Genomic DNA, 120197 nt, shown 5'->3' on the forward strand with positions numbered 1-120197 from the left:
ACACAGACATGGTTTCATGTTTTCTAATAAGCACACTGGAAACAAGAGAAATGAAAATGGTGAAGTAAATGTAAATGATGTTTTGGGTTTGGTTTTGTTTTTTAAGGAGGCTCCTGCCCAGTGTGGAGCCCAAGGCAGAGATTGAACACACAACCATCAAGACCTGAGCTGAGATCAAGAGATGGCATTTTAACCAACTGAGCCACACAGGCACACTAAACAATGTATTTTTAATTCACTATCCCCCAAATGTTCACATTTCCACATGTGACACAAGAAAGGTGGCCACATTTCAAGGGCTCAAGAGCCACTCCGAGCTGGTGCTACCATATTGGACAGGGCAGACAGAGATCGTTTACATCATGGAATCCTATCGGCCAGTGCTGTTCAGGCTCCCTCAGGCTATACTGCACTTTGATTTATGAACATCCTGAAATAATCCACTTCTTCAGACTGAGTACTGAGACTCACATCTGTGCCAGGGATTCTCAAACCCAGAGTCAATGTGGGACAAAATTACGTACATGTTGCCAGGCATGGGTGGTAGTGGCTCAGTAACGGTTTAATCAACCTCGTCTAAACTCTCCATCTTGCTCTCTCCTCAGCCACCCTCTGGAGAATGTGAGAAACTCATGAATGGAATGAATGATTATCAATCATTTTAATGAATGAAAATAAATTAATGTAGGGCTCCTCTCTACTCGCCTTGACTCCTGTTCTCCAGGCATTTACACGGTGATGAGGCTTCCATTGGCGTTCTCGCTCTCCCTGTATTTACATTCCGTCAATGTCTCTTCGGTCTGAGATTATTTTTACTCCATTAAGGGGTACATAATAGAATATTATACCCAGAGGGTGTATCTTCCCAGTTCTCTGGACACATTCTATTGGCTTCCAGTGGTCCCCAAGCAGGGAGTGCTTTGGACCCCAGGGAACACTCGGCAATGTCTGGGTACATTGAAGGTTCCCAACTGTGGGGCGGGTGCTACTGGCATTTGGTGGGTAGAGGCCAGGGATGCTGCTCCACACGCTACCAGGCTCCCTGCAGCTCCCACAAGAGTTCCCTTGCCCCAAATGTCAACAGAGCCAAGGTTGAGAAGCCCTGTCTTAAGCCATGTCTGCTAACCCTCTTTAAGAAAAATGGGGGTTCCTAAGGGAGCCCCGCATTGGGCTCTGCATTCAACATGGAATCTGCTTGAGATTCTCCCTCTCCCTCTGCTCCTCCAACTCACGCTGTCTCTCTCTCTCTAAAATATACAAATAAATCATTTTTAAAAAAATAATGAAAAATGGGGATTCCTCCTGATCTCTTTTAACCCAATATTAAATGGTCTATATCTATCTCTATGGAATTAGTCACAGACCCCACTGATGTAAAAAGGAATACACCTATTCTTATATTTCAATTTTTTCAAAGTAGCAAAAGTGTTTTGGGAAGTGTTCTCTCAAAGCTCACTCTCTGGACCCAGTCATTTCTCCCCAACTGTTTTTCTCCATGATTGCAAATATGTATTTTCAAACATTGTTAGACAAACTGGAACGGGCCCCAGACCACCTGAAATTGGACAACAGCCTTTCCTTTTTGAAAATTTTGCAAGAGAGCATAATAGAAACAAGACATCTAAAGTTGCAGTAAATCATATCGTGTCTTTTATCCAAACTAAAATTCATATTCACAGAACAATTATTACTGATCAGCCATTTCACACCATTTTTCACCCCTTGTTAATGCTAATAAAGTGTATGACTTTTGAATCTGTGGTGGCTGACCAAAGTGTGACCCCACAGCATGTATAGCCTGTTAGAAGGCTGTGTGCCTCACAGTCAAATCCAACCACCATTTCTAAATATTGCAACTCATAAGTTTCATATTTGCTTTCTTTTGTTCACCACAAATTTGGATACATTTGAAAATGTCCAAGAATAATGAGAATTGTAGACTTTACTTCTGAGATGGGAAATTACAAATAATTTTCATAACATCTTCATATTTCCCTTTTTTTTAAAGATTTTATTTATTTATTTGACAGAGATAAAGACAGCCAGGGAGAGAGGGAACACAAGCAGGGGGAGTGGGAGAGGAGAAAGCACGCTCATAGCGCAGGAGCCTGATGTGGGGCTCGATCCCAAAACACCCTGAGCCGAAGGCAGACGCTTAACCGCTGTGTCACCCAGGGACCCTCATATTTCCCTTCTTGACATCGTACCACAACTTAGGTAAATGGCCTTTGGTTTATTCTTTGCATAATGTCCAATTAAGTTTTCTCCCTTCAATTATGTTATATTGTTTTACAGTACTCCTAGATAAGCAGGAAAGTGTAGGGAGCATGAAAATCAAGAGATAATATAAGGGAAATCAGATTGATTTCAAGTTATAAAATTAAATTCTACATCAATCCAGTAATAACTATTTGTTGTCTACTTTTTGCTGGATATTCCTTGTAGTTGATATCCAAAATCAAGACCACAGACCCAGCTATTAAATTTGTCTCATTCAAAAAGAATTAAGACCACACCCATCCAAAAAGAAAAGAATAGTAACCAATTCTATTAGAAATGTTTATAAGTTGGGTACCTGGGTGCTTCAGTCAGATGGGCATTGGATTCTTGGTTTCAGCTCAGGTCATGATCTCAGGGTCCTGGATTCCAGCCCTGTGTCAGTTCCACACTCAGGAAGGAGTATGTTCCTCTCTCTCTCTGCTCCTCTCCCTGTTTGTGAGTGCTCTCACTCTAAAATAAATAAATAAAATCTTTTTAAAAAGAGAGAAGGGAGAAAGAAGAAGCAGCAGCATTTATAAGTTGTTCTGGGAGAGCAACATAAAGAAATGACTTGTCTTGGGACAAAAGGAAAGGTTCCTACAGGTAGAAATAATTGAGGGGAGACTGGATTTAGCCGAGTTTTGCCATGTCATTAAGGTTTAATGCGGTGCCTGGATAGCTTAGTCACTTCAATGTCTGACTCTCGATTTTGACTCGGGTCATGATCTCAGGGTGGTGCAGTCATTAAGTGTCTGCCTTCGGCTCAGGGTGTGATCCCAGAGGTCTGGGATCGAGCCCCCTATCAGGATCCTCCCCTGGGAGCCTGCTTCTTCCTCTCCCACTCCCCCTGCTTGTGTTCCCTCTCTCTCTGGCTGTCTCTTTCTCTGTCAAATAAATAAATAAAATCTTTAAAATAAAACAAAATAAAAAAAGATTCTCTCTCTCCCTCTTCCTCTGCCGCTCTCCTCCCTATAGAAAGGATAATGGTTTCCAGAAAGAAGGCAGGCTGAACATTTACCTATGAGTTTAAACTGCTCTAATTTTTAGTAGTCTTGTGAGAAGCAGGTGGTGAAGATACCCCTCATTATCAAGAGACAGAAATGTTTACTAAACTGAGCAGTTGTGGAATCAGATGGGTCCTTGCCCTCTGCTGGGCATTTCAGATAGTAGAATGGAGGAGGGGGTAAGCCTGGGTGGGGACAGGGAAGAGGGAAGAGCTGGCATAGTTTCAGACGCAGCACCACCTAGCGGCCAGCTGTGTTTGTGACCACTGGACTCACCAAAATTTCAGGTGTCACTCAAGCCCGAAAATCCACCAGGGCTTTCTCTATTTGAAGAGAAAAACACAAAATAAGTGAGGCACAACAACAAAAACCCCTCAAATTTCTCTGAGGGTTCGCCAAAAAGGATATTTAAAATATGTATAATTTATGAACTGTTGTTATGACCTTCCCATATTATGAATCTCACATAGATTTGGCTTCATGGTTTTGATACACCTGTATTTTTATATTTCACTGTGCAATAAAACATGGTAGCAATAAGAGATTTCTTTTTTTAGTCACTGTGTGGCAATAAAATCAACGTGAAGAATCCATCTCAGAGGATGGGAATGAAGCAGAGCCAAATGCCATCCCCCTTGCTTGGTTCTCCATGATTCCTTAGCAAATAGGTTGTGTATCCATCAGTCTGGACCTGCATGTTCTAAATAGCTGAGCTAAAGTGAAAGAGAATTTGTACCGATATTAGTGACGGGTGACTATTAATTAGTAAAGCTGAAGGCTTTAATCTTAAGAAAATATGAGTCGAGTTGAAATTGGAATTTTACCTTCCATGGTGTGGATTAATGATGAAGCATGAATTTTTACAACTATATATATGGAGTAATATATATGGAGTAATGTTGATGAAGTTAAATACATGACTGATTTTGTCCCGAAGACAAGAAAAAAATTATACTTATTGGCCACAGGCAATTCTTGAGATTTGTAAATACTCAAATTCAAATTTTCTGAACGTGTAGCTCCCTTTGAAATTTTGGTCAATGCTGAATAAAATCATTTGTGGCACAAGCTTTCTGTCATCAGCAAATCGTTTTTCTCCTAGAATTAAATTAAAATGAATCAGATTCAAGAGGTGAATGCTGGTATGGTAGGTGGGAAGAGAACACATTCACAGAAAGTGCCCCTTGTGGATCATTCTTGTTCCAGAACCGAGTCACCTTTTGAGGGAGTGGGAAACCCGAGAAGAATCTCACAGAGGACACACCCAATCTTGTGCAATTTTGTTTCTAACTTCTCAGGGTTCCACAAAAGGCAAATATGAGAGAGCAAAGTCTGGGGAATGAAGTATTTTACTAATACAGCAAGTGTTTCTGAGCCCAACTCAATCCCAACACAGCATGTGCACCTAGAGACACTGGGGGCACTTGGGCTCTCTGCTCCCGGAGCTGTGGGCAGGACTAGATTTTCAATACCCACGCTGGAGAGATGACCAAGTCTTCCTTTTCCTTAACCAGATCATAGCTTGGACTGTCCCACAAGATGCTGAACTGAGCTCCCCATTGACTGTTTCCACCCCTCAGCTGCTGCTCCGGGTCTGAGTGGCGGCCAGGTGGGACCAGCTCCCCGAGCTGGAGGCTCTCTCAGCCGAGCCTGGCAGCGTCTGGCAGACGTCTAATGTGACCCACCTGCATCAATCATAACTTTTCTAGTAGCCACATTACACACAGTAAAAGGAGAAAAGTCAAAAGAATTGTAATTGGAAAAATGGTATCACACCAACATGCATTTACGTCAATGAGACAGTGTTTAAAAATCTCAATAAAATAATTTAAGTTCTCTTTCTTATTCTGGTTTCGGCATCCAGTGTGCATTTTACACTCAGAGCACATCTCAATTCAGGTGAGCTGAATTCCAGGTGCTTGAAGGCCACGGGTAGTTGGTGGCTACGATATCGGACACCCCAGATCTGGTTCATTTCACCAGCTCAGGTCAAAGCTGAATGACCAATTGCACCATTTACCCTAAATAGCATCTCAGATATCAGAAGTTCCGGGCCAAGAGTCATTTATTTATATTTATATTCATATTCATATTTGTATTATGCTATAGGCCATATTCTTGTAGAGGGATGAGAAATACTAGGTACATGACAGGTTTATGCAAGCAAAGAGGATAAAACCTCAAGCCCTCATGGTCATTTGGGTCATTAAGAAACTCCAGTATACTTATTATTCCCGAGAGTGGGTCTGGCCAAACATTTTAAAGAATGAAGCAAATGTCTCATCTGCCTAGGTTATCCAGAAAAAGCTATGTACCTAAACTGTGCTTATATCCGCGGTCGCTAGTGCATCAATTCATGGCCGAAGGAGCACCATGGGAAAGGTTTGTCGTGTCCCTTCTGCTCTGTGGTCACTCAGAAGAATGAGGTCAAGACACAGGGTCAGTTGGGGGAGCTGGTGTCCAAGATCAGGGATCTGGAGTCCTGGGTTCTGGGACGCACGTCCAGGGACAAGAAGAAGGAATTGGGCCCTGCTAAGTGAGCTGCTGAAACACAGAGTCCAACCCAACTTTCCAGTCCAGAAACTATCCTGTGGGCAAGGAAGCTTCACCACGGTCCCAGGGGAAGGCAGGGAAGCTCCTCTCTATGCAAAGCTCCCACTGGGGAAGTTAACGTACTTAACTCCAGGTGAGAAAGGCCAAGTCCCGCCCTCTGGGTCTGTGAGGAGAGGGAGTCTGATGACAGAGGCTGAGAGTGGGGACCCTGCCCCCACCTCACCTGCAGTACGACCCATCCTGACACCGGCACCTGCACAATGGACAGAGACCTGAAACTGCCCTCTTTTCCTTGCTCACATTCCTTCTTCTTCCTCACTCATCATCAAACCCTGCCTGTGACTTTCAGGTAAAAGCCAATCAGTACACCTCACGTTAGCATCATTACTCTTATGCCTTTATATATTCCCACAAGAAGAAGGGACAGAAGACACTGCTTTTTCAACTATAATACAAGTTGTATTTGTTTTATTTTTTACAAAAGTGGAAAGTGAAATGTATGCAATTTTAATCCTAACTGCTTAACATATTCTGAATTCGCACTGCATGGAATTTCCTTCCCATCTGAGTGCTTCGTTTGGTTCTCATGTACACGAGTCATCTCCAGAGCCTGAGAAACGCTGCCGCGAGGTGACCCAGGCCCTCCACACATCTCCACAGAGGCAAGAAAGGAAACTAACTTGTTCAAATTCCTCTCCTCTGTCAGGGGAGTGACAGGGGCTCTACAGCAGGTGCGGCCCCACCAACACTCGTGCCTGCCAGCGTTTGCCCCCAGAGCCAAGCCCTGGAAGGACTGGGGAGGCCCCGTGCAGGCCTGAGGGGAGGACCCAGGGTGGGCCATGACCACAAGGTGGGAAGCAGGCCCATCGCTGTGTAGCTGGAGCAGCAGGTTTGACAGGAGCAGGGTCTCTGGCTCTGGTGCTCAGAGCCTCTGTCCTGGGCCTGGCCAGTCCCAGGAGCTCAGTGGGACCGTGAGAGCCATTGTGTGCAGCCTACCCAGCAGCCTTCACACAGACCTCTAGAATTCCTGCCAGCCAGGGAGGGTCTCCGGGCCACTGCATCCGGGCCTCTCTCCCATGGAGCCAAGTGCAGGTTTTATTCTAATCCCAGGACCGGGGATGTGGGTGAGGAGAGGAGGAGAGAGATGTGCTCCAGGGCTTGCCACCCACCTCACTTCTGCAGCAGGACCTGGGAGCAGTGTGGGAGCCCCACAGGGAACATTCTCTGTGCCGCCCTCCCTGGCAGCACCCTTTCCCCCAGGGCAGACCTGAGGGTGGCCCCTGCAGGGGCTGGTCCGAGACCGAAAGGTGCAGAGGGAGATGGTCCCCGGGGCCTCCCGCACCTGGCTCGCAGGGAAGCACTCTGTCTCCAGCTCAAGTATGCAGGACAGACTGTATCCCACCAGACCGCCTCTGGCAGGGGTCATACCACACCCAACCCGGTAACTCCCCTGCTCAGTTCCCAACACACGAGATTCAAACATGAACCAGGTTTGCTGCTTGGCAGACTCAGAGCAGGAAAGAGCAGGTCTCAGGGAAAGATCATCTTAAATAGCAGAGCACACCTGAAACCCATCCACATAATATCTCCTACTCTTTTGTCATCGATATATGAAGAAAACAAGACAAACATCACACATATTTACTTCTCTCTGATTTCACAACCCTAGTCTCCCACCTCAGTCTGCAAAGTAGCCGGTAAGCCAGACTGCTCCTGGAAACCTCCTCCCTAGATTCCTACCTGAATGTAGCTCCCTTCGGGAGGAAGGGGCAGCAAGCAGAGAGAAGAGTTGAAATGGGAGAGCACGGCAGGGGAGAGGGAGGGAAGAAGGAGAGATGAAGGGAAGGAAGGTCAACCACCAGTTTTGATTTTGTGGTTCCTAGTGTGGATGACACAGAGGCGGTCTGTCAGGCCTTCTCACTTTCCAGAAAGTGAATGGAGACTGGATTGTTTGCCAGAGCTCGCTGACATTATGGTGACCACATTAACTCCAGGTAGGTGTAATCTGAGCGCTGAGCACGGGCCAGGCTCTTTTCACAAATAAGCTCCTTAACCCCCCACAGGCCCTGTGATCTAAGCTCCCATCCTACCCACAAGGAAACTGGGTCTCAGAGAGATGAAGTGACCTGCCCAGAGCTGCACAGCACATAACTGGACAGGCTGTAATTCAAACCCAAGTTCCCAGATTCCAAATGCCAGAGACTTGACTGCCACACTGTCCCACTCTCCAAGGAAATTGCTATTTATTGAGCTCCTACTATATGCTGGGCACTGTGTGAGGCATGAGGGATACAGGGATGAATAAGACAGAGCCATTCTATGGGCAGCTTGTCATGTGTCGTATGCACTGGGAACCTCGAGGATACAGCCAACTTGTTCCCAGCATCTAATATGGAGCATGGCCCACAGCGGGGTCTCAGTTGATCTTGGCTGAAGAAATGCACCCACATGTGCCCTTGGTTGCTTTCACTGATGGAGTCGCATGACTGCTGCCCATTTTAAAGCCAGCAAAATGGCACGACCAGACTAAAAACCAGAGCTCTGGTGCGCTCACTGGAACCAGACTGAGACCGGGAGCTCCGGAAGAGCGCAGGGGCGGCTGGCGATGTTAGAAACACAAAGGACAGGGACGTGCGGGCCCTGGAAGTGAGGGCTGGGACACCGGGTGTGGGGTACACATCCCAGGACGCTGCAGGGTTGAGCAGCACCAACAAAATCAGAGTTAAAGTGGCCAGAACATCAGTGGAGAACGGCCCGTGATCCCCTCTGTTCTGAGACAGAGGCTGAGACTCAGCCACTGCTGCTCTGACTCTCAGAAAATACACAGCAAACCGTCAGAGAAAGCCGCCAGAGAACAAAAGCCTGGAAATACCGGCTCACAGTGTGCCCATCCCCCTCCCCCCTCGCAGGCGACAGGGAGACGCTACCCAAACAGGGTTGTCTGAGTATCGGTGTGGCAGGCCCCTCCCCCAGAAGGCAGGCTGAAAAATCAAGAAGTCCACATCCCTAAGATCCCTATAAAACAAGGACGCACGGCCTGGGTCCCGGTCAATAATTTGGGCTCTGGACAACGCCGCAACCTCTCCTTATAAGAATGACAAGAAAGAGAAATCCCCCCCAGCAAAAAAAGGACAATGAGTCTGTGGCCTCTGCCGCAGAACTAATGGATATGGATATAACCAAATTATCAGAAATGGAGTTCAGAGTAACAGTGGTCAAGGTGATGTGTAGACTTGAAAAAAGTATTAACGAAAATGTTAATGAGAATATAGAATCTCTAAGGGCGGAAATGAGAGCGAATCTGGCAGAAATTAAAAATTCTATGAGTCAAATGCAGTCAAAACTAGAGGCTCTGAAAGCCAGAGTGAATGAGGCAGAAGAACGTATCAGCGAATTGGAGGATGGGTTAGTAGAAGAGAAAGCTAGAATAGAATCTGGACTCAAAATGTCCATGCTCAGGGAATGTAGGTTACGGGAGATTACTGACTCAATGAAATGTTCCAATGTCAGAATCATTGGCATGCCCAAAGGGGTGGAGAAAAACAGAGGTTTAGAAGAGATATTTGAACAAATTGTAGCTGAAAACTTCCCTAATATAGCAAGGGAAACAAACATTCATTTCCAAGAGGCAGAGAGGACCCCTCCCAAGCTCAACCATGAAAAATCTACACCACGTCACATCATAGTGCATTTCGCAAATCTTAGATCCAAGGATATAGTATTGAAAGTGGCCAGGGCAAAGAAATTTTTCACGTATCAAGGCAAAGGTATCAGAATTATGTCAGACCTGTCTACACAGACCTGGAATGAGAGAAAGGGTTGCGGGGGGGGGGCATTTTTAAAGCTCTTTCAGAGAAAAACATGCATCGAAGGATCCTTTATCCAGCAAGGCTGTCATTCAGAATTGATGGAGAGATAAAGACCTTCCAGAATTGCCAGTCATTGACTAATTTCATAACCACGAAACCAGTCCTACAGGAGATATTAAAGGGGATTCTATAAAAGTAAAAAGGCCCCAAGAGTGATACAGAACAGAAAGTCACAATCTATAGAAACAAAGACTTTACTGGCAACATGGCATCATTAAAATCATATCTCTCAATAATCAGTCTCAATGTAAATGGCCTAAATGCTCCCATAAAACACCACAGGGTTGCAGATTGGATAAAAAGACATGAACCATCCATTTGCTGTCTACAAGAGGCTCATTTTGAACCTAAAGAAAAATTCAGACTGAAAGTAAAGGGATGGAATACCATCTTTCACACCAATGGACCTCAAAAGAAAGCTGGGGTAGCAATTCTCATATCAGACAGAATGGATTTTAAACTAAAGACTATAGTTAGAGACACAGAAGGGCACTATATTATTCTTAAAGGATGTATCCAACAAGTGGATATGACAATTATAAATATATATGCCCCCAATAGGGGGGCAGCAAGATACACAAGCCAACTCTTAACCACAATAAAGAGGCATAGAGATAAAAATATGCTAATAGTAGGGGACTCAACACTCCATTATCAGCAATAGATAGATCACCTAATCAAGAAATCAGCAAAGAAACAAGAGTTTTGAATGCCATACCCGATGAGTTGGACCTCATAGATATATATAGAACACTACACCCCAGAACCAAAGAATACTCATTCTATTCTAATGCCCATGGAACATTCTCAAGAATAGACCATGTTCTTGGTCACAAAACAGGTCTCAACTGATACCAAAAGACTGAAATTATTCCCTGCATATTCTCAGACCACAACGCTCTGAAATTGGAACTCAACCACAAGGAAAAATGTGGAAGAAACTCAAACACTTGGAGACTAAGAACCATCCTGCTCAGGAATGATTTGATAAACCAGGAAATCAAAAATCAATTTAAACAATTTATGAAGACCAATGAGAATGAAAACACAATGGTCCAAAACCTATGGGATACTGCAAAGGCAGTCCTAAGGGGGAAATACATAGCCATCCAAGCCTCACTCAAAAGAATAGAAAATCTAAAATGCAGTTTTTATATTCTCACCTCAAGAAGCTGGAAGAGCAATAGAGGGACAGGCTTAATCCACGCCTGAGGAAGCAGTTGACCAAGATTAGAGCAGAAATCAATGAATTAGAAACCAGGAGTACAGTAGAGCAGATCAACAGAACTAGAAGCTGGTTCTTTGAGAGAATTAATAAAATTGACATACCACTGGTAAGACTTATCCAAATGAATAAAGGACCCAAATTCATAAAATTATGAATGAAAAAGGAGAGGTCACAACCAACACCAATGAAATTGAAGGATTATTAGAAACTTTTATCAACAGCTTTATGCCAATAAATTAAGCAATCTGGATGAGATGGAGGCCTTCCTGGAAACCTATAAACTACCAAGACTGAAACAGGAAGAAATTGATTTTTTAAACAGGCCAATTAATTATGAAGAGATTGAGTCAGTGATAAACAACCTTCCAAAAAACAAAACTCCAGGCCCAGACAGTTTTCCTGGGGAATTCTACCAAACATTCAAAGAAGAAATAATACCTATTCTCCTAAAGCTATTTCAAAAAATAGAAACAGAAGGAAAGCTACCAAACTCATTCTATGAGGCCAATATTACCTTGATCCCCAAACCAGGCAAAAACCCCATCAAAAAGGAGAATTACAGACCGATTTCCCTAATGAATATGGATGCCAAAATCCTCAACAAGATCCTGGCTAATAGAATCCAACAGTACATTAAAAGGATTATCCATCATGACCAAGTGGGATTCATCCCTAGGATGAAAGGGTGGTCCAACATTCACAAATCAACCAGTGTCATAGATTTTATCCAGAAGGAAAAATTCAAAAATCATATGATTCTCTCAATAGATGCAGAAAAAGCATTTGACAAAACACAGCATCCTTTCCTGATTAAAACCCTTCAGAGTGCAGGGAAAGAGGGTACATTCCTCAATCTCATAAAAACCATCTATGAAAAGCCTACAGCAAATATCATTCTCAATGGGGAAGAGCTGGAAGCCTTTCCCTTAAGATCAGGAACACGACAAGGATGCCACTCTCGCCACTATTATTCAACATAGTACTAGAAGTCCTTGCAACAGCAATCAGACCACAAAAAGGGATCAAAGGTATTCAAATCGGCAAAGAAGAAGTCAAAATGTCTCTCTTCGCAGATGACATGATACTCTATATGGAAAACCCAAAAGAATCCACTCCCAAACTATTAGAAGTTATAGAGCAATTCAGTAATGTGGCGGGATACAAAATCAATGCTCAGAAATCAGTTTCATTTCTATACACAAATAATGAGACCGGAGAAAGAGAAATTAGGGGATCCATCCCATTTACAATAGCACCAAAAACCATACGTTAACTTGGAATTTACTTAACCAGAGACGTAAAGGATCTATATTCTAGAATCTATAAATCACTCTTGAAAGACATTGAAGAAGACACAAAAAGATGGAAAAGTATTCCATGCTCATGGATCGGAAGAATTAACATAGTTAAAATGTCCATGCTACCCAGAGCAATCTACAATTTCAATGTTATCCCGATCAAAATACCAATGACATTTTTTGAAGAACTGGAACAAATAGTCCTTAAATTTGTATGGAAGGCCCCGAATCGCCAAGGAACTGTTGAAAAGGAAAAACAAAGCTGGGGGCATCACAATGCCAAATTTCGAGCTCTACTACAAAGTTGTGATCACAAAGACAGCATGGTACTGGCACAAAATCAGACACATAGACCAATGGAATAGAAGAGAGAACCCAGAAATGGACCCTCGGCTCTTTGGGCAACTAATCTTTGATAAAGCAGGAAAAAAACATCCGGTGGAGAAAAAACAGTCTCTTCAATAAATGGTGCTGGGAAAATTGGACAGCTACATGCAAAAGAATGAAACTTGATCACTCTCTCACACCATGCACAAAGATAAACTCCAAATAGATGAAAGACCTCGATGTGAGACAGGAATCCATCAAAATCCTAGAGGAGAACATAGGCAGAAACCTTTACGACATAGGCCAAAGCAACATTTTTCATGACACATCTCCAAAGGCAAGAGAAACAAAAGATAAAATGAACTTGTGGGACTTCATCAAGAGCAAAACCTTCTGCACAGCCAAGGAAACAGTCAAAAAAACTAAGAGGCAGCCCACGGAATGGGAGAATATATTTGCAAATGATGCTACAGATAAAACACTGGTATCCAAGATCTACAAAGAACTTCTCAAACTCAATACGTGAGAAACAAATAAACAAATCATAAAATGGGCAGAAGATATGAACAGACACTTTTCCAATGATGACATACAAATGGCTAACAGACACATGAAAAAATGTTCAAAATCATTAGCCTTCAGGGAAATTCAAATCAAAACCACACTAAGATACCACCTTATGCCAGTTAGAATGGCAAAAATGGACAAGGCAAGAAATAACAATTGCTGGAGAGGACGTGGAGAAAGGGGATCTCTCCTACATTGTTGGTGGGAATGCAAGTTGGTACAGCCACTCTGGAAAACAGTGTGGAGGTCCCTTAAAAAGTTAAAAATTGAGCTACCCTATGACCCAGCCATTGCACTACTGGGTATTTACCCAATGATACAGACGTAGTGAAGAGAAGGGCCATATGCACCCCAATGTTCATAGCAGCATTGTCCACAATACCTAAATCATGGAAGGAACCGAGATGCCCTTCAACAGATGACTGGATTAAGAAGTTGTGGTCCATATATACAATGGAATATTACTCAGCTATCAGAAAGAACGAGTTCTCAACATTTGCTGCAACATGGACGGCACTGGAGGAGATAATGCTAAGTGAAAAAAGTCAAGCAGAGAAAGACAATTATCATATGATTTCTCTCATCTATGGAAGATAAGAACTAGGAAGATTGGTAGGGGAAGAAAGGGATAAAGAAACGGGAGGTAATCAGAAGGGGGAATGAAGCATGAGAGACTATGGACTCTGGGAAACAAACTGAGGGCTTCAGAGGGGAGGGGTTGGGGGAATGCGATAGAATGGTCATGGGTAGTAACGAGGACATGTATTGCATGGTGCACTGGGTGTTATATGCAAGTAATGAATCATTTAACTTTACATCAGAAATCAGGGATGTACTGTATGGTGACTAACATAATATAATAAAAAACATTAAAATAAAAAAATGACAAAGAAAACAAAAGTCACAGGGGGCTCAGAGGGCCATGCTAGTTCTCCCGCCCTCAATGTTCAGCGGTGCCCCGAGGGGCATGGGTGGCTGCGCGGCAGTAGACTGAGTCCGGCGCTGGGGCTCGGGTGTCCCCAGTTCCCAGCACTATGGTGCCAGGCCCCTGGGGAGGGACCCCTTGGCAGCTGACGTAGAGTTAGCGTTGGCCCCAGGAGCCTGGCGGGCCCTGTCCTTCGACTGTGCGGCCAGCAGAGCGGCGGGCCGAGGTGAGCCCGTGGGGGAGGGCGAGCGGGGGACCAAGCGTAGTGGCACGGGGGGCCATCAAAGGTCGCCAGGGGCTTGGGGGGACCTGCCGGTTCTCCCATCCTGAATGCTCGTGGGCGCCCCGACGGGCCCTGGTGGCTGCGTGGCGGCAGGCTGAGTCCAGCGCTGGGGCTTGGGGGCCCCAATCCCCTGCACTGGGAGGCCAGGCCCCAGAAGAGGAGCCCCTTGGCCCCCGACCTAGGGTTAGGGTAAAGCTATAGGAGCCCGGCAGGCCCAATCCGCTGGCTGTGCAGGGAGCAGAGCCGTGGGGCGAGGTGAGGAAGCAGGGGAGGGGGAGCATGGGCCAAATGGTTGAGGCGGGGGGGCCGTCGAAGGTTGCCGGGGGCTCTGGGGCCCTGCCCGTTCTCCTGCCCTGAATGCTCGGCGGCGCCCCCAGGGGCCCGGGTGGGTGTGTGGCATCAGGCTGAGTCCTGCGCTGGTGCTCACGTGTCCCCAAATCGTGGTGCTGAGTTGCCAGGTGCCTAGGAAGGGGCCCCTCAGTGGCCAACCTAGGGTTAGGGATAGGCCCCAGCAGCCCGGCATGCAGGATCCGCCCACTGTGCGGAGAGCAGAGAGGCAGGATGAGGTGAGGGTGCGGGGGAGGGGGAGCATGGGCCCAATGGTCAATGACGCGGGGTGCCATCGAAAGTCGCTGGGGGCTCGGGAGCCCTGCCCATTCTCACGCCCTGAATGCTCAGCAGCACCCCGATGGGCCAGTGTGGATGCGTGGCTGTAGGCTGAGACTGGTGCTGGGCTCGGGGGACCCCAATCCCTGGTGCTGCGGCGCCAGACCCCTGGGGAGTAGCCCCTCCGCAGGGGAACTAGGTTTTCTTCGGGTTAGGCCACAGTAACCTGGCAGGCACAATCGTTGGGCTCTGCAGTGGGGCACGTGAGTGAGCTTTGGCTAATGCAGAGGGCCCTTCCTTCTTCGAAAGGACAGCGAGGAGACTGTGATCTGGGGGCTGCTGGACCCTCATCCCACACATCTGCCATTCCTGTGAGAGGGCCCAGGTCTGAGGCCTTCTTCTGCAGAAGAGGAAAGGGGGCCTGGAGAGCCCTGGGTGGGGTGTGGGCACTGTGGGAGAGCAGAGCGGGCTGGAGGGCAGCCTCAGCCCCTAACAGAGTCATTCCCCATCCCTGCCGCCTCCCAGCCCTGTCTCTACCCCAATCCTGGGACCCAGAACAAAGGGCATGGCTTCCACACATCTGGTGGAACATCGACACTGGGTGCTCAGCAGGTACTCAGGAGATCCAGGGAGGGCTCGGGGACTGGACGTCCCCCACCCAGTGGGAGATTAGTGTCCACAGAAGGACACCCTCTCCTGGCACCTACTGAACGAGGCAGCACGTAGGCACGGGAGGGGAAGTGGGCGGTATCGGGAGGGTCCTGGGAAGGCCAGGGATGGGACAGAGTCCCTTTGTTCCCTCCTTGGTTGGATAGTCACAGAGCACTAGTGTGCACTGAGGGCAATGACCACGCCAGACACGCCACCCCTCCCTGCCCACATGCAGTGGAAGTCACGCAGCAAGTGGGCAGGGAGACTGAGCAGGGCGTCCAGCTTCCACTTGGAGGACAGAAATGACAGAAATGGTCACACCAGGGGTCAAGGACTCCCACTCACAGAGGCTTTGGGCCAGCCCAAAGGTGGACATGGAGTAGGAATGGGCTCTGACAGCCAGGAGCCGGGGACCCAGGGGCCCAGGTTCCCACAGGGGTTCCCTGGGGCATCCGTGTGGGAAGTGCCCTGTCCTCTGACTCCTCTGCCCACCTGTCTGTCCCCAGGGCCATCTCCTCCATCCTGGGCACCTGGCTGGGCCACTACCCTGAAGATTTCTTCCAGCCCCCGGAATTTCCCTGCCTAAAGACACTACTGGCATACGCAGGGCTCCACGTGCCAGGCTCAGACCTGGAGAACGTGCCTGGCTCCTCCTCTCTCGGCTGCGACACCTCGAGCCCGCTGAGCCGGAGGCTGGGGGTGAGGAGGACTGGGGGTGACTGATGGAGGCCTGTGGAGGGGAGAGAGTGGGCCACACAGACCAAGCCTCCACAGACTGCAGTGTGGCTGGGAGCAAGGAGTGGTCTCACATCACTGTCGCCATGGGCTACAGTTGGGGAGACCACCCAGGGACGGGTTCTTAGTCTCAGATAATATTGACTGGTGGGCAAACTTGTCTTCATTTGGAAGGGACATGGAAAGACAATCATGATGACCATACTTTCTCTTCTTGGAACAACAGCAGCATGCCCCAGGACGAGATCTGAAAGCGCCCCGAAAGCTAGTCCCAGCTCCCACTGTGGTGCCTGATGCAGCTTCAGAGCCTGAGCTGGAAATACCCATCACTGGTGCTGGAGCTCAACAACTCAAAAGTCAGGGACATCACCAGCCGTATCGGGCCCAACACAGCTGGTGGTCAGAGCTCTGATCCACCGTGAGGACGAGCAAGAGTCACCTGCACCCTTGGAAAGCCAGGGGCCTCCGCAGGCCCCAGCACCAGCCACGGAGGTCCCTGAAGAGCCCGAGATGACACCTCCCACGTCAGAGCCACGGCAGGATATACTCCCAGCTCTGACTCTCTGTCGGGAGCTAGAAGAGTCACCTGCACCTTTGGAAAGTCTGGAGCCCGAGCAGGCTCCAGCACTAGCTATGGAGGTCCCTGAAGGGCCCCTGATGCCACCTGCTCTGTCGGAGCTGGCGCAGGACATACTCACTGCTCTGACTCCCTGTCAGGAGCTCCAAGAGCCACCTCCGCCCTTGGCAGCGCCGGAGCCCGAGCAGACTGCAACACCAGCTACGGAGGTCCCTGAAGAGCCCCTTAGGCCGCGTCCCATGTCACAGCCAACAGAGGATATACTCACAGCTCTGACTCCATGTCAGAAGCTCCAAGAGCCTTTTTCGCCTTTGGCAACCCCGGAGCCCGAGCAGGCTCCAGTCCTATCTACAGAAGTCCCTGAAGAGCCCCTTAGGCCACGTGACATGTCAGAGCAAGCGGAGTATACACTCACAGCTCTGACTCTCTGTCAGGTGCTTGAAAGCTCACCTGCACCTTTGACAGTGCGGGAGCCCGAGCAGGCTCCGGCACCAGCCGTGGAGGTCCCTGAAAGGACCGTGATGACACCTGCCATTTCAGAGCCACAGCAGGATATACTCAAAGCTCTGAGTCCCTGTCAGGAGCTTGAAGACCCACCTGCACCTTTCGTAGCCCCAGCGCCCGAGCACGCTGCAGCACTAGCAATGGAAGTCCCTGAAGGGCCCCTGATGCCACTTGCCATGTCACAGGCAGCAGAGGATACACTCACAACTCTGATGAACGGTCATGACCTGCAAGAGCCACCGGCATCTATGGTAGCCCCAGAGCCCGAGTAGGCTCCCGCTCCAGCTATGGAGGTCCCTGAAGGGCCCCTGATGCTACCTGCTCTGTCGGAGCCTGCACAGGACATACTCACAGCTCTGACTCCATCTCAGAAGCTCCAAGCGCCACCTGCGCCCTTGGAAGCCCGGGAGCACGAGCAGACTACAGTCCTAGCTATGGAGGTCCCGGAAGAGCCCCTTAGGTAACGTGACATGTCACAGCAAGCGGAGGATATACTCACAGCTCTGACTCTCTGTCAGGTGCTAGAAAGGTCACGTGCACCTTTGACAGCGCGGGAGCCTGAGCAGGCTCCGGCACCAGCCATGGAGGTCCCTGAAGAGCCCGTGATGACACCTGCCATTTCAGAGCCACGGCAGGAAATACTCACAGCTCTGACTCTCTGTCGGGACCTAGAAGAGTCACCTGCAACTTCGGAAAGCCTGGAGCCCTAGCAGGCTACAGCACTAGCTATGGAGTTCCCTGAGGGGACCCTGATGCCACCTGCCCTGTCGGAGCCGGCGCAGGACATACTCACTGCTCTGACTCACTCTCAGGAGCTCAAAGTGCCACGTCTGGCATTGTCAGTGCCGGAGCCCAAGCAGGCTGCAGGACCAGCTTCGGAGGTCCCTGAAGAGGCCCTTAGGCCACGTCCCATGTCACAGCCAACAGAGGATATACTCACAGCTCTGACTCCCTGTCAGGAGCTTGAAGACCGACCTGGACTTTTCTCAGCCCCCGCACCCACGCACGCTGCAGCACCAACTATGGAGGTCCCTGAAGGGCCCCTGATGCCACCAGCCCTGTCGGAGATGGCGGAGGACATACTTAGAGCTCTGACTTCCTGTCAGAAGTTCGAAGAGCCACCGGCACCCTTGGCAGCCCCGGAGCCCGAGAAGAGTCCAGTCCTAGCTATGGAGGTCCCTGAAGAGCCCCTTAGGCCACGTGACATGTCAGAGCCAGGGGAGGATATACTCACAACTCTGACTCTCTCTCGGGAGCTAGAAGCGTAACCTGCACCTTTTGCAGCCCCAACGCCCGTACACGCTGCAGCACTAGCAATGGCGGTCCCTGAAGGGCCCTTGATGCCACTTGCCATGTCTGAGCCAGCGGAGGATATACATAGAGCTCTGACTCCTTGTGAGGAACACCAAGAATCACCTCCGCCCTTGGCAGCGCTGGAGCCTGAGCAGCCTGCAGCGCCAGCTATGGAGGTCCCTGAAGAGACCCTTAGGTGGCGTTCCATGTCACAACCAACAGAGGATATACTAACAGCACTGACTCTCTGTCAGGAACTTGAACACCCACCTGCACCTTTCGCAGCTGCAGCACCCGCGCACGCTGCAACACTAGGTCTGGAGGTCCCTGAAGGGCCCCTGATGCCACCTGCCCTGTCAGAGCCGGCGCAGGACATACTCACAGCTCTGACTCCCTGTCAGAAGCTCCAAGAGCCACCTGCGCCCTTGGCATCCCCGGAGCATGAGCAGGCTCGAGTCGTAGCTATGGAAGTCCCTGAAGAGCCCCTTAGGCCACGTAACATGTCAGAGCCAGCGGAGGATATACTCACAGCTCTGACTCTCTGCCAGGTGCTGGACAAGTCACTTGCACCTTTGACAGCACGGGAGCCTGAGCAGGCTCCGCCACCAGCCATGGAGGTCCCTGAAGAGCCCGTGATGACACATGCCATTTCAGAGCCACGGCAGGATATACTCACAGCTCTGACACTCACTCGGGATCTAGAAGAGTCACCTGCACCTTTGGAAAGCCTGTAGCCCGAAGAGGCTCCAGCACTAGCTATGGAGGTCCCTGAGGGGACCCTGATGCCACCTGCCCTGTCGGAGCCAGCGCAGGACATACTCACTGCTCTGACTACCTCTCAGGAGCTCCAAGAGCCACGTCCGGCCTAGTCAGCGCAGGAGCCCAAGCAGGCTACAGCACCAGCTTCGGAGGGCCCTGAAGAGCCCCTTTGGCCACCACCCATTTCACAGCCAACAGAGGACATACTCACAGCTCTGACTCCCTGTCAGGAGCTTGAAGACCGCCCTGCACTTTTCGGAGCGCCAGCGTCCGCGCACGCTCCAGCACTAGCTATGGAGGTCCCTGAAGGCCCCCTGATGCCACTTGCCATGTCACAGGCATCGGAGGATACACTCACAGCTCTGATGAACAGTCATGAGCTGTAAGAGTCACCGGCATCTATGGCAGCCCCAGAGCCCGAGCAGGCTCCAGTTCCAGCTATGGAGGTGCCTGAAGGGTCCCTGATGCTACCTGCTCTGTCGGAGCCGGCACAGGACATACTCACAGCTCTGATTCCATCTCAGAAGCACCAAGAGCCACCTGCGCCCTTGGCAGCCCCGGAGCACGAGCAGGCTACAGTCCTAGCTATGGAGGTCCCTGAAGAGCCCCTTAGGCCACATGACATGTCACAGCAAGCGGAGGATATACTCACAGCTCTGACTCTCTGTCAGGTGCTAGAAAGGTCACGTGCACCTTTGACAGCGCGGGAATCTGCGCAGGCTCCAGCACCAGCCATGGAGGTCCCTGAAGAGCCCGTGATGATACCTGCCATTTCAGAGCCACGGCAGGAAATACTCACAGCTCTGACTCTCTGTCGGGACCTAGAACAGTCACCTACACCTTCGGAAAGCCTGGAGCCCCAGCAGGTTCCAGCACTACCTATGGAGGTCCCTGAGGGGACCCTGATCCCACCTGCCCTGTCGGAGCCGGCGCAGGACACACTCACTGCTCTGACTCCCTCTCAGGAGCTCCAGGAGCCACGTCCGGCCTCGGCAGCGCCGGAGCCCGAGCAGTCTGCAGCACCAGCTTCGGAGGTCCCTGAAGAGCCCCTTAGGCCGCGTCCCATGTCACAGCCAACAGAGGATATACTCACAGCTCTGACTCCCTGTCAGGAGCTTGAGGACCGCCCTGCACTTTTCGCAGCCCCAGCGTCCGCGTGCGCTGCAGCACTAGCTACGGAGGTCCCTGAAGGGCCCCTGATGCCACTTGCCATGTCTGAGCCACCGGAGGATGTACACAGAGCTCTGACCCCGTCAGCAGCTCCAAGAGCCACCTCCGGCCTTGGCTGCGCCGGAGCCCGAGAAGCCTGCAGCACCAGATTCGGAGGTCCCTGAAGAGCCCCGTAGGCCACGTCTCATGTCACAGCCAACAGATGATATACTCCCAGCTCTGACTCCCTGTGAAGTGCTTGAAGACCGACCTGCACTTTTCGCAGCCCCGGCGCCCACACACGCTGCAGCACCAACTATGGAGGTCCCTGAAGGGCCCCTGATGCCACCTGCCCTGTCGGAGATGGCGCAGGACATACTCAGAGCTCTGACTCCCTGTCAGAAGCCTGAAGACCCACCTGCGCCCTTGGCAGCCCCGGAGCCCGAGCTGGCTCCAGTCCTAGCTATGGAGGTCCCTGAAGAGCCCCTTAGGCCACGTGACATGTCAGAGCCAGCGGAGGATATACTCACAACTCTGACTCTCTGTCGGGAGCTACAAGAGTCACCTGCACCTTTTTCAGCCCCAGCGCCCGCGCACACTGCAGCACTAGCAATGGAGGCCCCTGAAGGGCCCCTGATGCCACTTGCCATGTCTGAGCTACCGGAGGATATACACAGAGCTCTGACTCCCTATCAGGAGCTCCAAGAGCCAACTCCACCCTTGGCAGCGCCGGAGCCCGAGCAGCCTGCAGCACCAGCTTCGGAGGTCCATGAAGAGCCCCTTAGGCTGCGTTCCATGTCACCACCAACAGATGATATACTCACAGCTCTGACTCCCTGTCAGGAGCTTGAAGACCCACCTACACCTTTCGCAGCCCCAAAGACCACACACGCTGCAGCACTAGCTCTGGAGGTCCCTGAAGGGTCCCTTATGCCACTTGCCATGTCAGAGGAAGCGGAGGATACACTCACAGCTCTGACGAACGGTCATGAGCTGCAAGAGCCACCGGCATCTATGGCAGCCCCAGAGCCCGAGCAGGTTCCAGCTCCAGCTATGGAGGTCCCTGAAGGGCCCCTGATGCCACCTGCCCTTTCGGAGCTGGCGCAGGACATACTCACAGCTCTGACTCCCTGTCAGAAGCTCCAAGAGCCACCTGCGCCCTTGGCAGCCCTGGAGCCGGAGCAGGCTGCAGTCCTAGCTACGGAGGTCCCTCAAGAGCCCCTTAGGCCACGTGACATGTCAGAGCAACCGGAGTATACACTCACAGCTCTGACTCTCTGTAAGGTGTTAGAAAGGTCACCTGCACCTTTGACAGTGCGGGAGCCTGAGCAGGCTCCGGCACCAGCCATGGAGGTCCCTGAAGAGCCCGTGATGACAACTTCCATTTCAGAGCCACAGTGGGATATACTCACAGCTCTGAGTCTCTGTCAGGAGCTTGAAGACCCACCTGCACATTTCGCAGCCGCAGCGCCCGCGCACGTTGCAGCACTAGCTCTGGAGGTCCCTGAAGGGCCCCTGATGCCACTTGCCATGTCAGAGGAAGCGGAGGATACACTCACAGCTCTGACAAACGGTCATGAGCTGCAAGAGCCACCAGCGTCTATGGCAGCCCCAGAGCCCGAGCAGGCTCCAGCTCCAGCTGTGGAGGTCCCTGAAGTACCCCTGATACCACCTGCCCTGTCGGAGCCGGCGCAGGACATACTCACAGCTCTGACTCCCTGTCAGAAGCTCCAAGAGCCACCTGCGCCCTTGGCAGCCCTGGAGCCCGAGCAGGCTGCAGTCCTAGCTATGGAGGTCCCTCAAGAGCCCCTTAGGCCACGTGACATGTCAGAGCCAGCGGAGGCTATACTCACAACTCGGACTCTCTGTCGGGAGCTAGAAGAGTCACCTGCACCTTTTGCAGCCCCGGCGCCCGCGCACGCTGCAGCACTAGCTCTGGAGGTCCCTGAAGGGCCCCTGATGCCACCTGCCCTGTCAGAGCCGGCACAGGACATACTCACAACTCTGACTCCCTGTCAGGAGCTCCAAGAGCCACCTCCGCCCTTGGCAGCACCGGAACCCGAGCAGCCAGCAGCACCGGAACCCGAGCAGCCAGCAGCACCAGCTACAGAGGTCCCTGAGGAGCCCCTTAGGCCATGTCCCATATCAGAGCCAACAGAGGATATACTCAGGGCGCTGACCCTCTCTCAGGTGCAAGAAGAGTCACCTGCACCTTTGACAGCGCGGGAGCCTGAGCAGGCTCCGGCACCAGCCATGGAGGTCCCTGAAGAGCCCGTGATGACAGCTCCCATTTCAGAGCCACGGCAGGATATACTCAGCGCTCTGACTCCCTGTCAGGAGCTTGAAGACCCACTTGCACCTTTGGCAGCCCCGGCGCCCGCGCACGCTGCAGCACTAACTATGGAGGTCCCTGAAGGACCCCTGATGTCACTTGCCTTGTCAGAGCCAGCGGAGGATATACACAGAGCTCTGACTCCCTGTCAGCAGCTCCAAGAGCCACCTGCACCTTTGGCAGCCCCGGAGTCCAAGCAGGCTACAGCATCAGTTATCGGGCTTGCCGAAGGGCGCCGCCTACCAACTCTCTCAGTGGAGCATACGGCCTCGGCCCCGGCCCCGGAGCAGCAGTTCCTGCTCGCTGAATCCCCAAAGGACGGCTTCCCCTCCCCTGTCATTCCAGTGTTTCTAATTTTTGCGTTGTTCATGCACCTATTTCATAGCTTAATACATTCTGGTCTATAAATAAAGGATAAATTGAGTTTTCATGGAATTTTACTCTGATCCTTTTAAACTGTACCTCCAGGTGTCATTAGGTACACAGTGTTTCACAACCTGTCCTTCTACAATATTTCCCTCCCAGACACTCCCGTGCCACTCGTCAGATACTGCTCATTCCCTCAGCCCAGTCCCTGTAGCCACGGCTCCCCTCTCATCTCCGCCTCTGTGAGTTACTTCTTCTGGGTTTTCATGTGTGTGGGATCAGGCAGTGTGGCCTTTTTGTATCTAGCTACGTAACCTATGAGTGATTCATTTTTTTTTTCAGCTTTTTTTCTCTTAAAAAACAAACAAACACAGAAAAACAAAAACAGAAACAAACAAACAAAAAAAAAACCCTTTTCACTACAAAGGAATATTGCTGATACAATACTGCGCATGTGAAGCCCCAAAATGAAATGTTTTCATGATCTGGGATAGGCTTCCCTTTTGTAAGTGTGACCCAGGAGCCAGAAATCTCTGGGTCCAGGAGGCACCTTCAAAATCTTTCATTTTCCTGGATAGGCCAGGTTTCAATGATTCTAATGTGCATGTTATAAAAATATTAAGACTGCATATTAAATCTTCCTCTTTATTACAAACATATCAGGTAATTTAAAAGTTCTCTAAGGTTTCAGCCAGATTACGTTTTGGTAGCAAAAGAGTGATGTAAATATGAAGAAAGGAAGACACATTCCTTCTACCTTCTACCATGATAGCCCATAACACATGGCGTCCCTCTTCCAGTCCTTTCCCTCGGAGTGTATGGGTGAGTGAGAGCGGGGGAGGGGGTTTGCCTGTGTGGGGGACAGGGTGGGGCAGGGAGGGTTCCACAGCTGGGCTCTTGTTCGGCCTGAGGTCCCCACAGTGGACAGGCACTGCTACTCCTCTCCTGTCCCCTTCTGCATTTTCAGGGGCTACACATCATTTACTCAGCAGCACCACCTGCCCAACAACTGAGACCTCTCCAATTCTTTGAGTCTCCTCCTTAAAGTGAAGAGTACAATGTGCCGTAAATCTCTTCTGCTTTAGGGCTGTTTCCTAAAAGCACAATTTCTGGAACACACGCTAGTCCCATTGTTGGGAGTATTGGCAGCAGGGTCCTCTAGCTATACTCTCTTTCTTTCCGTGGAGGCTTGCTCGGGAAAGGAGGGTCCCCGGAGACTAGAGATGAACCCTGAAATCACGAGGAAGACAAGCCAGCACTGAGGCCACCAGGCTACCTGGGCGGGACCCGTGGAGCAGGGAAGAGCCTGTCCATACCGCCCTCATGGATCCTCCCTCCACAAGCAGCCCTGCCCCCCACCCCCCACCCCCGTCCTGGAACACCCCTCATCCAGACCCCGTCCCGGGACACACCCCAGCCACTCCAGCCCCTCTTGCTCTAGAACTCAGCTTCTAAGTAGAGCAACCGGGTCCTGCTTCCAGGCCAGCAGAGGGGCATCGGCCGGGCCACACTTGTCTGCTTGCTCCGGGTCCATCCTTTTTGGGCCCTCTCCTCGCAGGAAGGAACCAACCTCTCAGGGCCGCTCAGCTCAGGGAGTCACAGACATGACCTGAATGTGTTCATCCATATGTCCACTAGGTGGCAACAGCGAGAACTGCTTGAACCTCTGTGAACAGGAGGGACCTTTACTGAGGAGGCAAGAGAAGGCTAGCTGAGGAGGACAAAGCCGGAACTGACACCCCACACCCACCCCCCACCATGGGGTGGACGTGACATTCCTCAGGCACTCCCGGCTGCCCTAAAGGGCAAAGAAATAGTTCACCTATAGACACCACAATCCTGCAAGACTTAAGGCTCCCTCAGTCTCCCAATGTCTTAGCACTTTCCAAGAACCAAGCCTTTCTATCAATTACTTAGCTTCCTGAAGGGAAAGTAGATACAATGAAATGTCCTTCTAATCTGCAGCCTCCAGGAAGTTCCCAACCGTCTTAATGTTCATGCCTTGCTAGAGGGCAAAACCACCTTCCCTAGACAATGGCAAGGCCTCTGTACCTTGGGAGTCTTCTTTAACATATGCAAGTATTATCTCAACCTCCCTTTTCCCTTCCCTTCCCCCAACCCCATAGTCTTATCATCAGCCACCCCTCACAAGCCGGGGCAGCAGCTCTATCTGCCACTGGTCCTGTCATAAACCACCAGTTTTGCACCAAAGACGTCTCAAGAATTCTCTCCTGGTCGTCGGCTCCGGGTTCCACCCCACTGAACCTCACCTATATTCCACGACCTCCTCATTTCCAAAGCACACTGGGTGCTCATGGAAGCTGCAGGATGGACAGAGCCTCAACCGGCGGCTTTGGCACTGGGCATAGCCCCTCCACACCCCTCAGGCTCCTCCAGCAGTGACCCCCTGCCTCTGCCAGCCCCAATTCCCGATAACCCTCCGGTTCAGTTGTTGTGAGAGCGGTGCCTACGCTTCCTGCTCGAGACCCAAGTGAGGAGAAGGGAGAGATCCCTCTCCTCACACGAAGTCACTTGACGGGGAGTCCACTTGATCAGAATCTCTCCGTCTGGGAGCCCTGCAAAGGACAGGAATGCTGTGACCCTCCGCCTTCCCCCAGGAGCTTTGGTGTGGGGAGCACCGCAGACGTCTACACAACTTGGCGCACAACAGCATCACACCTCCGCGCCTACAGATGCGGGCGGCCGTTTTTATTCTCACCCTCTCAAGAGGCGGGGAAAGCCCTCTGGGAACGCAAGGCACACAGAGCAACCCGCTGACCCTGAGCCCCACCGGGCCCCCTGGCAAGGGGCAGTGCATCCCCGTCCAGGCAAAAACACCTGCGAAACAGGGCACTAGGCCCCTGCCCCCCGAAAACAAGGTGAAACAACAAGTGAACAGCAAGTTTACAGACCAAAGAGGACGGCCAAACTCCAGCGCTAGGGGAAAATAGCACCTAGAGCTCGAGGCTTTTTCTCATCATTCATTTCTCTCTCCATTCAACATTTTCCATTTCGTTTTTTTTTTTTTTTTCTGTCTTTTTTCCCTTTCCAACTACTTTTTCTTTTTCTTTTAGCAACTCTTCATTTTTCAATCTTTTCTTAACTTTCATTTTTTACATTGACATTTGATACACATATTCTTCATTCTTGGATTCCTGTCGCTATATTCAATTTGATTTCTGTGTATATATGAGTTTGGCTTTCTTTACCATTTTGGGATTTAGTGACTTCCAACACACAGACCAACAGACACTCGGGACCAAGTGGCTCACCCTGTTTTGTCCACCCTGTGAGATCCTAATCTCTCTCTCCCCCATCCATTCTTCTCTGGGAAAAGTGACTAGAGGGAGGGATTCACGGCAAAAGAAAGAGCCAGAGGTAACCCTCTCGGCCACTGATCTAATGCATACGGTTTTAAGTAAGATGTCAGAGCTGGAACTCAGGATGACAATTACAGAGTTGCTAGCTGGGCTTGAAAAGTCTAAATGACACGAGAGACTCTCATAGTGCAGAAATGAAATCGAATCAGGCCCAAATTCCAAAGGCTCTAACTGAGATGCAGTCTACATTGGATGTGGATGCTCTAACGGCCAGGGTCAATGAGGCAGAAGACAGAGTCAGTGACACCAAAGACAAGCTGATGGAAAGGAAGGAAGCTGAGGAAAAGAGAGAAAGCCAACGAATGGACCATGGGTGGAAGAATCGAAAAATCAGTGATGCCACAAAAGGAAACAATATTGGAATTACTTCTGGCCCCGAGGGAGAAGACACAGAGGGACAGAAGATCTATCTGTGTAGATCTTAGCTGAGAACTTCCCTAATCTGGGAGGGAAACAGGCATTCAAGTCCAAGAGGTAGAGAGGACTCTTCCCCAAATCCACAAGAATAGAGGAACACCCTAACATATACTAGTGACGTTTGCAATTTCAGACATAAAGAGAAAATCCTGAAAGCAGCTTGAGACAAGAGGGTCTTCACCAAGAGGGGTAAGCACATTAGACTAGCCACATACCTATCCACAGAGATCTGGCACACCAGAAAGGGCTGGTGTGATCGAGTCAGGGTACTAAATGCGAAAAACATGCAGCCAAGAATACTTTACCCAGCAAGGAGTCATTCTGAATAGGAGCAGAGATGAAGAGCTTCCAGGACAAAAAGAAACTCAAAGGATTTGGCCGCTAAACCACCCTGCAAGAAAAAGGAAGGGGATCCTGTAAGTGAAGAGACACTCCAAGAGTACCACAGACCAGAAAGAAACAGAGACCATCTACAGAATTAGGGACGTGACAGGTAACACAATGGACTCATCTCCATCTGCTTTTTAGATTTTTTTCTTTATCATTGGTCTGAAGGAATTTTATTGGGATGTAGGTTGATAAGGAGGGTTTTTTTCATGATCTTTATGTTTGGGGGTTTTGTTGGCTGGACTCCTGAATTCTTGAATCTCTGGGTGTAGAGGGTTCATACAATTCAGATCATAATCAGACATTACTTCTTCAAACAGTTTTTTTCTGTACCTCAGCCAATTTCTTATCTACCAGGCCGCGTGAAATTGCTACAAAGCTCACACATACTCTAGTGTTTGTGTGCAGGGCGTGGTTTGCACCCTTCCTTTTCTCTGCTTTATTCTGGACAACTGCAATCATCATACATTCACGTTCTCTCTCTCTCTCTCTCTTTTTGCTATTTAGTGTTTAACGTGAAAGAAAGGCCATCTACTACATTTTTCATCTTAGACGTGCTACTGTTCAGCTCCAGAAGTTGGGTTTTCCTTGTTTTCATATTTTCTATATCTCTGTTTCACTTCATCCTTTGTGTACATTCTTACGTATATAAAACCTCTTTCTAACAGTGGTTTGAATGTCCATGTGCAATACTTCCATCGTCTTTTTCATTTCTGGGTAGGTTTCTATTGTTTAATCTTTCTCCTCAGTACGAGGTGAACTTTTCTCCTTCTTTGCATCCTGGTAATCTTTTGTTGGAAGGCAGCTATCGTGAATTTAATTGTTAGATATTAACTATGGCTTATATTTCTACACATACCCTTGAGGATTGTTCTGATGGGGAGGTTCCTGGAAAACTATTTTATCCTTCCAGACTAGCTTTCCAAAGGTTTGTTAGGTGGTATCACAGTAGTCTTCAATGTATTTTGCTACTGTTCTGTTGGTATTCTGAGCTCTCTTTGCAATGTCCCACGAATTACGAGGTTTTCCACTCTGCCTGCTGCCGGTAGCACAGACTTTTCCTGATTGTGTGTGAAGGCTAGTGACATTTTCCTCTCTGCTTCCCCTGGACTATTATTTTCCCCACGCCACCTACGTTCCTCACACATGTGCCCTACTGAGGAATTCTGTGAAAACTCAAAAGTGATCCTAGATGGCTTTCTGAGGTCCTCATTCTCTGTGCAGCTCTCCTCAGTATTCTGTACTGTAAACCACAGCCATATTGACTTCTCCAAACTTCCACCTTGCTGTCTCCAACTCATGGAAATGGCTGAGCTTCGCCTGTGTTCTACATTCCTGACCCGTAGACTAGAAATGAAATCTCTTTAGGCAGTAAGTTAGGGAAATGCAGAGTCCCTCATGTTTGTCTTCCCCCTTGCACTAGTCACTTCCCTGCATTGCCTGGAAATATATCGAAAGTGTTCTTTTGCCAGGGCGCCTGGGTGGCTCAGTTGCTTACGCCTCCGACTCGTGATCTGGACTCAGGTCACGAACTCAGGGTCTTGGGATCAAGACCAGCGTTGCGCATCACACTCAGCACAGAGTCGGCTTGAGATTCTGTCTCCCCTCTCCCTCTATCCTCCCCACCCCCCACACTCTGTCTCTCAAACCAACACAGAAAATCTTTCAAATAAAAGAAAATCAGTTACGTAAGAGACAGCCTCTGCAACAAGGGGAAGACCCCAGCAGGGTCCGTGCCTTGCCCAGAATCACAGACTGGTAAGAAGGCAGAACCAGGCCTGAACCCAGCTCTCCGAGTGTCCTTAACGGTGGGGCCGTGGCTGAACCTAGCTACTCACTGGGAGCTCGGGAAGAGGTTGTGCTTTGGAACTGGCTGTAGACCTGCACATGGTATGGGGGTGATGAGAAGAAGCATCGACATCCCAGGCAGGAGGCATCCCAGCACGTACCCGTCTGAGGAGGAGCCCAGGCCAGGGCAACCCACTGACGGCACCCCTGCCCGCAGGACACCCAGAGGAAAGGAGGGATGGCTCGTGACACACGACTGGCAGCGTCTAGGGGTAAGGGTGGGCTCAGCCCCTCTAAGCCAAGGCTCCAATGCCTTCTGCAGGGTTTGCCTTGGAAATTAGAAAGCCTAAGACCTGGGAAAGCTATTTCCCATCCACCCCTAGGTGGGACTCTCATCTTCTGGGCCTGCACAATACGAGTATTGGGGCCCACACATGTGCACAGATACACACACAACACAATAGGGACTGTGGGTGGCATCGGAGGAGCTACAGACTCAGAGAAGGTGAGAAAGGAAGAAAATGTGGTGGCAGGTATTCCCTACGTGGGACACCACTCCCCCAATTTCTTAGATGGTATCCCACCTATGCCTGTGGACTTCCGCAAGAAGTCCGCTGGAAAAATCCCTATCGCACAGGCAAGACACAGACCATCCCTGACGGGCACAACGGCTTCTCCGGGGTCCCAAACAGGGAAGATGGAGACTTGCGTCAGAGCCCGGGGTGTTTCTAAGCTGGGGCCCTGGCTGCACCCAGACCTTCCCTAGGGCCTGCGGAGAGGGTTGTGTTGGTGTCACCGGGTACGCATGTGGCATGGCACGCAGAAAGGGGATGAGCAGTCGGCAGCCCAGAGCACTGTTTGTGTAGGTGCTAGTCCAGGTGTGGACTCGGGGAGGGGATCCCAGGAAGTGAAGTCACTTCCCTGATAACCGACCCCCACAGAACTTGGAACCCCGGTCACCAGGCACCCACATTCTAGTGCGGTCCCGTATCAGGCTCACTTGGCCAGAGACATTCGATAGCGAAAGATGTTCTCTTGCTGCGTGCCCATTTTCCGGGGCTCTGGCTTCCAGAAACCCCGGGCTGAGGGACTTTTCACCTGCTGCAGACACTGGCTCAACCCGCGCCCCCGACGCCGCAGGGCCTTTGCCAGGAGGTGCCGGAAGGTAATACTGAGCGGCCTAGGCCAGGCCAGGCCAGGCCAGGCCACGCCACCTCTCCGAGCCATCCCTGGGCAGCCCCATCCCCCCAGTTTCAGGGAAAGAGGGGTATGTGGGGGAGGTCCCGCCCTGGGCTGGAGGAGGTTGCAGGGCAGTGGATACCCTGGGGATGCCTTCATGCTCACACCGATGCCACGGTGGGCAGGGTGGAAAGAGGATTCCTGAGGTGCCTCTCACCAGGGCCAGAGTGAATCCAAGGCCCTCGAGCTGTGTCACTTTTCTCTCCATGGTGGAGCTGCGTGCATCCTGGGGTGTGGTGGGTCTGCAAGGGAGTCCCCTGGGTCTGAGGACCAGCAAAGGCAGCCAGACAGACCTCCGAGGCCTCCCGCCTGGCTGCCGGGCACTGTCTTTACAGAGCTCCACACAGGAGACAGGGCAGGAGCTGAACGATGGGATCCCCTGCCCCACCTCCTTGAAGGACAGGAAGGAGTCCCCTACTGCCAACAAAGTCCAGCGCTGGCTCAGGGTGAGTGGAGGTGCCGGAGGGACCCAGCACCCAGGGCACCGATGCGGCACAAAGGGACCCAGATCCCAGAAACCAGCCTCTGGGCTCCTCGGGGCTCCCTCCTGGACTCCTGGCTCCCATGTGAACCTGGATCCCCATCTCCTCCCCAAACCTGCCGTCAGGGCCCTGCCAACGGCCTTGGCCCCATGCACAGTCCCTATCCACATATCTGTACGAATATCAGAAAAGCGACCTTAAACCACCTCTCATCCCTTGCTCGAGATCCTGCTGAGCTGGGAGACTTTTCCCCAAAGGGGCCTGGGGCTCATGGTACTATGCCTATTGCTCTGCCCTTTGGTTGTGAAGGAACCCATCCCTGGGGCCCCTCCAGGGTCCGGAGCAGGCGCCTCCTTGTGCTGCACAACATTCCAGAAGGCCCATCCGTTACCGCAGCCACTGAGCCCTTCACAGAGGCAGGACGTTCATGTGATTCCCTTCTGTTGCCAACTCACAGCGCTGCACGGAACATCCTACGTGCCCTAAAATCCCGAGCACCCCCACCCATGAAACAGTCTCTGTGTTCTCAAGCCTGACATACATCGTCAGAAATCACAGGGACGATGCCGTTAGTGCAGGGAGCGGCTGTCAATACTCCGCTGACGATCTGACCTGAGATACCGACGTCCATTCACACACCCCCCACCTCACATCCCCGTATTGTTGCCATTCTCCTTTTTCCCTAAAGAGATTGCACGAGTTATGTTTTTGAGAGACAGACAGAGACAGAGACAGAGACAGAGACAGAGACGGGGGTTGGAGACACAGAGGGAGAGACAGGATCCTCAAGCAGACCCTGCCCTAAGTGCGAAGCCTGACGACGGACTCGATCTCAGGACGCGCGCATCAGGAGCTCAGCCGAAACCAAGAGGCGGACCCTGAACCCACGGAACCAGCCAGGCACCTTGCTCCTTTTGTCTACTGTGGGCCCTCCTGTCCCACCTCTTTGCCTACGTCACCGAGAGCCTGGGGGTTTGCTCTGGGCTCCAACCCCCAACCCTCCTGGTGACCGCAGTGAAGACCGCATGTCTCCCCTGTCCCACCTCAGGCTAGAAAGGCCTCAACCGTGAAGAGCAATGGGAGCTGCGTGGTGCGGCCCCAACGGGCAGAGCTGCTGAAGAAGCGAGTAGAACACCTGCTGCCCGCCTTCCTAGACGGAGACCTCAGCTACGTCTCCATGTTCCTGGCCACATACAGAGCTTATGCTACCACCCAGGAGGTGCTGGACCAGCTGGTGACAAGGTGAGCACCCTGCCCCTCCACAGCCCAGTGGGATTTGCCCACCTCCTGCCTGGGAGTCTGGGGAATGCCACCCAACTTCGCGGAGCCTCAGTGGGCTCCTCGGACTGGGGCAGAGTTATTACAGGGACTCAGTGGGGTCCTGGAGGGTAAGGACACCTGGGCGCCTGGCCCTGTGGAAAGGTCCTCTACGGGGGCTGTGGTCGTGCTCGTGGATCATCGTCCCGCTCCCCATGAAGAAGCCTCTGCCTCAGCCCTCACCGTCACCACGGTCTTGAGCTGGGCTCTTTTCCCCTTGGAAAAGGACATCTGACACTCCATCTGGGGTCTGTGTCCTGGGTGAGACCAGAGCAGGCATGCCCGGGCATGAGCAGGGGGCCCCAGGCCCACTCAGCTCTCTGGGATGGGGCTGGTGGGGGCCCTTTCATTCATCGAGCATAAAGGATGGATGCCCTTCTAGGTGCAGACCTGCAGACGCTTCCCTGGGCGCTGACTGTGATCCCACGCACACAGCAGACAGCACCCGGGAGCACCCCAGGGCTCCATTCTAGTCGGCAGTCAGACAGTGACACTAGATACGATGAGAGGGAGGGTTCACAGGGCATTTCATGCGATCCCCCCACCACCCCTCCGGCCTCCTCTAGCTACGGATGCGTCCTCTCTTCCTGGGACGAGATCGGCGGAGACCAGGAGCAGCGGGGCACGTGAGTGAGCTTTGGCTAATGCACAGGGCCCTTCCTTCTTCGAGAGGGCAGCGAGGGGACTGTGATCTGGGGGCTGCTGGACCCTCATCCCACACATCGGCCATTCCTGTGAGAGGGTCCAGGTCTGAGGGCTGCTTCTGCAGAAGAGGAAAGGGGGCCTGGAGAGCCCTGGGTGGGGTGTGGGCACTGTGGGAGAGCAGAGCGGGCTGGAGGGCCGCCTCAGCCCCTAACAGAGTCATTCCCCATCCCCGCCGCCTCTCAGCCCTGTCTCTACCCTAATCCTGGGACCCAGAACAAAGGGCGTGGCTTCCACACATCTGGTGGAACGTCGACACTGGGTGCTCAGCAGGTACTCAGGAGACCCAGGGAGGGCCCGGGGACTGGACGTCCCCCAGCCAGTGGGAGATTAGTGTCCACGCAAGGACACCCTCTCCTGGCACCTACTGAACGAGGCAGCACGTAGGCACGGGAGGGGAAGTGGGCGGTATCGGGAGGGTCCTGGGAAGGCCAGGGATGGGACAGAGTCCCTTAGTTCCCTCCTTGATTGGATAGTCATAGCAATGACCACGCCAGACACGCCACCCCTCCCTGCCCACATGCAGTGCAAGTCACGCGGCAAGTGGGCAGGGAGACTGAGCAGGGTGTCCAGCTTCCGCTTGGAGGACAGAAATGGTCACACCAGGGGTCAAGGACTCCCACTCACAGAGGCTTTGGGCCAGCCCCTCCTCAGTGACCAGGCCTGCCTCAGGCAGCTCTGCCACATCACAGGTGGACATGGAGTAGGAATGGGCTCTGACAGCCAGGAGCCGGGGACCCAGGGGCCCAGGTTCCGACAGGGGCTCCCTGGGGCATCCGCGTGGGAGGTGCCCTGTCCTCTGACTCCTCTGCCCACCTGTCTCTCCCCAGGGTCATCTCCTCCATCCTGGGCACCTGGCTGGACCACTACCCTGAAGATTTCTTCCAGCCCCCGGAATTTCCCTGCCTAAAGACACTACTGGCATACGTAGGGTTCCTCGTGCCAGGCTCAGACCTGGAGCAACGTGCCTGGCTCCTCCTCTCTCGGCTGCGACACCTCGAGCCCGCTGAGCCGGAGGCTGGGGGTGAGGAGGACTGGGGGTGACTGATGGAGGCCTGTGGAGGGGAGAGAGTGGGCCACACAGAGCAAGCCTCCACAGACTGCAGTGTGGCTGGGAGCAAGGAGTGGTCTCAGATCACTGTCCCCATGGGCTACAGTTTGGGGAGACCACCCAGGGATGGGTTCTTAGACAATACTGAGTGGTGGGCAAAGTTGCCTTCATTTGGAAGGGACATGGAAAGACAATCATGATGACCATACTTTCTCTTCTTGGAGCGACAGCAGCAGCCCCACAGCGAGATCCGCAACCGCGCCGAAAGCTAGTCCCAGCTCCCACTGTGGTGCCTGATGCAGCTTCAGAGCCTGAGCTGGAAAATCCCATCACTGCTGCTGGAGCTCAGCAACTCAAAAGAGCAGGGACGTCATCTGTCCTGTCGGGCCCAGTGCAGCTGGTGGTCAGAGCTCTGATCCACCGTGAGGACGTCCAAGAGTCACCTGCACCCTTGGAAAGCCAGGAGCCTCAGCAGGCCCCAGCACCAGCCACGGAGGTCCCTGAAGAGCCCGAGATGACACCTCCCACGTCAGAGCCACGGCAGGATATACTCCCAGCTCTGACTCTCTGTCGGGAGCTACAAGAGTCACCTGCACCTTTGGAAAGCCTGGAGCCCGAGCAGGCTCCAGCACTACCTATGGAGGTCCCTGAGGGGACCCTGATGCCACCTGCCCTGTCGGAGACGGCGCAGGACATACTCACTGCTCTGACTCCCTCTCAGGAGCTCCAGGAGCCACGTCCGGCCTTGGCAGCGCCGGAGCCCGAGCAGCCTGCAGCACCACCTTCAGAGGTCCCTGAAGAGCCCCTTAGGCCGCGTCCCATGTCACAGCCAACAGAGGATATACTCCCAGCTCTGACTCCCTATCAGGAGCTTGAAGACCCACCTGCACCTTTCGCAGCCCCAGCGCCCACGCACGCTGCAGCACTAGCTCTGGAGGTCCCTGAAGGGTCCCTTATGCCACTTGCCATGTCAGAGGAAGCGGAGGATACACTCACAGCTCTGACGAACGGTCATGAGCTGCAAGAGCCACTGGCATCTATGGCAGCCCCAGAGCCCGAGCAGGCTCCTGCTCCAGCTATGGAGGTCCCTGAAGGGCCCCTGATGCCACCTGCCCTGTCAGAGCCGGCGCAGGACATACTCACAGCTCTGACTCCCTGTCAGAAGCTCCAAGAGCCACCTGCGCCCTTGGCAGCCCCGGAGCCCGAGGAGGCTGCAGTCCTAGCTATGGAGGTCCCTCAAGAGCCCCTCAGGCCACGTGACATGTCAGACCCAGCGGAGGATATACTCACAGCTCTGACTCTCTGTCAGGTGCTAGAAAGGTCACCTGCACCTTTGACAGTGCGGGAATCTGAGCAGGCTCCGGCACCAGCCATGGAGGTCCCTGAAGAGCCCGTGATGACACCTGCCATTTCAGAGCCACGGCAGGATATACTCCCAGCTCTGACTCTCTGTCGGGAGCTACAAGAGTCACCTGCACCTTTGGAAAGCCTGGAGCCCGAGCAGGCTCCAGCACTACCTATGGAGGTCCCTGAGGGGACCCTGATGCCACCTGCCCTGTCGGAGACGGCGCAGGACATACTCACTGCTCTGACTCCCTCTCAGGAGCTCCAGGAGCCACGTCCGGCCTTGGCAGCACCGGAGCCCGAGCAGCCTGCAGCACCACCTTCGGAGGTCCCTGAAGAGCCCCTTAGGCCGCGTCCCATGTCACAGCCAACAGAGGATATACTCCCAGCTCTGACTCCCTGTCAGGAGCTTGAGGACCGCCCTGTACTTTTCGCAGCCCCAGCATCCGCGCACGCTGCAGCACTAGCTACGGAGGTCCCTGAAGGGCCCCTGATGCCACTTGCCATGTCTGAGCCACCGGAGGATGTACACAGCACTCTGACCCCCTGTCAGCAGCTCCAAGAGCCACCTCCGGCCTTGGCTGCGCCGGAGCCCGAGAAGCCTGCAGCACCAGATTCGGAGGTCCCTGAAGAGCCCCGTAGGCCACGTCTCACGTCACAGCCAACAGATGATACACTCACAGCTCTGACTCCCTGTGAAGAGCTTGAAGACCGGCCTGCACTTTTTGCAGCCCCGGCGCCCACACACGCTGCAGCACCAACTATGGAGGTCCCTGAAGGGCCCCTGATGCCACCTGCCCTGTCGGAGCCGGCGCAGGACATACTCACTGCTCTGAGTCCCTGTCAGGAGCTCCAAGGGCCACCTCCACCCTTGGCAGCACCGGAACCCGAGCAGCGTGCAGCGCCAGCTACGGAAGTCCCTGAAGAGCCCCTTAGGCCACGTCCCATATCAGAGCCAACAGAGGATATACTCAGGGCTCTGACCCTCTCTCAGGTGCAAGAAGAGTCACCTGCACCTTTGACAGTGCGGGAGCCTGAGCAGGCTCCGGCACCAGCCATGGAGGTCGCTGAAGAGCGCGTGATGACAGCTCCCATTTCAGGGCCACGGCAGGATATACTCAAAGCTCTGACAGCATGTCAGGATCTTGAAGACCCACCTGCTTTCGCAGCCCGAGCACCCGCGCATGCTGCAACACTAACTATGGAGGTCCCTGAAGGGCCCCTGATGCCACCTGCCCTGTCGGAGCCGGCGCAGGACATGCTCACTGCTCTGACTCCCTGTCAGGAGCTCCAAGAGCCACCTCCGCTCTTGGCAGCGCCGGAGCCCGAGCAGCCTGCAGCACCAGCTTCGGAGGTCCCTGAAGAGCCCCTTGGGCCACGTCTCATGTCACAGCCCACAGATGATATACTCCCAGCTCTGACTCCCTGTCAGGAGCTTGAAGACCGACCGGCACTTTTCGCAGCCCCGGCGCCCACGCACGCTGCAGCACCAACTATGGAGGTTCCTGAAGGGCCCCCGATGCCACTTGCCATGTCAGAGGAAGCGGAGGATACACTCACAGCTCTGACGAACGGTCATGAGCTGCAAGAGCCACTGGCATCTATGGCAGCCCCAGAGCCCGAGCAGGCTCCAGCTCCAGCTATGGAGGTCCCTGAAAGGCCCCTGATGCCACCTGCCCTGTCGAAGACGGCGCAGGAGATACAAACAGCTCTGACTCCCTGTCAGAAGCTCCAAGAGCCACCTGCGCCCTTGGCAGCCCCGGAGCCCGAGCTGGCTCCAGTCCTACCTATGCAGGTCCCTGAAGAGCCCCTTTGGCCACGTGACATGTCAGAGCCAGCGGAGGCTATACTCACAACTCGGACTCTCTGTCGGGAGCTAGAAGAGTCACCTGCACCTTTTGCAGCCCCGGCGCCCGCGCACGCTGCAGCACTAGCTCTGGAGGTCCCTGAAGGGCCCCTGATGCCACCTGCCCTGTCAGAGCCGGCGCAGGACATACTCACTGCTCTGACTCCCTGTCAGGAGCTCCAAGAGCCACCTCCGCCCTTGGCAGCACCGGAACCCGAGCAGCCTGCAGCACCAGCTACAGAGGTCCCTGAGGAGCCCCTTAGGCCACGTCCCATATCAGAGCCAGCAGAGGATATACTCAGGGCGCTGACCCTCTCTCAGGTGCAAGAAGAGTCACCTGCACCTTTGAAAGCACGGGAGCCTGAGCAGGCTCCGGCACCAGCCATGGAGGTCCCTGAAGAGCCCGTGATGACACCTCCCATTTCAGAGCCACGGCAGGATATACTCAGCGCTCTGACTCCCTGTCAGGAGCTTGAAGACCCACCTGCACCTTTGGCAGCCCCGGTGCCCGCGCACGCTGCGGCACTAACTATGGAGGTCCCTGAAGGGCCCCTGATGTCACTTGCCTTCTCAGAGCCAGCGGAGGATATACACAGAGCTCTGACTCCCTGTCAGCAGCTCCAAGAGCCACCTGCACCTTTGGCAGCCCAGGAGTCCAAGCAGGCTACAGCACCAGTTATCGGGCTTGCCGAAGGGCGCCGCCTACCATCTCTCTCAGTGGAGCATACGGCCTCGGCCCCGGAGCAGCAGTTCCTGCTAGCTGAATCCCCAAAGGATGGCTTACCCTCCCCTGTCATTCCAGTGTTTCTAATTTTTGCGTTGTTCATGCACCTATTTCATAGCTTAATACATCCTGGTCTATAAATAAAGGATAAATTGAGTTTTCATGGAATTTTACTCTGATCCTTTTAAACTGTACCTCCAGGTGTCATTAGGTACACAGTGTTTCACAACCTGTCCTTCTACAATATTTCCCTCCCAGACACTCCCGTGCCACTCGTCAGATACTGCTCATTCCCTCAGCCCAGTCCCTGTAGCCATGGCTCCCCTCTCATCTCCGCCTCTGTGAGTTACTTCTTCTGGGTTTTCATGTGTGTGGGATCAGGCAGTGTGGCCTTTTTGTATCTAGCTACGTAACCTATGAGTGATTCATTTTTTTTTCAGCTTTTTTTCTCTTAAAAAACAAACAAACACAGAAAAACAAAAACAGAAACAAACAAAAAAAAAACCCTTTTCACTACAAAGGAATATTGCTGATACAATACTGCGCATGTGAAGCCCCAAAATGAAATGTTTTCATGATCTGGGATAGGCTTCCCTTTTGTAAGTGTGACCCAGGAGCCAGAAATCTCTGGGTCCAGGAGACACCTTCAAAATCTTTCATTTTCCTGGATAGGCCAGGTTTCAATGATTCTAATGTGCATGTTATAAAAATATTAAGACTGCATATTAAATCTTCCTCTTTATTACAAACATATCAGGTAATTTAAAAGTTCTCTAAGGTTTCAGCCAGATTACGTTTTGGTAGCAAAAGAGTGATGTAAATATGAAGAAAGGAAGACACATTCCTTCTACCTTCTACCATGATAGCCCATAACACATGGCGTCCCTCTTCCAGTCCTTTCCCTCGGAGTGTATGGGTGAGTGAGAGCGGGGGAGGGGGTTTGCCTGTGTGGGGGACAGGGTGGGGCAGGGAGGGTTCCACAGCTGGGCTCTTGTTCGGCCTGAGGTCCCCACAGTGGACAGGCACTGCTACTCCTCTCCTGTCCCCTTCTGCATTTTCAGGGGCTACACATCATTTACTCAGCAGCACCACCTGCCCAACAACTGAGACCTCTCCAATTCTTTGAGTCTCCTCCTTAAAGTGAAGAGTACAATGTGCCGTAAATCTCTTCTGCTTTAGGGCTGTTTCCTAAAAGCACAATTTCTGGAACACACGCTAGTCCCATTGTTGGGAGTATTGGCTGCAGGGTCCTCTAGCTATACTCTCTTTCTTTCCGTGGAGCCTTGCTCGGGAAAGGAGGGTCCCCGGAGACTAGAGATGAACCCTGAAATCACGAGGAAGACAAGCCAGCACTGAGGCCACCAGGCTACCTGGGCGGGACCCGTGGAGCACGGGAGAGCCTGTCCCTACCGCCCTCATGGATCCTCCCTCCACAAGCAGCCCTGCCCCCCCACCCCACCCCCACCCCCCGTCCTGGAACACCCCTCATCCAGACCCCGTCCCGGGACACACCCCAGCCACTCCAGCCCCTCTTGCTCTAGAACTCAGCTTCTAAGTAGAGCAACCGGGTCCTGCTTCCAGGCCAGCAGAGGGGCGTCGGCCGGGCCACACTTGTCTGCTTGCTCCGGGTCCATCCTTTTTGGGCCCTCTCCTCGCAGGAAGGAACCAACCTCTCAGGGCCGCTCAGCTCAGGGAGTCACAGACATGACCTGAATGTGTTCATCCATATGTCCACTAGGTGGCAACAGCGAGAACTGCTTGAACCTCTGTGAACAGGAGGGACCTTTACTGAGGAGGCAAGAGAAGGCTAGCTGAGGAGGACAAAGCCGGAACTGACACCCCACACCCACCCCCCACCATGGGGTGGACGTGACATTCCTCAGGCACTCCCGGCTGCCCTAAAGGGCAAAGAAATAGTTCACCTATAGACACCACAATCCTGCAAGACTTAAGTCTCCCTCAGTTTCCCAACGTCTTAGCACTTTACAAGAACCAAGCCTTTCTATCAATTACTTAGCTTCCTGAAGGGAAAGTAGATACAATGAAATGTCCTTCTAATCTGCAGCCTCCAGGAAGTTCCCAACCGTCTTAATGTCCATGCCTTGCTAGAGGGCAAAACCACCTTCCCTAGACAATGGCAAGGCCTCTGTACCTTGGGAGTCTTCTTTAACATATGCAAGTATTATCTCAACCTCCCTTTTCCCTTCCCTTCCCCCAACCCCATAGTCTTATCATCAGCCACCCCTCACAAGCCGGGGCAGCAGCTCTATCTGCCACGGGTCCTGTCAGAAACCACCAGTTTTGCACCAAAGACGTCTCAAGAATTCTCTCCTGGTCGTCGGCTCCGGGTTCCACCCCACTGAACCTCACCTATATTCCACGACCTCCTCATTTCCAAAGCACACTGGGTGCTCATGGAAGCTGCAGGATGGACAGAGCCTCAACCGGCGGCTTTGGCACTGGGCATAGCCCCTCCACACCCCTCAGGCTCCTCCAGCAGTGACCCCCTGCCCCTGCCAGCCCCAATTCCCGATAACCCTCCGGTTCAGTTGTTGTGAGAGCAGTGCCTACGCTTCCTGCTCGAGACCCAAGTGAGGAGAAGGGAGAGATCCCTCTCCTCGCACGAAGTCACTTGACGGGGAGTCCACTTGATCAGAAGCTCTCCGTCTGGGAGCCCTGCAAAGGACAGGAATGCTGTGACCCTCCGCCTTCCCCCAGGAGCTTTGGTGTGGGGAGCACCGCAGACGTCTACACAACTTGGCGCACAACAGCATCACACCTCCGCGCCTACAGATGCGGGCGGCCGTTTTTATTCTCACCCTCTCAAGAGGCGGGGAAAGCCCTCTGGGAACGCAAGGCACACAGAGCAACCCGCTGACCCTGAGCCCCACCGGGCCCCCTGGCAAGGGGCAGTGCATCCCCGTCCAGGCAAAAACACCTGCGAAACAGGGCACTAGGCCCCTGCCCCCCGAAAACGAGGTGAAACAACAAGTGAACAGCAAGTTTACAGACCAAAGAGGACGGCCAAACTCCAGCGCTAGGGGAAAATAGCACCTAGAGCTCGAGGCTTTTTCTCATCATTCATTTCTCTCTCCATTCAACATTTTCCATTTCGTTGTTGTTTTTTTTTTTCTGTCTTTTTTCCCTTTCCAACTACTTTTTCTTTTTCTTTTAGCAACTCTTCATTTTTCAATCTTTTCTTAACTTTCATTTTTTACATTGACATTTGATACACATATTCTTCATTCTTGGATTCCTGTCGCTATATTCAATTTGATTTCTGTGTATATATGAGTTTGGCTTTCTTTACCATTTTGGGATTTAGTGACTTCCAACACACAGACCAACAGACACTCGGGACCAAGTGGCTCACCCTGTTTTGTCCACCCTGTGAGATCCTAATCTCTCTCTCCCCCATCCATTCTTCTCTGGGAAAAGTGACTAGAGGGAGGGATTCACGGCAAAAGAAAGAGCCAGAGGTAACCCTCTCGGCCACTGATCTAATGCATATGGTTTTAAGTAAGATGTCAGAGCTGGAACTCAGGATGACAATTATAGAGTTGCTAGCTGGGCTTGAAAAAAGTCTAAATGACACGAGAGACTCTCAGAGTGCAGAAATGAAATCGAATCAGGCCCAAATTCCAAAGGCTCTAACTGAGATGCAGTCTACATTGCATGTGGACACTCTAACGGCCAGGGTCAATGAGGCAGAAGACAGAGTCAGGGACACCAAAGACAAGCTGACGGAAAGGAAGGAAGCCGAGGAAAAGAGAGAAAGCCAACGAATGGACCATGGGTGGGGGAATCGAAAAATCAGTGATGCCACAAAAGGAAACAATATTGGAATTACTTCTGGCCCCGAGGGAGAAGACACAGAGGGACAGAAGATCTGTCTGTGTAGATCGTAGCTGAGAACTTCCCCAATCTGGGAGGGAAACGGGCATTCAAGTCCAAGAGGTAGAGAGGACTCTTCCCCAAATCCACAGGAATAGAGGAACACCCTAACATATACAGTGACGTTTGCAATTTCAGACACAAAGAGAAAATCCTGAAAGCAGCTTGAGACAAGAGGGTCTTCTAGCCACATACCTATCCACGGAGACCTGGCACACCAGAAAGGGCTGGCGTGATCGAGTCAGGGTACTAAATGAGAAAAACATGCAGCCAAGAATACTTTACCCAGCAAGGAGGCATTCCGAATAGGAGCAGAGATAAAGAGCTTCCAGGACAGAAAGGAACTCAAAGGATTTGGCCGCGAAACCACCCTGCAAGAAATAGGAAGGGGGATCCTGTAAGTGAAGAGACACTCCAAGAGTACCACAGACCAGAAAGAAACAGAGACCATCTACAGAATTAGGGACGTGACAGGTAACGCAATGGACTCATCTCCATCTGCTTTTTAGATTTTTTCTTTATCATTGGTCTGAAGCAATTTTATTGGGATGTAGGTTGATAAGGAGGGTTTTTTTCATGATCTTTATGTTTGGGGGTTTTGTTGGCTGGATTCCTGCATTCTTGAATCTCTGGGTGGAGAGGGTTCATACAATTCAGATAATAATCAGACATTACTTCTTCAAACAGTTTTTTTCTGTACCTCAGCCAATTTCTTATCTACCAGGCCACGTGAAATTGCTACAAAGCTCACACATACTCTAGTGTTTGTGTGCAGGGCGTGGTTTGCACCCTTCCTTTTCTCTGCTTTATTCTGGACAACTGCAATGATCATACATTCACGTTCTCTCTCTCTCTGTCTCTGTCTCTCTCTCTCTCTTTTTGCTATTTAGTGTCTAACGTGAAAGAAAGGCCATCTACTACATTTTTCATCTTAGACGTGCTACGGTTCAGCTCCAGAAGTTGGGTTTTCCTTGTTTTCATATTTTCTATATCTCTGTTTCACTTCATCCTTTGTGTACATTCTTACGTATATAAAACCTCTTTCTAACAGTGGTTTGAATGTCCATGTGCAATACTTCCATCGTCTTTTTCATTTCTGGGTAGGTTTCTATTGTTTAATCTTTCTCCTCAGTACGAGGTGAACTTTTCTCCTTCTTTGCATCCTGGTAATCTTTTGTTGGAAGGCAGCTATCGTGAATTTTAATTGTTAGATATTAACTATGGCTTATATTTCTACACATACCCTTGAGGATTGTTCTGATGGGGAGGTTCCTGGAAAACTATTTTATCCTTCCAGACTAGCTTTCCAAAGGTTTGTTAGGTGGTATCACAGTAGTCTTCAATGTATTTTGCTACTGTTCTGTTGGTATTCTGAGCTCTCTTTGCAATGTCCCACGAATTACGAGGTTTTCCACTCTGCCTGCTGCCGGTAGCACAGACTTTTCCTGATTGTGTGTGAAGGCTAGTGACATTTTCCTCTCTGCTTCCCCTGCGCTATTATTTTCCCCACACCACCTACGTTCCTCACACATGTGCCCTACTGCGGAATTCTATGACAACTCAAAAGTGATCCTAGATGGCTTTCTGAGGTCCTCTTTCTCTGTGCAGCTCTCCTCAGTATTCTGTACTGTAAACCACAGCCATATTGACTTCTCCAAACTTCCACCTTGCTGTCTCCAACTCATGGAAATGGCTGAGCTTCGCCTGTGTTCTACATTCCTGACCCGTAGACTAGAAATGAAATCTCTTTAGGCAGTAAGTTAGGGAAATGCAGAGTCCCTCATGTTTGTCTTCCCCCTTGCACTAGTCACTTCCCTGCATTGCCTGGAAATATATCGAAAGTGTTCTTTTGCCAGGGCGCCTGGGTGGCTCAGTTGCTTACGCCTCCGACTCGTGATCTGGACTCAGGTCACGAACTCAGGGTCTTGGGATCAAGACCAGCGTTGCGCATCACACTCAGCACAGAGTCGGCTTGAGATTCTGTCTCCCCTCTCCCTCTATCCTCCCCACCCCCCACACTCTGTCTCTCAAACCAACACAGAAAATCTTTCAAATAAAAGAAAATCAGTTACGTAAGAGACAGCCTCTGCAACAAGGGGAAGACCCCAGCAGGGTCCGTGCCTTGCCCAGAATCACAGACTGGTAAGAAGGCAGAACCAGGCCTGAACCCAGCTCTCCGAGTGTCCTTAACGGTGGGGCCGTGGCTGAACCTAGCTACTCACTGGGAGCTCGGGAAGAGGTTGTGCTTTGGAACTGGCTGTAGACCTGCACATGGTATGGGGGTGATGAGAAGAAGCATCGACATCCCAGGCAGGAGGCATCCCAGCACGTACCCGTCTGAGGAGGAGCCCAGGCCAGGGCAACCCACTGACGGCACCCCTGCCCGCAGGACACCCAGAGGAAAGGAGGGATGGCTCGTGACACACGACTGGCAGCGTCTAGGGGTAAGGGTGGGCTCAGCCCCTCTAAGCCAAGGCTCCAATGCCTTCTGCAGGGTTTGCCTTGGAAATTAGAAAGCCTAAGACCTGGGAAAGCTATTTCCCATCCACCCCTAGGTGGGACTCTCATCTTCTGGGCCTGCACAATACGAGTATTGGGGCCCACACATGTGCACAGATACACACACAACACAATAGGGACTGTGGGTGGCATCGGAGGAGCTACAGACTCAGAGAAGGTGAGAAAGGAAGAAAATGTGGTGGCAGGTATTCCCTACGTGGGACACCACTCCCCCAATTTCTTAGATGGTATCCCACCTATGCCTGTGGACTTCCGCAAGAAGTCCGCTGGAAAAATCCCTATCGCACAGGCAAGACACAGACCATCCCTGACGGGCACAACGGCTTCTCCGGGGTCCCAAACAGGGAAGATGGAGACTTGCGTCAGAGCCCGGGGTGTTTCTAAGCTGGGGCCCTGGCTGCACCCAGACCTTCCCTAGGGCCTGCGGAGAGGGTTGTGTTGGTGTCACCGGGTACGCATGTGGCATGGCACGCAGAAAGGGGATGAGCAGTCGGCAGCCCAGAGCACTGTTTGTGTAGGTGCTAGTCCAGGTGTGGACTCGGGGAGGGGATCCCAGGAAGTGAAGTCACTTCCCTGATAACCGACCCCCACAGAACTTGGAACCCTGGTCACCAGGCACCCACATTCTAGTGCGGTCCCGTATCAGGCTCACTTGGCCAGAGACATTCGATAGCGAAAGATGTTCTCTTGCTGCGTGCCCATTTTCCGGGGCTCTGGCTTCCAGAAACCCCGGGCTGAGGGACTTTTCACCTGCTGCAGACACTGGCTCAACCCGCGCCCCCGACGCCGCAGGGCCTTTGCCAGGAGGTGCCGGAAGGTAATACTGAGCGGCCTAGGCCAGGCCAGGCCAGGCCAGGCCAGGCCACCTCTCCGAGCCATCCCTGGGCAGCCCCATCCCCCCAGTTTCAGGGAAAGAGGGGTATGTGGGGGAGGTCCCGCCCTGGGCTGGAGGAGGTTGCAGGGCAGTGGATACCCTGGGGATGCCTTCATGCTCACACCGATGCCACGGTGGGCAGGGTGGAAAGAGGATTCCTGAGGTGCCTCTCACCAGGGCCAGAGTGAATCCAAGGCCCTCGAGCTGTGTCACTTTTCTCTCCATGGTGGAGCTGCGTGCATCCTGGGGTGTGGTGGGCCTGCAAGGGAGTCCCCTGGGTCTGAGGACCAGCAAAGGCAGCCAGACAGACCTCCGAGGCCTCCCGCCTGGCTGCCGGGCACTGTCTTTACAGAGCTCCACACAGGAGACAGGGCAGGAGCTGAACGATGGGATCCCCTGCCCCACCTCCTTGAAGGACAGGAAGGAGTCCCCTACTGCCAACAAAGTCCAGCGCTGGCTCAGGGTGAGTGGAGGTGCCGGAGGGACCCAGCACCCAGGGCACCGATGCGGCACAAAGGGACCCAGATCCCAGAAACCAGCCTCTGGGCTCCTCGGGGCTCCCTCCTGGACTCCTGCTCCCATGTGAACCTGGATCCCCATCTCCTCCCCAAACCTGCCGTCAGGGCCCTGCCAACGGCCTTGGCCCCATGCACAGTCCCTATCCACATATCTGTACGAATATCAGAAAAGCGACCTTAAACCACCTCTCATCCCTTGCTCGAGATCCTGCTGAGCTGGGAGACTTTTCCCCAAAGGGGCCTGGGGCTCATGGTACTATGCCTATTGCTCTGCCCTTTGGTTGTGAAGGAACCCATCCCTGGGGCCCCTCCAGGGTCCGGAGCAGGCGCCTCCTTGTGCTGCACAACATTCCAGAAGGCCCATCCGTTACCGCAGCCACTGAGCCCTTCACAGAGGCAGGACGTTCATGTGATTCCCTTCTGTTGCCAACTCACAGCGCTGCACGGAACATCCTACGTGCCCTAAAATCCCGAGCACCCCCACCCATGAAACAGTCTCTGTGTTCTCAAGCCTGACATACATCGTCAGAAATCACAGGGACGATGCCGTTAGTGCAGGGAGCGGCTGTCAATACTCCGCTAACGATCTGACCTGAGATACCGACGTCCATTCACACACCCCCCACCTCACATCCCCGTATTGTTGCCATTCTCCTTTTTCCCTAAAGAGATTGCACGAGTTATGTTTTTGAGAGACAGACAGAGACAGAGACAGAGACAGAGACGGGGGTTGGAGACACAGAGGGAGAGACAGGATCCTCAAGCAGACCCTGCCCTAAGTGCGAAGCCTGACGACGGACTCGATCTCAGGACGCGCGCATCAGGAGCTCAGCCGAAACCAAGAGGCGGACCCTGAACCCACGGAACCAGCCAGGCACCTTGCTCCTTTTGTCTACTGTGGGCCCTCCTGTCCCACCTCTTTGCCTACGTCACCGAGAGCCTGGGGGTTTGCTCTGGGCTCCAACCCCCAACCCTCCTGGTGACCGCAGTGAAGACCGCATGTCTCCCCTGTCCCACCTCAGGCTAGAAAGGCCTCAACCGTGAAGAGCAATGGGACCTGCGTGGTGCGGCCCCAACGGGCAGAGCTGCTGAAGAAGCGAGTAGAACACCTGCTGCCCGCCTTCCTAGACGGAGACCTCAGCTACGTCTCCATGTTCCTGGCCACATACAGAGCTTATGCTACCACCCAGGAGGTGCTGGACCAGCTGGTGACAAGGTGAGCACCCTGCCCCTCCACAGCCCAGTGGGATTTGCCCACCTCCTGCCTGGGAGTCTGGGGAATGCCACCCAACTTCGCGGAGCCTCAGTGGGCTCCTCGGACTGGGGCAGAGTTATTACAGGGACTCAGTGGGGTCCTGGAGGGTAAGGACACCTGGGCGCCTGGCCCTGTGGAAAGGTCCTCTACGGGGGCTGTGGTCGTGCTCGTGGATCATCGTCCCGCTCCCCATGAAGAAGCCTCTGCCTCAGCCCTCACCGTCACCACGGTCTTGAGCTGGGCTCTTTTCCCCTTGGAAAAGGACATCTGACACTCCATCTGGGGTCTGTGTCCTGGGTGAGACCAGAGCAGGCATGCCCGGGCATGAGCAGGGGGCCCCAGGCCCACTCAGCTCTCTGGGATGGGGCTGGTGGGGGCCCTTTCATTCATCGAGCATAAAGGATGGATGCCCTTCTAGGTGCAGACCTGCAGACGCTTCCCTGGGCGCTGACTGTGATCCCACGCACACAGCAGACAGCACCCGGGAGCACCCCAGGGCTCCATTCTAGTCGGCAGTCAGACAGTGACACTAGATACGATGAGAGGGAGGGTTCACAGGGCATTTCATGCGATCCCCCCACCACCCCTCCGGCCTCCTCTAGCTACGGATGCGTCCTCTCTTCCTGGGACGAGATCGGCGGAGACCAGGAGCAGCGGGGCACGTGAGTGAGCTTTGGCTAATGCACAGGGCCCTTCCTTCTTCGAGAGGGCAGCGAGGGGACTGTGATCTGGGGGCTGCTGGACCCTCATCCCACACATCTGCCATTCCTGTGAGAGGGTCCAGGTCTGAGGGCTGCTTCTGCAGAAGAGGAAAGGGGGCCTGGAGAGCCCTGGGTGGGGTGTGGGCACTGTGGGAGAGCAGAGCGGGCTGGAGGGCCGCCTCAGCCCCTAACAGAGTCATTCCCCATCCCCGCCGCCTCTCAGCCCTGTCTCTACCCTAATCCTGGGACCCAGAACAAAGGGCGTGGCTTCCACACATCTGGTGGAACGTCGACACTGGGTGCTCAGCAGGTACTCAGGAGACCCAGGGAGGGCTCGGGGACTGGACGTCCCCCAGCCAGTGGGAGATTAGTGTCCACGCAAGGACACCCTCTCCTGGCACCTACTGAACGAGGCAGCACGTAGGCACGGGAGGGGAAGTGGGCGGTATCGGGAGGGTCCTGGGAAGGCCAGGGATGGGACAGAGTCCCTTAGTTCCCTCCTTGATTGGATAGTCATAGCAATGACCACGCCAGACACGCCACCCCTCCCTGCCCACATGCAGTGCAAGTCACGCGGCAAGTGGGCAGGGAGACTGAGCAGGGTGTCCAGCTTCCGCTTGGAGGACAGAAATGGTCACACCAGGGGTCAAGGACTCCCACTCACAGAGGCTTTGGGCCAGCCCCTCCTCAGTGACCAGGCCTGCCTCAGGCAGCTCTGCCACATCACAGGTGGACATGGAGTAGGAATGGGCTCTGACAGCCAGGAGCCGGGGACCCAGGGGCCCAGGTTCCGACAGGGGCTCCCTGGGGCATCCGCGTGGGAGGTGCCCTGTCCTCTGACTCCTCTGCCCACCTGTCTGTCCCCAGGGTCATCTCCTCCATCCTGGGCACCTGGCTGGACCACTACCCTGAAGATTTCTTCCAGCCCCCGGAATTTCCCTGCCTAAAGACACTACTGGCATACGTAGGGTTCCTCGTGCCAGGCTCAGACCTGGAGCAACGTGCCTGGCTCCTCCTCTCTCGGCTGCGACACCTCGAGCCCGCTGAGCCGGAGGCTGGGGGTGAGGAGGACTGGGGGTGACTGATGGAGGCCTGTGGAGGGGAGAGAGTGGGCCACACAGAGCAAGCCTCCACAGACTGCAGTGTGGCTGGGAGCAAGGAGTGGTCTCAGATCACTGTCCCCATGGGCTACAGTTTGGGGAGACCACCCAGGGATGGGTTCTTAGACAATACTGAGTGGTGGGCAAAGTTGCCTTCATTTGGAAGGGACATGGAAAGACAATCATGATGACCATACTTTCTCTTCTTGGAGCGACAGCAGCAGCCCCACAGCGAGATCCGCAACCGCGCCGAAAGCTAGTCCCAGCTCCCACTGTGGTGCCTGATGCAGCTTCAGAGCCTGAGCTGGAAAATCCCATCACTGCTGCTGGAGCTCAGCAACTCAAAAGAGCAGGGACGTCATCTGTCGTGTCGGGCCCAGTGCAGCTGGTGGTCAGAGCTCTGATCCACCGTGAGGACGTCCAAGAGTCACCTGCACCCTTGGAAAGCCAGGAGCCTCAGCAGGCCCCAGCACCAGCCACGGAGGTCCCTGAAGAGCCCGAGATGACACCTCCCACGTCAGAGCCACGGCAGGATATACTCCCAGCTCTGACTCTCTGTCGGGAGCTACAAGAGTCACCTGCACCTTTGGAAAGCCTGGAGCCCGAGCAGGCTCCAGCACTACCTATGGAGGTCCCTGAGGGGACCCTGATGCCACCTGCCCTGTCGGAGACGGCGCAGGACATACTCACTGCTCTGACTCCCTCTCAGGAGCTCCAGGAGCCACGTCCGGCCTTGGCAGCGCCGGAGCCCGAGCAGCCTGCAGCACCACCTTCGGAGGTCCCTGAAGAGCCCCTTAGGCCGCGTCCCATGTCACAGCCAACAGAGGATATACTCCCAGCTCTGACTCCCTATCAGGAGCTTGAAGACCCACCTGCACCTTTCGCAGCCCCAGCGCCCACGCACGCTGCAGCACTAGCTCTGGAGGTCCCTGAAGGGTCCCTTATGCCACTTGCCATGTCAGAGGAAGCGGAGGATACACTCACAGCTCTGACGAACGGTCATGAGCTGCAAGAGCCACTGGCATCTATGGCAGCCCCAGAGCCCGAGCAGGCTCCTGCTCCAGCTATGGAGGTCCCTGAAGGGCCCCTGATGCCACCTGCCCTGTCAGAGCCGGCGCAGGACATACTCACAGCTCTGACTCCCTGTCAGAAGCTCCAAGAGCCACCTGCGCCCTTGGCAGCCCCGGAGCCCGAGGAGGCTGCAGTCCTAGCTATGGAGGTCCCTCAAGAGCCCCTCAGGCCACGTGACATGTCAGACCCAGCGGAGGATATACTCACAGCTCTGACTCTCTGTCAGGTGCTAGAAAGGTCACCTGCACCTTTGACAGTGCGGGAATCTGAGCAGGCTCCGGCACCAGCCATGGAGGTCCCTGAAGAGCCCGTGATGACACCTGCCATTTCAGAGCCACGGCAGGATATACTCCCAGCTCTGACTCTCTGTCGGGAGCTACAAGAGTCACCTGCACCTTTGGAAAGCCTGGAGCCCGAGCAGGCTCCAGCACTACCTATGGAGGTCCCTGAGGGGACCCTGATGCCACCTGCCCTGTTGGAGACGGCGCAGGACATACTCACTGCTCTGACTCCCTCTCAGGAGCTCCAGGAGCCACGTCCGGCCTTGGCAGCTTCGGAGCCCGAGCAGCCTGCAGCACCACCTTCGGAGGTCCCTGAAGAGCCCCTTAGGCCGCGTCCCATGTCACAGCCAACAGAGGATATACTCCCAGCTCTGACTCCCTGTCAGGAGCTTGAGGACCGCCCTGTACTTTTCGCAGCCCCAGCATCCGCGCACGCTGCAGCACTAGCTACGGAGGTCCCTGAAGGGCCCCTGATGCCACTTGCCATGTCTGAGCCACCGGAGGATGTACACAGCACTCTGACCCCCTGTCAGCAGCTCCAAGAGCCACCTCCGGCCTTGGCTGCGCCGGAGCCCGAGAAGCCTGCAGCACCAGATTCGGAGGTCCCTGAAGAGCCCCTTAGGCCGCGTCCCATGTCACAGCCAACAGAGGATATACTCCCAGCTCTGACTCCCTATCAGGAGCTTGAAGACCCACCTGCACCTTTCGCAGCCCCAGCGCCCACGCACGCTGCAGCACAAGCTCTGGAGGTCCCTGAAGGGTCCCTTATGCCACTTGCCATGTCAGAGGAAGCGGAGGATACACTCACAGCTCTGACGAACGGTCATGAGCTGCAAGAGCCACTGGCATCTATGGCAGCCCCAGAGCCCGAGCAGGCTCCTGCTCCAGCTATGGAGGTCCCTGAAGGGCCCCTGATGCCACCTGCCCTGTCAGAGCCGGCGCAGGACATACTCACAGCTCTGACTCCCTGTCAGAAGCTCCAAGAGCCACCTGCGCCCTTGGCAGCCCCGGAGCCCGAGGAGGCTGCAGTCCTAGCTATGGAGGTCCCTCAAGAGCCCCTCAGGCCACGTGACATGTCAGACCCAGCGGAGGATATACTCACAGCTCTGACTCTCTGTCAGGTGCTAGAAAGGTCACCTGCACCTTTGACAGTGCGGGAATCTGAGCAGGCTCCGGCACCAGCCATGGAGGTCCCTGAAGAGCCCGTGATGACACCTGCCATTTCAGAGCCACGGCAGGATATACTCCCAGCTCTGACTCTCTGTCGGGAGCTACAAGAGTCACCTGCACCTTTGGAAAGCCTGGAGCCCGAGCAGGCTCCAGCACTACCTATGGAGGTCCCTGAGGGGACCCTGATGCCACCTGCCCTGTCGGAGCCGGCGCAGGACATACTCACTGCTCTGAGTCCCTGTCAGGAGCTCCAAGGGCCACCTCCGCCCTTGGCAGCACCGGAACCCGAGCAGCGTGCAGCGCCAGCTACGGAAGTCCCTGAAGAGCCCCTTGGGCCACGTCCCATATCAGAGCCAACAGAGGATATACTCAGGGCTCTGACCCTCTCTCAGGTGCAAGAAGAGTCACCTGCACCTTTGACAGTGCGGGAGCCTGAGCAGGCTCCGGCACCAGCCATGGAGGTCGCTGAAGAGCGCGTGATGACAGCTCCCATTTCAGGGCCACGGCAGGATATACTCAAAGCTCTGACAGCATGTCAGGATCTTGAAGACCCACCTGCACCTTTCGCAGCCCGAGCACCCGCGCATGCTGCAACACTAACTATGGAGGTCCCTGAAGGGCCCCTGATGCCACCTGCCCTGTCGGAGCCGGCGCAGGACATGCTCACTGCTCTGACTCCCTGTCAGGAGCTCCAAGAGCCACCTCCGCCCTTGGCAGCGCCGGAGCCCGAGCAGCCTGCAGCACCAGCTTCGGAGGTCCCTGAAGAGCCCCTTGGGCCACGTCTCATGTCACAGCCCACAGATGATATACTCCCAGCTCTGACTCCCTGTCAGGAGCTTGAAGACCGACCGGCACTTTTCGCAGCCCCGGCGCCCACGCACGCTGCAGCACCAACTATGGAGGTTCCTGAAGGGCCCCCGATGCCACTTGCCATGTCAGAGGAAGCGGAGGATACACTCACAGCTCTGACGAACGGTCATGAGCTGCAAGAGCCACTGGCATCTATGGCAGCCCCAGAGCCCGAGCAGGCTCCAGCTCCAGCTATGGAGGTCCCTGAAAGGCCCCTGATGCCACCTGCCCTGTCGAAGACGGCGCAGGAGATACAAACAGCTCTGACTCCCTGTCAGAAGCTCCAAGAGCCACCTGCGCCCTTGGCAGCCCCGGAGCCCGAGCTGGCTCCAGTCCTACCTATGCAGGTCCCTGAAGAGCCCCTTTGGCCACGTGACATGTCAGAGCCAGCGGAGGCTATACTCACAACTCGGACTCTCTGTCGGGAGCTAGAAGAGTCACCTGCACCTTTTGCAGCCCCGGCGCCCGCGCACGCTGCAGCACTAGCTCTGGAGGTCCCTGAAGGGCCCCTGATGCCACCTGCCCTGTCAGAGCCGGCGCAGGACATACTCACTGCTCTGACTCCCTGTCAGGAGCTCCAAGAGCCACCTCCGCCCTTGGCAGCACCGGAACCCGAGCAGCCTGCAGCACCAGCTACGGAGGTCCCTGAGGAGCCCCTTAGGCCACGTCCCATATCAGAGCCAACAGAGGATATACTCAGGGCGCTGACCCTCTCTCAGGTGCAAGAAGAGTCACCTGCACCTTTGACAGCGCGGGAGCCTGAGCAGGCTCCGGCACCAGCCATGGAGGTCCCTGAAGAGCGCGTGATGACAGCTCCCATTTCAGAGCCACGGCAGGATATACTCAGCGCTCTGACTCCCTGTCAGGAGCTTGAAGACCCACCTGCACCTTTGGCAGCCCCGGTGCCCGCGCACGCTGCGGCACTAACTATGGAGGTCCCTGAAGGGCCCCTGATGTCACTTGCCTTCTCAGAGCCAGCGGAGGATATACACAGAGCTCTGACTCCCTGTCAGCAGCTCCAAGAGCCACCTGCACCTTTGGCAGCCCCGGAGTCCAAGCAGGCTACAGCATCAGTTATCGGGCTTGCCGAAGGGCGCCGCCTACCAACTCTCTCAGTGGAGCATACGGCCTCGGCCCCGGCCCCGGAGCAGCAGTTCCTGCTCGCTGAATCCCCAAAGGACGGCTTCCCCTCCCCTGTCATTCCAGTGTTTCTAATTTTTGCGTTGTTCATGCACCTATTTCATAGCTTAATACATCCTGGTCTATAAATAAAGGATAAATTGAGTTTTCATGGAATTTTACTCTGATCCTTTTAAACTGTACCTCCAGGTGTCATTAGGTACACAGTGTTTCACAACCTGTCCTTCTACAATATTTCCCTCCCAGACACTCCCGTGCCACTCGTCAGATACTGCTCATTCCCTCAGCCCAGTCCCTGTAGCCACGGCTCCCCTCTCATCTCCGCCTCTGTGAGTTACTTCTTCTGGGTTTTCATGTGTGTGGGATCAGGCAGTGTGGCCTTTTTGTATCTAGCTACATAACCTATGAGTGATTCATTTTTTTTTTCAGCTTTTTTTCTCTTAAAAAACAAACAAACACAGAAAAACAAAAACAGAAACAAACAAACAAAAAAAAAACCCTTTTCACTACAAAGGAATATTGCTGATACAATACTGCGCATGTGAAGCCCCAAAATGAAATGTTTTCATGATCTGGGATAGGCTTCCCTTTTGTAAGTGTGACCCAGGAGCCAGAAATCTCTGGGTCCAGGAGACACCTTCAAAATCTTTCATTTTCCTGGATAGGCCAGGTTTCAATGATTCTAATGTGCATGTTATAAAAATATTAAGACTGCATATTAAATCTTCCTCTTTATTACAAACATATCAGGTAATTTAAAAGTTCTCTAAGGTTTCAGCCAGATTACGTTTTGGTAGCAAAAGAGTGATGTAAATATGAAGAAAGGAAGACACATTCCTTCTACCTTCTACCATGATAGCCCATAACACATGGCGTCCCTCTTCCAGTCCTTTCCCTCGGAGTGTATGGGTGAGTGAGAGCGGGGGAGGGGGTTTGCCTGTGTGGGGGACAGGGTGGGGCAGGGAGGGTTCCACAGCTGGGCTCTTGTTCGGCCTGAGGTCCCCACAGTGGACAGGCACTGCTACTCCTCTCCTGTCCCCTTCTGCATTTTCAGGGGCTACACATCATTTACTCAGCAGCACCACCTGCCCAACAACTGAGACCTCTCCAATTCTTTGAGTCTCCTCCTTAAAGTGAAGAGTACAATGTGCCGTAAATCTCTTCTGCTTTAGGGCTGTCTCCTAAAAGCACAATTTCTGGAACACACGCTAGTCCCATTGTTGGGAGTATTGGCTGCAGGGTCCTCTAGCTATACTCTCTTTCTTTCCGTGGAGCCTTGCTCGGGAAAGGAGGGTCCCCGGAGACTAGAGATGAACCCTGAAATCACGAGGAAGACAAGCCAGCACTGAGGCCACCAGGCTACCTGGGCGGGACCCGTGGAGCACGGGAGAGCCTGTCCCTACCGCCCTCATGGATCCTCCCTCCACAAGCAGCCCTGCCCCCCCACCCCACCCCCACCCCCCGTCCTGGAACACCCCTCATCCAGACCCCGTCCCGGGACACACCCCAGCCACTCCAGCCCCTCTTGCTCTAGAACTCAGCTTCTAAGTAGAGCAACCGGGTCCTGCTTCCAGGCCAGCAGAGGGGCGTCGGCCGGGCCACACTTGTCTGCTTGCTCCGGGTCCATCCTTTTTGGGCCCTCTCCTCGCAGGAAGGAACCAACCTCTCAGGGCCGCTCAGCTCAGGGAGTCACAGACATGACCTGAATGTGTTCATCCATATGTCCACTAGGTGGCAACAGCGAGAACTGCTTGAACCTCTGTGAACAGGAGGGACCTTTACTGAGGAGGCAAGAGAAGGCTAGCTGAGGAGGACAAAGCCGGAACTGACACCCCACACCCACCCCCCACCATGGGGTGGACGTGACATTCCTCAGGCACTCCCGGCTGCCCTAAAGGGCAAAGAAATAGTTCACCTATAGACACCACAATCCTGCAAGACTTAAGTCTCCCTCAGTTTCCCAACGTCTTAGCACTTTACAAGAACCAAGCCTTTCTATCAATTACTTAGCTTCCTGAAGGGAAAGTAGATACAATGAAATGTCCTTCTAATCTGCAGCCTCCAGGAAGTTCCCAACCGTCTTAATGTCCATGCCTTGCTAGAGGGCAAAACCACCTTCCCTAGACAATGGCAAGGCCTCTGTACCTTGGGAGTCTTCTTTAACATATGCAAGTATTATCTCAACCTCCCTTTTCCCTTCCCTTCCCCCAACCCCATAGTCTTATCATCAGCCACCCCTCACAAGCCGGGGCAGCAGCTCTATCTGCCACGGGTCCTGTCAGAAACCACCAGTTTTGCACCAAAGACGTCTCAAGAATTCTCTCCTGGTCGTCGGCTCCGGGTTCCACCCCACTGAACCTCACCTATATTCCACGACCTCCTCATTTCCAAAGCACACTGGGTGCTCATGGAAGCTGCAGGATGGACAGAGCCTCAACCGGCGGCTTTGGCACTGGGCATAGCCCCTCCACACCCCTCAGGCTCCTCCAGCAGTGACCCCCTGCCCCTGCCAGCCCCAATTCCCGATAACCCTCCGGTTCAGTTGTTGTGAGAGCAGTGCCTACGCTTCCTGCTCGAGACCCAAGTGAGGAGAAGGGAGAGATCCCTCTCCTCGCACGAAGTCACTTGACGGGGAGTCCACTTGATCAGAAGCTCTCCGTCTGGGAGCCCTGCAAAGGACAGGAATGCTGTGACCCTCCGCCTTCCCCCAGGAGCTTTGGTGTGGGGAGCACCGCAGACGTCTACACAACTTGGCGCACAACAGCATCACACCTCCGCGCCTACAGATGCGGGCGGCCGTTTTTATTCTCACCCTCTCAAGAGGCGGGGAAAGCCCTCTGGGAACGCAAGGCACACAGAGCAACCCGCTGACCCTGAGCCCCACCGGGCCCCCTGGCAAGGGGCAGTGCATCCCCGTCCAGGCAAAAACACCTGCGAAACAGGGCACTAGGCCCCTGCCCCCCGAAAACGAGGTGAAACAACAAGTGAACAGCAAGTTTACAGACCAAAGAGGACGGCCAAACTCCAGCGCTAGGGGAAAATAGCACCTAGAGCTCGAGGCTTTTTCTCATCATTCATTTCTCTCTCCATTCAACATTTTCCATTTCGTTGTTGTTTTTTTTTTTCTGTCTTTTTTCCCTTTCCAACTACTTTTTCTTTTTCTTTTAGCAACTCTTCATTTTTCAATCTTTTCTTAACTTTCATTTTTTACATTGACATTTGATACACATATTCTTCATTCTTGGATTCCTGTCGCTATATTCAATTTGATTTCTGTGTATATATGAGTTTGGCTTTCTTTACCATTTTGGGATTTAGTGACTTCCAACACACAGACCAACAGACACTCGGGACCAAGTGGCTCACCCTGTTTTGTCCACCCTGTGAGATCCTAATCTCTCTCTCCCCCATCCATTCTTCTCTGGGAAAAGTGACTAGAGGGAGGGATTCACGGCAAAAGAAAGAGCCAGAGGTAACCCTCTCGGCCACTGATCTAATGCATATGGTTTTAAGTAAGATGTCAGAGCTGGAACTCAGGATGACAATTATAGAGTTGCTAGCTGGGCTTGAAAAAAGTCTAAATGACACGAGAGACTCTCAGAGTGCAGAAATGAAATCGAATCAGGCCCAAATTCCAAAGGCTCTAACTGAGATGCAGTCTACATTGCATGTGGACACTCTAACGGCCAGGGTCAATGAGGCAGAAGACAGAGTCAGGGACACCAAAGACAAGCTGACGGAAAGGAAGGAAGCCGAGGAAAAGAGAGAAAGCCAACGAATGGACCATGGGTGGGGGAATCGAAAAATCAGTGATGCCACAAAAGGAAACAATATTGGAATTACTTCTGGCCCCGAGGGAGAAGACACAGAGGGACAGAAGATCTGTCTGTGTAGATCGTAGCTGAGAACTTCCCCAATCTGGGAGGGAAACGGGCATTCAAGTCCAAGAGGTAGAGAGGACTCTTCCCCAAATCCACAGGAATAGAGGAACACCCTAACATATACAGTGACGTTTGCAATTTCAGACACAAAGAGAAAATCCTGAAAGCAGCTTGAGACAAGAGGGTCTTCTAGCCACATACCTATCCACGGAGACCTGGCACACCAGAAAGGGCTGGCGTGATCGAGTCAGGGTACTAAATGAGAAAAACATGCAGCCAAGAATACTTTACCCAGCAAGGAGGCATTCCGAATAGGAGCAGAGATAAAGAGCTTCCAGGACAGAAAGGAACTCAAAGGATTTGGCCGCGAAACCACCCTGCAAGAAATAGGAAGGGGGATCCTGTAAGTGAAGAGACACTCCAAGAGTACCACAGACCAGAAAGAAACAGAGACCATCTACAGAATTAGGGACGTGACAGGTAACGCAATGGACTCATCTCCATCTGCTTTTTAGATTTTTTCTTTATCATTGGTCTGAAGCAATTTTATTGGGATGTAGGTTGATAAGGAGGGTTTTTTTCATGATCTTTATGTTTGGGGGTTTTGTTGGCTGGATTCCTGCATTCTTGAATCTCTGGGTGGAGAGGGTTCATACAATTCAGATAATAATCAGACATTACTTCTTCAAACAGTTTTTTTCTGTACCTCAGCCAATTTCTTATCTACCAGGCCACGTGAAATTGCTACAAAGCTCACACATACTCTAGTGTTTGTGTGCAGGGCGTGGTTTGCACCCTTCCTTTTCTCTGCTTTATTCTGGACAACTGCAATGATCATACATTCACGTTCTCTCTCTCTCTGTCTCTGTCTCTCTCTCTCTCTTTTTGCTATTTAGTGTCTAACGTGAAAGAAAGGCCATCTACTACATTTTTCATCTTAGACGTGCTACGGTTCAGCTCCAGAAGTTGGGTTTTCCTTGTTTTCATATTTTCTATATCTCTGTTTCACTTCATCCTTTGTGTACATTCTTACGTATATAAAACCTCTTTCTAACAGTGGTTTGAATGTCCATGTGCAATACTTCCATCGTCTTTTTCATTTCTGGGTAGGTTTCTATTGTTTAATCTTTCTCCTCAGTACGAGGTGAACTTTTCTCCTTCTTTGCATCCTGGTAATCTTTTGTTGGAAGGCAGCTATCGTGAATTTTAATTGTTAGATATTAACTATGGCTTATATTTCTACACATACCCTTGAGGATTGTTCTGATGGGGAGGTTCCTGGAAAACTATTTTATCCTTCCAGACTAGCTTTCCAAAGGTTTGTTAGGTGGTATCACAGTAGTCTTCAATGTATTTTGCTACTGTTCTGTTGGTATTCTGAGCTCTCTTTGCAATGTCCCATGAATTACGAGGTTTTCCACTCTGCCTGCTGCCGGTAGCACAGACTTTTCCTGATTGTGTGTGAAGGCTAGTGACATTTTCCTCTCTGCTTCCCCTGCGCTATTATTTTCCCCACACCACCTACGTTCCTCACACATGTGCCCTACTGCGGAATTCTATGACAACTCAAAAGTGATCCTAGATGGCTTTCTGAGGTCCTCTTTCTCTGTGCAGCTCTCCTCAGTATTCTGTACTGTAAACCACAGCCATATTGACTTCTCCAAACTTCCACCTTGCTGTCTCCAACTCATGGAAATGGCTGAGCTTCGCCTGTGTTCTACATTCCTGACCCGTAGACTAGAAATGAAATCTCTTTAGGCAGTAAGTTAGGGAAATGCAGAGTCCCTCATGTTTGTCTTCCCCCTTGCACTAGTCACTTCCCTGCATTGCCTGGAAATATATCGAAAGTGTTCTTTTGCCAGGGCGCCTGGGTGGCTCAGTTGCTTACGCCTCCGACTCGTGATCTGGACTCAGGTCACGAACTCAGGGTCTTGGGATCAAGACCAGCGTTGCGCATCACACTCAGCACAGAGTCGGCTTGAGATTCTGTCTCCCCTCTCCCTCTATCCTCCCCACCCCCCACACTCTGTCTCTCAAACCAACACAGAAAATCTTTCAAATAAAAGAAAATCAGTTACGTAAGAGACAGCCTCTGCAACAAGGGGAAGACCCCAGCAGGGTCCGTGCCTTGCCCAGAATCACAGACTGGTAAGAAGGCAGAACCAGGCCTGAACCCAGCTCTCCGAGTGTCCTTAACGGTGGGGCCGTGGCTGAACCTAGCTACTCACTGGGAGCTCGGGAAGAGGTTGTGCTTTGGAACTGGCTGTAGACCTGCACATGGTATGGGGGTGATGAGAAGAAGCATCGACATCCCAGGCAGGAGGCATCCCAGCACGTACCCGTCTGAGGAGGAGCCCAGGCCAGGGCAACCCACTGACGGCACCCCTGCCCGCAGGACACCCAGAGGAAAGGAGGGATGGCTCGTGACACACGACTGGCAGCGTCTAGGGGTAAGGGTGGGCTCAGCCCCTCTAAGCCAAGGCTCCAATGCCTTCTGCAGGGTTTGCCTTGGAAATTAGAAAGCCTAAGACCTGGGAAAGCTATTTCCCATCCACCCCTAGGTGGGACTCTCATCTTCTGGGCCTGCACAATACGAGTATTGGGGCCCACACATGTGCACAGATACACACACAACACAATAGGGACTGTGGGTGGCATCGGAGGAGCTACAGACTCAGAGAAGGTGAGAAAGGAAGAAAATGTGGTGGCAGGTATTCCCTACGTGGGACACCACTCCCCCAATTTCTTAGATGGTATCCCACCTATGCCTGTGGACTTCCGCAAGAAGTCCGCTGGAAAAATCCCTATCGCACAGGCAAGACACAGACCATCCCTGACGGGCACAACGGCTTCTCCGGGGTCCCAAACAGGGAAGATGGAGACTTGCGTCAGAGCCCGGGGTGTTTCTAAGCTGGGGCCCTGGCTGCACCCAGACCTTCCCTAGGGCCTGCGGAGAGGGTTGTGTTGGTGTCACCGGGTACGCATGTGGCATGGCACGCAGAAAGGGGATGAGCAGTCGGCAGCCCAGAGCACTGTTTGTGTAGGTGCTAGTCCAGGTGTGGACTCGGGGAGGGGATCCCAGGAAGTGAAGTCACTTCCCTGATAACCGACCCCCACAGAACTTGGAACCCTGGTCACCAGGCACCCACATTCTAGTGCGGTCCCGTATCAGGCTCACTTGGCCAGAGACATTCGATAGCGAAAGATGTTCTCTTGCTGCGTGCCCATTTTCCGGGGCTCTGGCTTCCAGAAACCCCGGGCTGAGGGACTTTTCACCTGCTGCAGACACTGGCTCAACCCGCGCCCCCGACGCCGCAGGGCCTTTGCCAGGAGGTGCCGGAAGGTAATACTGAGCGGCCTAGGCCAGGCCAGGCCAGGCCAGGCCAGGCCACCTCTCCGAGCCATCCCTGGGCAGCCCCATCCCCCCAGTTTCAGGGAAAGAGGGGTATGTGGGGGAGGTCCCGCCCTGGGCTGGAGGAGGTTGCAGGGCAGTGGATACCCTGGGGATGCCTTCATGCTCACACCGATGCCACGGTGGGCAGGGTGGAAAGAGGATTCCTGAGGTGCCTCTCACCAGGGCCAGAGTGAATCCAAGGCCCTCGAGCTGTGTCACTTTTCTCTCCATGGTGGAGCTGCGTGCATCCTGGGGTGTGGTGGGCCTGCAAGGGAGTCCCCTGGGTCTGAGGACCAGCAAAGGCAGCCAGACAGACCTCCGAGGCCTCCCGCCTGGCTGCCGGGCACTGTCTTTACAGAGCTCCACACAGGAGACAGGGCAGGAGCTGAACGATGGGATCCCCTGCCCCACCTCCTTGAAGGACAGGAAGGAGTCCCCTACTGCCAACAAAGTCCAGCGCTGGCTCAGGGTGAGTGGAGGTGCCGGAGGGACCCAGCACCCAGGGCACCGATGCGGCACAAAGGGACCCAGATCCCAGAAACCAGCCTCTGGGCTCCTCGGGGCTCCCTCCTGGACTCCTGCTCCCATGTGAACCTGGATCCCCATCTCCTCCCCAAACCTGCCGTCAGGGCCCTGCCAACGGCCTTGGCCCCATGCACAGTCCCTATCCACATATCTGTACGAATATCAGAAAAGCGACCTTAAACCACCTCTCATCCCTTGCTCGAGATCCTGCTGAGCTGGGAGACTTTTCCCCAAAGGGGCCTGGGGCTCATGGTACTATGCCTATTGCTCTGCCCTTTGGTTGTGAAGGAACCCATCCCTGGGGCCCCTCCAGGGTCCGGAGCAGGCGCCTCCTTGTGCTGCACAACATTCCAGAAGGCCCATCCGTTACCGCAGCCACTGAGCCCTTCACAGAGGCAGGACGTTCATGTGATTCCCTTCTGTTGCCAACTCACAGCGCTGCACGGAACATCCTACGTGCCCTAAAATCCCGAGCACCCCCACCCATGAAACAGTCTCTGTGTTCTCAAGCCTGACATACATCGTCAGAAATCACAGGGACGATGCCGTTAGTGCAGGGAGCGGCTGTCAATACTCCGCTAACGATCTGACCTGAGATACCGACGTCCATTCACACACCCCCCACCTCACATCCCCGTATTGTTGCCATTCTCCTTTTTCCCTAAAGAGATTGCACGAGTTATGTTTTTGAGAGACAGACAGAGACAGAGACAGAGACAGAGACGGGGGTTGGAGACACAGAGGGAGAGACAGGATCCTCAAGCAGACCCTGCCCTAAGTGCGAAGCCTGACGACGGACTCGATCTCAGGACGCGCGCATCAGGAGCTCAGCCGAAACCAAGAGGCGGACCCTGAACCCACGGAACCAGCCAGGCACCTTGCTCCTTTTGTCTACTGTGGGCCCTCCTGTCCCACCTCTTTGCCTACGTCACCGAGAGCCTGGGGGTTTGCTCTGGGCTCCAACCCCCAACCCTCCTGGTGACCGCAGTGAAGACCGCATGTCTCCCCTGTCCCACCTCAGGCTAGAAAGGCCTCAACCGTGAAGAGCAATGGGAGCTGCGTGGTGCGGCCCCAACGGGCAGAGCTGCTGAAGAAGCGAGTAGAACACCTGCTGCCCGCCTTCCTAGACGGAGACCTCAGCTACGTCTCCATGTTCCTGGCCACATACAGAGCTTATGCTACCACCCAGGAGGTGCTGGACCAGCTGGTGACAAGGTGAGCACCCTGCCCCTCCACAGCCCAGTGGGATTTGCCCACCTCCTGCCTGGGAGTCTGGGGAATGCCACCCAACTTCGCGGAGCCTCAGTGGGCTCCTCGGACTGGGGCAGAGTTATTACAGGGACTCAGTGGGGTCCTGGAGGGTAAGGACACCTGGGCGCCTGGCCCTGTGGAAAGGTCCTCTACGGGGGCTGTGGTCGTGCTCGTGGATCATCGTCCCGCTCCCCATGAAGAAGCCTCTGCCTCAGCCCTCACCGTCACCACGGTCTTGAGCTGGGCTCTTTTCCCCTTGGAAAAGGACATCTGACACTCCATCTGGGGTCTGTGTCCTGGGTGAGACCAGAGCAGGCATGCCCGGGCATGAGCAGGGGGCCCCAGGCCCACTCAGCTCTCTGGGATGGGGCTGGTGGGGGCCCTTTCATTCATCGAGCATAAAGGATGGATGCCCTTCTAGGTGCAGACCTGCAGACGCTTCCCTGGGCGCTGACTGTGATCCCACGCACACAGCAGACAGCACCCGGGAGCACCCCAGGGCTCCATTCTAGTCGGCAGTCAGACAGTGACACTAGATACGATGAGAGGGAGGGTTCACAGGGCATTTCATGCGATCCCCCCACCACCCCTCCGGCCTCCTCTAGCTACGGATGCGTCCTCTCTTCCTGGGACGAGATCGGCGGAGACCAGGAGCAGCGGGGCACGTGAGTGAGCTTTGGCTAATGCACAGGGCCCTTCCTTCTTCGAGAGGGCAGCGAGGGGACTGTGATCTGGGGGCTGCTGGACCCTCATCCCACACATCTGCCATTCCTGTGAGAGGGTCCAGGTCTGAGGGCTGCTTCTGCAGAAGAGGAAAGGGGGCCTGGAGAGCCCTGGGTGGGGTGTGGGCACTGTGGGAGAGCAGAGCGGGCTGGAGGGCCGCCTCAGCCCCTAACAGAGTCATTCCCCATCCCCGCCGCCTCTCAGCCCTGTCTCTACCCTAATCCTGGGACCCAGAACAAAGGGCGTGGCTTCCACACATCTGGTGGAACGTCGACACTGGGTGCTCAGCAGGTACTCAGGAGACCCAGGGAGGGCTCGGGGACTGGACGTCCCCCAGCCAGTGGGAGATTAGTGTCCACGCAAGGACACCCTCTCCTGGCACCTACTGAACGAGGCAGCACGTAGGCACGGGAGGGGAAGTGGGCGGTATCGGGAGGGTCCTGGGAAGGCCAGGGATGGGACAGAGTCCCTTAGTTCCCTCCTTGATTGGATAGTCATAGCAATGACCACGCCAGACACGCCACCCCTCCCTGCCCACATGCAGTGCAAGTCACGCGGCAAGTGGGCAGGGAGACTGAGCAGGGTGTCCAGCTTCCGCTTGGAGGACAGAAATGGTCACACCAGGGGTCAAGGACTCCCACTCACAGAGGCTTTGGGCCAGCCCCTCCTCAGTGACCAGGCCTGCCTCAGGCAGCTCTGCCACATCACAGGTGGACATGGAGTAGGAATGGGCTCTGACAGCCAGGAGCCGGGGACCCAGGGGCCCAGGTTCCGACAGGGGCTCCCTGGGGCATCCGCGTGGGAGGTGCCCTGTCCTCTGACTCCTCTGCCCACCTGTCTCTCCCCAGGGTCATCTCCTCCATCCTGGGCACCTGGCTGGACCACTACCCTGAAGATTTCTTCCAGCCCCCGGAATTTCCCTGCCTAAAGACACTACTGGCATACGTAGGGTTCCTCGTGCCAGGCTCAGACCTGGAGCAACGTGCCTGGCTCCTCCTCTCTCGGCTGCGACACCTCGAGCCCGCTGAGCCGGAGGCTGGGGGTGAGGAGGACTGGGGGTGACTGATGGAGGCCTGTGGAGGGGAGAGAGTGGGCCACACAGAGCAAGCCTCCACAGACTGCAGTGTGGCTGGGAGCAAGGAGTGGTCTCAGATCACTGTCCCCATGGGCTACAGTTTGGGGAGACCACCCAGGGATGGGTTCTTAGACAATACTGAGTGGTGGGCAAAGTTGCCTTCATTTGGAAGGGACATGGAAAGACAATCATGATGACCATACTTTCTCTTCTTGGAGCGACAGCAGCAGCCCCACAGCGAGATCCGCAACCGCGCCGAAAGCTAGTCCCAGCTCCCACTGTGGTGCCTGATGCAGCTTCAGAGCCTGAGCTGGAAAATCCCATCACTGCTGCTGGAGCTCAGCAACTCAAAAGAGCAGGGACGTCATCTGTCGTGTCGGGCCCAGTGCAGCTGGTGGTCAGAGCTCTGATCCACCGTGAGGACGTCCAAGAGTCACCTGCACCCTTGGAAAGCCAGGAGCCTCAGCAGGCCCCAGCACCAGCCACGGAGGTCCCTGAAGAGCCCGAGATGACACCTCCCACGTCAGAGCCACGGCAGGATATACTCCCAGCTCTGACTCTCTGTCGGGAGCTACAAGAGTCACCTGCACCTTTGGAAAGCCTGGAGCCCGAGCAGGCTCCAGCACTACCTATGGAGGTCCCTGAGGGGACCCTGATGCCACCTGCCCTGTCGGAGACGGCGCAGGACATACTCACTGCTCTGACTCCCTCTCAGGAGCTCCAGGAGCCACGTCCGGCCTTGGCAGCGCCGGAGCCCGAGCAGCCTGCAGCACCACCTTCGGAGGTCCCTGAAGAGCCCCTTAGGCCGCGTCCCATGTCACAGCCAACAGAGGATATACTCCCAGCTCTGACTCCCTATCAGGAGCTTGAAGACCCACCTGCACCTTTCGCAGCCCCAGCGCCCACGCACGCTGCAGCACTAGCTCTGGAGGTCCCTGAAGGGTCCCTTATGCCACTTGCCATGTCAGAGGAAGCGGAGGATACAGTCACAGCTCTGACGAACGGTCATGAGCTGCAAGAGCCACTGGCATCTATGGCAGCCCCAGAGCCCGAGCAGGCTCCTGCTCCAGCTATGGAGGTCCCTGAAGGGCCCCTGATGCCACCTGCCCTGTCAGAGCCGGCGCAGGACATACTCACAGCTCTGACTCCCTGTCAGAAGCTCCAAGAGCCACCTGCGCCCTTGGCAGCCCCGGAGCCCGAGGAGGCTGCAGTCCTAGCTATGGAGGTCCCTCAAGAGCCCCTCAGGCCACGTGACATGTCAGACCCAGCGGAGGATATACTCACAGCTCTGACTCTCTGTCAGGTGCTAGAAAGGTCACCTGCACCTTTGACAGTGCGGGAATCTGAGCAGGCTCCGGCACCAGCCATGGAGGTCCCTGAAGAGCCCGTGATGACACCTGCCATTTCAGAGCCACGGCAGGATATACTCCCAGCTCTGACTCTCTGTCGGGAGCTACAAGAGTCACCTGCACCTTTGGAAAGCCTGGAGCCCGAGCAGGCTCCAGCACTACCTATGGAGGTCCCTGAGGGGACCCTGATGCCACCTGCCCTGTCGGAGACGGCGCAGGACATACTCACTGCTCTGACTCCCTCTCAGGAGCTCCAGGAGCCACGTCCGGCCTTGGCAGCGCCGGAGCCCGAGCAGCCTGCAGCACCACCTTCGGAGGTCCCTGAAGAGCCCCTTAGGCCGCGTCCCATGTCACAGCCAACAGAGGATATACTCCCAGCTCTGACTCCCTGTCAGGAGCTTGAGGACCGCCCTGTACTTTTCGCAGCCCCAGCATCCGCGCACGCTGCAGCACTAGCTACGGAGGTCCCTGAAGGGCCCCTGATGCCACTTGCCATGTCTGAGCCACCGGAGGATGTACACAGCACTCTGACCCCCTGTCAGCAGCTCCAAGAGCCACCTCCGGCCTTGGCTGCGCCGGAGCCCGAGAAGCCTGCAGCACCAGATTCGGAGGTCCCTGAAGAGCCCCGTAGGCCACGTCTCACGTCACAGCCAACAGATGATACACTCACAGCTCTGACTCCCTGTGAAGAGCTTGAAGACCGGCCTGCACTTTTCGCAGCCCCGGCGCCCACACACGCTGCAGCACCAACTATGGAGGTCCCTGAAGGGCCCCTGATGCCACCTGCCCTGTCGGAGCCGGCGCAGGACATACTCACTGCTCTGAGTCCCTGTCAGGAGCTCCAAGGGCCACCTCCGCCCTTGGCAGCACCGGAACCCGAGCAGCGTGCAGCGCCAGCTACGGAAGTCCCTGAAGAGCCCCTTGGGCCACGTCCCATATCAGAGCCAACAGAGGATATACTCAGGGCTCTGACCCTCTCTCAGGTGCAAGAAGAGTCACCTGCACCTTTGACAGTGCGGGAGCCTGAGCAGGCTCCGGCACCAGCCATGGAGGTCGCTGAAGAGCGCGTGATGACAGCTCCCATTTCAGGGCCACGGCAGGATATACTCAAAGCTCTGACAGCATGTCAGGATCTTGAAGACCCACCTGCACCTTTCGCAGCCCGAGCACCCGCGCATGCTGCAACACTAACTATGGAGGTCCCTGAAGGGCCCCTGATGCCACCTGCCCTGTCGGAGCCGGCGCAGGACATGCTCACTGCTCTGACTCCCTGTCAGGAGCTCCAAGAGCCACCTCCGCCCTTGGCAGCGCCGGAGCCCGAGCAGCCTGCAGCACCAGCTTCGGAGGTCCCTGAAGAGCCCCTTGGGCCACGTCTCATGTCACAGCCCACAGATGATATACTCCCAGCTCTGACTCCCTGTCAGGAGCTTGAAGACCGACCGGCACTTTTCGCAGCCCCGGCGCCCACGCACGCTGCAGCACCAACTATGGAGGTTCCTGAAGGGCCCCCGATGCCACTTGCCATGTCAGAGGAAGCGGAGGATACACTCACAGCTCTGACGAACGGTCATGAGCTGCAAGAGCCACTGGCATCTATGGCAGCCCCAGAGCCCGAGCAGGCTCCAGCTCCAGCTATGGAGGTCCCTGAAAGGCCCCTGATGCCACCTGCCCTGTCGAAGACGGCGCAGGAGATACAAACAGCTCTGACTCCCTGTCAGAAGCTCCAAGAGCCACCTGCGCCCTTGGCAGCCCCGGAGCCCGAGCTGGCTCCAGTCCTACCTATGCAGGTCCCTGAAGAGCCCCTTTGGCCACGTGACATGTCAGAGCCAGCGGAGGCTATACTCACAACTCGGACTCTCTGTCGGGAGCTAGAAGAGTCACCTGCACCTTTTGCAGCCCCGGCGCCCGCGCACGCTGCAGCACTAGCTCTGGAGGCCCCTGAAGGGCCCCTGATGCCACCTGCCCTGTCAGAGCCGGCGCAGGACATACTCACTGCTCTGACTCCCTGTCAGGAGCTCCAAGAGCCACCTCCGCCCTTGGCAGCACCGGAACCCGAGCAGCCTGCAGCACCAGCTACGGAGGTCCCTGAGGAGCCCCTTAGGCCACGTCCCATATCAGAGCCAACAGAGGATATACTCAGGGCGCTGACCCTCTCTCAGGTGCAAGAAGTGTCACCTGCACCTTTGACAGCGCGGGAGCCTGAGCAGGCTCCGGCACCAGCCATGGAGGTCCCTGAAGAGCGCGTGATGACAGCTCCCATTTCAGAGCCACGGCAGGATATACTCAGCGCTCTGACTCCCTGTCAGGAGCTTGAAGACCCACCTGCACCTTTGGCAGCCCCGGTGCCCGCGCACGCTGCGGCACTAACTATGGAGGTCCCTGAAGGGCCCCTGATGTCACTTGCCTTCTCAGAGCCAGCGGAGGATATACACAGAGCTCTGACTCCCTGTCAGCAGCTCCAAGAGCCACCTGCACCTTTGGCAGCCCCGGAGTCCAAGCAGGCTACAGCATCAGTTATCGGGCTTGCCGAAGGGCGCCGCCTACCAACTCTCTCAGTGGAGCATACGGCCTCGGCCCCGGCCCCGGAGCAGCAGTTCCTGCTCGCTGAATCCCCAAAGGACGGCTTCCCCTCCCCTGTCATTCCAGTGTTTCTAATTTTTGCGTTGTTCATGCACCTATTTCATAGCTTAATACATCCTGGTCTATAAATAAAGGATAAATTGAGTTTTCATGGAATTTTACTCTGATCCTTTTAAACTGTACCTCCAGGTGTCATTAGGTACACAGTGTTTCACAACCTGTCCTTCTACAATATTTCCCTCCCAGACACTCCCGTGCCACTCGTCAGATACTGCTCATTCCCTCAGCCCAGTCCCTGTAGCCACGGCTCCCCTCTCATCTCCGCCTCTGTGAGTTACTTCTTCTGGGTTTTCATGTGTGTGGGATCAGGCAGTGTGGCCTTTTTGTATCTAGCTACGTAACCTATGAGTGATTCATTTTTTTTTTCAGCTTTTTTTCTCTTAAAAAACAAACAAACACAGAAAAACAAAAACAGAAACAAACAAACAAAAAAAAAAACCCTTTTCACTACAAAGGAATATTGCTGATACAATACTGCGCATGTGAAGCCCCAAAATGAAATGTTTTCATGATCTGGGATAGGCTTCCCTTTTGTAAGTGTGACCCAGGAGCCAGAAATCTCTGGGTCCAGGAGACACCTTCAAAATCTTTCATTTTCCTGGATAGGCCAGGTTTCAATGATTCTAATGTGCATGTTATAAAAATATTAAGACTGCATATTAAATCTTCCTCTTTATTACAAACATATCAGGTAATTTAAAAGTTCTCTAAGGTTTCAGCCAGATTACGTTTTGGTAGCAAAAGAGTGATGTAAATATGAAGAAAGGAAGACACATTCCTTCTACCTTCTACCATGATAGCCCATAACACATGGCGTCCCTCTTCCAGTCCTTTCCCTCGGAGTGTATGGGTGAGTGAGAGCGGGGGAGGGGGTTTGCCTGTGTGGGGGACAGGGTGGGGCAGGGAGGGTTCCACAGCTGGGCTCTTGTTCGGCCTGAGGTCCCCACAGTGGACAGGCACTGCTACTCCTCTCCTGTCCCCTTCTGCATTTTCAGGGGCTACACATCATTTACTCAGCAGCACCACCTGCCCAACAACTGAGACCTCTCCAATTCTTTGAGTCTCCTCCTTAAAGTGAAGAGTACAATGTGCCGTAAATCTCTTCTGCTTTAGGGCTGTCTCCTAAAAGCACAATTTCTGGAACACACGCTAGTCCCATTGTTGGGAGTATTGGCTGCAGGGTCCTCTAGCTATACTCTCTTTCTTTCCGTGGAGCCTTGCTCGGGAAAGGAGGGTCCCCGGAGACTAGAGATGAACCCTGAAATCACGAGGAAGACAAGCCAGCACTGAGGCCACCAGGCTACCTGGGCGGGACCCGTGGAGCACGGGAGAGCCTGTCCCTACCGCCCTCATGGATCCTCCCTCCACAAGCAGCCCTGCCCCCCCACCCCACCCCCACCCCCCGTCCTGGAACACCCCTCATCCAGACCCCGTCCCGGGACACACCCCAGCCACTCCAGCCCCTCTTGCTCTAGAACTCAGCTTCTAAGTAGAGCAACCGGGTCCTGCTTCCAGGCCAGCAGAGGGGCGTCGGCCGGGCCACACTTGTCTGCTTGCTCCGGGTCCATCCTTTTTGGGCCCTCTCCTCGCAGGAAGGAACCAACCTCTCAGGGCCGCTCAGCTCAGGGAGTCACAGACATGACCTGAATGTGTTCATCCATATGTCCACTAGGTGGCAACAGCGAGAACTGCTTGAACCTCTGTGAACAGGAGGGACCTTTACTGAGGAGGCAAGAGAAGGCTAGCTGAGGAGGACAAAGCCGGAACTGACACCCCACACCCACCCCCCACCATGGGGTGGACGTGACATTCCTCAGGCACTCCCGGCTGCCCTAAAGGGCAAAGAAATAGTTCACCTATAGACACCACAATCCTGCAAGACTTAAGTCTCCCTCAGTTTCCCAACGTCTTAGCACTTTACAAGAACCAAGCCTTTCTATCAATTACTTAGCTTCCTGAAGGGAAAGTAGATACAATGAAATGTCCTTCTAATCTGCAGCCTCCAGGAAGTTCCCAACCGTCTTAATGTCCATGCCTTGCTAGAGGGCAAAACCACCTTCCCTAGACAATGGCAAGGCCTCTGTACCTTGGGAGTCTTCTTTAACATATGCAAGTATTATCTCAACCTCCCTTTTCCCTTCCCTTCCCCCAACCCCATAGTCTTATCATCAGCCACCCCTCACAAGCCGGGGCAGCAGCTCTATCTGCCACGGGTCCTGTCAGAAACCACCAGTTTTGCACCAAAGACGTCTCAAGAATTCTCTCCTGGTCGTCGGCTCCGGGTTCCACCCCACTGAACCTCACCTATATTCCACGACCTCCTCATTTCCAAAGCACACTGGGTGCTCATGGAAGCTGCAGGATGGACAGAGCCTCAACCGGCGGCTTTGGCACTGGGCATAGCCCCTCCACACCCCTCAGGCTCCTCCAGCAGTGACCCCCTGCCCCTGCCAGCCCCAATTCCCGATAACCCTCCGGTTCAGTTGTTGTGAGAGCAGTGCCTACGCTTCCTGCTCGAGACCCAAGTGAGGAGAAGGGAGAGATCCCTCTCCTCGCACGAAGTCACTTGACGGGGAGTCCACTTGATCAGAAGCTCTCCGTCTGGGAGCCCTGCAAAGGACAGGAATGCTGTGACCCTCCGCCTTCCCCCAAGGAGCTTTGGTGTGGGGAGCACCGCAGACGTCTACACAACTTGGCGCACAACAGCATCACACCTCCGCGCCTACAGATGCGGGCGGCCGTTTTTATTCTCACCCTCTCAAGAGGCGGGGAAAGCCCTCTGGGAACGCAAGGCACACAGAGCAACCCGCTGACCCTGAGCCCCACCGGGCCCCCTGGCAAGGGGCAGTGCATCCCCGTCCAGGCAAAAACACCTGCGAAACAGGGCACTAGGCCCCTGCCCCCCGAAAACGAGGTGAAACAACAAGTGAACAGCAAGTTTACAGACCAAAGAGGACGGCCAAACTCCAGCGCTAGGGGAAAATAGCACCTAGAGCTCGAGGCTTTTTCTCATCATTCATTTCTCTCTCCATTCAACATTTTCCATTTCGTTGTTTTTTTTTTTTTTCTGTCTTTTTTCCCTTTCCAACTACTTTTTCTTTTTCTTTTAGCAACTCTTCATTTTTCAATCTTTTCTTAACTTTCATTTTTTACATTGACATTTGATACACATATTCTTCATTCTTGGATTCCTGTCGCTATATTCAATTTGATTTCTGTGTATATATGAGTTTGGCTTTCTTTACCATTTTGGGATTTAGTGACTTCCAACACACAGACCAACAGACACTCGGGACCAAGTGGCTCACCCTGTTTTGTCCACCCTGTGAGATCCTAATCTCTCTCTCCCCCATCCATTCTTCTCTGGGAAAAGTGACTAGAGGGAGGGATTCACGGCAAAAGAAAGAGCCAGAGGTAACCCTCTCGGCCACTGATCTAATGCATACGGTTTTAAGTAAGATGTCAGAGCTGGAACTCAGGATGACAATTACAGAGTTGCTAGCTGGGCTTGAAAAAAGTCTAAATGACACGAGAGACTCTCAGAGTGCAGAAATGAAATCGAATCAGGCCCAAATTCCAAAGGCTCTAACTGAGATGCAGTCTACATTGCATGTGGACACTCTAACGGCCAGGGTCAATGAGGCAGAAGACAGAGTCAGGGACACCAAAGACAAGCTGACGGAAAGGAAGGAAGCCGAGGAAAAGAGAGAAAGCCAACGAATGGACCATGGGTGGGGGAATCGAAAAATCAGTGATGCCACAAAAGGAAACAATATTGGAATTACTTCTGGCCCCGAGGGAGAAGACACAGAGGGACAGAAGATCTGTCTGTGTAGATCGTAGCTGAGAACTTCCCCAATCTGGGAGGGAAACGGGCATTCAAGTCCAAGAGGTAGAGAGGACTCTTCCCCAAATCCACAGGAATAGAGGAACACCCTAACATATACAGTGACGTTTGCAATTTCAGACACAAAGAGAAAATCCTGAAAGCAGCTTGAGACAAGAGGGTCTTCTAGCCACATACCTATCCACGGAGACCTGGCACACCAGAAAGGGCTGGCGTGATCGAGTCAGGGTACTAAATGAGAAAAACATGCAGCCAAGAATACTTTACCCAGCAAGGAGGCATTCCGAATAGGAGCAGAGATAAAGAGCTTCCAGGACAGAAAGGGACTCAAAGGATTTGGCCGCGAAACCACCCTGCAAGAAATAGGAAGGGGGATCCTGTAAGTGAAGAGACACTCCAAGAGTACCACAGACCAGAAAGAAACAGAGACCATCTACAGAATTAGGGACGTGACAGGTAACGCAATGGACTCATCTCCATCTGCTTTTTTAGATTTTTTCTTTATCATTGGTCTGAAGCAATTTTATTGGGATGTAGGTTGATAAGGAGGGTTTTTTTCATGATCTTTATGTTTGGGGGTTTTGTTGGCTGGATTCCTGCATTCTTGAATCTCTGGGTGGAGAGGGTTCATACAATTCAGATAATAATCAGACATTACTTCTTCAAACAGTTTTTTTCTGTACCTCAGCCAATTTCTTATCTACCAGGCCACGTGAAATTGCTACAAAGCTCACACATACTCTAGTGTTTGTGTGCAGGGCGTGGTTTGCACCCTTCCTTTTCTCTGCTTTATTCTGGACAACTGCAATGATCATACATTCACGTTCTCTCTCTCTCTGTCTCTGTCTCTCTCTCTCTCTTTTTGCTATTTAGTGTCTAACGTGAAAGAAAGGCCATCTACTACATTTTTCATCTTAGACGTGCTACGGTTCAGCTCCAGAAGTTGGGTTTTCCTTGTTTTCATATTTTCTATATCTCTGTTTCACTTCATCCTTTGTGTACATTCTTACGTATATAAAACCTCTTTCTAACAGTGGTTTGAATGTCCATGTGCAATACTTCCATCGTCTTTTTCATTTCTGGGTAGGTTTCTATTGTTTAATCTTTCTCCTCAGTACGAGGTGAACTTTTCTCCTTCTTTGCATCCTGGTAATCTTTTGTTGGAAGGCAGCTATCGTGAATTTTAATTGTTAGATATTAACTATGGCTTATATTTCTACACATACCCTTGAGGATTGTTCTGATGGGGAGGTTCCTGGAAAACTATTTTATCCTTCCAGACTAGCTTTCCAAAGGTTTGTTAGGTGGTATCACAGTAGTCTTCAATGTATTTTGCTACTGTTCTGTTGGTATTCTGAGCTCTCTTTGCAATGTCCCACGAATTACGAGGTTTTCCACTCTGCCTGCTGCCGGTAGCACAGACTTTTCCTGATTGTGTGTGAAGGCTAGTGACATTTTCCTCTCTGCTTCCCCTGCGCTATTATTTTCCCCACACCACCTACGTTCCTCACACATGTGCCCTACTGCGGAATTCTATGACAACTCAAAAGTGATCCTAGATGGCTTTCTGAGGTCCTCTTTCTCTGTGCAGCTCTCCTCAGTATTCTGTACTGTAAACCACAGCCATATTGACTTCTCCAAACTTCCACCTTGCTGTCTCCAACTCATGGAAATGGCTGAGCTTCGCCTGTGTTCTACATTCCTGACCCGTAGACTAGAAATGAAATCTCTTTAGGCAGTAAGTTAGGGAAATGCAGAGTCCCTCATGTTTGTCTTCCCCCTTGCACTAGTCACTTCCCTGCATTGCCTGGAAATATATCGAAAGTGTTCTTTTGCCAGGGCGCCTGGGTGGCTCAGTTGCTTACGCCTCCGACTCGTGATCTGGACTCAGGTCACGAACTCAGGGTCTTGGGATCAAGACCAGCGTTGCGCATCACACTCAGCACAGAGTCGGCTTGAGATTCTGTCTCCCCTCTCCCTCTATCCTCCCCACCCCCCACACTCTGTCTCTCAAACCAACACAGAAAATCTTTCAAATAAAAGAAAATCAGTTACGTAAGAGACAGCCTCTGCAACAAGGGGAAGACCCCAGCAGGGTCCGTGCCTTGCCCAGAATCACAGACTGGTAAGAAGGCAGAACCAGGCCTGAACCCAGCTCTCCGAGTGTCCTTAACGGTGGGGCCGTGGCTGAACCTAGCTACTCACTGGGAGCTCGGGAAGAGGTTGTGCTTTGGAACTGGCTGTAGACCTGCACATGGTATGGGGGTGATGAGAAGAAGCATCGACATCCCAGGCAGGAGGCATCCCAGCACGTACCCGTCTGAGGAGGAGCCCAGGCCAGGGCAACCCACTGACGGCACCCCTGCCCGCAGGACACCCAGAGGAAAGGAGGGATGGCTCGTGACACACGACTGGCAGCGTCTAGGGGTAAGGGTGGGCTCAGCCCCTCTAAGCCAAGGCTCCAATGCCTTCTGCAGGGTTTGCCTTGGAAATTAGAAAGCCTAAGACCTGGGAAAGCTATTTCCCATCCACCCCTAGGTGGGACTCTCATCTTCTGGGCCTGCACAATACGAGTATTGGGGCCCACACATGTGCACAGATACACACACAACACAATAGGGACTGTGGGTGGCATCGGAGGAGCTACAGACTCAGAGAAGGTGAGAAAGGAAGAAAATGTGGTGGCAGGTATTCCCTACGTGGGACACCACTCCCCCAATTTCTTAGATGGTATCCCACCTATGCCTGTGGACTTCCGCAAGAAGTCCGCTGGAAAAATCCCTATCGCACAGGCAAGACACAGACCATCCCTGACGGGCACAACGGCTTCTCCGGGGTCCCAATCAGGGAAGATGGAGACTTGCGTCAGAGCCCGGGGTGTTTCTAAGCTGGGGCCCTGGCTGCACCCAGACCTTCCCTAGGGCCTGCGGAGAGGGTTGTGTTGGTGTCACCGGGTACGCATGTGGCATGGCACGCAGAAAGGGGATGAGCAGTCGGCAGCCCAGAGCACTGTTTGTGTAGGTGCTAGTCCAGGTGTGGACTCGGGGAGGGGATCCCAGGAAGTGAAGTCACTTCCCTGATAACCGACCCCCACAGAACTTGGAACCCTGGTCACCAGGCACCCACATTCTAGTGCGGTCCCGTATCAGGCTCACTTGGCCAGAGACATTCGATAGCGAAAGATGTTCTCTTGCTGCGTGCCCATTTTCCGGGGCTCTGGCTTCCAGAAACCCCGGGCTGAGGGACTTTTCACCTGCTGCAGACACTGGCTCAACCCGCGCCCCCGACGCCGCAGGGCCTTTGCCAGGAGGTGCCGGAAGGTAATACTGAGCGGCCTAGGCCAGGCCAGGCCAGGCCAGGCCAGGCCACCTCTCCGAGCCATCCCTGGGCAGCCCCATCCCCCCAGTTTCAGGGAAAGAGGGGTATGTGGGGGAGGTCCCGCCCTGGGCTGGAGGAGGTTGCAGGGCAGTGGATACCCTGGGGATGCCTTCATGCTCACACCGATGCCACGGTGGGCAGGGTGGAAAGAGGATTCCTGAGGTGCCTCTCACCAGGGCCAGAGTGAATCCAAGGCCCTCGAGCTGTGTCACTTTTCTCTCCATGGTGGAGCTGCGTGCATCCTGGGGTGTGGTGGGCCTGCAAGGGAGTCCCCTGGGTCTGAGGACCAGCAAAGGCAGCCAGACAGACCTCCGAGGCCTCCCGCCTGGCTGCCGGGCACTGTCTTTACAGAGCTCCACACAGGAGACAGGGCAGGAGCTGAACGATGGGATCCCCTGCCCCACCTCCTTGAAGGACAGGAAGGAGTCCCCTACTGCCAACAAAGTCCAGCGCTGGCTCAGGGTGAGTGGAGGTGCCGGAGGGACCCAGCACCCAGGGCACCGATGCGGCACAAAGGGACCCAGATCCCAGAAACCAGCCTCTGGGCTCCTCGGGGCTCCCTCCTGGACTCCTGCTCCCATGTGAACCTGGATCCCCATCTCCTCCCCAAACCTGCCGTCAGGGCCCTGCCAACGGCCTTGGCCCCATGCACAGTCCCTATCCACATATCTGTACGAATATCAGAAAAGCGACCTTAAACCACCTCTCATCCCTTGCTCGAGATCCTGCTGAGCTGGGAGACTTTTCCCCAAAGGGGCCTGGGGCTCATGGTACTATGCCTATTGCTCTGCCCTTTGGTTGTGAAGGAACCCATCCCTGGGGCCCCTCCAGGGTCCGGAGCAGGCGCCTCCTTGTGCTGCACAACATTCCAGAAGGCCCATCCGTTACCGCAGCCACTGAGCCCTTCACAGAGGCAGGACGTTCATGTGATTCCCTTCTGTTGCCAACTCACAGCGCTGCACGGAACATCCTACGTGCCCTAAAATCCCGAGCACCCCCACCCATGAAACAGTCTCTGTGTTCTCAAGCCTGACATACATCGTCAGAAATCACAGGGACGATGCCGTTAGTGCAGGGAGCGGCTGTCAATACTCCGCTAACGATCTGACCTGAGATACCGACGTCCATTCACACACCCCCCACCTCACATCCCCGTATTGTTGCCATTCTCCTTTTTCCCTAAAGAGATTGCACGAGTTATGTTTTTGAGAGACAGACAGAGACAGAGACAGAGACAGAGACGGGGGTTGGAGACACAGAGGGAGAGACAGGATCCTCAAGCAGACCCTGCCCTAAGTGCGAAGCCTGACGACGGACTCGATCTCAGGACGCGCGCATCAGGAGCTCAGCCGAAACCAAGAGGCGGACCCTGAACCCACGGAACCAGCCAGGCACCTTGCTCCTTTTGTCTACTGTGGGCCCTCCTGTCCCACCTCTTTGCCTACGTCACCGAGAGCCTGGGGGTTTGCTCTGGGCTCCAACCCCCAACCCTCCTGGTGACCGCAGTGAAGACCGCATGTCTCCCCTGTCCCACCTCAGGCTAGAAAGGCCTCAACCGTGAAGAGCAATGGGACCTGCGTGGTGCGGCCCCAACGGGCAGAGCTGCTGAAGAAGCGAGTAGAACACCTGCTGCCCGCCTTCCTAGACGGAGACCTCAGCTACGTCTCCATGTTCCTGGCCACATACAGAGCTTATGCTACCACCCAGGAGGTGCTGGACCAGCTGGTGACAAGGTGAGCACCCTGCCCCTCCACAGCCCAGTGGGATTTGCCCACCTCCTGCCTGGGAGTCTGGGGAATGCCACCCAACTTCGCGGAGCCTCAGTGGGCTCCTCGGACTGGGGCAGAGTTATTACAGGGACTCAGTGGGGTCCTGGAGGGTAAGGACACCTGGGCGCCTGGCCCTGTGGAAAGGTCCTCTACGGGGGCTGTGGTCGTGCTCGTGGATCATCGTCCCGCTCCCCATGAAGAAGCCTCTGCCTCAGCCCTCACCGTCACCACGGTCTTGAGCTGGGCTCTTTTCCCCTTGGAAAAGGACATCTGACACTCCATCTGGGGTCTGTGTCCTGGGTGAGACCAGAGCAGGCATGCCCGGGCATGAGCAGGGGGCCCCAGGCCCACTCAGCTCTCTGGGATGGGGCTGGTGGGGGCCCTTTCATTCATCGAGCATAAAGGATGGATGCCCTTCTAGGTGCAGACCTGCAGACGCTTCCCTGGGCGCTGACTGTGATCCCACGCACACAGCAGACAGCACCCGGGAGCACCCCAGGGCTCCATTCTAGTCGGCAGTCAGACAGTGACACTAGATACGATGAGAGGGAGGGTTCACAGGGCATTTCATGCGATCCCCCCACCACCCCTCCGGCCTCCTCTAGCTACGGATGCGTCCTCTCTTCCTGGGACGAGATCGGCGGAGACCAGGAGCAGCGGGGCACGTGAGTGAGCTTTGGCTAATGCACAGGGCCCTTCCTTCTTCGAGAGGGCAGCGAGGGGACTGTGATCTGGGGGCTGCTGGACCCTCATCCCACACATCTGCCATTCCTGTGAGAGGGTCCAGGTCTGAGGGCTGCTTCTGCAGAAGAGGAAAGGGGGCCTGGAGAGCCCTGGGTGGGGTGTGGGCACTGTGGGAGAGCAGAGCGGGCTGGAGGGCCGCCTCAGCCCCTAACAGAGTCATTCCCCATCCCCGCCGCCTCTCAGCCCTGTCTCTACCCTAATCCTGGGACCCAGAACAAAGGGCGTGGCTTCCACACATCTGGTGGAACGTCGACACTGGGTGCTCAGCAGGTACTCAGGAGACCCAGGGAGGGCTCGGGGACTGGACGTCCCCCAGCCAGTGGGAGATTAGTGTCCACGCAAGGACACCCTCTCCTGGCACCTACTGAACGAGGCAGCACGTAGGCACGGGAGGGGAAGTGGGCGGTATCGGGAGGGTCCTGGGAAGGCCAGGGATGGGACAGAGTCCCTTAGTTCCCTCCTTGATTGGATAGTCATAGCAATGACCACGCCAGACACGCCACCCCTCCCTGCCCACATGCAGTGCAAGTCACGCGGCAAGTGGGCAGGGAGACTGAGCAGGGTGTCCAGCTTCCGCTTGGAGGACAGAAATGGTCACACCAGGGGTCAAGGACTCCCACTCACAGAGGCTTTGGGCCAGCCCCTCCTCAGTGACCAGGCCTGCCTCAGGCAGCTCTGCCACATCACAGGTGGACATGGAGTAGGAATGGGCTCTGACAGCCAGGAGCCGGGGACCCAGGGGCCCAGGTTCCGACAGGGGCTCCCTGGGGCATCCGCGTGGGAGGTGCCCTGTCCTCTGACTCCTCTGCCCACCTGTCTGTCCCCAGGGTCATCTCCTCCATCCTGGGCACCTGGCTGGACCACTACCCTGAAGATTTCTTCCAGCCCCCGGAATTTCCCTGCCTAAAGACACTACTGGCATACGTAGGGTTCCTCGTGCCAGGCTCAGACCTGGAGCAACGTGCCTGGCTCCTCCTCTCTCGGCTGCGACACCTCGAGCCCGCTGAGCCGGAGGCTGGGGGTGAGGAGGACTGGGGGTGACTGATGGAGGCCTGTGGAGGGGAGAGAGTGGGCCACACAGAGCAAGCCTCCACAGACTGCAGTGTGGCTGGGAGCAAGGAGTGGTCTCAGATCACTGTCCCCATGGGCTACAGTTTGGGGAGACCACCCAGGGATGGGTTCTTAGACAATACTGAGTGGTGGGCAAAGTTGCCTTCATTTGGAAGGGACATGGAAAGACAATCATGATGACCATACTTTCTCTTCTTGGAGCGACAGCAGCAGCCCCACAGCGAGATCCGCAACCGCGCCGAAAGCTAGTCCCAGCTCCCACTGTGGTGCCTGATGCAGCTTCAGAGCCTGAGCTGGAAAATCCCATCACTGCTGCTGGAGCTCAGCAACTCAAAAGAGCAGGGACGTCATCTGTCGTGTCGGGCCCAGTGCAGCTGGTGGTCAGAGCTCTGATCCACCGTGAGGACGTCCAAGAGTCACCTGCACCCTTGGAAAGCCAGGAGCCTCAGCAGGCCCCAGCACCAGCCACGGAGGTCCCTGAAGAGCCCGAGATGACACCTCCCACGTCAGAGCCACGGCAGGATATACTCCCAGCTCTGACTCTCTGTCGGGAGCTACAAGAGTCACCTGCACCTTTGGAAAGCCTGGAGCCCGAGCAGGCTCCAGCACTACCTATGGAGGTCCCTGAGGGGACCCTGATGCCACCTGCCCTGTCGGAGACGGCGCAGGACATACTCACTGCTCTGACTCCCTCTCAGGAGCTCCAGGAGCCACGTCCGGCCTTGGCAGCGCCGGAGCCCGAGCAGCCTGCAGCACCACCTTCGGAGGTCCCTGAAGAGCCCCTTAGGCCGCGTCCCATGTCACAGCCAACAGAGGATATACTCCCAGCTCTGACTCCCTATCAGGAGCTTGAAGACCCACCTGCACCTTTCGCAGCCCCAGCGCCCACGCACGCTGCAGCACTAGCTCTGGAGGTCCCTGAAGGGTCCCTTATGCCACTTGCCATGTCAGAGGAAGCGGAGGATACAGTCACAGCTCTGACGAACGGTCATGAGCTGCAAGAGCCACTGGCATCTATGGCAGCCCCAGAGCCCGAGCAGGCTCCTGCTCCAGCTATGGAGGTCCCTGAAGGGCCCCTGATGCCACCTGCCCTGTCAGAGCCGGCGCAGGACATACTCACAGCTCTGACTCCCTGTCAGAAGCTCCAAGAGCCACCTGCGCCCTTGGCAGCCCCGGAGCCCGAGGAGGCTGCAGTCCTAGCTATGGAGGTCCCTCAAGAGCCCCTCAGGCCACGTGACATGTCAGACCCAGCGGAGGATATACTCACAGCTCTGACTCTCTGTCAGGTGCTAGAAAGGTCACCTGCACCTTTGACAGTGCGGGAATCTGAGCAGGCTCCGGCACCAGCCATGGAGGTCCCTGAAGAGCCCGTGATGACACCTGCCATTTCAGAGCCACGGCAGGATATACTCCCAGCTCTGACTCTCTGTCGGGAGCTACAAGAGTCACCTGCACCTTTGGAAAGCCTGGAGCCCGAGCAGGCTCCAGCACTACCTATGGAGGTCCCTGAGGGGACCCTGATGCCACCTGCCCTGTCGGAGACGGCGCAGGACATACTCACTGCTCTGACTCCCTCTCAGGAGCTCCAGGAGCCACGTCCGGCCTTGGCAGCGCCGGAGCCCGAGCAGCCTGCAGCACCACCTTCGGAGGTCCCTGAAGAGCCCCTTAGGCCGCGTCCCATGTCACAGCCAACAGAGGATATACTCCCAGCTCTGACTCCCTGTCAGGAGCTTGAGGACCGCCCTGTACTTTTCGCAGCCCCAGCATCCGCGCACGCTGCAGCACTAGCTACGGAGGTCCCTGAAGGGCCCCTGATGCCACTTGCCATGTCTGAGCCACCGGAGGATGTACACAGCACTCTGACCCCCTGTCAGCAGCTCCAAGAGCCACCTCCGGCCTTGGCTGCGCCGGAGCCCGAGAAGCCTGCAGCACCAGATTCGGAGGTCCCTGAAGAGCCCCGTAGGCCACGTCTCACGTCACAGCCAACAGATGATACACTCACAGCTCTGACTCCCTGTGAAGAGCTTGAAGACCGGCCTGCACTTTTCGCAGCCCCGGCGCCCACACACGCTGCAGCACCAACTATGGAGGTCCCTGAAGGGCCCCTGATGCCACCTGCCCTGTCGGAGCCGGCGCAGGACATACTCACTGCTCTGAGTCCCTGTCAGGAGCTCCAAGGGCCACCTCCGCCCTTGGCAGCACCGGAACCCGAGCAGCGTGCAGCGCCAGCTACGGAAGTCCCTGAAGAGCCCCTTGGGCCACGTCCCATATCAGAGCCAACAGAGGATATACTCAGGGCTCTGACCCTCTCTCAGGTGCAAGAAGAGTCACCTGCACCTTTGACAGTGCGGGAGCCTGAGCAGGCTCCGGCACCAGCCATGGAGGTCGCTGAAGAGCGCGTGATGACAGCTCCCATTTCAGGGCCACGGCAGGATATACTCAAAGCTCTGACAGCATGTCAGGATCTTGAAGACCCACCTGCACCTTTCGCAGCCCGAGCACCCGCGCATGCTGCAACACTAACTATGGAGGTCCCTGAAGGGCCCCTGATGCCACCTGCCCTGTCGGAGCCGGCGCAGGACATGCTCACTGCTCTGACTCCCTGTCAGGAGCTCCAAGAGCCACCTCCGCCCTTGGCAGCGCCGGAGCCCGAGCAGCCTGCAGCACCAGCTTCGGAGGTCCCTGAAGAGCCCCTTGGGCCACGTCTCATGTCACAGCCCACAGATGATATACTCCCAGCTCTGACTCCCTGTCAGGAGCTTGAAGACCGACCGGCACTTTTCGCAGCCCCGGCGCCCACGCACGCTGCAGCACCAACTATGGAGGTTCCTGAAGGGCCCCCGATGCCACTTGCCATGTCAGAGGAAGCGGAGGATACACTCACAGCTCTGACGAACGGTCATGAGCTGCAAGAGCCACTGGCATCTATGGCAGCCCCAGAGCCCGAGCAGGCTCCAGCTCCAGCTATGGAGGTCCCTGAAAGGCCCCTGATGCCACCTGCCCTGTCGAAGACGGCGCAGGAGATACAAACAGCTCTGACTCCCTGTCAGAAGCTCCAAGAGCCACCTGCGCCCTTGGCAGCCCCGGAGCCCGAGCTGGCTCCAGTCCTACCTATGCAGGTCCCTGAAGAGCCCCTTTGGCCACGTGACATGTCAGAGCCAGCGGAGGCTATACTCACAACTCGGACTCTCTGTCGGGAGCTAGAAGAGTCACCTGCACCTTTTGCAGCCCCGGCGCCCGCGCACGCTGCAGCACTAGCTCTGGAGGCCCCTGAAGGGCCCCTGATGCCACCTGCCCTGTCAGAGCCGGCGCAGGACATACTCACTGCTCTGACTCCCTGTCAGGAGCTCCAAGAGCCACCTCCGCCCTTGGCAGCACCGGAACCCGAGCAGCCTGCAGCACCAGCTATGGAGGTCCCTGAGGAGCCCCTTAGGCCACGTCCCATATCAGAGCCAACAGAGGATATACTCAGGGCGCTGACCCTCTCTCAGGTGCAAGAAGTGTCACCTGCACCTTTGACAGCGCGGGAGCCTGAGCAGGCTCCGGCACCAGCCATGGAGGTCCCTGAAGAGCGCGTGATGACAGCTCCCATTTCAGAGCCACGGCAGGATATACTCAGCGCTCTGACTCCCTGTCAGGAGCTTGAAGACCCACCTGCACCTTTGGCAGCCCCGGTGCCCGCGCACGCTGCGGCACTAACTATGGAGGTCCCTGAAGGGCCCCTGATGTCACTTGCCTTCTCAGAGCCAGCGGAGGATATACACAGAGCTCTGACTCCCTGTCAGCAGCTCCAAGAGCCACCTGCACCTTTGGCAGCCCCGGAGTCCAAGCAGGCTACAGCATCAGTTATCGGGCTTGCCGAAGGGCGCCGCCTACCAACTCTCTCAGTGGAGCATACGGCCTCGGCCCCGGCCCCGGAGCAGCAGTTCCTGCTCGCTGAATCCCCAAAGGACGGCTTCCCCTCCCCTGTCATTCCAGTGTTTCTAATTTTTGCGTTGTTCATGCACCTATTTCATAGCTTAATACATCCTGGTCTATAAATAAAGGATAAATTGAGTTTTCATGGAATTTTACTCTGATCCTTTTAAACTGTACCTCCAGGTGTCATTAGGTACACAGTGTTTCACAACCTGTCCTTCTACAATATTTCCCTCCCAGACACTCCCGTGCCACTCGTCAGATACTGCTCATTCCCTCAGCCCAGTCCCTGTAGCCACGGCTCCCCTCTCATCTCCGCCTCTGTGAGTTACTTCTTCTGGGTTTTCATGTGTGTGGGATCAGGCAGTGTGGCCTTTTTGTATCTAGCTACGTAACCTATGAGTGATTCATTTTTTTTTTCAGCTTTTTTTCTCTTAAAAAACAAACAAACACAGAAAAACAAAAACAGAAACAAACAAACAAAAAAAAAAACCCTTTTCACTACAAAGGAATATTGCTGATACAATACTGCGCATGTGAAGCCCCAAAATGAAATGTTTTCATGATCTGGGATAGGCTTCCCTTTTGTAAGTGTGACCCAGGAGCCAGAAATCTCTGGGTCCAGGAGACACCTTCAAAATCTTTCATTTTCCTGGATAGGCCAGGTTTCAATGATTCTAATGTGCATGTTATAAAAATATTAAGACTGCATATTAAATCTTCCTCTTTATTACAAACATATCAGGTAATTTAAAAGTTCTCTAAGGTTTCAGCCAGATTACGTTTTGGTAGCAAAAGAGTGATGTAAATATGAAGAAAGGAAGACACATTCCTTCTACCTTCTACCATGATAGCCCATAACACATGGCGTCCCTCTTCCAGTCCTTTCCCTCGGAGTGTATGGGTGAGTGAGAGCGGGGGAGGGGGTTTGCCTGTGTGGGGGACAGGGTGGGGCAGGGAGGGTTCCACAGCTGGGCTCTTGTTCGGCCTGAGGTCCCCACAGTGGACAGGCACTGCTACTCCTCTCCTGTCCCCTTCTGCATTTTCAGGGGCTACACATCATTTACTCAGCAGCACCACCTGCCCAACAACTGAGACCTCTCCAATTCTTTGAGTCTCCTCCTTAAAGTGAAGAGTACAATGTGCCCTAAATCTCTTCTGCTTTAGGGCTGTCTCCTAAAAGCACAATTTCTGGAACACACGCTAGTCCCATTGTTGGGAGTATTGGCTGCAGGGTCCTCTAGCTATACTCTCTTTCTTTCCGTGGAGCCTTGCTCGGGAAAGGAGGGTCCCCGGAGACTAGAGATGAACCCTGAAATCACGAGGAAGACAAGCCAGCACTGAGGCCACCAGGCTACCTGGGCGGGACCCGTGGAGCACGGGAGAGCCTGTCCCTACCGCCCTCATGGATCCTCCCTCCACAAGCAGCCCTGCCCCCCCACCCCACCCCCACCCCCCGTCCTGGAACACCCCTCATCCAGACCCCGTCCCGGGACACACCCCAGCCACTCCAGCCCCTCTTGCTCTAGAACTCAGCTTCTAAGTAGAGCAACCGGGTCCTGCTTCCAGGCCAGCAGAGGGGCGTCGGCCGGGCCACACTTGTCTGCTTGCTCCGGGTCCATCCTTTTTGGGCCCTCTCCTCGCAGGAAGGAACCAACCTCTCAGGGCCGCTCAGCTCAGGGAGTCACAGACATGACCTGAATGTGTTCATCCATATGTCCACTAGGTGGCAACAGCGAGAACTGCTTGAACCTCTGTGAACAGGAGGGACCTTTACTGAGGAGGCAAGAGAAGGCTAGCTGAGGAGGACAAAGCCGGAACTGACACCCCACACCCACCCCCCACCATGGGGTGGACGTGACATTCCTCAGGCACTCCCGGCTGCCCTAAAGGGCAAAGAAATAGTTCACCTATAGACACCACAATCCTGCAAGACTTAAGTCTCCCTCAGTTTCCCAACGTCTTAGCACTTTACAAGAACCAAGCCTTTCTATCAATTACTTAGCTTCCTGAAGGGAAAGTAGATACAATGAAATGTCCTTCTAATCTGCAGCCTCCAGGAAGTTCCCAACCGTCTTAATGTCCATGCCTTGCTAGAGGGCAAAACCACCTTCCCTAGACAATGGCAAGGCCTCTGTACCTTGGGAGTCTTCTTTAACATATGCAAGTATTATCTCAACCTCCCTTTTCCCTTCCCTTCCCCCAACCCCATAGTCTTATCATCAGCCACCCCTCACAAGCCGGGGCAGCAGCTCTATCTGCCACGGGTCCTGTCAGAAACCACCAGTTTTGCACCAAAGACGTCTCAAGAATTCTCTCCTGGTCGTCGGCTCCGGGTTCCACCCCACTGAACCTCACCTATATTCCACGACCTCCTCATTTCCAAAGCACACTGGGTGCTCATGGAAGCTGCAGGATGGACAGAGCCTCAACCGGCGGCTTTGGCACTGGGCATAGCCCCTCCACACCCCTCAGGCTCCTCCAGCAGTGACCCCCTGCCCCTGCCAGCCCCAATTCCCGATAACCCTCCGGTTCAGTTGTTGTGAGAGCAGTGCCTACGCTTCCTGCTCGAGACCCAAGTGAGGAGAAGGGAGAGATCCCTCTCCTCGCACGAAGTCACTTGACGGGGAGTCCACTTGATCAGAAGCTCTCCGTCTGGGAGCCCTGCAAAGGACAGGAATGCTGTGACCCTCCGCCTTCCCCCAAGGAGCTTTGGTGTGGGGAGCACCGCAGACGTCTACACAACTTGGCGCACAACAGCATCACACCTCCGCGCCTACAGATGCGGGCGGCCGTTTTTATTCTCACCCTCTCAAGAGGCGGGGAAAGCCCTCTGGGAACGCAAGGCACACAGAGCAACCCGCTGACCCTGAGCCCCACCGGGCCCCCTGGCAAGGGGCAGTGCATCCCCGTCCAGGCAAAAACACCTGCGAAACAGGGCACTAGGCCCCTGCCCCCCGAAAACGAGGTGAAACAACAAGTGAACAGCAAGTTTACAGACCAAAGAGGACGGCCAAACTCCAGCGCTAGGGGAAAATAGCACCTAGAGCTCGAGGCTTTTTCTCATCATTCATTTCTCTCTCCATTCAACATTTTCCATTTCGTTGTTTTTTTTTTTTTTTCTGTCTTTTTTCCCTTTCCAACTACTTTTTCTTTTTCTTTTAGCAACTCTTCATTTTTCAATCTTTTCTTAACTTTCATTTTTTACATTGACATTTGATACACATATTCTTCATTCTTGGATTCCTGTCGCTATATTCAATTTGATTTCTGTGTATATATGAGTTTGGCTTTCTTTACCATTTTGGGATTTAGTGACTTCCAACACACAGACCAACAGACACTCGGGACCAAGTGGCTCACCCTGTTTTGTCCACCCTGTGAGATCCTAATCTCTCTCTCCCCCATCCATTCTTCTCTGGGAAAAGTGACTAGAGGGAGGGATTCACGGCAAAAGAAAGAGCCAGAGGTAACCCTCTCGGCCACTGATCTAATGCATACGGTTTTAAGTAAGATGTCAGAGCTGGAACTCAGGATGACAATTACAGAGTTGCTAGCTGGGCTTGAAAAAAGTCTAAATGACACGAGAGACTCTCAGAGTGCAGAAATGAAATCGAATCAGGCCCAAATTCCAAAGGCTCTAACTGAGATGCAGTCTACATTGCATGTGGACACTCTAACGGCCAGGGTCAATGAGGCAGAAGACAGAGTCAGGGACACCAAAGACAAGCTGACGGAAAGGAAGGAAGCCGAGGAAAAGAGAGAAAGCCAACGAATGGACCATGGGTGGGGGAATCGAAAAATCAGTGATGCCACAAAAGGAAACAATATTGGAATTACTTCTGGCCCCGAGGGAGAAGACACAGAGGGACAGAAGATCTGTCTGTGTAGATCGTAGCTGAGAACTTCCCCAATCTGGGAGGGAAACGGGCATTCAAGTCCAAGAGGTAGAGAGGACTCTTCCCCAAATCCACAGGAATAGAGGAACACCCTAACATATACAGTGACGTTTGCAATTTCAGACACAAAGAGAAAATCCTGAAAGCAGCTTGAGACAAGAGGGTCTTCTAGCCACATACCTATCCACGGAGACCTGGCACACCAGAAAGGGCTGGCGTGATCGAGTCAGGGTACTAAATGAGAAAAACATGCAGCCAAGAATACTTTACCCAGCAAGGAGGCATTCCGAATAGGAGCAGAGATAAAGAGCTTCCAGGACAGAAAGGGACTCAAAGGATTTGGCCGCGAAACCACCCTGCAAGAAATAGGAAGGGGGATCCTGTAAGTGAAGAGACACTCCAAGAGTACCACAGACCAGAAAGAAACAGAGACCATCTACAGAATTAGGGACGTGACAGGTAACGCAATGGACTCATCTCCATCTGCTTTTTTAGATTTTTTCTTTATCATTGGTCTGAAGCAATTTTATTGGGATGTAGGTTGATAAGGAGGGTTTTTTTCATGATCTTTATGTTTGGGGGTTTTGTTGGCTGGATTCCTGCATTCTTGAATCTCTGGGTGGAGAGGGTTCATACAATTCAGATAATAATCAGACATTACTTCTTCAAACAGTTTTTTTCTGTACCTCAGCCAATTTCTTATCTACCAGGCCACGTGAAATTGCTACAAAGCTCACACATACTCTAGTGTTTGTGTGCAGGGCGTGGTTTGCACCCTTCCTTTTCTCTGCTTTATTCTGGACAACTGCAATGATCATACATTCACGTTCTCTCTCTCTCTGTCTCTGTCTCTCTCTCTCTCTTTTTGCTATTTAGTGTCTAACGTGAAAGAAAGGCCATCTACTACATTTTTCATCTTAGACGTGCTACGGTTCAGCTCCAGAAGTTGGGTTTTCCTTGTTTTCATATTTTCTATATCTCTGTTTCACTTCATCCTTTGTGTACATTCTTACGTATATAAAACCTCTTTCTAACAGTGGTTTGAATGTCCATGTGCAATACTTCCATCGTCTTTTTCATTTCTGGGTAGGTTTCTATTGTTTAATCTTTCTCCTCAGTACGAGGTGAACTTTTCTCCTTCTTTGCATCCTGGTAATCTTTTGTTGGAAGGCAGCTATCGTGAATTTTAATTGTTAGATATTAACTATGGCTTATATTTCTACACATACCCTTGAGGATTGTTCTGATGGGGAGGTTCCTGGAAAACTATTTTATCCTTCCAGACTAGCTTTCCAAAGGTTTGTTAGGTGGTATCACAGTAGTCTTCAATGTATTTTGCTACTGTTCTGTTGGTATTCTGAGCTCTCTTTGCAATGTCCCACGAATTACGAGGTTTTCCACTCTGCCTGCTGCCGGTAGCACAGACTTTTCCTGATTGTGTGTGAAGGCTAGTGACATTTTCCTCTCTGCTTCCCCTGCGCTATTATTTTCCCCACACCACCTACGTTCCTCACACATGTGCCCTACTGCGGAATTCTATGACAACTCAAAAGTGATCCTAGATGGCTTTCTGAGGTCCTCTTTCTCTGTGCAGCTCTCCTCAGTATTCTGTACTGTAAACCACAGCCATATTGACTTCTCCAAACTTCCACCTTGCTGTCTCCAACTCATGGAAATGGCTGAGCTTCGCCTGTGTTCTACATTCCTGACCCGTAGACTAGAAATGAAATCTCTTTAGGCAGTAAGTTAGGGAAATGCAGAGTCCCTCATGTTTGTCTTCCCCCTTGCACTAGTCACTTCCCTGCATTGCCTGGAAATATATCGAAAGTGTTCTTTTGCCAGGGCGCCTGGGTGGCTCAGTTGCTTACGCCTCCGACTCGTGATCTGGACTCAGGTCACGAACTCAGGGTCTTGGGATCAAGACCAGCGTTGCGCATCACACTCAGCACAGAGTCGGCTTGAGATTCTGTCTCCCCTCTCCCTCTATCCTCCCCACCCCCCACACTCTGTCTCTCAAACCAACACAGAAAATCTTTCAAATAAAAGAAAATCAGTTACGTAAGAGACAGCCTCTGCAACAAGGGGAAGACCCCAGCAGGGTCCGTGCCTTGCCCAGAATCACAGACTGGTAAGAAGGCAGAACCAGGCCTGAACCCAGCTCTCCGAGTGTCCTTAACGGTGGGGCCGTGGCTGAACCTAGCTACTCACTGGGAGCTCGGGAAGAGGTTGTGCTTTGGAACTGGCTGTAGACCTGCACATGGTATGGGGGTGATGAGAAGAAGCATCGACATCCCAGGCAGGAGGCATCCCAGCACGTACCCGTCTGAGGAGGAGCCCAGGCCAGGGCAACCCACTGACGGCACCCCTGCCCGCAGGACACCCAGAGGAAAGGAGGGATGGCTCGTGACACACGACTGGCAGCGTCTAGGGGTAAGGGTGGGCTCAGCCCCTCTAAGCCAAGGCTCCAATGCCTTCTGCAGGGTTTGCCTTGGAAATTAGAAAGCCTAAGACCTGGGAAAGCTATTTCCCATCCACCCCTAGGTGGGACTCTCATCTTCTGGGCCTGCACAATACGAGTATTGGGGCCCACACATGTGCACAGATACACACACAACACAATAGGGACTGTGGGTGGCATCGGAGGAGCTACAGACTCAGAGAAGGTGAGAAAGGAAGAAAATGTGGTGGCAGGTATTCCCTACGTGGGACACCACTCCCCCAATTTCTTAGATGGTATCCCACCTATGCCTGTGGACTTCCGCAAGAAGTCCGCTGGAAAAATCCCTATCGCACAGGCAAGACACAGACCATCCCTGACGGGCACAACGGCTTCTCCGGGGTCCCAAACAGGGAAGATGGAGACTTGCGTCAGAGCCCGGGGTGTTTCTAAGCTGGGGCCCTGGCTGCACCCAGACCTTCCCTAGGGCCTGCGGAGAGGGTTGTGTTGGTGTCACCGGGTACGCATGTGGCATGGCACGCAGAAAGGGGATGAGCAGTCGGCAGCCCAGAGCACTGTTTGTGTAGGTGCTAGTCCAGGTGTGGACTCGGGGAGGGGATCCCAGGAAGTGAAGTCACTTCCCTGATAACCGACCCCCACAGAACTTGGAACCCTGGTCACCAGGCACCCACATTCTAGTGCGGTCCCGTATCAGGCTCACTTGGCCAGAGACATTCGATAGCGAAAGATGTTCTCTTGCTGCGTGCCCATTTTCCGGGGCTCTGGCTTCCAGAAACCCCGGGCTGAGGGACTTTTCACCTGCTGCAGACACTGGCTCAACCCGCGCCCCCGACGCCGCAGGGCCTTTGCCAGGAGGTGCCGGAAGGTAATACTGAGCGGCCTAGGCCAGGCCAGGCCAGGCCAGGCCAGGCCACCTCTCCGAGCCATCCCTGGGCAGCCCCATCCCCCCAGTTTCAGGGAAAGAGGGGTATGTGGGGGAGGTCCCGCCCTGGGCTGGAGGAGGTTGCAGGGCAGTGGATACCCTGGGGATGCCTTCATGCTCACACCGATGCCACGGTGGGCAGGGTGGAAAGAGGATTCCTGAGGTGCCTCTCACCAGGGCCAGAGTGAATCCAAGGCCCTCGAGCTGTGTCACTTTTCTCTCCATGGTGGAGCTGCGTGCATCCTGGGGTGTGGTGGGCCTGCAAGGGAGTCCCCTGGGTCTGAGGACCAGCAAAGGCAGCCAGACAGACCTCCGAGGCCTCCCGCCTGGCTGCCGGGCACTGTCTTTACAGAGCTCCACACAGGAGACAGGGCAGGAGCTGAACGATGGGATCCCCTGCCCCACCTCCTTGAAGGACAGGAAGGAGTCCCCTACTGCCAACAAAGTCCAGCGCTGGCTCAGGGTGAGTGGAGGTGCCGGAGGGACCCAGCACCCAGGGCACCGATGCGGCACAAAGGGACCCAGATCCCAGAAACCAGCCTCTGGGCTCCTCGGGGCTCCCTCCTGGACTCCTGCTCCCATGTGAACCTGGATCCCCATCTCCTCCCCAAACCTGCCGTCAGGGCCCTGCCAACGGCCTTGGCCCCATGCACAGTCCCTATCCACATATCTGTACGAATATCAGAAAAGCGACCTTAAACCACCTCTCATCCCTTGCTCGAGATCCTGCTGAGCTGGGAGACTTTTCCCCAAAGGGGCCTGGGGCTCATGGTACTATGCCTATTGCTCTGCCCTTTGGTTGTGAAGGAACCCATCCCTGGGGCCCCTCCAGGGTCCGGAGCAGGCGCCTCCTTGTGCTGCACAACATTCCAGAAGGCCCATCCGTTACCGCAGCCACTGAGCCCTTCACAGAGGCAGGACGTTCATGTGATTCCCTTCTGTTGCCAACTCACAGCGCTGCACGGAACATCCTACGTGCCCTAAAATCCCGAGCACCCCCACCCATGAAACAGTCTCTGTGTTCTCAAGCCTGACATACATCGTCAGAAATCACAGGGACGATGCCGTTAGTGCAGGGAGCGGCTGTCAATACTCCGCTAACGATCTGACCTGAGATACCGACGTCCATTCACACACCCCCCACCTCACATCCCCGTATTGTTGCCATTCTCCTTTTTCCCTAAAGAGATTGCACGAGTTATGTTTTTGAGAGACAGACAGAGACAGAGACAGAGAAAGAGACAGAGACGGGGGTTGGAGACACAGAGGGAGAGACAGGATCCTCAAGCAGACCCTGCCCTAAGTGCGAAGCCTGACGACGGACTCGATCTCAGGACGCGCGCATCAGGAGCTCAGCCGAAACCAAGAGGCGGACCCTGAACCCACGGAACCAGCCAGGCACCTTGCTCCTTTTGTCTACTGTGGGCCCTCCTGTCCCACCTCTTTGCCTACGTCACCGAGAGCCTGGGGGTTTGCTCTGGGCTCCAACCCCCAACCCTCCTGGTGACCGCAGTGAAGACCGCATGTCTCCCCTGTCCCACCTCAGGCTAGAAAGGCCTCAACCGTGAAGAGCAATGGGACCTGCGTGGTGCGGCCCCAACGGGCAGAGCTGCTGAAGAAGCGAGTAGAACACCTGCTGCCCGCCTTCCTAGACGGAGACCTCAGCTACGTCTCCATGTTCCTGGCCACATACAGAGCTTATGCTACCACCCAGGAGGTGCTGGACCAGCTGGTGACAAGGTGAGCACCCTGCCCCTCCACAGCCCAGTGGGATTTGCCCACCTCCTGCCTGGGAGTCTGGGGAATGCCACCCAACTTCGCGGAGCCTCAGTGGGCTCCTCGGACTGGGGCAGAGTTATTACAGGGACTCAGTGGGGTCCTGGAGGGTAAGGACACCTGGGCGCCTGGCCCTGTGGAAAGGTCCTCTACGGGGGCTGTGGTCGTGCTCGTGGATCATCGTCCCGCTCCCCATGAAGAAGCCTCTGCCTCAGCCCTCACCGTCACCACGGTCTTGAGCTGGGCTCTTTTCCCCTTGGAAAAGGACATCTGACACTCCATCTGGGGTCTGTGTCCTGGGTGAGACCAGAGCAGGCATGCCCGGGCATGAGCAGGGGGCCCCAGGCCCACTCAGCTCTCTGGGATGGGGCTGGTGGGGGCCCTTTCATTCATCGAGCATAAAGGATGGATGCCCTTCTAGGTGCAGACCTGCAGACGCTTCCCTGGGCGCTGACTGTGATCCCACGCACACAGCAGACAGCACCCGGGAGCACCCCAGGGCTCCATTCTAGTCGGCAGTCAGACAGTGACACTAGATACGATGAGAGGGAGGGTTCACAGGGCATTTCATGCGATCCCCCCACCACCCCTCCGGCCTCCTCTAGCTACGGATGCGTCCTCTCTTCCTGGGACGAGATCGGCGGAGACCAGGAGCAGCGGGGCACGTGAGTGAGCTTTGGCTAATGCACAGGGCCCTTCCTTCTTCGAGAGGGCAGCGAGGGGACTGTGATCTGGGGGCTGCTGGACCCTCATCCCACACATCTGCCATTCCTGTGAGAGGGTCCAGGTCTGAGGGCTGCTTCTGCAGAAGAGGAAAGGGGGCCTGGAGAGCCCTGGGTGGGGTGTGGGCACTGTGGGAGAGCAGAGCGGGCTGGAGGGCCGCCTCAGCCCCTAACAGAGTCATTCCCCATCCCCGCCGCCTCTCAGCCCTGTCTCTACCCTAATCCTGGGACCCAGAACAAAGGGCGTGGCTTCCACACATCTGGTGGAACGTCGACACTGGGTGCTCAGCAGGTACTCAGGAGACCCAGGGAGGGCTCGGGGACTGGACGTCCCCCAGCCAGTGGGAGATTAGTGTCCACGCAAGGACACCCTCTCCTGGCACCTACTGAACGAGGCAGCACGTAGGCACGGGAGGGGAAGTGGGCGGTATCGGGAGGGTCCTGGGAAGGCCAGGGATGGGACAGAGTCCCTTAGTTCCCTCCTTGATTGGATAGTCATAGCAATGACCACGCCAGACACGCCACCCCTCCCTGCCCACATGCAGTGCAAGTCACGCGGCAAGTGGGCAGGGAGACTGAGCAGGGTGTCCAGCTTCCGCTTGGAGGACAGAAATGGTCACACCAGGGGTCAAGGACTCCCACTCACAGAGGCTTTGGGCCAGCCCCTCCTCAGTGACCAGGCCTGCCTCAGGCAGCTCTGCCACATCACAGGTGGACATGGAGTAGGAATGGGCTCTGACAGCCAGGAGCCGGGGACCCAGGGGCCCAGGTTCCGACAGGGGCTCCCTGGGGCATCCGCGTGGGAGGTGCCCTGTCCTCTGACTCCTCTGCCCACCTGTCTGTCCCCAGGGTCATCTCCTCCATCCTGGGCACCTGGCTGGACCACTACCCTGAAGATTTCTTCCAGCCCCCGGAATTTCCCTGCCTAAAGACACTACTGGCATACGTAGGGTTCCTCGTGCCAGGCTCAGACCTGGAGCAACGTGCCTGGCTCCTCCTCTCTCGGCTGCGACACCTCGAGCCCGCTGAGCCGGAGGCTGGGGGTGAGGAGGACTGGGGGTGACTGATGGAGGCCTGTGGAGGGGAGAGAGTGGGCCACACAGAGCAAGCCTCCACAGACTGCAGTGTGGCTGGGAGCAAGGAGTGGTCTCAGATCACTGTCCCCATGGGCTACAGTTTGGGGAGACCACCCAGGGATGGGTTCTTAGACAATACTGAGTGGTGGGCAAAGTTGCCTTCATTTGGAAGGGACATGGAAAGACAATCATGATGACCATACTTTCTCTTCTTGGAGCGACAGCAGCAGCCCCACAGCGAGATCCGCAACCGCGCCGAAAGCTAGTCCCAGCTCCCACTGTGGTGCCTGATGCAGCTTCAGAGCCTGAGCTGGAAAATCCCATCACTGCTGCTGGAGCTCAGCAACTCAAAAGAGCAGGGACGTCATCTGTCGTGTCGGGCCCAGTGCAGCTGGTGGTCAGAGCTCTGATCCACCGTGAGGACGTCCAAGAGTCACCTGCACCCTTGGAAAGCCAGGAGCCTCAGCAGGCCCCAGCACCAGCCACGGAGGTCCCTGAAGAGCCCGAGATGACACCTCCCACGTCAGAGCCACGGCAGGATATACTCCCAGCTCTGACTCTCTGTCGGGAGCTACAAGAGTCACCTGCACCTTTGGAAAGCCTGGAGCCCGAGCAGGCTCCAGCACTACCTATGGAGGTCCCTGAGGGGACCCTGATGCCACCTGCCCTGTCGGAGACGGCGCAGGACATACTCACTGCTCTGACTCCCTCTCAGGAGCTCCAGGAGCCACGTCCGGCCTTGGCAGCGCCGGAGCCCGAGCAGCCTGCAGCACCACCTTCGGAGGTCCCTGAAGAGCCCCTTAGGCCGCGTCCCATGTCACAGCCAACAGAGGATATACTCCCAGCTCTGACTCCCTATCAGGAGCTTGAAGACCCACCTGCACCTTTCGCAGCCCCAGCGCCCACGCACGCTGCAGCACTAGCTCTGGAGGTCCCTGAAGGGTCCCTTATGCCACTTGCCATGTCAGAGGAAGCGGAGGATACAGTCACAGCTCTGACGAACGGTCATGAGCTGCAAGAGCCACTGGCATCTATGGCAGCCCCAGAGCCCGAGCAGGCTCCTGCTCCAGCTATGGAGGTCCCTGAAGGGCCCCTGATGCCACCTGCCCTGTCAGAGCCGGCGCAGGACATACTCACAGCTCTGACTCCCTGTCAGAAGCTCCAAGAGCCACCTGCGCCCTTGGCAGCCCCGGAGCCCGAGGAGGCTGCAGTCCTAGCTATGGAGGTCCCTCAAGAGCCCCTCAGGCCACGTGACATGTCAGACCCAGCGGAGGATATACTCACAGCTCTGACTCTCTGTCAGGTGCTAGAAAGGTCACCTGCACCTTTGACAGTGCGGGAATCTGAGCAGGCTCCGGCACCAGCCATGGAGGTCCCTGAAGAGCCCGTGATGACACCTGCCATTTCAGAGCCACGGCAGGATATACTCCCAGCTCTGACTCTCTGTCGGGAGCTACAAGAGTCACCTGCACCTTTGGAAAGCCTGGAGCCCGAGCAGGCTCCAGCACTACCTATGGAGGTCCCTGAGGGGACCCTGATGCCACCTGCCCTGTCGGAGACGGCGCAGGACATACTCACTGCTCTGACTCCCTCTCAGGAGCTCCAGGAGCCACGTCCGGCCTTGGCAGCGCCGGAGCCCGAGCAGCCTGCAGCACCACCTTCGGAGGTCCCTGAAGAGCCCCTTAGGCCGCGTCCCATGTCACAGCCAACAGAGGATATACTCCCAGCTCTGACTCCCTGTCAGGAGCTTGAGGACCGCCCTGTACTTTTCGCAGCCCCAGCATCCGCGCACGCTGCAGCACTAGCTACGGAGGTCCCTGAAGGGCCCCTGATGCCACTTGCCATGTCTGAGCCACCGGAGGATGTACACAGCACTCTGACCCCCTGTCAGCAGCTCCAAGAGCCACCTCCGGCCTTGGCTGCGCCGGAGCCCGAGAAGCCTGCAGCACCAGATTCGGAGGTCCCTGAAGAGCCCCGTAGGCCACGTCTCACGTCACAGCCAACAGATGATACACTCACAGCTCTGACTCCCTGTGAAGAGCTTGAAGACCGGCCTGCACTTTTCGCAGCCCCGGCGCCCACACACGCTGCAGCACCAACTATGGAGGTCCCTGAAGGGCCCCTGATGCCACCTGCCCTGTCGGAGCCGGCGCAGGACATACTCACTGCTCTGAGTCCCTGTCAGGAGCTCCAAGGGCCACCTCCGCCCTTGGCAGCACCGGAACCCGAGCAGCGTGCAGCGCCAGCTACGGAAGTCCCTGAAGAGCCCCTTGGGCCACGTCCCATATCAGAGCCAACAGAGGATATACTCAGGGCTCTGACCCTCTCTCAGGTGCAAGAAGAGTCACCTGCACCTTTGACAGTGCGGGAGCCTGAGCAGGCTCCGGCACCAGCCATGGAGGTCGCTGAAGAGCGCGTGATGACAGCTCCCATTTCAGGGCCACGGCAGGATATACTCAAAGCTCTGACAGCATGTCAGGATCTTGAAGACCCACCTGCACCTTTCGCAGCCCGAGCACCCGCGCATGCTGCAACACTAACTATGGAGGTCCCTGAAGGGCCCCTGATGCCACCTGCCCTGTCGGAGCCGGCGCAGGACATGCTCACTGCTCTGACTCCCTGTCAGGAGCTCCAAGAGCCACCTCCGCCCTTGGCAGCGCCGGAGCCCGAGCAGCCTGCAGCACCAGCTTCGGAGGTCCCTGAAGAGCCCCTTGGGCCACGTCTCATGTCACAGCCCACAGATGATATACTCCCAGCTCTGACTCCCTGTCAGGAGCTTGAAGACCGACCGGCACTTTTCGCAGCCCCGGCGCCCACGCACGCTGCAGCACCAACTATGGAGGTTCCTGAAGGGCCCCCGATGCCACTTGCCATGTCAGAGGAAGCGGAGGATACACTCACAGCTCTGACGAACGGTCATGAGCTGCAAGAGCCACTGGCATCTATGGCAGCCCCAGAGCCCGAGCAGGCTCCAGCTCCAGCTATGGAGGTCCCTGAAAGGCCCCTGATGCCACCTGCCCTGTCGAAGACGGCGCAGGAGATACAAACAGCTCTGACTCCCTGTCAGAAGCTCCAAGAGCCACCTGCGCCCTTGGCAGCCCCGGAGCCCGAGCTGGCTCCAGTCCTACCTATGCAGGTCCCTGAAGAGCCCCTTTGGCCACGTGACATGTCAGAGCCAGCGGAGGCTATACTCACAACTCGGACTCTCTGTCGGGAGCTAGAAGAGTCACCTGCACCTTTTGCAGCCCCGGCGCCCGCGCACGCTGCAGCACTAGCTCTGGAGGTCCCTGAAGGGCCCCTGATGCCACCTGCCCTGTCAGAGCCGGCGCAGGACATACTCACTGCTCTGACTCCCTGTCAGGAGCTCCAAGAGCCACCTCCGCCCTTGGCAGCACCGGAACCCGAGCAGCCTGCAGCACCAGCTACGGAGGTCCCTGAGGAGCCCCTTAGGCCACGTCCCATATCAGAGCCAACAGAGGATATACTCAGGGCGCTGACCCTCTCTCAGGTGCAAGAAGAGTCACCTGCACCTTTGACAGCGCGGGAGCCTGAGCAGGCTCCGGCACCAGCCATGGAGGTCCCTGAAGAGCGCGTGATGACAGCTCCCATTTCAGAGCCACGGCAGGATATACTCAGCGCTCTGACTCCCTGTCAGGAGCTTGAAGACCCACCTGCACCTTTGGCAGCCCCGGTGCCCGCGCACGCTGCGGCACTAACTATGGAGGTCCCTGAAGGGCCCCTGATGTCACTTGCCTTCTCAGAGCCAGCGGAGGATATACACAGAGCTCTGACTCCCTGTCAGCAGCTCCAAGAGCCACCTGCACCTTTGGCAGCCCCGGAGTCCAAGCAGGCTACAGCATCAGTTATCGGGCTTGCCGAAGGGCGCCGCCTACCAACTCTCTCAGTGGAGCATACGGCCTCGGCCCCGGCCCCGGAGCAGCAGTTCCTGCTCGCTGAATCCCCAAAGGACGGCTTCCCCTCCCCTGTCATTCCAGTGTTTCTAATTTTTGCGTTGTTCATGCACCTATTTCATAGCTTAATACATCCTGGTCTATAAATAAAGGATAAATTGAGTTTTCATGGAATTTTACTCTGATCCTTTTAAACTGTACCTCCAGGTGTCATTAGGTACACAGTGTTTCACAACCTGTCCTTCTACAATATTTCCCTCCCAGACACTCCCGTGCCACTCGTCAGATACTGCTCATTCCCTCAGCCCAGTCCCTGTAGCCACGGCTCCCCTCTCATCTCCGCCTCTGTGAGTTACTTCTTCTGGGTTTTCATGTGTGTGGGATCAGGCAGTGTGGCCTTTCTGTATCTAGCTACGTAACCTATGAGTGATTCATTTTTTTTTTCAGCTTTTTTTCTCTTAAAAAACAAACAAACACAGAAAAACAAAAACAGAAACAAACAAACAAAAAAAAAACCCTTTTCACTACAAAGGAATATTGCTGATACAATACTGCGCATGTGAAGCCCCAAAATGAAATGTTTTCATGATCTGGGATAGGCTTCCCTTTTGTAAGTGTGACCCAGGAGCCAGAAATCTCTGGGTCCAGGAGACACCTTCAAAATCTTTCATTTTCCTGGATAGGCCAGGTTTCAATGATTCTAATGTGCATGTTATAAAAATATTAAGACTGCATATTAAATTTTCCTCTTTATTACAAACATATCAGGTAATTTAAAAGTTCTCTAAGGTTTCAGCCAGATTACGTTTTGGTAGCAAAAGAGTGATGTAAATATGAAGAAAGGAAGACACATTCCTTCTACCTTCTACCATGATAGCCCATAACACATGGCGTCCCTCTTCCAGTCCTTTCCCTCGGAGTGTATGGGTGAGTGAGAGCGGGGGAGGGGGTTTGCCTGTGTGGGGGACAGGGTGGGGCAGGGAGGGTTCCACAGCTGGGCTCTTGTTCGGCCTGAGGTCCCCACAGTGGACAGGCACTGCTACTCCTCTCCTGTCCCCTTCTGCATTTTCAGGGGCTACACATCATTTACTCAGCAGCACCACCTGCCCAACAACTGAGACCTCTCCAATTCTTTGAGTCTCCTCCTTAAAGTGAAGAGTACAATGTGCCCTAAATCTCTTCTGCTTTAGGGCTGTCTCCTAAAAGCACAATTTCTGGAACACACGCTAGTCCCATTGTTGGGAGTATTGGCTGCAGGGTCCTCTAGCTATACTCTCTTTCTTTCCGTGGAGCCTTGCTCGGGAAAGGAGGGTCCCCGGAGACTAGAGATGAACCCTGAAATCACGAGGAAGACAAGCCAGCACTGAGGCCACCAGGCTACCTGGGCGGGACCCGTGGAGCACGGGAGAGCCTGTCCCTACCGCCCTCATGGATCCTCCCTCCACAAGCAGCCCTGCCCCCCCACCCCACCCCCACCCCCCGTCCTGGAACACCCCTCATCCAGACCCCGTCCCGGGACACACCCCAGCCACTCCAGCCCCTCTTGCTCTAGAACTCAGCTTCTAAGTAGAGCAACCGGGTCCTGCTTCCAGGCCAGCAGAGGGGCGTCGGCCGGGCCACACTTGTCTGCTTGCTCCGGGTCCATCCTTTTTGGGCCCTCTCCTCGCAGGAAGGAACCAACCTCTCAGGGCCGCTCAGCTCAGGGAGTCACAGACATGACCTGAATGTGTTCATCCATATGTCCACTAGGTGGCAACAGCGAGAACTGCTTGAACCTCTGTGAACAGGAGGGACCTTTACTGAGGAGGCAAGAGAAGGCTAGCTGAGGAGGACAAAGCCGGAACTGACACCCCACACCCACCCCCCACCATGGGGTGGACGTGACATTCCTCAGGCACTCCCGGCTGCCCTAAAGGGCAAAGAAATAGTTCACCTATAGACACCACAATCCTGCAAGACTTAAGTCTCCCTCAGTTTCCCAACGTCTTAGCACTTTACAAGAACCAAGCCTTTCTATCAATTACTTAGCTTCCTGAAGGGAAAGTAGATACAATGAAATGTCCTTCTAATCTGCAGCCTCCAGGAAGTTCCCAACCGTCTTAATGTCCATGCCTTGCTAGAGGGCAAAACCACCTTCCCTAGACAATGGCAAGGCCTCTGTACCTTGGGAGTCTTCTTTAACATATGCAAGTATTATCTCAACCTCCCTTTTCCCTTCCCTTCCCCCAACCCCATAGTCTTATCATCAGCCACCCCTCACAAGCCGGGGCAGCAGCTCTATCTGCCACGGGTCCTGTCAGAAACCACCAGTTTTGCACCAAAGACGTCTCAAGAATTCTCTCCTGGTCGTCGGCTCCGGGTTCCACCCCACTGAACCTCACCTATATTCCACGACCTCCTCATTTCCAAAGCACACTGGGTGCTCATGGAAGCTGCAGGATGGACAGAGCCTCAACCGGCGGCTTTGGCACTGGGCATAGCCCCTCCACACCCCTCAGGCTCCTCCAGCAGTGACCCCCTGCCCCTGCCAGCCCCAATTCCCGATAACCCTCCGGTTCAGTTGTTGTGAGAGCAGTGCCTACGCTTCCTGCTCGAGACCCAAGTGAGGAGAAGGGAGAGATCCCTCTCCTCGCACGAAGTCACTTGACGGGGAGTCCACTTGATCAGAAGCTCTCCGTCTGGGAGCCCTGCAAAGGACAGGAATGCTGTGACCCTCCGCCTTCCCCCAGGAGCTTTGGTGTGGGGAGCACCGCAGACGTCTACACAACTTGGCGCACAACAGCATCACACCTCCGCGCCTACAGATGCGGGCGGCCGTTTTTATTCTCACCCTCTCAAGAGGCGGGGAAAGCCCTCTGGGAACGCAAGGCACACAGAGCAACCCGCTGACCCTGAGCCCCACCGGGCCCCCTGGCAAGGGGCAGTGCATCCCCGTCCAGGCAAAAACACCTGCGAAACAGGGCACTAGGCCCCTGCCCCCCGAAAACGAGGTGAAACAACAAGTGAACAGCAAGTTTACAGACCAAAGAGGACGGCCAAACTCCAGCGCTAGGGGAAAATAGCACCTAGAGCTCGAGGCTTTTTCTCATCATTCATTTCTCTCTCCATTCAACATTTTCCATTTCGTTGTTGTTTTTTTTTTTCTGTCTTTTTTCCCTTTCCAACTACTTTTTCTTTTTCTTTTAGCAACTCTTCATTTTTCAATCTTTTCTTAACTTTCATTTTTTACATTGACATTTGATACACATATTCTTCATTCTTGGATTCCTGTCGCTATATTCAATTTGATTTCTGTGTATATATGAGTTTGGCTTTCTTTACCATTTTGGGATTTAGTGACTTCCAACACACAGACCAACAGACACTCGGGACCAAGTGGCTCACCCTGTTTTGTCCACCCTGTGAGATCCTAATCTCTCTCTCCCCCATCCATTCTTCTCTGGGAAAAGTGACTAGAGGGAGGGATTCACGGCAAAAGAAAGAGCCAGAGGTAACCCTCTCGGCCACTGATCTAATGCATATGGTTTTAAGTAAGATGTCAGAGCTGGAACTCAGGATGACAATTATAGAGTTGCTAGCTGGGCTTGAAAAAAGTCTAAATGACACGAGAGACTCTCAGAGTGCAGAAATGAAATCGAATCAGGCCCAAATTCCAAAGGCTCTAACTGAGATGCAGTCTACATTGCATGTGGACACTCTAACGGCCAGGGTCAATGAGGCAGAAGACAGAGTCAGGGACACCAAAGACAAGCTGACGGAAAGGAAGGAAGCCGAGGAAAAGAGAGAAAGCCAACGAATGGACCATGGGTGGGGGAATCGAAAAATCAGTGATGCCACAAAAGGAAACAATATTGGAATTACTTCTGGCCCCGAGGGAGAAGACACAGAGGGACAGAAGATCTGTCTGTGTAGATCGTAGCTGAGAACTTCCCCAATCTGGGAGGGAAACGGGCATTCAAGTCCAAGAGGTAGAGAGGACTCTTCCCCAAATCCACAGGAATAGAGGAACACCCTAACATATACAGTGACGTTTGCAATTTCAGACACAAAGAGAAAATCCTGAAAGCAGCTTGAGACAAGAGGGTCTTCTAGCCACATACCTATCCACGGAGACCTGGCACACCAGAAAGGGCTGGCGTGATCGAGTCAGGGTACTAAATGAGAAAAACATGCAGCCAAGAATACTTTACCCAGCAAGGAGGCATTCCGAATAGGAGCAGAGATAAAGAGCTTCCAGGACAGAAAGGAACTCAAAGGATTTGGCCGCGAAACCACCCTGCAAGAAATAGGAAGGGGGATCCTGTAAGTGAAGAGACACTCCAAGAGTACCACAGACCAGAAAGAAACAGAGACCATCTACAGAATTAGGGACGTGACAGGTAACGCAATGGACTCATCTCCATCTGCTTTTTAGATTTTTTCTTTATCATTGGTCTGAAGCAATTTTATTGGGATGTAGGTTGATAAGGAGGGTTTTTTTCATGATCTTTATGTTTGGGGGTTTTGTTGGCTGGATTCCTGCATTCTTGAATCTCTGGGTGGAGAGGGTTCATACAATTCAGATAATAATCAGACATTACTTCTTCAAACAGTTTTTTTCTGTACCTCAGCCAATTTCTTATCTACCAGGCCACGTGAAATTGCTACAAAGCTCACACATACTCTAGTGTTTGTGTGCAGGGCGTGGTTTGCACCCTTCCTTTTCTCTGCTTTATTCTGGACAACTGCAATGATCATACATTCACGTTCTCTCTCTCTCTGTCTCTGTCTCTCTCTCTCTCTTTTTGCTATTTAGTGTCTAACGTGAAAGAAAGGCCATCTACTACATTTTTCATCTTAGACGTGCTACGGTTCAGCTCCAGAAGTTGGGTTTTCCTTGTTTTCATATTTTCTATATCTCTGTTTCACTTCATCCTTTGTGTACATTCTTACGTATATAAAACCTCTTTCTAACAGTGGTTTGAATGTCCATGTGCAATACTTCCATCGTCTTTTTCATTTCTGGGTAGGTTTCTATTGTTTAATCTTTCTCCTCAGTACGAGGTGAACTTTTCTCCTTCTTTGCATCCTGGTAATCTTTTGTTGGAAGGCAGCTATCGTGAATTTTAATTGTTAGATATTAACTATGGCTTATATTTCTACACATACCCTTGAGGATTGTTCTGATGGGGAGGTTCCTGGAAAACTATTTTATCCTTCCAGACTAGCTTTCCAAAGGTTTGTTAGGTGGTATCACAGTAGTCTTCAATGTATTTTGCTACTGTTCTGTTGGTATTCTGAGCTCTCTTTGCAATGTCCCACGAATTACGAGGTTTTCCACTCTGCCTGCTGCCGGTAGCACAGACTTTTCCTGATTGTGTGTGAAGGCTAGTGACATTTTCCTCTCTGCTTCCCCTGCGCTATTATTTTCCCCACACCACCTACGTTCCTCACACATGTGCCCTACTGCGGAATTCTATGACAACTCAAAAGTGATCCTAGATGGCTTTCTGAGGTCCTCTTTCTCTGTGCAGCTCTCCTCAGTATTCTGTACTGTAAACCACAGCCATATTGACTTCTCCAAACTTCCACCTTGCTGTCTCCAACTCATGGAAATGGCTGAGCTTCGCCTGTGTTCTACATTCCTGACCCGTAGACTAGAAATGAAATCTCTTTAGGCAGTAAGTTAGGGAAATGCAGAGTCCCTCATGTTTGTCTTCCCCCTTGCACTAGTCACTTCCCTGCATTGCCTGGAAATATATCGAAAGTGTTCTTTTGCCAGGGCGCCTGGGTGGCTCAGTTGCTTACGCCTCCGACTCGTGATCTGGACTCAGGTCACGAACTCAGGGTCTTGGGATCAAGACCAGCGTTGCGCATCACACTCAGCACAGAGTCGGCTTGAGATTCTGTCTCCCCTCTCCCTCTATCCTCCCCACCCCCCACACTCTGTCTCTCAAACCAACACAGAAAATCTTTCAAATAAAAGAAAATCAGTTACGTAAGAGACAGCCTCTGCAACAAGGGGAAGACCCCAGCAGGGTCCGTGCCTTGCCCAGAATCACAGACTGGTAAGAAGGCAGAACCAGGCCTGAACCCAGCTCTCCGAGTGTCCTTAACGGTGGGGCCGTGGCTGAACCTAGCTACTCACTGGGAGCTCGGGAAGAGGTTGTGCTTTGGAACTGGCTGTAGACCTGCACATGGTATGGGGGTGATGAGAAGAAGCATCGACATCCCAGGCAGGAGGCATCCCAGCACGTACCCGTCTGAGGAGGAGCCCAGGCCAGGGCAACCCACTGACGGCACCCCTGCCCGCAGGACACCCAGAGGAAAGGAGGGATGGCTCGTGACACACGACTGGCAGCGTCTAGGGGTAAGGGTGGGCTCAGCCCCTCTAAGCCAAGGCTCCAATGCCTTCTGCAGGGTTTGCCTTGGAAATTAGAAAGCCTAAGACCTGGGAAAGCTATTTCCCATCCACCCCTAGGTGGGACTCTCATCTTCTGGGCCTGCACAATACGAGTATTGGGGCCCACACATGTGCACAGATACACACACAACACAATAGGGACTGTGGGTGGCATCGGAGGAGCTACAGACTCAGAGAAGGTGAGAAAGGAAGAAAATGTGGTGGCAGGTATTCCCTACGTGGGACACCACTCCCCCAATTTCTTAGATGGTATCCCACCTATGCCTGTGGACTTCCGCAAGAAGTCCGCTGGAAAAATCCCTATCGCACAGGCAAGACACAGACCATCCCTGACGGGCACAACGGCTTCTCCGGGGTCCCAAACAGGGAAGATGGAGACTTGCGTCAGAGCCCGGGGTGTTTCTAAGCTGGGGCCCTGGCTGCACCCAGACCTTCCCTAGGGCCTGCGGAGAGGGTTGTGTTGGTGTCACCGGGTACGCATGTGGCATGGCACGCAGAAAGGGGATGAGCAGTCGGCAGCCCAGAGCACTGTTTGTGTAGGTGCTAGTCCAGGTGTGGACTCGGGGAGGGGATCCCAGGAAGTGAAGTCACTTCCCTGATAACCGACCCCCACAGAACTTGGAACCCTGGTCACCAGGCACCCACATTCTAGTGCGGTCCCGTATCAGGCTCACTTGGCCAGAGACATTCGATAGCGAAAGATGTTCTCTTGCTGCGTGCCCATTTTCCGGGGCTCTGGCTTCCAGAAACCCCGGGCTGAGGGACTTTTCACCTGCTGCAGACACTGGCTCAACCCGCGCCCCCGACGCCGCAGGGCCTTTGCCAGGAGGTGCCGGAAGGTAATACTGAGCGGCCTAGGCCAGGCCAGGCCAGGCCAGGCCAGGCCACCTCTCCGAGCCATCCCTGGGCAGCCCCATCCCCCCAGTTTCAGGGAAAGAGGGGTATGTGGGGGAGGTCCCGCCCTGGGCTGGAGGAGGTTGCAGGGCAGTGGATACCCTGGGGATGCCTTCATGCTCACACCGATGCCACGGTGGGCAGGGTGGAAAGAGGATTCCTGAGGTGCCTCTCACCAGGGCCAGAGTGAATCCAAGGCCCTCGAGCTGTGTCACTTTTCTCTCCATGGTGGAGCTGCGTGCATCCTGGGGTGTGGTGGGCCTGCAAGGGAGTCCCCTGGGTCTGAGGACCAGCAAAGGCAGCCAGACAGACCTCCGAGGCCTCCCGCCTGGCTGCCGGGCACTGTCTTTACAGAGCTCCACACAGGAGACAGGGCAGGAGCTGAACGATGGGATCCCCTGCCCCACCTCCTTGAAGGACAGGAAGGAGTCCCCTACTGCCAACAAAGTCCAGCGCTGGCTCAGGGTGAGTGGAGGTGCCGGAGGGACCCAGCACCCAGGGCACCGATGCGGCACAAAGGGACCCAGATCCCAGAAACCAGCCTCTGGGCTCCTCGGGGCTCCCTCCTGGACTCCTGCTCCCATGTGAACCTGGATCCCCATCTCCTCCCCAAACCTGCCGTCAGGGCCCTGCCAACGGCCTTGGCCCCATGCACAGTCCCTATCCACATATCTGTACGAATATCAGAAAAGCGACCTTAAACCACCTCTCATCCCTTGCTCGAGATCCTGCTGAGCTGGGAGACTTTTCCCCAAAGGGGCCTGGGGCTCATGGTACTATGCCTATTGCTCTGCCCTTTGGTTGTGAAGGAACCCATCCCTGGGGCCCCTCCAGGGTCCGGAGCAGGCGCCTCCTTGTGCTGCACAACATTCCAGAAGGCCCATCCGTTACCGCAGCCACTGAGCCCTTCACAGAGGCAGGACGTTCATGTGATTCCCTTCTGTTGCCAACTCACAGCGCTGCACGGAACATCCTACGTGCCCTAAAATCCCGAGCACCCCCACCCATGAAACAGTCTCTGTGTTCTCAAGCCTGACATACATCGTCAGAAATCACAGGGACGATGCCGTTAGTGCAGGGAGCGGCTGTCAATACTCCGCTAACGATCTGACCTGAGATACCGACGTCCATTCACACACCCCCCACCTCACATCCCCGTATTGTTGCCATTCTCCTTTTTCCCTAAAGAGATTGCACGAGTTATGTTTTTGAGAGACAGACAGAGACAGAGACAGAGACAGAGACGGGGGTTGGAGACACAGAGGGAGAGACAGGATCCTCAAGCAGACCCTGCCCTAAGTGCGAAGCCTGACGACGGACTCGATCTCAGGACGCGCGCATCAGGAGCTCAGCCGAAACCAAGAGGCGGACCCTGAACCCACGGAACCAGCCAGGCACCTTGCTCCTTTTGTCTACTGTGGGCCCTCCTGTCCCACCTCTTTGCCTACGTCACCGAGAGCCTGGGGGTTTGCTCTGGGCTCCAACCCCCAACCCTCCTGGTGACCGCAGTGAAGACCGCATGTCTCCCCTGTCCCACCTCAGGCTAGAAAGGCCTCAACCGTGAAGAGCAATGGGAGCTGCGTGGTGCGGCCCCAACGGGCAGAGCTGCTGAAGAAGCGAGTAGAACACCTGCTGCCCGCCTTCCTAGACGGAGACCTCAGCTACGTCTCCATGTTCCTGGCCACATACAGAGCTTATGCTACCACCCAGGAGGTGCTGGACCAGCTGGTGACAAGGTGAGCACCCTGCCCCTCCACAGCCCAGTGGGATTTGCCCACCTCCTGCCTGGGAGTCTGGGGAATGCCACCCAACTTCGCGGAGCCTCAGTGGGCTCCTCGGACTGGGGCAGAGTTATTACAGGGACTCAGTGGGGTCCTGGAGGGTAAGGACACCTGGGCGCCTGGCCCTGTGGAAAGGTCCTCTACGGGGGCTGTGGTCGTGCTCGTGGATCATCGTCCCGCTCCCCATGAAGAAGCCTCTGCCTCAGCCCTCACCGTCACCACGGTCTTGAGCTGGGCTCTTTTCCCCTTGGAAAAGGACATCTGACACTCCATCTGGGGTCTGTGTCCTGGGTGAGACCAGAGCAGGCATGCCCGGGCATGAGCAGGGGGCCCCAGGCCCACTCAGCTCTCTGGGATGGGGCTGGTGGGGGCCCTTTCATTCATCGAGCATAAAGGATGGATGCCCTTCTAGGTGCAGACCTGCAGACGCTTCCCTGGGCGCTGACTGTGATCCCACGCACACAGCAGACAGCACCCGGGAGCACCCCAGGGCTCCATTCTAGTCGGCAGTCAGACAGTGACACTAGATACGATGAGAGGGAGGGTTCACAGGGCATTTCATGCGATCCCCCCACCACCCCTCCGGCCTCCTCTAGCTACGGATGCGTCCTCTCTTCCTGGGACGAGATCGGCGGAGACCAGGAGCAGCGGGGCACGTGAGTGAGCTTTGGCTAATGCACAGGGCCCTTCCTTCTTCGAGAGGGCAGCGAGGGGACTGTGATCTGGGGGCTGCTGGACCCTCATCCCACACATCTGCCATTCCTGTGAGAGGGTCCAGGTCTGAGGGCTGCTTCTGCAGAAGAGGAAAGGGGGCCTGGAGAGCCCTGGGTGGGGTGTGGGCACTGTGGGAGAGCAGAGCGGGCTGGAGGGCCGCCTCAGCCCCTAACAGAGTCATTCCCCATCCCCGCCGCCTCTCAGCCCTGTCTCTACCCTAATCCTGGGACCCAGAACAAAGGGCGTGGCTTCCACACATCTGGTGGAACGTCGACACTGGGTGCTCAGCAGGTACTCAGGAGACCCAGGGAGGGCTCGGGGACTGGACGTCCCCCAGCCAGTGGGAGATTAGTGTCCACGCAAGGACACCCTCTCCTGGCACCTACTGAACGAGGCAGCACGTAGGCACGGGAGGGGAAGTGGGCGGTATCGGGAGGGTCCTGGGAAGGCCAGGGATGGGACAGAGTCCCTTAGTTCCCTCCTTGATTGGATAGTCATAGCAATGACCACGCCAGACACGCCACCCCTCCCTGCCCACATGCAGTGCAAGTCACGCGGCAAGTGGGCAGGGAGACTGAGCAGGGTGTCCAGCTTCCGCTTGGAGGACAGAAATGGTCACACCAGGGGTCAAGGACTCCCACTCACAGAGGCTTTGGGCCAGCCCCTCCTCAGTGACCAGGCCTGCCTCAGGCAGCTCTGCCACATCACAGGTGGACATGGAGTAGGAATGGGCTCTGACAGCCAGGAGCCGGGGACCCAGGGGCCCAGGTTCCGACAGGGGCTCCCTGGGGCATCCGCGTGGGAGGTGCCCTGTCCTCTGACTCCTCTGCCCACCTGTCTCTCCCCAGGGTCATCTCCTCCATCCTGGGCACCTGGCTGGACCACTACCCTGAAGATTTCTTCCAGCCCCCGGAATTTCCCTGCCTAAAGACACTACTGGCATACGTAGGGTTCCTCGTGCCAGGCTCAGACCTGGAGCAACGTGCCTGGCTCCTCCTCTCTCGGCTGCGACACCTCGAGCCCGCTGAGCCGGAGGCTGGGGGTGAGGAGGACTGGGGGTGACTGATGGAGGCCTGTGGAGGGGAGAGAGTGGGCCACACAGAGCAAGCCTCCACAGACTGCAGTGTGGCTGGGAGCAAGGAGTGGTCTCAGATCACTGTCCCCATGGGCTACAGTTTGGGGAGACCACCCAGGGATGGGTTCTTAGACAATACTGAGTGGTGGGCAAAGTTGCCTTCATTTGGAAGGGACATGGAAAGACAATCATGATGACCATACTTTCTCTTCTTGGAGCGACAGCAGCAGCCCCACAGCGAGATCCGCAACCGCGCCGAAAGCTAGTCCCAGCTCCCACTGTGGTGCCTGATGCAGCTTCAGAGCCTGAGCTGGAAAATCCCATCACTGCTGCTGGAGCTCAGCAACTCAAAAGAGCAGGGACGTCATCTGTCGTGTCGGGCCCAGTGCAGCTGGTGGTCAGAGCTCTGATCCACCGTGAGGACGTCCAAGAGTCACCTGCACCCTTGGAAAGCCAGGAGCCTCAGCAGGCCCCAGCACCAGCCACGGAGGTCCCTGAAGAGCCCGAGATGACACCTCCCACGTCAGAGCCACGGCAGGATATACTCCCAGCTCTGACTCTCTGTCGGGAGCTACAAGAGTCACCTGCACCTTTGGAAAGCCTGGAGCCCGAGCAGGCTCCAGCACTACCTATGGAGGTCCCTGAGGGGACCCTGATGCCACCTGCCCTGTCGGAGACGGCGCAGGACATACTCACTGCTCTGACTCCCTCTCAGGAGCTCCAGGAGCCACGTCCGGCCTTGGCAGCGCCGGAGCCCGAGCAGCCTGCAGCACCACCTTCGGAGGTCCCTGAAGAGCCCCTTAGGCCGCGTCCCATGTCACAGCCAACAGAGGATATACTCTCAGCTCTGACTCCCTATCAGGAGCTTGAAGACCCACCTGCACCTTTCGCAGCCCCAGCGCCCACGCACGCTGCAGCACTAGCTCTGGAGGTCCCTGAAGGGTCCCTTATGCCACTTGCCATGTCAGAGGAAGCGGAGGATACAGTCACAGCTCTGACGAACGGTCATGAGCTGCAAGAGCCACTGGCATCTATGGCAGCCCCAGAGCCCGAGCAGGCTCCTGCTCCAGCTATGGAGGTCCCTGAAGGGCCCCTGATGCCACCTGCCCTGTCAGAGCCGGCGCAGGACATACTCACAGCTCTGACTCCCTGTCAGAAGCTCCAAGAGCCACCTGCGCCCTTGGCAGCCCCGGAGCCCGAGGAGGCTGCAGTCCTAGCTATGGAGGTCCCTCAAGAGCCCCTCAGGCCACGTGACATGTCAGACCCAGCGGAGGATATACTCACAGCTCTGACTCTCTGTCAGGTGCTAGAAAGGTCACCTGCACCTTTGACAGTGCGGGAATCTGAGCAGGCTCCGGCACCAGCCATGGAGGTCCCTGAAGAGCCCGTGATGACACCTGCCATTTCAGAGCCACGGCAGGATATACTCCCAGCTCTGACTCTCTGTCGGGAGCTACAAGAGTCACCTGCACCTTTGGAAAGCCTGGAGCCCGAGCAGGCTCCAGCACTACCTATGGAGGTCCCTGAGGGGACCCTGATGCCACCTGCCCTGTCGGAGACGGCGCAGGACATACTCACTGCTCTGACTCCCTCTCAGGAGCTCCAGGAGCCACGTCCGGCCTTGGCAGCGCCGGAGCCCGAGCAGCCTGCAGCACCACCTTCGGAGGTCCCTGAAGAGCCCCTTAGGCCGCGTCCCATGTCACAGCCAACAGAGGATATACTCCCAGCTCTGACTCCCTGTCAGGAGCTTGAGGACCGCCCTGTACTTTTCGCAGCCCCAGCATCCGCGCACGCTGCAGCACTAGCTACGGAGGTCCCTGAAGGGCCCCTGATGCCACTTGCCATGTCTGAGCCACCGGAGGATGTACACAGCACTCTGACCCCCTGTCAGCAGCTCCAAGAGCCACCTCCGGCCTTGGCTGCGCCGGAGCCCGAGAAGCCTGCAGCACCAGATTCGGAGGTCCCTGAAGAGCCCCGTAGGCCACGTCTCACGTCACAGCCAACAGATGATACACTCACAGCTCTGACTCCCTGTGAAGAGCTTGAAGACCGGCCTGCACTTTTCGCAGCCCCGGCGCCCACACACGCTGCAGCACCAACTATGGAGGTCCCTGAAGGGCCCCTGATGCCACCTGCCCTGTCGGAGCCGGCGCAGGACATACTCACTGCTCTGAGTCCCTGTCAGGAGCTCCAAGGGCCACCTCCGCCCTTGGCAGCACCGGAACCCGAGCAGCGTGCAGCGCCAGCTACGGAAGTCCCTGAAGAGCCCCTTGGGCCACGTCCCATATCAGAGCCAACAGAGGATATACTCAGGGCTCTGACCCTCTCTCAGGTGCAAGAAGAGTCACCTGCACCTTTGACAGTGCGGGAGCCTGAGCAGGCTCCGGCACCAGCCATGGAGGTCGCTGAAGAGCGCGTGATGACAGCTCCCATTTCAGGGCCACGGCAGGATATACTCAAAGCTCTGACAGCATGTCAGGATCTTGAAGACCCACCTGCACCTTTCGCAGCCCGAGCACCCGCGCATGCTGCAACACTAACTATGGAGGTCCCTGAAGGGCCCCTGATGCCACCTGCCCTGTCGGAGCCGGCGCAGGACATGCTCACTGCTCTGACTCCCTGTCAGGAGCTCCAAGAGCCACCTCCGCCCTTGGCAGCGCCGGAGCCCGAGCAGCCTGCAGCACCAGCTTCGGAGGTCCCTGAAGAGCCCCTTGGGCCACGTCTCATGTCACAGCCCACAGATGATATACTCCCAGCTCTGACTCCCTGTCAGGAGCTTGAAGACCGACCGGCACTTTTCGCAGCCCCGGCGCCCACGCACGCTGCAGCACCAACTATGGAGGTTCCTGAAGGGCCCCCGATGCCACTTGCCATGTCAGAGGAAGCGGAGGATACACTCACAGCTCTGACGAACGGTCATGAGCTGCAAGAGCCACTGGCATCTATGGCAGCCCCAGAGCCCGAGCAGGCTCCAGCTCCAGCTATGGAGGTCCCTGAAAGGCCCCTGATGCCACCTGCCCTGTCGAAGACGGCGCAGGAGATACAAACAGCTCTGACTCCCTGTCAGAAGCTCCAAGAGCCACCTGCGCCCTTGGCAGCCCCGGAGCCCGAGCTGGCTCCAGTCCTACCTATGCAGGTCCCTGAAGAGCCCCTTTGGCCACGTGACATGTCAGAGCCAGCGGAGGCTATACTCACAACTCGGACTCTCTGTCGGGAGCTAGAAGAGTCACCTGCACCTTTTGCAGCCCCGGCGCCCGCGCACGCTGCAGCACTAGCTCTGGAGGCCCCTGAAGGGCCCCTGATGCCACCTGCCCTGTCAGAGCCGGCGCAGGACATACTCACTGCTCTGACTCCCTGTCAGGAGCTCCAAGAGCCACCTCCGCCCTTGGCAGCACCGGAACCCGAGCAGCCTGCAGCACCAGCTACGGAGGTCCCTGAGGAGCCCCTTAGGCCACGTCCCATATCAGAGCCAACAGAGGATATACTCAGGGCGCTGACCCTCTCTCAGGTGCAAGAAGTGTCACCTGCACCTTTGACAGCGCGGGAGCCTGAGCAGGCTCCGGCACCAGCCATGGAGGTCCCTGAAGAGCGCGTGATGACAGCTCCCATTTCAGAGCCACGGCAGGATATACTCAGCGCTCTGACTCCCTGTCAGGAGCTTGAAGACCCACCTGCACCTTTGGCAGCCCCGGTGCCCGCGCACGCTGCGGCACTAACTATGGAGGTCCCTGAAGGGCCCCTGATGTCACTTGCCTTCTCAGAGCCAGCGGAGGATATACACAGAGCTCTGACTCCCTGTCAGCAGCTCCAAGAGCCACCTGCACCTTTGGCAGCCCCGGAGTCCAAGCAGGCTACAGCATCAGTTATCGGGCTTGCCGAAGGGCGCCGCCTACCAACTCTCTCAGTGGAGCATACGGCCTCGGCCCCGGCCCCGGAGCAGCAGTTCCTGCTCGCTGAATCCCCAAAGGACGGCTTCCCCTCCCCTGTCATTCCAGTGTTTCTAATTTTTGCGTTGTTCATGCACCTATTTCATAGCTTAATACATCCTGGTCTATAAATAAAGGATAAATTGAGTTTTCATGGAATTTTACTCTGATCCTTTTAAACTGTACCTCCAGGTGTCATTAGGTACACAGTGTTTCACAACCTGTCCTTCTACAATATTTCCCTCCCAGACACTCCCGTGCCACTCGTCAGATACTGCTCATTCCCTCAGCCCAGTCCCTGTAGCCACGGCTCCCCTCTCATCTCCGCCTCTGTGAGTTACTTCTTCTGGGTTTTCATGTGTGTGGGATCAGGCAGTGTGGCCTTTTTGTATCTAGCTACGTAACCTATGAGTGATTCATTTTTTTTTTCAGCTTTTTTTCTCTTAAAAAACAAACAAACACAGAAAAACAAAAACAGAAACAAACAAACAAAAAAAAAAACCCTTTTCACTACAAAGGAATATTGCTGATACAATACTGCGCATGTGAAGCCCCAAAATGAAATGTTTTCATGATCTGGGATAGGCTTCCCTTTTGTAAGTGTGACCCAGGAGCCAGAAATCTCTGGGTCCAGGAGACACCTTCAAAATCTTTCATTTTCCTGGATAGGCCAGGTTTCAATGATTCTAATGTGCATGTTATAAAAATATTAAGACTGCATATTAAATCTTCCTCTTTATTACAAACATATCAGGTAATTTAAAAGTTCTCTAAGGTTTCAGCCAGATTACGTTTTGGTAGCAAAAGAGTGATGTAAATATGAAGAAAGGAAGACACATTCCTTCTACCTTCTACCATGATAGCCCATAACACATGGCGTCCCTCTTCCAGTCCTTTCCCTCGGAGTGTATGGGTGAGTGAGAGCGGGGGAGGGGGTTTGCCTGTGTGGGGGACAGGGTGGGGCAGGGAGGGTTCCACAGCTGGGCTCTTGTTCGGCCTGAGGTCCCCACAGTGGACAGGCACTGCTACTCCTCTCCTGTCCCCTTCTGCATTTTCAGGGGCTACACATCATTTACTCAGCAGCACCACCTGCCCAACAACTGAGACCTCTCCAATTCTTTGAGTCTCCTCCTTAAAGTGAAGAGTACAATGTGCCGTAAATCTCTTCTGCTTTAGGGCTGTCTCCTAAAAGCACAATTTCTGGAACACACGCTAGTCCCATTGTTGGGAGTATTGGCTGCAGGGTCCTCTAGCTATACTCTCTTTCTTTCCGTGGAGCCTTGCTCGGGAAAGGAGGGTCCCCGGAGACTAGAGATGAACCCTGAAATCACGAGGAAGACAAGCCAGCACTGAGGCCACCAGGCTACCTGGGCGGGACCCGTGGAGCACGGGAGAGCCTGTCCCTACCGCCCTCATGGATCCTCCCTCCACAAGCAGCCCTGCCCCCCCACCCCACCCCCACCCCCCGTCCTGGAACACCCCTCATCCAGACCCCGTCCCGGGACACACCCCAGCCACTCCAGCCCCTCTTGCTCTAGAACTCAGCTTCTAAGTAGAGCAACCGGGTCCTGCTTCCAGGCCAGCAGAGGGGCGTCGGCCGGGCCACACTTGTCTGCTTGCTCCGGGTCCATCCTTTTTGGGCCCTCTCCTCGCAGGAAGGAACCAACCTCTCAGGGCCGCTCAGCTCAGGGAGTCACAGACATGACCTGAATGTGTTCATCCATATGTCCACTAGGTGGCAACAGCGAGAACTGCTTGAACCTCTGTGAACAGGAGGGACCTTTACTGAGGAGGCAAGAGAAGGCTAGCTGAGGAGGACAAAGCCGGAACTGACACCCCACACCCACCCCCCACCATGGGGTGGACGTGACATTCCTCAGGCACTCCCGGCTGCCCTAAAGGGCAAAGAAATAGTTCACCTATAGACACCACAATCCTGCAAGACTTAAGTCTCCCTCAGTTTCCCAACGTCTTAGCACTTTACAAGAACCAAGCCTTTCTATCAATTACTTAGCTTCCTGAAGGGAAAGTAGATACAATGAAATGTCCTTCTAATCTGCAGCCTCCAGGAAGTTCCCAACCGTCTTAATGTCCATGCCTTGCTAGAGGGCAAAACCACCTTCCCTAGACAATGGCAAGGCCTCTGTACCTTGGGAGTCTTCTTTAACATATGCAAGTATTATCTCAACCTCCCTTTTCCCTTCCCTTCCCCCAACCCCATAGTCTTATCATCAGCCACCCCTCACAAGCCGGGGCAGCAGCTCTATCTGCCACGGGTCCTGTCAGAAACCACCAGTTTTGCACCAAAGACGTCTCAAGAATTCTCTCCTGGTCGTCGGCTCCGGGTTCCACCCCACTGAACCTCACCTATATTCCACGACCTCCTCATTTCCAAAGCACACTGGGTGCTCATGGAAGCTGCAGGATGGACAGAGCCTCAACCGGCGGCTTTGGCACTGGGCATAGCCCCTCCACACCCCTCAGGCTCCTCCAGCAGTGACCCCCTGCCCCTGCCAGCCCCAATTCCCGATAACCCTCCGGTTCAGTTGTTGTGAGAGCAGTGCCTACGCTTCCTGCTCGAGACCCAAGTGAGGAGAAGGGAGAGATCCCTCTCCTCGCACGAAGTCACTTGACGGGGAGTCCACTTGATCAGAAGCTCTCCGTCTGGGAGCCCTGCAAAGGACAGGAATGCTGTGACCCTCCGCCTTCCCCCAAGGAGCTTTGGTGTGGGGAGCACCGCAGACGTCTACACAACTTGGCGCACAACAGCATCACACCTCCGCGCCTACAGATGCGGGCGGCCGTTTTTATTCTCACCCTCTCAAGAGGCGGGGAAAGCCCTCTGGGAACGCAAGGCACACAGAGCAACCCGCTGACCCTGAGCCCCACCGGGCCCCCTGGCAAGGGGCAGTGCATCCCCGTCCAGGCAAAAACACCTGCGAAACAGGGCACTAGGCCCCTGCCCCCCGAAAACGAGGTGAAACAACAAGTGAACAGCAAGTTTACAGACCAAAGAGGACGGCCAAACTCCAGCGCTAGGGGAAAATAGCACCTAGAGCTCGAGGCTTTTTCTCATCATTCATTTCTCTCTCCATTCAACATTTTCCATTTCGTTGTTTTTTTTTTTTTTCTGTCTTTTTTCCCTTTCCAACTACTTTTTCTTTTTCTTTTAGCAACTCTTCATTTTTCAATCTTTTCTTAACTTTCATTTTTTACATTGACATTTGATACACATATTCTTCATTCTTGGATTCCTGTCGCTATATTCAATTTGATTTCTGTGTATATATGAGTTTGGCTTTCTTTACCATTTTGGGATTTAGTGACTTCCAACACACAGACCAACAGACACTCGGGACCAAGTGGCTCACCCTGTTTTGTCCACCCTGTGAGATCCTAATCTCTCTCTCCCCCATCCATTCTTCTCTGGGAAAAGTGACTAGAGGGAGGGATTCACGGCAAAAGAAAGAGCCAGAGGTAACCCTCTCGGCCACTGATCTAATGCATACGGTTTTAAGTAAGATGTCAGAGCTGGAACTCAGGATGACAATTACAGAGTTGCTAGCTGGGCTTGAAAAAAGTCTAAATGACACGAGAGACTCTCAGAGTGCAGAAATGAAATCGAATCAGGCCCAAATTCCAAAGGCTCTAACTGAGATGCAGTCTACATTGCATGTGGACACTCTAACGGCCAGGGTCAATGAGGCAGAAGACAGAGTCAGGGACACCAAAGACAAGCTGACGGAAAGGAAGGAAGCCGAGGAAAAGAGAGAAAGCCAACGAATGGACCATGGGTGGGGGAATCGAAAAATCAGTGATGCCACAAAAGGAAACAATATTGGAATTACTTCTGGCCCCGAGGGAGAAGACACAGAGGGACAGAAGATCTGTCTGTGTAGATCGTAGCTGAGAACTTCCCCAATCTGGGAGGGAAACGGGCATTCAAGTCCAAGAGGTAGAGAGGACTCTTCCCCAAATCCACAGGAATAGAGGAACACCCTAACATATACAGTGACGTTTGCAATTTCAGACACAAAGAGAAAATCCTGAAAGCAGCTTGAGACAAGAGGGTCTTCTAGCCACATACCTATCCACGGAGACCTGGCACACCAGAAAGGGCTGGCGTGATCGAGTCAGGGTACTAAATGAGAAAAACATGCAGCCAAGAATACTTTACCCAGCAAGGAGGCATTCCGAATAGGAGCAGAGATAAAGAGCTTCCAGGACAGAAAGGGACTCAAAGGATTTGGCCGCGAAACCACCCTGCAAGAAATAGGAAGGGGGATCCTGTAAGTGAAGAGACACTCCAAGAGTACCACAGACCAGAAAGAAACAGAGACCATCTACAGAATTAGGGACGTGACAGGTAACGCAATGGACTCATCTCCATCTGCTTTTTTAGATTTTTTCTTTATCATTGGTCTGAAGCAATTTTATTGGGATGTAGGTTGATAAGGAGGGTTTTTTTCATGATCTTTATGTTTGGGGGTTTTGTTGGCTGGATTCCTGCATTCTTGAATCTCTGGGTGGAGAGGGTTCATACAATTCAGATAATAATCAGACATTACTTCTTCAAACAGTTTTTTTCTGTACCTCAGCCAATTTCTTATCTACCAGGCCACGTGAAATTGCTACAAAGCTCACACATACTCTAGTGTTTGTGTGCAGGGCGTGGTTTGCACCCTTCCTTTTCTCTGCTTTATTCTGGACAACTGCAATGATCATACATTCACGTTCTCTCTCTCTCTGTCTCTGTCTCTCTCTCTCTCTTTTTGCTATTTAGTGTCTAACGTGAAAGAAAGGCCATCTACTACATTTTTCATCTTAGACGTGCTACGGTTCAGCTCCAGAAGTTGGGTTTTCCTTGTTTTCATATTTTCTATATCTCTGTTTCACTTCATCCTTTGTGTACATTCTTACGTATATAAAACCTCTTTCTAACAGTGGTTTGAATGTCCATGTGCAATACTTCCATCGTCTTTTTCATTTCTGGGTAGGTTTCTATTGTTTAATCTTTCTCCTCAGTACGAGGTGAACTTTTCTCCTTCTTTGCATCCTGGTAATCTTTTGTTGGAAGGCAGCTATCGTGAATTTTAATTGTTAGATATTAACTATGGCTTATATTTCTACACATACCCTTGAGGATTGTTCTGATGGGGAGGTTCCTGGAAAACTATTTTATCCTTCCAGACTAGCTTTCCAAAGGTTTGTTAGGTGGTATCACAGTAGTCTTCAATGTATTTTGCTACTGTTCTGTTGGTATTCTGAGCTCTCTTTGCAATGTCCCACGAATTACGAGGTTTTCCACTCTGCCTGCTGCCGGTAGCACAGACTTTTCCTGATTGTGTGTGAAGGCTAGTGACATTTTCCTCTCTGCTTCCCCTGCGCTATTATTTTCCCCACACCACCTACGTTCCTCACACATGTGCCCTACTGCGGAATTCTATGACAACTCAAAAGTGATCCTAGATGGCTTTCTGAGGTCCTCTTTCTCTGTGCAGCTCTCCTCAGTATTCTGTACTGTAAACCACAGCCATATTGACTTCTCCAAACTTCCACCTTGCTGTCTCCAACTCATGGAAATGGCTGAGCTTCGCCTGTGTTCTACATTCCTGACCCGTAGACTAGAAATGAAATCTCTTTAGGCAGTAAGTTAGGGAAATGCAGAGTCCCTCATGTTTGTCTTCCCCCTTGCACTAGTCACTTCCCTGCATTGCCTGGAAATATATCGAAAGTGTTCTTTTGCCAGGGCGCCTGGGTGGCTCAGTTGCTTACGCCTCCGACTCGTGATCTGGACTCAGGTCACGAACTCAGGGTCTTGGGATCAAGACCAGCGTTGCGCATCACACTCAGCACAGAGTCGGCTTGAGATTCTGTCTCCCCTCTCCCTCTATCCTCCCCACCCCCCACACTCTGTCTCTCAAACCAACACAGAAAATCTTTCAAATAAAAGAAAATCAGTTACGTAAGAGACAGCCTCTGCAACAAGGGGAAGACCCCAGCAGGGTCCGTGCCTTGCCCAGAATCACAGACTGGTAAGAAGGCAGAACCAGGCCTGAACCCAGCTCTCCGAGTGTCCTTAACGGTGGGGCCGTGGCTGAACCTAGCTACTCACTGGGAGCTCGGGAAGAGGTTGTGCTTTGGAACTGGCTGTAGACCTGCACATGGTATGGGGGTGATGAGAAGAAGCATCGACATCCCAGGCAGGAGGCATCCCAGCACGTACCCGTCTGAGGAGGAGCCCAGGCCAGGGCAACCCACTGACGGCACCCCTGCCCGCAGGACACCCAGAGGAAAGGAGGGATGGCTCGTGACACACGACTGGCAGCGTCTAGGGGTAAGGGTGGGCTCAGCCCCTCTAAGCCAAGGCTCCAATGCCTTCTGCAGGGTTTGCCTTGGAAATTAGAAAGCCTAAGACCTGGGAAAGCTATTTCCCATCCACCCCTAGGTGGGACTCTCATCTTCTGGGCCTGCACAATACGAGTATTGGGGCCCACACATGTGCACAGATACACACACAACACAATAGGGACTGTGGGTGGCATCGGAGGAGCTACAGACTCAGAGAAGGTGAGAAAGGAAGAAAATGTGGTGGCAGGTATTCCCTACGTGGGACACCACTCCCCCAATTTCTTAGATGGTATCCCACCTATGCCTGTGGACTTCCGCAAGAAGTCCGCTGGAAAAATCCCTATCGCACAGGCAAGACACAGACCATCCCTGACGGGCACAACGGCTTCTCCGGGGTCCCAAACAGGGAAGATGGAGACTTGCGTCAGAGCCCGGGGTGTTTCTAAGCTGGGGCCCTGGCTGCACCCAGACCTTCCCTAGGGCCTGCGGAGAGGGTTGTGTTGGTGTCACCGGGTACGCATGTGGCATGGCACGCAGAAAGGGGATGAGCAGTCGGCAGCCCAGAGCACTGTTTGTGTAGGTGCTAGTCCAGGTGTGGACTCGGGGAGGGGATCCCAGGAAGTGAAGTCACTTCCCTGATAACCGACCCCCACAGAACTTGGAACCCTGGTCACCAGGCACCCACATTCTAGTGCGGTCCCGTATCAGGCTCACTTGGCCAGAGACATTCGATAGCGAAAGATGTTCTCTTGCTGCGTGCCCATTTTCCGGGGCTCTGGCTTCCAGAAACCCCGGGCTGAGGGACTTTTCACCTGCTGCAGACACTGGCTCAACCCGCGCCCCCGACGCCGCAGGGCCTTTGCCAGGAGGTGCCGGAAGGTAATACTGAGCGGCCTAGGCCAGGCCAGGCCAGGCCAGGCCAGGCCACCTCTCCGAGCCATCCCTGGGCAGCCCCATCCCCCCAGTTTCAGGGAAAGAGGGGTATGTGGGGGAGGTCCCGCCCTGGGCTGGAGGAGGTTGCAGGGCAGTGGATACCCTGGGGATGCCTTCATGCTCACACCGATGCCACGGTGGGCAGGGTGGAAAGAGGATTCCTGAGGTGCCTCTCACCAGGGCCAGAGTGAATCCAAGGCCCTCGAGCTGTGTCACTTTTCTCTCCATGGTGGAGCTGCGTGCATCCTGGGGTGTGGTGGGCCTGCAAGGGAGTCCCCTGGGTCTGAGGACCAGCAAAGGCAGCCAGACAGACCTCCGAGGCCTCCCGCCTGGCTGCCGGGCACTGTCTTTACAGAGCTCCACACAGGAGACAGGGCAGGAGCTGAACGATGGGATCCCCTGCCCCACCTCCTTGAAGGACAGGAAGGAGTCCCCTACTGCCAACAAAGTCCAGCG

General features: G+C 54.5%; 1 long non-coding RNA gene across 1 annotated transcript; it reads right to left on the reverse strand.

The window, feature by feature from the left end:
* Positions 1-2182: 2182 nt before the first annotated feature.
* Positions 2183-118339, reverse strand: LOC130543282 (uncharacterized). The gene is made up of 9 exons (XR_008958514.1): positions 116635-118339; positions 101855-101940; positions 87070-87155; positions 72288-72373; positions 57508-57593; positions 42142-42227; positions 27388-27473; positions 3540-3586; positions 2183-2730 (listed from the first exon to the last, which is right to left on the reverse strand). It is a non-coding gene; the product is annotated as an uncharacterized LOC130543282 (long non-coding RNA).
* Positions 118340-120197: the final 1858 nt, after the last annotated feature.

Source organism: Ursus arctos, unplaced genomic scaffold (genome assembly GCF_023065955.2).
Source record: "Ursus arctos isolate Adak ecotype North America unplaced genomic scaffold, UrsArc2.0 scaffold_92, whole genome shotgun sequence".
NCBI lineage: Eukaryota > Metazoa > Chordata > Mammalia > Carnivora > Ursidae > Ursus > Ursus arctos.